Source organism: Schistocerca piceifrons, chromosome 2 (assembly GCF_021461385.2).
Source record: "Schistocerca piceifrons isolate TAMUIC-IGC-003096 chromosome 2, iqSchPice1.1, whole genome shotgun sequence".
NCBI lineage: Eukaryota > Metazoa > Arthropoda > Insecta > Orthoptera > Acrididae > Schistocerca > Schistocerca piceifrons.
In genome coordinates, this window is record NC_060139.1 from 670,012,284 (window position 1) to 670,156,462 (window position 144,179).

Genomic DNA, 144,179 nt, shown 5'->3' on the forward strand with positions numbered 1-144,179 from the left:
ATCGAAAGGGTGCAAAAAAGAGCAGCTCGTTTTGTATTATCATGTAATAGGGGAGAGAGTGTGGCAGATATGATACGCGAATTGGGAGTGAAGTCATTAAAGCAAAGACGTTTTTCGTCGCGGCGAGATCTATTTACGAAATTTCAGTCAGAGTAATCATGTAGATGTAGATGTAGATGTAGACTTACCTATTACAGTTCAGAAGATATAACAACATAAGCAATGAGATGTGTGATAAACTGCCACATCATGCATGAAATTTTAATACATTTACTCTTTACTACAAGATACACCTACAGTGGAGTCAACTTAAGGAAATCCCTCTCACCTCGCAGCGCTTCTGATAGTTTTCAACTGCGAAGCGCAAACGAGAATCTCAGTACCAACCCGTGCGCATTATGAAAATGGGAGCAGGATGTAGGGTTTAATCTCAACCCTCCCAAAACCCAAACTGTACTGGTTCGTCAACGTAGGCTCATTAGCCCGAATTATAGGACATTTCTCTCCTTCAGAAAGGAGTCTAGAGGTTATAACAGACGAAAATCTAAATTGGACTGAGCATACAACTGTAATGTGCAAAAAAGTATCATCTTTTTTTCCATGTCTAACAACAATATATAAACCTCTACCCTCTTGACCCGAAAAAGAAACTTGTACAAACATTTATACTTACAGTTATTGATAACAGCGATGTTATTCTGCAAGACCTTTCTCAGGAAAACTCTTGGCACCTGGAATTGGTTATCAATGCCTGTGTTCGTTATATCCGTGATACTCGACTCCTTGCTCATATGCGCAGCTATCCTGGCTGATTGCAGACAAGCGCAGAGACTTCAATAGCCTCTGTCTTCTCTACTGTCGTATCAATTAGCACTGTCCCTCATATCTCTCCTCGTCCTTAACGCTCTTGTCCTGACAACATGGCTCCCATCAGACCAAAATCCTTTCTGTCCCACCCCAGCGTTCAGCCTCTTTCTCGAAATCCTTCCGAGCAGCGGGAGCCCGACTCTGGAATAACTTCCCACATTATATTAGAGAACCGAATAATATCTCCAGCTTCAGAAGGTAGTTAACGACATATCTAAAAGCAACACTAAGGATTACCACTCGTTACCCCTATACGTCCATCTTTCCAACCAGATTTTCCCCGTATTCTCAGCTGGTGCAGTCACCTTAAATTTCCTTCCCCTGAAGCTCACTATATCAGAAAACATCTGTTTTGTACACCTATGAATTCTTTTTGTGTCTGCCACCAGCATTATTGTTATTATCGTCATTATCATGATTATTACAATTATCACTGTTAGTGGCAGCGGCTGCAGTAGTAGAAGTACCGCAGTATTAAATTTATTACTTCACAGTCACTAATATTTACTCACATTGACATTTCAGACACTCAAATCATTTTAATATTAATACTCATATTAAAATTGTTATTACTTAGGTAACTATGCTGTAAGAAAGGTACTGTCTATATGAAAGCCTGGTCCGATTTAAGAGAGGGCCTGATGGTGCTAATTAGATCAGGTCAAATTAGTAAATACAATAAACACTTCAAGCAAGGGACACAGTCGCCGTTCTAATACCAACTCCAATCGATATATTAGGCTGACATTTGTTCATGATTTTTCTAACGTTTCACCAGCACGATTAGCTGGTATTATAAGAGATTCACTCTCCATTACTGGTGGGGACCACGATGGAGGGCGAATCTTTGACAGCGCCATCCACTCTTGCTAGTGAAACGCAGAAAAATCATTAAACATACGACGGCCTAAGGTATCGAGGCGAAAGCCAACAGGTGATACGTTTACAAGTGACCACGAAAGCGCAGCAGTTTAGTAAAATGTACAAAATTAACCCCTTGATGCCTGAATAAATTTCTAGACGAAAGATAAAAATCGAACATCGTGGTGCATTAGAGGGGCCGGAAACACTCAGGAGTATACAGCACTTTTTAGAAGCATTGGTAGTTTCGTAAAAAATCAGCATCTACCACCAGCACTGACATTAAAAAACAGTTAACCTTCCAGTCATTAGCACAGCATTGATATGACGCGAATTGGTTAAACTCGTCATTAAATGAGTTAAGTTAATAGCGTGACTTGGTCTGATCAGCAATGAGTACGTGGAGCAGTTTTTTCTGCGACTGTGAAACGAGTTTTCTGAAAAGAAACGGTGAAGCAAGGTAAGAAGCCGCGATCAAATACATCGATACGTGGCACCTTCCAAGCAGACTAGAAACAATAAGAAGGAAGGAGCAGTACCTATCCACAGTTTCACAGTGATATGTCACGCCGTTAAGTATGCATAATGAAGCGCAATAGCTTTCCATGCGCCAGTTCAATAACTGGGTCGATATCTCCCTTTCAGTATTCAGATGGACAGCGGCGACGTGAGTTGAACGTTCTGAGAGGAAGAGGGAAAGTAAATTGAATGACTTGTTGACACCGATATAATTAGCGACGCGGAGCATAAAACGACTAGGTAAGGAATATTCTCAGCGAGCATTACAACGCTGTAACGGGTAAGAGACGATAGGAAAATATATAAATGTAAAAATAGAAATATAGTAGTTCCAACAAGAATTAACATAAAATTTCAAAATAAATAGTTAAAACACGTTACTATGCCACAGGTGTAGGGAATATGTTTGCACAAACGTATAAAAACGCTCGATTCCGTACACTTCCAGTCACGTCGTTTATGAACCTTGACGATCATTTGTTGACTGCCTTGTAGTGTCATTCAGTGGTCTTTGATCCCAAGCTGACGTGTAACACGTACTACTTCATCCATCCGTAACTTTCCAAGGGGATATGTTCCCTTGGGCCTTCTCACCATCAAAACGTAGTCTGTAAGATGTTATGGAACATGCAAGTCATGTGACCTGCACATCGACTTCTTCTCACCGTCATCTGGACAATGTTACGTTGCCACAACATTTCCCACATTTCTTGCTGTTGCTCCATTCTCAATACCTCCCACTAGACTAAAAATACTAATATTTTGCACTAAAAATTAGTAGCCTCGTGATCCATATTTGTGACATTCAAGTTAACATTTCCACACAACACCGGTGGACCTGTTTTTGAACTACATGCCTTGCTTTAAATTTTGCTTGTGACAAAGCGTGAAGCCATAATCTTTTTCATAGAGCATATGTAGCGAAAGCTTGGATAGGGCAGGGAGGGGGAAAGGAATTTGGCTGTGTCCTTTTCTCAAAGGAATCATCCTGTGATTTGCCTTAATTTATTTTGGAGAACCATAAACCAGGATGCCCCGCTGGGAATTAGAACTCTGCTCCTCCAGAATGTAACCTCAGTGCCTTGACAACATTCCCATCTCGCTCTACGCCGATTTTTGTGGTTGTTGAACGAGGTGCCCAGTTATCCTAAATACTCTACGCTGGGAAACTAAAATACCCAACTCCTCGCTGCTGTTCTAGAAGATGTGCCAAATATCGAACAACTGTTAATTGTTAATTGATTTATAACTTGGATCGTGTTGTTCTTAATATAAAGTAATCACTATTGAAGTGGATGGGAAATCAAAATCTGTACTGGAAAACAGCGTTTCTCGCTGCGTAGTAATGGTATGTTGGTGTTTCATTCCTCTGTTGTTTTATGTAATGCTGCTAGTTTAACAGCAAGCTCCAGCAGTTATTGTCAGATGATGTGCAAGGGATCAGACGGGCCATTCACATGTAAAACTGATATTCGTGAAACGTTTATGAAACGCTGTTCTGCTAAAATATTACTTTCTGTTTTCATTCATGTAATCATTTCACGACACGCATTGCCTTAAAGTTCTATAAAAATTGAATTAAACAGGTGGAAAAATAGAGATGCTTGCAATTTTACGAAGAGTTTGTAGTTTAACTGAAGAGGAAGAGACTTGCAAATGTATGCAACGCACAAGCAGAATTGCTTTTAATAGACAGAGTAGATGCGACGTTGTAATATACAGGGTGGTCCATTGATCGTGACCGGGCCAAATACCTCACGAAATAAGCGTCAAACGAAAAAACTACAAAGAACGAAACTTGTCTAGCTTGAAGGGGGAAACCAGATGGCGCTATGGTTGGCCCGCTAGATGGCGCTACCATAGGTCAAACGGATATCAACTGCGGTTTTTTAAATAGGAACCCCCATTTTCTATTACATATTCGTGTAGTACGTAAAGAAATATGAATGTTTTAGCTGGACCTCTTTCTTCGCTTTGTGATAGATGGCACTGTAATAGTCACAAACATATGGCTCACAATTTTAGACGAACATTTGGTAACAGGTAGGTTTTTTAAATTAAAATACAGAACGTAGGTACTTTTCAACATTTTATTTCGGTTGTTCCAATGTGATACATGTACCTCTGTGAACTTATCATTTCTGAGAAGGCATGCTGTTGCAGCGTGATAACCTGTAAATACCACATTAATGCAATAAATGCTCAAAATGATGTACGTCAACCTCAATGGCAATACGTGTAACGACATTCCTCTCAACAGCGAGTAGTTCGCCTTCCGTAATCTTCGCACATGCATTGACAATTCGCGGACGCATGTTGTCAGGCGTTGTCGGTGGATCACGATTGCAAATATCCTTCAGCTTTCCCCATAGAAAGAAATCCGAGGACGTCAGATCCGGTGAACGTGCGGGCCATGGTATGGTGCTTCGACGACCAATCCACCTGTCATGAAATATGCTATTCAATACCGCTTCAACCGCACGCGAGCTATGTGCCGGACATCCATCATGTTGGAAGTACATCGCCATTTTGTCATGCAGTGAAAGATCTTGTAGTAATATCGGTAGAACATTACGTAGGAAATCAGCATACATTGCACCATTTAGATTGCCATCGATAAAATGGGGGCCAATTATCCTTCCTCCCATAATGCCGCACCATACATTAACCCGCCAAGGTAGCTGATGTTCCACTTGTCGCAGCCATCTTGGATCTTCCGTTGCTCAATAGTGCATATTATGCCGCTTAACGTTACTGCTGTTGGTGAATGACGCTTCGTCGTTAAATACTAGAACGCATGCAAAAAATCTGTCATCGTCCCGTAATTTCTCTTGTGCCCAGTGGCACAACTGTACACGACGTTCAAACTCGTCGCCATGCAATTCCTGGTGCATGGAAATATGGTACGGGTGCAATCGATGTTGATGTTGCATTCTCAACGCCGACGTTTTTGAGATTCCCGATTCTCACGCAATTTGTCTGCTACTGATGTGCGGATTATCCATGACAGCAGCTAAAACACCTACTTGGGTATCATAATTTGTTGCAGGTCGTGGTTGACGTTTCACATGTGGCTGAACACTTTCTGTTTCCTTAAATAACGTAACTATCCGGCGAACGATCCGGACACTTGGATGATGTCGTCCAGGATACCAAGCAGCATACATAGCACACGCCCGTTGGGCATTTTGATCACAATAGCCAACACGATATCGACCTTTTCCGCAATTGGTAAAGGGTCCATTTTAACACGGGTAATGTATCACGAAGCAAGTACCGTCCGTACTGGCGGAATGTTACGTGATAGCACTTACTTGTACGTTTGTGACTATTACAGCACCATCAATCACAAAGCGAAAAAAGTGCTCCAACTAAAACATTCATATTTCTTTACGTACTACACGAATATTTAATAAAGAATGGAGGTTCCTATTTAAAAAACCGCAGTTGATATCCGTTTGACCTATGGCAACGCCATCTAGCGGGCCAACCATAGCGCCATCTGGTTTCCCCCTTCAAGGTAGACGAGTTTCGTTCTTTGCAGTTTTTTCGTTTGATGCTTATTTCGTGAGATATTTGGCCCGGTCACTATCAATGGACCACCCTGTATACAAACGAATATCAGCCAGTGCTTCAATATAACTACCTTCTCTGCAGTAACGATATACGTTTATTACATGGGACGAACATGATTAAGTATGTGTTAGGAATAGATGGCTAAAACCTAGAGAGATCAGTTTCAGAGGAGAGAATCTGGCATGGTCATATTTGTATGGAATGTGACAGTACTCTCCTTGTAACAAACTAAACAGATTTGTACTTACCTCACGCAATTTTACGTCACTTGATTAAGTATAGTGGCACCTCTCTTCAGAAAAATATGCCAACAATTTGCACTAGATTCATAGTACTTCCTTTCGCTTGGTTTGTTGTTGCTTAATTAGATCCAATAACAGGACTTTTGAAACGTACTTTTCGTAATCGTGGGTGTTAACAGGCTAGTAAATGCTGGCAAAAGTTCCCATAAAAAATGAGAGATGCCATAAAACTTTTATTTCTGCGGTAAACACATCTCAAAAACACAAGTGTGTATTTCAGTACAGTATTGTAGTACTGAACCATGATTGACTACCATACAATGCTGTGAATCGGATATACGTTCTAAGTCATTTCTTCCTCAAATTAAGACCTATATATGGAACGAGTAGATTTCGCTTGGCCAAGAATGACGAAATTGCCTATGCTAGTCTCCTTTTTATGCCCTTCCTGCTTCGTGTGTAAAGTGTTATTTCGCTTCCAAGGCAACAGAATTCCTGCACTTCGTCTACTTCGTGGTCCCCGATTTTGATGTTAAGTGTCTAATCTCAATACGATCTCAATACTTTCACCTTTCTTCGGTTTAATGAGCTGTTCACTAGATAACGAGGTCGTTTAGAAACGGAGTACTAGCTCGGGGTAGGGAAAAAATAGGCCGTGCCCTTTACAGAGGAACCATCCCGGCATTTATCTGGAGCGATTAAAGGAAATGATTGAAAATCTAAATCTTGATACCTGATAGGCAACTTGAACCGTAGCCCTCCCGAACGCCAGTCTAGTGTGCTAACCACCGCGTCACCTCGCTTAATGCCGTCGGACAATTAACCATGGTACCGGTACGTCTGCTCTGTAAGTTATTCAGTAAGGGTTTGCAGGAATAACGTTCTTCCTCCAAAGACTGTCGTTGTGGTTCTCTGCGCATCTCTGTTGCTCTCTGAGTTGTATCGATTTGTCTCGATCCTCTTAGCGCGTATCCGAATTCTCTCGACGTCTTCCTACAAACATATCATAAGAGCATTACTATTCGAGATCAAGTCGCACTTAAATCGTCTGCACGGTTTCCTTAACAGGTGCACTACGCTTTTCCCCTACGAGTTCATTCACCTTACTTCTTAGCAAGTTTTCATCTCCTGAGAAGTAGTAGTAAATTCGAAGGTAGTCCGTTGAATTCATAGGCAAAAGGAAGCTTCATCATCAGTATTTGGCTGGAACGGGAATGAGATTATTTTAGTACGAAAAAAAATCAAAATTGTGGCTTCTTACATGTTACCAGTTGTGAAAAGACGTGTAACAAGTATCTGTGATCTGGAATGTTTCGAATAAAATATTCTGGTATGAATCACAGTATTTTCCATAATACATAATGTCTATAATCAGTTAAATATGGTAACAACGGTAGTAGCAAGTTTCTGATCACTAGCGGTGCGTCATTGCCCTTGATTATACACCAAAAAAATGGTTCAAATGGCTCTGAGCACTATGGGACTCAACTGCTGTGGTCATAAGTCCCCTAGAACTTAGAACTACTTAAACCTAACTAACCTAAGGACATCACACACATCCATGCCCGAGGCAGGATTCGAACCTGCGACTGTAGCGGTGGTGCGGTTCCAGACTGTAGCGCCTTTAACCGCTCGGCCACTCCGGCCGGCGATTATACACCACACCTCTACGCAATGTCTTACGGAGTGAATGAATGCCGATCCGTCTGTCGGAGGGGAACATTAATCCTGTCGACTAATTTGACGAATGGAGGTCTGTCATTTCATTAACATAGTCGTCACAAACGGTACAAACACAGATGCAGTAACAGACAGTATACAGTTACATCTCTGAAACACAATCAGTCGCTAGGGATTACACTGAAGGGTTCTGCAAACGGGATATGTCACTGTTTCCTGTAAACTGTCTTAAATGATTGATTATGTCATTTTACGCTCCTATAATGTTTTTTTCCTCTTGAATTCCTTTTTCAAAAACAGAAATAAAATTCAAATAATTTGAAAGCCCGTTAAAACGCTCCATTCGAGTCATGTGATGCCTGTGACGTCACTGGCTAACTCGCTGCTCCCGCTGTCACAAAGTTCATTCACGGAGATGTCTTGTTTTGGAATTTACGTTTAGGAAAATGGGTTACAATTGTTGTGTTGTACATACTGTACAAATGCATCTATAAGAACTCCTGAAAAGTTGTTTTTGAGTGTTTCAGAGAATGAGAAAATCCGTGAAATGCGGTTGCACTGTACTGGCACAAGTTCACTAACTTCATTAAAAACATGTTCCATTGTGAAGTTCTCATTAATTTACCTCCAAGATATGCTTTCCCGCTGTTGCAAGGAAGGATAGCGTCATTCAACGAAATTAAATTTTTATCTAAAACCGTCATTTTAGCTAACTCTGCCTAAATTGTTTGGTAGCGTAGTTGTTAGAATCGTAGACCATCGAATTTTCGAATCGAATCCGGAAGAATATTTTAACCTGTTTGTAAAACGACTCGACAGTCCTCTCATATGAAAACCAAATCACAGTTTCAAAACTTCACCGCACCGATCAGAAACAGTATTATTGTGTGTTCCTTGCTTTTTGCATGCGCTTACATTCGAAATCGCTGCTCACACATGTCACTTCATTAGAAACAATGTTCTTTTCATCTTCGTACTGTCCAGCTAGAATCCTTATTGTATAAACTTTTGAATTTTCATCATCTTCCATAAAACTGAATTAAGTCTTAGTTATAATATACGATTCCATTTACAAACGTTGTACAATTCCTTAGTTTTGAGATGGTTTAATGATGTTGCAGGGAACAGGGAAGAGGATGTCCATAGTTGTACATATCGCCGCTCTAAATAGGTGGAGCATAAACGAGTCGACGCCGGCCCCGGGTCGAATCCGCCCGGCGAATTAACGACGAGGGTCGGTGTGCCGGCCAGCCTGAATGTGGTTTTTAGGCGGTTTTCCACAATTTGCTAGGTGAATACCGGGCTGTTCCCCGCGTTCCGCCGCAGTTACACGCGTCGCAGACATTTGAAAACACGTTCGCACTATTTCACGATTTACACTAGACAAAGACAGTTGGGGTACATTGATTCCATCCTGGGGGGGTATGGGGTGGCGGCAGGAAGGGCATCCGGCCATCCCTTACCATTAACATGCCAAATCCGAATAACCATGGTCGACCCTGCGTCACTGCGGTACGAGGCGCAAGCGATAGATAGATAGAAACGCGTCGACTTCCGCTAGTTTTTCACTATTATCGTTCACAAAATTCCTTTCTATTGTTACTAAAAAGTTTTAATTGCATGCCGTCACTAAGAAGCTAAACTGTTTGCAAAAAAAGTACGTAAAAACCTGTAACTTAGGCTAACACTCCTATAGCACTCGAGTAGCTTTGTCTTCACTGGCAGCCTGTGACGTCACCAGAGAATCAGCCAGTAACAGAGTCTTCGATCACGTGACCAAATCCTGATGTTTAATTATTTTTAAGCTTTAAGTTCACAAAAATAACACATTTTGTAGTAATATTGACCGCATATACTATTTAAATGTTATAATCAATCATATCACTAAAAATCCGAAATATATTTTTGACAGAAGAAAATAGCCTATAAGTTGCATTTCACATCGATTCGACGATTACTCCTAGATATTTAAACTAATCATTCTCAATCGTTTTCAGCACAGCGCCCGTTTGCCGCCTTGGAATAGTGGTGTCGCCACCAAGAGTCTTTCTAGTTCAGTCACAAAGTTTACATCGTAGAAAAACTCATCTGGCTATCCATACAAAGTATTGCTATTATCGTAACTGGCGAAATGCAAAATGTTTTATACATTGTAACTTTATATTGAGATAAATTAAACTTACATGTTAAAAGATCATATTATGTAAATAATTGTTGAAAGAAATTTTCCAGTTTACAAATTTTAAAAATAGAATCATTAATTTCATAACACTGAATATAATTTTGCAACATTTAATATTTTTAATAGACTGGAATATGACTGTCACTTATCTTCTCACGATCTTGTTTCATCTTTGTAACGATTGTTTGATAATTTGTTGTGCGAGTTTGGTACTTCTCGCGGGAAGGGAGTGAGTCTGGGGTACTCGACATTGTACAGATTGGTCAGCAGAAGGCTCAGCAGGAGGCTTTCACTTATCTCAAAAGCAGCGAACGGCATCCTTCCGGGAGGAGCCTAGTTTTCGCGAAAGTGTCATGTTTCCCAAAATGTTATTGTGGTCGCTTCCTGGTGCTAATCCTTTTCAAAAGCCACGTTTACCAGTGGATAATCGACCGTGAAATTTGTCTCTTGTGTCTGCACATCGCTATCATGGCCGAATGAGAAAGTTTGTTGCTTTCCCTCCAATTTGTGGACTGTCCAATCCAAAGTATCGTCCCCGTCACTAAACATGGCATGAACGACGCTAAAGAGTGAAGAGAGACAGTTCAGTGCCACTACCAATCTAACGAACAGTAATGCGTATTTTTGTACTGCTAGAATGGTGAATTTCTGTTGTATTCCCCTGTTTTTACGTGGGTGAAGATGTATTTTCGTTCATCACATTGGTGGCTGCATTCAGACTTCCCTCCAAGTTGAGTTTGGGAGTTCTGAACAGATCAGGAGAGAGAACTTGGATTTGGTTTCGATTCGCTTCTCAGCATTCGTCTCGTCCTGTCTGTTACACTTCTTGTACGTAATTCAGTTCTTTGTATTTAATATTTGTTTCGTTTATCTTAAAGTTCCAAGCTGCCCAGATGGGGAAGTCTCATTTTTTTCTTCTGCAGTCCCACAGTGCTTAGTGTCTTTTTATTTTGTTTAGTCCATTCTAAGAACATTGCTCTGTGTATTTTGTTGTCAGTTGCCTTGACTAGAGTAAGTAAAGGTCTTGTAATCATAATCTTGATGTACATTTTGAAATCCCTAATTTCCTACAACTTCTCCGTGGTTCGGCGACTCTTAAATAATAAATACAACCATCTTCGTGTTTAGAATGTTAAAGAAGAAGGAAAATTATTGTTTAACGTCCCGTCGATAGCAATGTCATTAAAGATGGATCACAAGTTCGCATAAGGGAAGGATGGGAAACGAAATCGGCCATGGCCATGGCCTTTCGTACAAACCATCTCGACATTTGTCTTAAGCGATTTAGGAAAGTGACGGAAAACTTCCATCAGGATGGCCGGATGCGGATTTGAACCATCATCTTCACGATTGCGAGTCCAGTATGCCAACCACTCCACCATCTCGCTCTGTTTTTTTAGGATGTTGCTTCAAAGTGTTGAGTTTCCTTTGTATGCAAGCATTAGATTAATATTATGAAAAATACAGCGGTGATAACGAGTGAATGGTGCTCGCATGTTGTATAAACTAGTCAGCCGTATTTCAGTGTTTTCCATCTATTATTGTGATATTATCCATATTAATTGTGTCATGTGATCCGTGACGGAACATTTGCCTACTTCCTCTTTAATTTCCGCACGCACTTAATCAATTATCTGTTTTGTTTCACTGATGGTAGTCCGCCTAACTTGCTTTACTTTATGATAAGCATTTAATTTTTCACTGTGATGGGCGTCACAGGAAGTAAGAATTTAAGTTTAATGGCAGACCTTAATTTTCAAGATAAGCGTTAATTGTGAAAATGATCAAAGAGTTACTTCAATCAGCTAAATAATTAATGTTAAATGGGCAGTCTGTGCCTAGTTAGTGTGAGGAATTCCACTGTATCTTTGAGTACGTCCACTTCGTGCGCACATACTAATTCTTATAAAATTATTATGAAATTATTGCTTTATCGCACTAATATTTTCGAAATTATAGTCATGCACATTTTTGTCTCTTAGCAACTAAAAAAGTCATCGAAGCAAAAACAAAAATCCGCCCATCCCAGTGCCCCCTTTTCGTCAAAATACTCTCTCCTGCCCCCTTCTACCCCTGTCAACAGTTTCTCTTCCGCAACCGACTCGAGAAGGGAAAATCCCTCCCCCCCCCCCCCCCCCTCCCTCCCAAAAGCGAGAGGTAACGCCCAATTTGAAGACCGCTGATTTCAACAGTTTGACTGGCTCCAGTGATTGATCACTAATGCTATAATCTAAAACTGTGCTGTTATTTTTATTATTTGTGTGATTTATCTTATGTTTACCTACTTTTAAGGACAATTGTTATTCAGTGCACCAAGTGGAAGTACTGTTCACCATTTCGTTACAGTCAAATTCAAACGGCTCTGACCACAATGGGACTTAACATCTTAGGTCATCAGTCCCCTAGAACTTAGAACTACTTAAACCTAACTAACCTAAGGACATCACACACAACCATGCCCGAGGCAGGATTCGAACCTGCAACCGTAGCAGTCTCGCGGTTCCGGACTGCAGCGCCTAGAACCGCACGGCCACCGAGGCCGGCTCGTTACAGTCATTCATGGGCAATACTATACAAGAGACATCAGCATCGTCAGCTAAGTGTAAATCAATTAGTCTGGTTGTGGCAAAAAACAGATTTATTTTGAAAAAAGCAAAGCAACTGAAGGGTCGCTGAAAAAGGCGGTGGCTCCACACTGTGACAGTTTCGAGTTATATACACTCCTACTGTCTCGCGGAGGAAAAAAAAATAAAGAATAGAAAAATAAGAAAAACCTATTTCTGTCCAGCTGTCCAACGAAGATGTACATCCAGTCGTCAGTTCGCTTTGTACTCAACAAACGGAGTTTCTTGTCTCGATAGACAAACTTACCTCTTGTACTCGTGACTCTGGAAACACTGGATAATGATCAAAGTATATAGCGTTTTTCTGCTGAGAGTGTACTCTCGAATTAAAAGAAATGTCAGTAAAAGACTTTTTGTGGCTGAATTTACTCAAAGACTGATTTCAAATTTCTTTGACGTATGAAAAACTTTCTTCTTCAAATTCCTTATGTCATCTATAATACTACCAGAAGTGCAAAGCTTTACTTGACAAACAGTAAAATTTTCATTTATGAAACATCCCTCATCATTGTAGGAAATACTTTCACTGTCATTGTTTCACTACTGTAACACAACAGTAACGATGTCCAACATCCAAACCAGAATATCTTTACCAAAGGACGACTTTCAGCACAAATACTCTCATTCTGTCCTTGTGTGTAAAGCCAAAATAAATAATGTACTTAAATTTAAGTTTGGTTAAATAAAATGTCATAATTGTAAATTGTATTTTTTATATAAAATCTCTTTCATAAAAGTAGACAGAACATGAGTGTGGCAAGAATGAGGTAGGTCAAACAGCGATGTATGTGCCAAGAGAACTGGAAGACACATTTTCAGTGATAAGATGCATTAAGGAACACACCAGCATGACTCACGGGTTAGGAATTATAACTGTTCCGATTGGCCCCCTGCTGCCTACACGGCACTACGGAGAGCCTTCTACGACCGTGGGACATGTGGTCAGCAGATGTAATACTACTGTACCAACAGGCGTTACTTCGATGTTGTTTTGTTAGGCATCCCGTTTCGACGTTCCAATCACGTCGTCTTCATGACCTAGCATCAATGACACAAAGTACCATTCGTGCGTGTATAAGAGAAGGCACCAATATCCGTATCTGGTTCCGTAGATATCAGAACTCCATGAGCATGTATAATCTTCACAAATGTGATAAACTGTCAAAGTGGTTGTCTTGTATATGCACGTTGTGTCATTGATACTACAGTCCTGAAGATTGCGTGATGGGAACGCCGAAACTAGTTGCCTAATAAAACAATAACAAAATAAAGGCTTTTGGATCAGTGTCAGTAGATTTCATTGACTAACCGCTGTCCAACACTGCTGAACCCAAACTGGAGTTACATTTGTGTGATCAACATGTCACCATTCCTCCAGCCATTAGAGCCACTAGATGAGGCCTAATGGTGCCACCGGTTCTTAAGTCAAGCATCTCCTCTTCTGACCTCACGTGGGTGAGTGGACGCAGTTCCAGTGTTAAAGAACTTACGAAAATTTTTACACATCTTAGAATTACGATTTTTAAAAAGAATTTTTCGCTGTACCGAAGACTGGGAAAGCAGATACTATCTGGTTTCTGTAGAAAACCCTTTAAATATAACATAGTGTAATTACGTTCCTACAGATGACGCACCAAATTATTGTATTTAATATTGACTGCAAATGCGGCACCGAAGTGAAATCGACATACTAGCTTATATAGGTGTGGTCCATGTCTGGAAGAACAGACAGGTGTGCGCCAACAGCACATCGATGTATTAGTAACTCTTCCGGGGATGGACAACTAGGAATAATGGGCCGGGGACACTACTCTGTAACGAGCGACGTATGGAGATGTGGGTCAGATGTCAGACGTGATCTGATAGCCAAAGCTCTTACGTAAAGCAGGAAATGCAGCTTCGAATACCATTGCGGCACAGATTTTCATCTATCGCTACTGAGTTATTTCAGTGTCCCATTGCAGAAAAATTGAAAATTTCTTGTATCAACTACAAATTAACTTCTCAATAAAGATGACATAATAAATATCTCATCACAGATATTAACTTCCAGAGTGGGCGGAACAAATTGCTCACAACATGTACAGTTTGGAGCCTAAGAAATCCATCACTACAGGCGGAAAGAGATGTAGTAGTTCCGCTCACGTACAGAATAGCAACAGGGGAGCAGGAAAAAATACATGCATCAGCGGTTTATGAACTTTGAGGTGTCTTATAAGAATACTGATTAAAATTTTTTCGTTCCAATTAAGATATTTGTGCAGATACACTGATGTGATAAAAATCAACGGATACCTCCTAATGTTGTGCCGGACCTAATGTTGTGCAAGAAATTTGCGCAGCGTAGTGCAGCAACTCGACATGGTATGGTTGTTGGAAGTCCCCTGCCTCTATATTCGTCCATAGCTCCGAGTTTCCGGTGGTGGATTTTGTGCACGAACTGACTTCTCCATTATCTCCCACAGTGATTTCTACGGTTAGTTCACATAGTGTTGTTTGTCTTCCTACACTGATAACTTCACGCAAACGCCGCTGCTCTAGGTCAGTAAGTGAAGACCGTCGGCCGCGGCGTTGTCTGTATTAAGAGGTAATGCCTCAAATTTGGTATTCTCAGTATACTCTTGTCACTGTGGATATCGGAATACTGAAATCCCTTACGTCTAGCCCCAACTACCATTCCGCGTTCAAAGTCCGTTAGTTCCCGTCGCGCAGCCATGATCACGTTGGAAACGTTTTCACATGAACCACCTGTGACCGCTCAGTGTCATTCAATACGATCACGACGACACCCATCGGTCGACGTTAGCACTCGTGGTGTCACTCGCCTTCATACATGGCAGTGGACGTTTGAAAATTCGTGACGCCAGCTCAATGGTCGTCCATTGATTTAAATGTTATTCCCGGCTGACTCTTAATTCAATTACTGCCACGAGGGTGAGGAGAAAGAACACATCCGAGTGGTACCAGCATTATGCGTATTTAGATGTTCGATTAATCTGAATGGTTTGCAGTGTTCCAGCGATTCTATTCGAACTCTATGCTGATGTACTGACAAGGACAATTTTCGCAGATAAACATGCAAGTACGTAATGGATGTTCAGTTTCTCAATATAGTTCGTCGCAATCACACATTATACATCCGCTGTAAAAACAATTTCATGCATTTACATTTTGGTGTCCCAAGTTATTGGTTGGCTAATTATTATGACGATACGTTGTATATAACTTCCACAGATATTGTTTATCATGTAGTCAAGACTACGTAATGAAGCCAAAATCGTGGATAAAATTAAAATGTAGTGTGTTTATTAACACTTTTCTTTTCACTAACTAAATATGAAATATGAATCGGGGTTGGGGGTGATGATCCTATTCTTCTTTTCAGTATTAAAATGGTCGATATCATGTTCTGAATAATGCGTGTCATATAATGTCCAAATATCGACACGACCGAGGCTATCAATTCAGCATTTAAATGTCTATTCTTCGCTCTAGAAATGTTCGATGTGGTTGTCTTTCACACGCAGGCTCCAATTTAACGGTGCATGCACTGTTTTTAGTATTTTAGGTCCCCGTTAATTAATATCTGGTAGTTAATATGCGAACTATTTTTATGCTGGCCCGTTGTTTGTATCAGTTACCCCCGCAACCGTCCAAGGATAAGATTCTCTTAATGTTCCGCGCACACGCGTTTCACAATTTTATAAAATGCAGAATTACGTATACTATAGTTTTCCGTTGCGTACAACTTTCGTGGGTTCCACAACCATAATAGTTTCCCAAGAGTATTTTTCCCAGCTAACACAAAGTTCGAATTGTGTGGTCGGAATCATTTTCATGTCACCCGACAATAAACGTCTCTGATCACTTCGTCACACGTAATGTATTTTCAACGTGCTTGAAGAGTCTTTAAATAATCTCCTTAACGAATTTCGCAGTCGCGTACCACTTTTTCATCTACTAGCCCGATCGTGATAACTGAAGGTAGAGAGCTCAATAACGTGTTACATGTTCTTTCATATGTATTAAAAAAAACAAACGCGCCCCTATATCTCTCTGTCCCGCTTGGTCTTTGCTACTTTGCTTTTATTACTTTTCATTATATTGCTTCTTAGTAATACTGTGCAGTTATTAAAGTTTGGTATTACCTTCCGCTTTTTAATTCTTCCAAAGTAAAGTCTATTTATCACCGATTTTAATTAATATGATGCTAATTGACACGCCTGCCCGCAAAGTACCGTTATACACCGGAGTACAAATGACACCTCCGCCAATGCACTGCTCTATGGTACCTTGTGAACATAATACAACATTATCAATATATGTGCATATTGCTATCCCAAGACATCTTTCTGCTCAGTACACTTGGTGTTATGGTCGTATTTCCTCAGTCTTAACGGATAGTTGTTTCTGACGTCTTTCGCAGCTACAGAACTGCAGAACTGCGCATCTAAGCCCCGCTGTTATCGACACCAGTTGGCTCGACGTTGCGAGAAATTACGTCAGCTCTAGCAATCTGACTAGCGGCGGCGGGTTAGGAAGGAGGACGTGGCGCACGTGCGGGTGATCGATGTGAACCCCAGCGGCGACCCTGGCCCTGCTCGTACAGTACAAGTCAAGTGCCGCGGGGGCGGGGGAGCCAGTCCGCCACTGCAGTCGTCCTCCAAGGGACTATTTCAAAAGGCTACACATACACTGCCCGACAAAAACAAGTAAAGCATCCAGAATGAGAGGCGGAAATGTTGTACAACTTCATCTATTGAGAAGGTGCGAGACATTTCAATGACTACAAAATAGAGTTACATTTAGAAAAAGTTTTGCAATATGAGCCCATGATGTTGCACTCCCTCTGGCCAGTATGTATGCACTATTTCATTTGGGAAGGGTGTCATATAGCATGCGATATTTTTGTTCGGAAAGGTGTTGTACAACTGTTGTATCCTCTCCTAAGGCCAGCTAGCACGCTAGCATAGTCCTTGATATTCTGGATACTGACACTGGGACGATGTCCGAACTGGTTCCACACGTGTCCAACCGGGGACACATCTGTAAATCTTTCTGGCACAGGAATACCTCAGCATCACGCAAACAAGTTCAAAACGCATTGTGTGCTTTAGCATTGTCCTGTTGAAAAATGGCATCACAATACTGTTATATGAGAGACAACACACGAGGATGCAGGATGTCCATGACGCTGCGTTGTGCCGTCAGAATTTCCGCAACCAATACGAGCCGCGATCTAGAAGCATAACCGATGACTCCCCACAGCATGACGGTAGACGACATACTCACCGACGATGATCATCCAGGAAAGTGCAGAACCACAGTTCATCGCTGAAAACTACTTGTTATTTGATCGCGTATGTAAACGTGAAGGGATTTCGATGTTGTTTGAGCACAATATGGTGATCCTCCCATCTGGTGGTCGGACGCGGTAGACTCGAAGCTTGACGACGAGTGTACCTGCCCTCAAGTTTCCATGCAGTCCACTTGTGGGCCACTGTCATATCCGAATGCTCCACAAGTCTGGCTATTGCGCGTATTTGACCGGCCTACCAAACACTGTGAAGCCCCTTTCAAATCCTGTCAGGTGGTGATAACGCTGTCTCTCACGAGTACACAGCATCTCCCTGTCATTCAAGTGATCATTCAACATATGAATGTGTTCGATCCCCTTATATACTCTACCAGGCCTGGTAACAACACTAAACACTATTGTAAAATGTAAACTTTCACGGCCAGAAATGTCACAATTAATAAAACATTCCGGGCTATTATCCCGTGGTCAAATGGGTTTCACCTTAAAACCCAACGTTTCGTCCCCGTCTGCGGAAGACATTTTCAAGGGGGATCGTAGCTTCTTTGAATGTTCGATTCACACCCAGTCGCCCTGCTGACTGCAGCAAAATTCCGCTTCCGCATGCTTCCGCGCAGTGACGTGACGTCACATGTTTTGAATAAGCGAGTACAGTTGGCGGTAGTCGACTGCTGTCGTCAGCTGTTGCTGTCACCTCATGGTGGAAGACTGGCATACACCTTCTTCAGCACCAGAATCCAGATGTCATTCAATTTCACGCCATCCTCCTTCCTATTGAAATTCCTAGGGTATTTTGTAATGTCTATGGCCTCTTTATATAACCTTTTATGATATCCGCTTCTGTCTGCCAGTACTTGAGTCCTATCAAAATGAATGTGGTGGTATCCTGGCTGCATAGTATTTCCGCAACAGCTGATCTGTCAAACTCCCCTCTTCAGTAATTGCCCCGTTCTCTTCTGGTCGTTGTTTGATCGTTCTTTTTGTAGTACCCACGTACACCTCCCCACATCTACACAGAGTCCTTTTTCCAGCGGCTGGCTAGCATTCTTTGCCGAGTTCTGGTGATCTTGTATCTTCCGGGTGAGCTTGTGGAATACCGCGATGCTCCGCTTTTCCAGGGTTTTTCCTATGCGGTCAGTAACGTCCTTGATGAAAAGCAGGAAACCTTTCAATTTCACTGGTGCTTAAGTATCGCGGTGGTCTTCACGCTCTTTTCACCTAAGTGAAAGAATAACCATTCTTGAGCAATGCTTAATTCTGAGTCATGCAGCTCTAGTTCGCAGATTTTCCTTGATACGTCCGCCAACGTTTTTATGATGCCTTGCTTTTGTTATGGGTGGTTATATAGAGAGGAGAGGCCACAGAAATTCTAAAACACCCGTGGGATTTCAGTAGGAAGGAGGAGGGCGGGAAATTGAATGATATCCGCATTCCGTTGCTGATATAGATGTGTAGCAGTCTTCCACGATGGGCAGTTACCGGCGAGCGACAGCAGTCGACAACGGCCAACTGCGCTCACGTACTCAAAACACGCCACTGCGCGGAAGCATGCAGAAGCGGAATTTTGCTGTAGTCAGTAGCGAGCAAGGGTGTGAATCGGACATTCAAAGAAGCTGCGATCCCCCTTGAAAATGTCCTGCACATTTAGGTACGAAACGCTGAGTTTTAAGGTTAAATCCATTCGATCACGGTGTAGTAGCCCGGAAAATTTTATTAATTGTAAACACCAACAACACAATGCACTCTTGTGGCAGTTCTAGCTGTCAGAGACCTACATAACCCCCGATGATGTGTACATATATGAAGCTACATTGACATCTTCTGGATGTTTCTCTTCCAGGGAGTGGATGTCCACCAACAATAACCGTAAACAGTTGCTTGTACTTCATCTCAGAAGTGGAAGGACATGAATCAAGGTCGCTGCTGCGTTATTCAACAATTTTCCCATTTGATCCTACAAGACTGGAACGGACACCATTCCATACTCCTCAACCACAGAAAATCTGTCGCCAGGAATGGAACCGAAGACTATATGCCAATCCTAAGAAGGTAGTTCATGCACAGTAATGTCACGAGTCTGTGAAGTGCTTCCTATTCGTCAACACCTAATTCATGAGCGCCATACCCATTCAGACTATTTCACTGTCTCACACCTTGTGCACTGGAACAGTTTTGCTTCGTTCATCACTAGCTTTTCAACATTCAGCTTTTAGCGTTTTGTATTAAGCAACTCGAGTGTTTACAGATTATTCCATAATTATGTCAGGCGTCCATACTCATACACGAGATTACCATCATAGCAGACAGCGGCGTTTGACGTTTAGCTGTCGTACTTGTTTACACTCTCCAGGTATTGGTAGCGAGACGACTTCGGCTCGACGATGTTCTGGTGCAGGCAGGTCACATGTCCTGCACATCGAAGTCGTAGTGGTTGGAAGGCCCAAGGAAACGTGTCCAGCTTTTAGTCTTTTATTATGTGAGGATATATTTTATATGACTTCATGATGTTCAAATTGCTTAACTCGAATCTCGAACATCATGACGAAGCTCTTAGCGGATTAATCACATCTGAAGACGGCAATCAGCTTCGAAATCGGCAATGTTAACATTGTTATTATTAAGCGATCTTTACATAATAAAGTATCACAGGAATTGATTCATATGGAGAAATTTCTGGGACTTATCCACTTGACATCTTGTGCATGAGGTTCAGCGTAAAATAAACATGTTTCACTACCAAAATATATTTAAGACCTGAAAATGACAGCTGAAACTGTTGAAACCGGTAGTCTTGAATAAGAACTATTTTGTGCGATCTTGGCTTTTGAATGGTTTTTAACAGTTAAAACAGATAGCCTTCAATACTCTCACAATGAGAAAATTCAGTGAAGTTGTAAAAGTTAGACGTCAGTTTGGGGTTCAAAGGTAACTCGACACTATGTAACAGTTACCACTGCAGAAAACGGCAGCCATTACCACCTGACAATATCTCAGACGTTCCTCATTGGGCACGAGGGAGAGCTACATTGTGATTCCACAAACATTTAGATGAAAGATTGACGTCCTTTTTCTCTTTCTTCTCCTACTACGCCAAGCCGAGAATTGTACGAAATATTTCGCGAAAAAGGTTGTACTGACGACAAGGAAAAGGATGGTCTGGCAGATATAATACGTCGGTAGTAAAAATGATTAAATGTCCAGGAAGTTCGCAGAAGTCACTACCGAAAGACAGTCAACAAGTACCAATATTTGCAGAGGATCAGAAGCGATTGGACTGGCTGCCGTAAAAACGGAAACCCTCAGACCCCGTAAACTGGCAGCTGTTTCGCAGCAAATTCACCACATCTTCCGCACCGCTCACAGCCTCCACTCGCCCTGAGTGATATCTTCCAGTAGAGTTTCGTAAAAACACATTTTACGTCTCTCCACTTCTAGCGATGCTGCCACAATTACAGAAACGCCCTGCTAAACCCGCAGGACAGGACAGGTAGTTGAAATTGTGGAAAGGGGCCAAAATGAGCGGCTGTCAGTTGCACTCGAACACTTATAACTTTATTTATTCGACCAAACATCACTGTACAAATTCTTGAACTTAGTTATCGGATGAATTCGCCACACTATCTTATGCCTTAGGGGCACAACCACTCTATTTTTTTTTTAAACGGCTAAAAGCCATTAACTCAAGATTCAGACGCCAAAGAGAATATTTAGAAGGCAGAAGGCCTCACTTTAAGTAAGCTCTATAATTTGGTTGAAGGCCCAAAAATCTAACACTTGAAAAGCAACAACCTTAATTTTAAGACGACTGAAGGCCCATGACTTAAGACTCAAGGCAAAATTAAATAAAAAAAACACAAGGCAGAAGGCCTTATTTTCAATTAGGCTGAAGGCCCCAAACGGTCTGATGCTCGAAAGACAAAGATCCTTAATTTTAAAACGGCTGAAGGCCCAAACAATCTAACACTTGACAAGCAAGGAAATTTAATTTCAAAGCGGCTGAAGGCTCATAACTTAAAACACCACTAAAAACAATTCAACCTTAATTCAAAATCATCTCCTATGAGCCATACAAATACACACAACAGAAAATAAGAAAAGGCAGTGCACATAACGGCGCTCAGAAGTTTCGAAGGTCGGCCAGCACTTGAAATATTAATGATCACTTAGGTGAGACAGGCAGTCGGCCCAACCATTCTCGATCCGACGACAACCCAACCGACAGACAGTCAACGGACCCACCGACAAGGTAACTTGAGCTCCACTCGACCAGCACACAACTGGGAGTTCAATGCAAAACGTAAAAGGCATGGACGCCCACAAACAAGCATACATTAAGCTTTCAAACTACACACCGTGCTGGACAGCGACAACACGGTAAGGAAAGGACACTGCCTGAATTTAAGTCAATGGGCAGGACAAGTAACCGCAACGTTAACGGCCACAAGGCATAAAACTCCGCTGGTGCACTTGAATTGCAAATAACCAAATACAGTTAGACTCCACTGGACAGTGTCTAAGCCTTCGCCAACTCGAACACACACGTTGTTGCTCGCGGGAATGTCCCAACAGCCAATAACGAGAACCAAATGGCACGATATGAACAGTCTTGACTTGCTGGTAAATTAAATCCAAACTCAACTTTAGTGCCCAGGGTCGGTAAGCCACGGACCTCGTAGCAATGGGAACAGCCCCACACACTCCGACACCGCATAGAGACCGCCAGTGGGCCCGGCCAAACCACGCCGTGCGGAGATTTCCCCGCTGCTCCACGCCAACCGACCGACTGTCACACATCATTACGGAGACAGCAGGCAGCGACTGTGCAATAACAAGGACGAATCACGAGTCGGCACACGCAGGCAACCCATAAGCGATCGCCGGCCAACATACACGTCGTCGACAAGACGACCGTCTGACGACCAACCATGGTGGTCCGCACTCAGGTGATACGTATCGGCAACCGTCGGGCGAGTCACGGCTGTCCGGACCTCACTGCAGCCGCGCCCCGACTGAACTTCTGCCGCGTCCTATGTCAAACACTGCTAGGTCCGAACTGCACCGCTAGCGCCTCCCAACTCACTGGCAGATCCGAACTAACTCCGAACACACGAAAACCGGGAAGTAATAGCAGTCAGCAAAGATAATACGCCAGGGCTTATATCGGTAAGCGCCGCTGCTGCCGCTCACGGGCACTCAGTTATACCTGTAACTGGAATTAATATAACGAGGTGGTAATACGGTAAAAACAGTATGTCAAATGAGATATGGCACAAACACAAACCACGCACGGCTGAATTACTACACATGTCGAGGAAGCAATACCAGACTTGTTTAAGAAAGTTTGCCGACAATGAGACAAATAGTTGAATGATTGTCGTATCACACGCGGAGCTTACACCGGGAGCATGCAAGATCGATATAAAAAGTACAGTTTTCCACTCTGTATTACAGCCCTTCTGTGAGACTCCGTAAACATCTCCAAATAAAACGATTTCTCGTTGTTGACAAATTTTCATAACTGGAAATGAGGTTTAAGCAAACAGCGAAGTATCTGGCGTGACTCTCGGCATCACCGCTGAATTCTAGTGTTCTACTGCATTTACGACAGCAACACTCGAGACTTTAGACAAGACTGTGAACAATTGTCCGCGAAAAGTGCAACAAGATGAAGAAAGGATGGGATTCAACGTCCCGTCGACAACGTTGTTATTAGATACTAGGCTCTATCTCGGGATCGTCAAATGTGGGGAAGAAAACCGGTCGAAGGGTTACAATTCTTCGAGATATCTTGTCTTTGTGCAGCGAAGAGCGAAAACTTTTTCAGCAATTTTTAAACTATATTCTCTGAAAACGCACATGAAAACCGCTCCGTTATACATTTCCCAAACATTATTTGATGTTATATTTTTTGTATCTTCTTTTCGGTTAAACGTAAATGGTTATTTCAGAAATTAGTGAGGCATATATACGACATTAGCCATTTACGTTACGAAATTGCCTACAATAGTTTCCATTTTAAGATCTACTACGAGCGTTTGTACGTAAAATCGTATCAGCCTCCTCTTCACACGGTACAATCAAGAAAATGAACAGGTTCACTTTAAGAGTTTTGGATGTAGTACAATGACCATTCGCAACTGAAATCAATTACACATCGGAGTAATCAGTGTGAATTTCCATTTTGCCTGGGATTCACAGATTTCAAGAAAGCTTTTCATTCACATTCAATAAAAATTAGTAATAACAGCACTTAAGACACAATCAATGCTGGCACGCTGAAGAATACAGGGGGGCGTTGCAGAATGACGTTTTAAAAATTTGGGAGACTGCAGAGGACGAAATTCGGGACGTTTTGGTATATGGGACCTGTAGCCGGAAACTCGAAATAAAGCTTCTACAGCCACCACTGGCTTGTTGAAAATCCACGCAGTACCTGAATAAAAAGCTCTCAGATTTCCAGCCGCATCAAGTGATTAAATTTAAACGAGCTTTCGGCCGACCAATCTTTCGTCACAGTCAAGTCATTGTCAGCCATACCTCTTGAGAATGTCTAAGAGTGCTTGGCCGAAATCTCGTGTAATTTTAATCACTTGACGTGGCTGGAAACCTGAGAACTTTGAACGAACACCACCGCGAGACTCAGCATTTTTACGTCACTCACTACGTGCACGAGGAGTTACCAGGTAAGATTCTCTGTAAACGTTACGGCTGGAGTTCTTGGAGTTCACAGTGACCACACATTTTACCAGATAGCTGAAAGGGTGCGCGGTATTTGAAGTCTCTGGAGAATGCGTTGCCTATTCTGGAGGAGGTCCCCTTGCAATTGTGCGCTAGTTTGTGGTTTCAGATCGATGGTGCGCCAGCGCACTTCTACCCTTGGGCCGGAGCATATCGGACAGAAACTTCAGGCAGAGAGTAACTGGAAGGAGATGCCCAGTTGCTAGGCCTGCGTACTGCCCCAACCTCATCCCTCTCGACTTTTTCCTCTGAAGTTACCGGCACTTGGAGTCCCACTTGTACTCACCACCAGTAGGAACAGTGCCCGAGCTCACCGAGCGCGTCTTTAGAGCGACTGATCCCAAGAGAGGGGAGCGCGCAATGATGCAGAGAACAAGGCAGTACACGGTTCGTCGTTGCACATTGTGTAACGAAGCTGATGGTCGTCACACTGAACATTTACATTCGGTTTACAGTAGTCGATTGCACTCTACTGTCATGAACATTCTCCAAACTAAAGTATTCTGCTGTTTCATTTAACCTACCGAATGCTCACAAAGTGTACAGCCAGAACTGAAAGAGGAAAGAGGCAATGAGGTTTCAAACTAGACAAAATGACAATGTACTTAAATTGGAAAACGAAGAAAGTATACACGATATGGAACATACCTTAACCACATTCATTTTGCTGATGACTTTGCACTGTTTGCCTCTATTGTAGATATGGTTCAACAATTGTTTGAACTACTGAACGGAACCTGTTTACATTAACGTGTGAAAATCAGCTACAATAAAGCTAACATAATGGACAGTTAACACATCTAAAAGGAAATATTGCAAATTAACAATAGAGTCGTAAAAGTAGTTTCTGTATTGAGGCCAGCCTAAGACAGTGAGCGGGTAGACAGTAAAAGAAGTAAACAGAACTAGCCTCGAGAACTTTTCGTAAACTAAATACAGTTTTAAAAACTAAGCCTCCGACGAGTCTTAAAGGAAAACTGACTTTTTGATTGCGTGTATTCGTCATCGCCATACTGGCCTATCACCCAGTCTGATGATCTGGGATGCCATTGGTTACACGTCGCTGTCACCTCTTCTTCGCATTGACGGCACTTTGAACAGTGGACGTTACATTTCAGATGTGTTACGACCCGTGGCTCTACCCTTCATTCGATCACTGCGAAACCCTGCATTTCAGCAGGATAATGCACGACCGCATGTTGCAGGTCCTGTACGGGCCTTTCTGGATACAGAAAATGTTCGACTGCTCCCCTGGCCAGCACATTCTCCAGATCTCTCACTAACTGAACACGTCTGGTCAATGGTGGCCGAGCAACTGGCTCGTCACAATACACAAGTCACTACTCTCGGTGAACTGTGGTATCGTCTTGAAGCTGCATGGGCAGCTGTACCTGTACACGCCATCCAAGCTCTGTTTGACTCAATGCCTAGGCGTATCAAGGCCGTTATTACGGCCAGAGGTGGTTGTTCTGGGTACTGATTTCTCAGGATCTATGCACCCAAATTGCGATAAAATGTAATCACATGTCAGTTCTAGTATAATATATTTGTCCAATGAATACCCGTTTATCATCTGCATTTCTTCTTGGTGTAGCAGTTTTAATGGGCAGTTGTGTAGTCTTCTTCTGATAACACTCGCCAGATCCGCTTCGTTCTTTACACAATGCCTCCAGCTAGCCAGTTTCTCCACTCACTATTAGGTGTCTCTTTCTTAACAGTTCGTGTACGTTCGCTAACATCAACACCCACAACAACAACCAGCTCGAAAACCAGCGTTAGATTTAGACATTTCCCGCGGTTGCGAAAGGTAACGCACTTCCGAACACTTCTGAACAACCTTACTGGTCTCTAATTACTAACTTCCGAAACACGCCTCGAGACCACCTCTGTCCCAGAAGACTCAACCTGCCCCTGCACATTACCACTGTCACCAAACGACTCCTCAATTTCGCGAGCTGCCCACAGCCCCACATTGTTTTCACATGTCGAGTTTTCAGCCTCCAGAGCAATAGGTAGTCACTGCCATTGGCCGTTTCCTGCTAACGCTCAGAGTACATCTGTAAAGCGCTGCTGCTTGCCGAACTTTCAGATGTTTGTTTCCCAAAGGGTACTAGGAAAACGCTAGTCGTTCTGTGGAAAAAACACTAGCCTTTGAAGAGTAGGGTGCGCCATACTGTAAGGTTTTGGTGTTATTTTGCGTGCAAAAACTGTAGATAGTACTACGCCAAAGCTGAAAAGTTCAGTTGAGTCATTTCAGAGAACAAAATCATAAAGCTGGCAAAGTGAGGTTTAACAACTGAAGTTCTCGGAGATAAAATACATTCTGTGCCTTTTGATCGTTCTCTTATTGACTTTAGTTTTCCTGACCTTCAGTGCCAGTATGTAGGGTGATTCTTATTAACGTTTAAAAAGCCTGTATCTGCGTAGGTGACGCGGGGACAAGTAATTTAATATGACACACATGGGGCCGCAAATGATAGGAAATACGCCAAAGCCGACGACAAATGTTGAACATGTAACATCACTTCCAGAATACGGAGGGTGCGCGAGCGCGCGCGCGCGCGCGCACGTGTGTGTGTGTGTGTGTGTGTGTGTGTGTGTGTGTGTGTGTGTGTGTGAAGGGATAATTGAGCGATACGATACAGTATTCAAGATACAGTATTCATGCAAAAAGGTGCAAATTACGAACATCTTTTGGAAATGTGATCTGTTGTAAATGCAGAAGCTATTAAGTTATTGTCCTCGCTGTAACCAAGTAAAAGCCGTTCTTATTTTGTGTTTCTTTCCTTCTCCTTCTTCTTCTTTTTTTGTTTTGTTTTGTTTACACAGATTATTCATTAAAGAAAACGTAGATCATTTACTGGTAATGACGCAGTTCGGAAGCTTATACTCATTTACTTGCGACATAGTACAGTAACTTATACTCATTTACTTGTGACGTAACACAGTGAGTTTGTGTCGTACTGTACTTCGTAATAAAGCAGCGGAGACTGAAAGACTGGTAAATAAATTAATACATCACTGTAAACACGTAATTCTCTCACGCAACGAAAAAAATATTGCCTGCTAGACGCATGATTCGAATCCTGGGACCGAGATCGCGCAAGTAGGCCCGGAGCGACGACGAAGTGCGCGCTTAACTTTGGTTCGGATGATCGCGTGCGGCAGAACTTTAGGTTCATTCGCTGCACGTGCGATGCGGTACGTCGACTGCTGACATCACATCTTCAACTCTTGTAACCCAATTTAAGGTACTTCCCGACATTTGCGGCCCCATGTGTCTCATATTAAATTACTTGTCACAGCGTCATTTACGTCGCTTAGAAGGCATTTAGATGTTAATGAGAACCACCCCGTATAAGCTCCAGGAATAATGTCCCGTACATATTTTCTCATTTGAGACCATTCTTTCGTGATGTTTGAACATAAATAACATACTGGGCTGTGTGATTTCAGACCTATTTCGTCACACCCAGTCGCCGTATTGCAATAAAAGTTAGTCATCCACAATAACACACTCCGCTCACGCTCTCTGTTCCACTGCGTCTACTGACGTCATCCAGGTGTGGGTGCTGACTCTCTCTCTCTCTCCCCGCCCGCTGACTGAACACTTTTGATCAGACAGTGAATGTCGAGCAGTGGGGAGAAAGCCGGTGGATGCAGGCGGCAGCGGCGCCGGGAGCCACTGCACAGGCGGCCAACGTGCTGCCAAGCGGCTTAGCGCGAATCGGATCACGCTCGTTCTCATGGCCGGCGCTCCAGGCGCCATGACGTCAACACCAGTTCGCTGGCGCGCGTGGTCCGCAAACAGCGCACGTACGTAGCCATTACGAAAGAGCCGCGTGCGCGACATGTGGAGTACCGGGCGCCTGTGTTTAACAGTGTTTACGTGCTTGTGTTCGGGACATGCGATACGCCAGGTGTAAGACAAGGGACGGGGCTGTCTACACATGTAAACGTCGGCAGGTGGCCGCTTCATTCTCACTACCGAACCGTGACAGTTCCGAGTGCTGGCAGTTGTCTTCCGTAGCGTTTCCTTCCGATTTTCCTCCTCCATAGTCCGCCGACACGAAAAGATTCTATCGGTATAGAATAAAAGATTACAAGCAACGTCAGTTCCTATGTGAGAGGCGAAGAGGAATTGTTGGCAAAGTTTAAAGTATGGTTTTATCACAGCCGGCCGCGGTTGCCGAGCGGTTCTAGCCGCTTCAGTCCGGAACCGCGCGACTGCTACGGTCGCAGGTTCGAATCCTGCCTCAGGCATGGATGTGTGTGATGTCCTTAGGTTAGTTAGGTTTAAGTAGTTCTAAGTTCTAGGGGACCGATGACCTGAGATGTTTAAGTCCCATAGTGCTCAGAGCCATTTGAACCATTTTTAATCACAAAATTCGGTAAGTGCTGAGAAAACAGAGATTCGAGTCAAAGAAGAACGCAGAAATGTCTACAAGTAAAGGTTAGCAGAAAGCCGTGAGTCTGTAAAGAGGTCAGAGAGCGAAACCAACAAGTAATTCAACCATCACACGTTAGCGAAATCTTGCTGAGAATCGTAGAAAATTCTAGTCCTGAGTAAAGTAGCCGAGCGTGTCAGAGGCTTCCATTCAGTCACTCATAGGCCTATCTAGCCTGGCAAAAGAAGACAGCAATGGAAAATCTGACGGTTTAGCTTTCGCTTTGAAAAAAGCGTTCACGTAGCAGGGTCGGAAAGGCATACCATGGTTTGACTTGCCACACAAACTCCCACATGGAGTGCGTAAAAATAATCATTCTTTGCCTTAAAAACAAATTGAAATAGATGAAAATTAGATGAAAATAATTGTCGCCACGCCCACATTTGGTTTTAACTGGAGTACTCTTCGGAATCGAAAATCTTCCGTCGAGTGAAAAGTCCCAGCCAACTGGAAAAAGAATACAGCTGACTCCCGTATATAACGGAGCAAACTGAATTTGATCGATGAGTTGAAAAGCTAATCGCCCCACGGTGGTCGCCACAAATGTTAATGAAGTCGCCCCAAGTTCGTCGCCAGATGCTGCTTAACAAATTCAAATGCTGAATACATCACATGCTTGATCCATAAATGTAGTAACCTGAATTTCACTGATGAAGTGAAACTGAGATCATCCGATTTCGGGTGTCAATAAAGTGATGAATTCTAACTGACTAAAGGACTAAAAAAATTGACTGAGAAATTGCAAATAAAGTCGTCCCATGATGAACGCCAAGACCATATTAAATGAATTTGATTAATAGATAGAAAGTGAGATCACTTCAAGCTGGTTGAAATCCCCAGGAATAGGACAAAGACTGGAACTCCTCGTGGTAGGCAAAGTCGCGCTTATGACGTCATCTGTTTCTTATAAATTGTATTTATTTTTTTCAGGAGATAATCATACATGAAGAAAGGGCTCATTTGCCCCAAAGAATTCGAACAGTTGTAAAGCAGTTTATGACATTAAAAGGTCAAATACAATTTTTTTTTTTCAAAAAAAAGGGGGGGAGCACCAAAAATTTAAAATTCTTGGTTGATGTAATACTGAATGGCAATTAAAACAACTGCAGAATTGACATATAAGGTGCTGGATAAGGTGCTGAGCAAATATCCAATAATGGAAAACTTGTGAATTTAACAGAAGCAAACAAGTAAAAAAGCTTACAATTGTATTTAAATCAATACCAAGTTACCAGTGGGCCCTGAAACAATTTCAGTACAACAGTCTTTAGGAAAGGTCCCGTCTCAGAGAATGAATTAATTATAAAAAATACAATTGAACAACAAGTGTTTGAGTCGAAGGTAGTAAGTTCTTAATATCACAGGATTGAACCGGCACTAACAATAAAGGGGCTAGACAGAACCTCAGTACGTGAGGCACTGAGGAACAAGCGGCTGGAGTTTACAGAAGGAAAGAAAAACTCAACTTTGGGAGCTGACGAAGCGGCATGAAAGGTGCCCGCAGAGGTAAGTGACGGCGTCAGACATCGCGCTGCCCGACAAATAGCATGCCGGAATGACGCCTCGCCGAGCAGACGCACACGGCAGGACACGGTCGCTCCAGTACCGGTTTCCCCAGTCCCCGCAGACAAGGCGAGAAGCGCTGCTAGGTAGAAAACAGCGCGGCGGAGGAATCGCCTAAGCAAGACACGTCCAAAGCACACAGTAATAAAGGCACCACAGCCCTTCATCAAAGGAAGCGCAAGATAAATAGACACCTAAGCTCCTTCAGTTCGATGCAAATTAAATGAGCAATTTTTAGAAGCAAACTGAATCAACTTACTGCCCACTAAGTTAGAATTTGAGGATCCATTAATTTATGTATTAAACAAACTCATTCAGAAAGAGCTGTAAAAGAGATAACCAAATTCGATACAATTTGCAACACCAGTTAATTAAATTGAAAATCGTTACAATTAACTGCCCTGAGGAATAGTGAGAAATGTCAAATAGCACCCTCAAAACTTTTTGGGTATTGAGGCGTCCCGGCGTCTCGGCCCTTAGGACCGAGACGAATGCAGTCACTTATGAAAAGCCAAACTAGTCCTTACCTCAGAATGACGTAGGGCAGTGGCGAGTAAGTAAACAATTTCGCCTTAATAAAGTCCTCAATATACACCTTGTGGACCTGGCCAGGTCACGCATCTAAAACGTAACTAAAACCAATCCATATTAAAACGTGAACATACGTTAAGTGATGACCAGGATTAAGGACAAATGAGCAGAAAATCATATGTTACTAGGACCCCGCGAGGGGAGAGATTTTACACAACAGTGGCGTGCCCCGTAACCTTTGGCTCAGTACAATAACCTTGAACACACTACGAAGGGCACTGATCACGACTTGCAGAGGAACTTTTACACATTATTTGGCTAAAGTTACAAAGACCTTAGTACGGGAACAGTTACAAATGGAAAACCTTAAGGCTATATTGAAACAAATAAACTCATAGTGACGTTAATAAAAATCCAGAGAGCAATACGACGCAAGAGGAAGGGAGAGACGGCCCCGCCCCAAAACAACTCACGGCATGAGCACCGATGTGATTGAATGTCTTGCCAAATACACGAGGAAACTGTAGACTCTCGCAGGAGGCGCACCGCGTCCACGTTAAAGCAGCATAAACCGCCAGGAACGCGGTGGGCTGACCCACTTAGCCTGTGAATGGAATGCACCAGAGAAACATGTCTCCAACCACTGAGCTTTCTAGGTTCCCTGTAGATGAACCTTCCGTTGTTACGGTTCCCGCGTACAGGGCAACACGCTATTTCAACATGGGCACCGCCCAGTTCCCCAACGGCCGCCTCTTTTTCTCTGCCCCTCCCCAGAGGGACCGGTCTTGCACTCGATTCTGAGATCACTGCAAAATTCGCAACGGCGCGCAGTCGCGCCTCCTCGCGCTAGAACAGTGAAGTCATGTCAGTAGGTCGCGAAGCAGAAATCGATAGCATCCAGCATGGCTCACTGGGCATTAAGAATGTAGTGAACTGGGCTTTGTTCATACACAGGAATCGCATCGCCCTTTGTTCGGTATCAAAATGTAGTAAACTGAACGGAGATCGCCCCATACGGGGCACAATCATACAATAATATAGTAAATTGAGAATTTAATTGCTAATGAGAAGTTGGGTGCCAAAATGTGAAAGTTAATTCGAAGGTGATAAATACACGGAAACACGGATATTTCCTTTTGTTGTTGACTCGGTTTAGACAAGACACAGTAACAGGGCAGGTAGGAAGGGAGAGGATTAATCGGTTCATCTGAGCACTTGCAGGCATGGGCAAATGACGCTTGTCGGGGTGGTTGCTCGTTCACGTTTGGTCATCTTCATCTGTCGTGTTAAGCGGCACTGTGGGGACGCTCTGGGCAGATTAATACTACGTTTCTTCCCTAACCCTTTTCAGGTAGAGCACGGCTCGGCGGTCGCCATGGTGTTATTGTCCTGACGCTCCGTGTCTCTTTCTGCTATGATTATCTCGCAGGGAGCCAGCCGGCGTAATATCTGGAAGAAAAATACACTCTAACACAAAAAAGACGCACCACGAAGGAATTATCCTAGAGACGCTCCAGACAGCAATGGGACACCAACCTGATTGTCGCTGGCATGTGGTCCAACAGCCAGAAGTGATGGTCTGGGGTGCCATTTCATTTCACAGCAGGCTCTATTTGATCGTCACCCGCTCCGTCCTTACGACACAGAGGTTAATCGACGATGTTCTACGTCCCGTTTTGTTGCCCTTCATGGCAATCCATCCTGGGCTTACATTTCAGCAAGATAATGCTTTTCTGCACAGGACGAGACTTTCTACTGCCTGTCTTCGAGCTCGCAAAACCATGCCTTGGTAAGCAAGGTCGCCGAATCTCTCCCCAGTTGAGAACTTTTGGAGCCTCATGGTTTGGGCCTTCCAACCAGCACCGGATTCCAAGGCACCAATTGGACAGAATTTGGGCCGATATCTATAAAGAGGACATCCAACGGCTCTATCAATCAATGCCAAATCGAATAAATGCTTGCATTAGGGCCAGAGGTAGACCAAAGCGTTATTGACTTTCTCAATTTGTGAGGCTCTTTCTCTTGAATAATTTGTTTGTCTACACATGTCCATATCGATAACGTCTTCGTGGTGTGTGGTTTTTCTTCTTCTTTTTGTCTTCTAGAGTATTTGGAAGCTGACACCAGACAAGGAAAACGTAGTTAGACACTTAAAGGTTCAATTATCAGATCGCACGGAATGGAAAATTAGTTTTCACTTGCATCAGCAGATCTCTCCTAATGTAACTTCATCTGTCTGGGCCGGCCGCGGTGGCCGAGCGGTTCTAGGCACTTCAGTCCCGAACCGCGTGACTGCTACGGTCGCAGGTTCGAATCCTGCCTCGAGCATGGATGTGTGTGATGTCCTTAGGTTAGTTAGGTTCAAGTAGTTCTATGTTCTAGGGGACTGATGGCCTCAGATGTTAAGTCCCATAGTTCTCAGAGCCATTTGAACCATTTCACCTGTCTGGTCCTGGTGTGACCTACTTCCGTGAGTCTCTCGAATTAACCATGGTAGCGTCTTATTTGGTTCAGCCATGTCAAGTAAAATAAGTGCGGCCAGCACTGTATAACCATAACTCCCTGTCCTGGTACAGGATGACAACATTTACACTCCCTTTTTCGAGCAGTCCCTGGGCGACAACTGATATATAGCCATGTAACACCCTTGTTCTCTAACTGGCCACGTGCATCACCTCTTAACCTTGGCTGCAGCCTCTGCAGTGGAAACCATGTCGGATTTTCTCGTGGAGACGGCTGGGAATTACTATGAGTATTTGTGTGAATTTCTGTGTTATTAAGAAGGCATCAACCCTGAAACATATCTGGAAATACCTGTAGTTTGCTCAAGTGTCACTAGGCGTTTGGGGCTCGGCGGTGGTCCTCTGCTGTCAGCGAGAGCGAAGTAAACTCTTCAGTTAAACTGTACCTGCCTCTACGTCCAGGTCGAGGCTTTTTGTCGCCCCTTTCCAGTGATCGCCTATGAGGAATATATTTTTTCAACCTCCAACGGGTCGCGAAATTAAAACCACACTGAAAATCTGATGACTGATCTAGTATGCCCGTCTATCAAGTCACGTCCCACTTTTCGGTTCTGCGGGCACAGTGAGCACGTAAAGGTGCTCAGAACAATAGAGTCTGTCGCCAAGTGTGAAGTGCCTGCTGAGAGGTTCCGCCTGATTTCATACAGCTCACGTATCTTCACGCGTTTCCTTTTTCGTAACAATGCTCGGGCACATACAGTAGGTTCGACGAAGATGCTGCTGCAGCGCTTCCAACGGGAAGTGCCTGATCATCCACCGTACAGTCCAGCCTTGGCTCCCTACGATTTTCGTCTCTTCGCGCACATTAACCGCTGACTATGGGGACAGTAATGTGGCACAGGCAACCAGCTGCAGAGCAGAGTAGGGCATTGGCGTAAGGCACACGCGACTGCGTTCTATGACGAGGACTACGCTTCCACAAATGTCTAAGTCTTTGTATGTCCATCCCTCTGACTGAAGGTTTGAGGAGCTTCGGTGTTAACGTACGTAATAAAATGGAACACCTACAGCCGCCCTTTCGATATTGTTTATTATATGGCTACCAGTTTCGATATTTCAGTAAACTATCTTCAGGTCTTAAATGGCGCTGAGTGGGTTAAACCCAATCGTATCACGATTGCAACGGCGACTAACATCTGTGAACTGGCTTCCGTAGACTGTAACAACGATGTTGTGTCTCCAACCATCAAGTTGGAGCTAACCGCCTTAGTGTCAGTTAAGGCTGGAGATGGTGTACTGAAGCACCGAAAGTGGTAGCCGTATAATAAATAACATTGTAAGGACGGCACGTTCCATTTTATTACTCATCGAAGTCGGTGAAACGACTATGTTGTAAGTGGAAGGTGTAGTTAAATGTTGCACGTAATACGAGGCGTGTTTTTTAAGTATGTATAGTTTTGGAATTAAAAAAAGACGTGCTAAGATATCTCAATAATTTTATTTTTACATGAAAGCCTGTACCTTAATCTACGCACTGATGCCATTACAGTCTGGCCGCGCGGAATTAGCCGAGCGGTCAAAGGCGCTGCAGTCATGGACTGTGCGGCTGGTCCCGGCGGAGGTTCGAGTCCTCCCTCGGGCATGGGTATGCGTGTTTGTCCTTAGGATAATTTAGGTTAAGTAGTGTGTAAGTTTAGGGACTGATGACCTCAGCAGTTAAGTCCCATAAGATTTCACACACATTTGAACATTACAGTCTGATTCTTCTTTGCTTACGTTGTGTACTGAGTGTTTAAGATGCCCCCGATAATTGTGAGTCCCGCCGACTGTGAAGTACGGGCTGTTATAAGATTTCTTAGTGCTAAAGGCCTAAAAGCGATCGTGAGATCCGTGCAGTTTACGGAGAAAACATTATGAGTGATGGAATGGTAAGAAAGTGGGTGAGAGCATTTAAAGATGGCCACACAAATGTCCATGATGAACAACGGAGTGGGCGTCCTCGGGTCGTTAACGAAAGTTTGGTGCAGGAAGTGAACAATAAGGTGAGAGAAAACAGACCCTTTACGATTTCCTCCTTGAAAGATGACTTTCCTAATGTTTCACGTAGTGTTTTGTATGGCATTGTGACCGAGCACTTGAATTACCGAAAATTGTGCGCACGTTCGGTACGGAAAATGTTGACGTATGTGCGCAAAACCAAACGTTTAGACAGTGCATTGACTTTCCTTGAGCGGTACCACAACGACGCTGATGATTTCTTAAGCCAAACTGTTACGGGCGATGAAACATGGGTGGCCTACGTCGCACCAGAATCAAACCAACAGTCCATGCAAGTTGAGCAAGAGCATCGTTGTGCTGCAAGACAATGCCCATCAGCATGTGGCGAATCAGACCAAAGATCTCATCACATCTTTACGATGGGAAACTCTAGATCATCCTCCGTACAGCCCCGGTCTTGCGCCCAGTGACTACCATCTGTCCCTGCACTTCGGCGGTCAGCGTCTTCAAGACGAAGTCAAAACAGTGGTGATGCAGTGGCTAACAAGTCAGGCGTCAGACTTCTATTAGGAGGGTATTCAAAAACTGGTACAACGTTATGACAAGTGCCTCAATATTGACGGAAATCATGTAGAAAAGTAGATTAAGGTACAGGCTTTCATGTAAAAATAAAATTATAGAGATATCTTAGTACATCTTTTTTTAAATTTCAAAACGGTACTTACTTAAAAAACACGCCTCGTACATTTATAATTTTCACTGTGATTTCGATTTCGTGACCAATCGGATTTTGGAGAAAAATAACCTTCATATTACTTAGTTCCCTGGCGTTACTCTTAAGTACCTAGTATAGAAGGTTGACAGTCACGGTGATGTGACCCATCGATGCTCACTACACTTATCACACACTTACTATTCATTAAAAAAATTTCACTTCCTAACAAAAAAGTACTGCGCATCACTCACAAGCTCAGTGGGTTTCAAGCGGATGCATTACTGTTTTCAATTGTGCCCCAAGCGTGTGAAAGCCAACAGCGAACACAAACAATTCCCTTGAGGCCAAGAACGCAAATTACATTAAACAGAGTTATCGTGACACAAATAAAAAAACGACAAACACGCAAATTAAGACATTTGGAACTTTTATGAAAGAAAAACAATATCCAAAAACAATATCCATTAAATAAATATAAAAAGTGCAAAGTTGGTGTCAACCCAAACCAAAGGTCACGCAGATCATTAAATATTGCGGCTGTAATTTTAGTCTAACGATGACTAATGGATACTCGGATGAGACTGTAAGCGACAGTGTGCCACGTTCCCCCTGAGTAGGGTTTTATTCTCTCAACAGCGATAAATACCATAACAATGTCGGTGCTTTCAATAACGTCACACCACCTTCGACCTTGAGACATAGGGCGCACAGCACCCATCTTCGGAGCCCTCCTCTACAGTGAGTAAGCGTCAAGTGTTAGCTGTGCTAGCCGCATAACTGAACTTGAATAAAAAGAAAGAAGGAGAAGAAAAAGATGATGATGAAGAAGAAGAAGATAATGCTATAATAACTTACCTTGGCATGTAACATACAAGATAGTCTTAACACGCTAGGTCTACTTACAAAGCACTACTTTACAAGAAAATTGCTTCTCCACCAAGTGCGTTGTGCCCCTGGGGCGTTCTCGTAAACTTGTCCATGAAGCTTACAAAATGATTTTGCGTGGATGGCCGTCACTATCCAAGCTAGTTTCACCCATCACTCGCTAGTATACATCAAAACGTGAGCGGATCATATTAAAGTTGTGTATAAACGAAAGAACTAACACGCCCTCGACATAACATCTTTGCACAACCTTACCATTATGGTACAATTTTCGCACAGATTACTATCTAAACACAGTAAATACATACTAATAAACAAGAACACAAATATTATAGGGTGTTTTTAACTCTTACGTCTAAATGAGGAATCCGCGATCTCTCTCACCATTTAAAAGCATGGGAAAAACTCACGGTCCTTCAACAACTGTCTAACTTTCACAACTTTTTCTTCCGCGGATAGATCAAAACTGTCTTCTGCTGATAGTGCGTGGGCGTATTCTGCACTTTAGTGGCGCACCTCAAAGTGCCTCACTGCCACATAGCGATTTCTGTTGCCTCCTTCACTCATGAGCGTCTCTGCTGCTATGGGGCTTCACTTCCAACCTTTATAGTCATACTGACGTGCTTGTAGTGAGTCGTGTGCGGCATCACGCGGGTACACACGTCTTCTAAGCGCGTGACTTCCGAATTCGCTTGGGCGACGTGGCCTCTGCCTTCTAAACCCTATAAGCACCTGTTCCACGCTCTCTAACTCGCGAGTAGCCGCAACATGTCTGTCAGATTACCCTTCGCCGGCTAGGTGCGCGGAACGATCATCGCGACCTGCGGGTGACAAGTTGTCCTCATCTGGAACCCCTGTTCCATCGAACAAATAAGCATTTAGCTTCCGTGCCCCATATATAAAAACTTCCTTGTCCTCCTTACAAGGTAATAAATTAAATTGGCCGTTATTGTCCTTTGCACTCCACTCAATTTCCGTAGTCCTGTCCATGACCACGGCTTTGCCCGTGAGTAAATAATTTCCGATTATAAAATGTAGTTGGGTCGAGAAAGCGAATGTAGAAAACAAATCTCTGAGTGGTGGACGGAGAACATAGGGGAAAATATAACAGAGGACGAAAGGCCTGGGAGCCAGAAAAAAGTATGTAGACATAGGGAAATTAAAAAAAGAAATTATTAATGGGACAAATGAGGTGCGGGGAAAGAGATGTGAGATAGATGTACTGAGGCGAAACAAGCGCTGTATCACTGTAAGAGTTAAAGAGGCGAGCGGATGTGCCGGGGTTTTCCCAAGTTCACTACAACCAACGCCACGTTATCGTAGTGCGCCTGTGCTTGCGCCATAATTTAAGTGTGAAATTAAAAATTAAAGTAACTTTTCCAGACTTCGTCAGTGTATGCTCAAGTATATTTATGTTAACATTGCAAAGTCTCGGAATGATCAAATGAATATGTTAGACAAAACATACGATCTCAAGAAAAAAAAAGTGGCACTGTATAATAAAACTAGAAGTTAAAAATTTGTAAGCATATGCAAATGTATGTTGCAGTTAAAAATTACAAGTCTCAGTTTGTTCAGAGCAATTTTTTGCTTGAAATCTGCATTTTTACGACAAATTAAAGCCGCTAATTATTAGACTCAGAAAGGTGATAATTCGTATGTACCCTTAGTTTCAAGTAAAAACATTAAATACGTGACACCAATAAGCTCCTCTATTAGTTTTACTAAAAACCAAATTTGGAATGAAAACGTCCTTCTTCATGGTAGATTAGGTATCATTTGTATTTGTAAAGTAAAGTTCTAATGATATCCCTCTATTAATTTCATAAAATAACACTGCTGTACCAGCGTTGTGTAGAACACGTTGCCAGCGATGTGGAAGGCGTAGTATACCGTTAGCAGAACCTATTCTGTTGATGGTATGAATGGAGCGGTCTAAAGTTATGGTGATTCTCGTGTACGACTGTGATGGTGTTGTCCTGACGCATTACATTCCTCCACGACAGACCGTCAGTGCACAGTGTTCCTGTTCGTTTTTTGGGGCATCACCTGCGACCAGTTTTGCGAAAGAAGCGGCGTCTCTTTCCGCTCAACGCAACCATCATTTTGCACGACAATGCGCGGGCGCATGCAGCGTAAGCTGTGGCTGCTCTGTTCGGTCGATGGGACTGGAAGTACTGTACCATCCACCATACTCCCCGGACTTAACTCCTTCTGACTTTGATTTGATTACCAAGATAAGGGAACCACTTCGTGGCATTCACTTCAGAACTGTCCTAGCGATTCGACAGGCAGTAGACCGCTCCATTCACACCATCAACAGAACAGGCTCTGCTAACGGTATACTACACCTTCCACATCGCTGGCAACGGGTTCTACACAACGTTGGTGACTACTTTGAGGGACAGTAACTGGTGCAAACATGTAACTCTTTTGTATCGGTTGTGAATAAATAGTTGCCACAATTTAAGTTCCAACCCTTGGGTATGGTACCTTAATAGTACACGCATTAGTGTGTTTGTTTTTTCTCTGCACGGAGCATTCTTCTCACAAATACGCCACAAACTCTACGACTTGACGTTTTAAGCATGGTCGTAACGTCACCGCTAAGTGTTTTACTACAGCCTGTATAGACCAAACGTTTTGCGCCCAGACTTCAACACCAGAACTGATACTTGTTTTTAGTCATCACTCTTCTGACTGGTTTGATGCGACCCGAAACGAATTCCTCCCCTGTGCCAACCTCTTCATCTCAGAGTAGCACTTGCAACCTATGTCCTCTGTTATTTATTCGGTGCATTCCAGTCTTCGTTTTCCTCTACAGTTGTTAACCTCTAAAACTTTCTGTAGTACCATGAAAGTTATTTCCTCATGTCTTGACAGATGTCCTATCATCCTGTCCACTCTTCATGTCAGTGTTTGTCATATAATCCTTTCCTCGCCGAATATGCGGGGAGCCTCCTCATTCCTTACTTTAACAGTCCACCTAATTTTCAACACTCTTCTGTAGCACCACATCACAAATGCTTCGTATGTAAAGGTTTTTTAAATTACCGCTACCAGTCACAAACTTTGTTGACTATTGTATTACTTATTTATTTAGCGACATGTTTCGAGGGAATACCTCATCTTCAGGCTAAAAGGCATTTCAAAAACAATTTTACAATAAGGTCATACTTATGTTACATAGTCTTTTCGCAAATGCTGTGGTTATCTTTGTTGTTCTGGCGTGGCAGTCTCGTTGTGATACGCTGAGGTGTTTCCATTTCCATGGCTCTCTTGGCTTTCTTGGTCACTGTTCACAAATTTTCAGTAACGTAACAGTAACTTAGAAACACGTTCACAAAAACAAATCTGTTTGTTTCGAGATGTTAAGTGAATACTGTTTCCAAACAGGACAACTCTGGACAGGAAAAACCGCATATTTGTAACATACTGCATAGATCTAGTAGGTCACTGTTAAAAGCCGACCAGCTTATAGTGGGTTACGAGAAGATTGCGTCACGTTCTTCTCAGCGAGAAAATGAATAAATCTGTTCAATAGAGAAATTACTACCCTCGGTGTAGTGTGCTTTCCACGACCGACACGCTGCAATTTGATTCCATGTTGAGATTGGCACGCCTGGTCACGCAACTAGAAATACGAAGCGCTGCGCAATGGGGTTCAGCCGCTTTCATCACGTTGCATGTGTGCAGTAAACTGTCATCAGATTTGTCGTGTAGCCGCCTGGGTTTCGAGTACATGGTACAGACACGCCTACTTACCCAAGGGCCCAAACGCATGCTTGTCACGTAGAACTCTATTAAGAGACATCCACTCGAATCCTCGCGTTGAAACAAATTTTCCTCAATAGAATTGGCTCACAAGAGCAGGAGAGGTTGTAGTCTGCAGTTTATGATCCCCCCTTTCTGTGCCAACGCCCTAGCTTAAACCGCAATCCTCCCCACAGTGCATAATGTAATGACAACAGAAGAAGGCACAGTAATTAGGAATTAAAACTCCATCGACTACGAGTTCCTTAAAGATGGAGCACAAGGTCAGGCTATGGATAGACGTAGAAGAAAATCAGCTGTACCCTCTTCAAAGAAAGGATCCAGTCAATTGCCTTAAGAAATTTAGAGAAAACACTGAGGACCTAAATAATAGGACCTAAATAACGATTAAATTGGAACGGCAAGACGGGGATGTGAAACGCTGGCCTGCAGAAACGGAGTCAACTGTCTGACGTCTGTGACTGTATCAAATCACTTAGCGGGCATGGCACCGCAGAAGGCGCATTTTTCTTTCTAACTGAAACATTAAGGTCTCCTGACTGTTAATAGAAAGAAACACCAGCATCAAATTTCTCAAACCTAGTTTATAGCTAACTGTGACTAACTACACAAACGTAAACACACATCTCAATACTGCACTTGGAATGCTCGCATCACAGTCATCCACTACAACTAAAATATATATAGTTGGCAAGCTATGATAATAAAAAGAGGCAAAACCTTCATCTGAAAGAAAAAAATTACAAAATCGAATACACAAGTCCCCATGAATGATGGTTTTAATGTCCATGTGTATACAATGCCTGCATCTTCACGTTACAATGTCCATCAGACGTGGCTGCAGACACTGTTTTGACGATTACAGTTATGGTAATTATTACAGAATGGGTTCATATTTTGTGAATCCGGAATGACGTCAGCAGTTTGTGCCAAATGAATACTTGTGTCAGTCCGGGACTCCAATCCCAGTAATAAACACACGCATTACAACCATCATTGATGTACCCATGCCTCGATGGACTAAAATGATGATAAAAAATTTCTATCCCACTGTGCAGTAATCACGAAACTTGCGAGCCGCAGGGTTGTGGACTCCGTGACACGTGGTGGTTTGGGTCGGTCCTGTAGGCGTGCTCGGATAGCCGGCGTGCTCCAGCAGACCACTCGCGATAAGCGGGAAATCCAGGTTCGAGCCCCGGTCCGGCCAAAATTTTTGTTTATCACAAAGAGCTGATGTCAATCCTGATTCACAAAATGCGAATCCATTTCGTAATAAACTAAGGAGTTACAAAGTTAAGACGAGGATCAATAAGAAGAAAGAAAATGGTTCACCATTGAAACAGTTACTCATAAACATTTCTTCACAAGCAAACTCACTCGCACGTGATCTAAACAGTGGACCCCTATTCACTAGGCGTGGTGTTAAAATTCTAGTCCGCTCATCGTAAACTTCGGCATTATGTAGTTACTACAATTTGATTGGCAGTAAGCCTACTTCATTTGAAATAGTCTAGTAATATTGTCTTCAATGAGATCAGTAAAGAGTAAACGTTTACTCATATTGCATACGGGCCGTAAAGGAAACCAGCACTGAACTATTTCAGCGAATGTTAGCTAAACTATTCTGGAGAGGCTTCAAGAAACAGTGAAAAACTCTTAGCTGGATTATCGGACTGTCATTAGAGACATTGTCTGCTTGAAACTCAGGCTTAAGTTTCATTGAGGCATCTCTTCACCTTGTTCGTCAACGTTCAACGACCCCATCCGCTTCGTGTAAGCATCTAAGCCCCAGGGCAGAAAATGATTACCTTTAAGTCATAGGGCACACACGTACAAACCACAGCATCAAAAAATAAAATAGGAAAAAATCTCTCAACAACAGGGAACTAAACGATTCTCAAAGTATTACTGCTGTGTGTCCTCAGGAGACTTATCCACAGTGCTGTATTAACATTTTATCCATCTTCAGCAACTGTAGTCGTAGATAATGAAATAATAAGCGACCAGTTGCAAAGAGAAATTTAATTTCTTCACCGGTTTCGGACACTTAGTGTCCTTCTTCTTAGGAACATGGTATTTTCCTGTATGCACTTTATTATTGACACTCGCAAATGAAGCGACAGGCATAACCTTCTGAAGAAGGGCACTGTATTAGGTTCACATGAGATGTTGCAGCAGAGGTCTGATTCCGGAAGACGAGATCCATCTTCCAAGGAAATTTTCTCAATTCCTGTCACTCATATCAACGAAAAGCTAATTAAACAGGTCTGTAGTATGGCTATCAGTGTGCGCCAAACAATTTCCCCATTTAATAGCGGAATATAAAGTGGTCTAAAATCGCTCAGTAGATGAAAGGCAATAGGACCTTGTATAGTACTTGGGCGATTATACGTTGACCATTATAAAGAAGTTGTCCCCTTGTTTATCGTAGCTGTTCGATCAAAGAACCGTTCCAAGTCACTGAAAAAAAGCTTGAAGTCACATCCGTTTCCATCGTACAGATGCGCACAACTATAGGCTTATATAGCTGATGTCAGTGAAGAAATATAGACCCGTTTTATCCTCTCGTACCTTTTTGGAGAACGATAGTTTCCGATAGACGAGACATCATGGATTCCGTAAACAGAGATCTTGTGAAACTCATCTCTCTCTGGTCAACTGTCAGACACAAAACGCGCAGTATGTAGCGGGGGCCCAAGTTGATGCCACACTCCCTGACTTACCGAAGATATTCATTGCCATTCCACACTGTTCCCTATTGAGTTTGTGACTGGAATCAGAAGACTCGGACAGATCTAATCAACACACACATTTTAGCGAGACGAAAATGTTAGGATATAAGGAGCGATCAAACGTTTCCGTTCGAAGGCCGTACAGTCCAGAAACAGTATGCCAGTCAGGCAAAGTCGCCGTTAATATTGAGGCAAGCCGGTCGGAGTGACCGAGCGGTTCTAGGCGCTACAGTCTGGAACCGCGTGACCGCTACGGTCGCAGGTTCGAATCCTGCCTCGGGCGTGGATGTATGTGATGTCCTTAGGTTAGTTAGGTGTAAATAGTTCTAACTTCTAGGGAACTGATGACCTCAGAAGTTAAGTCCCATAGTGCTCAGAGGCAATTGGACCATATTGAGGCAAGCGTCCCACCAACGCACCAGGTTGAAGATAAGTTTGGTAAAACATCGTGTTCTGCTCCGTATAGAAGTCTGTAACTATCTGCTGCACACCCACGTCCGACAGAAATTGTCGACCTTTCAAGGCCCTTGTAAGGGACCGGAGACGTGGTAATCGCTTGGGAGAGATCAGGACTACAGGACGGGTGCGACAGTGGCTCCCACTTATGCGATATTAGGATGTGAGTTATCATGAAGCGTTCCACAACAGTGGTTTTCGACAGACATGCTGCGTCATACACATCCTTCATCCTCCGATGGATGTCTACAGGTGTTTCTCTTTCGGAAACCAAAAAAGTAATAACACCTGTTTGGACACGTTTGGTAATAACATCGCCATAGTTCACGTTTCCGCTTATACCGCCGGCACGTCGACAAGACACAAATGCCACATTATTCACTTGCTTATACGTCGGTGCGCTGCAGCAACGCCCTCAGACGAAAATTTTTTGATCGTCCTGTGTGCTCTTCAATCGTAAGACGATCACGTATTGAGAGATACAAGCGTACTGAGGTCAGCTGAGCCTAGGGGCCGAGGTACTGGCTCTGTCTGACCTATCCTCCTTAGACAATGTTTAGAGGTTAGGAACAAAACGTGCCAGTGTCCCATCTACGCATGTCCACAATCCACAATATTGTTCAAGAGGAACATTCTCAACCGACCCTGGAACACTCCGCTGTGCAGAAATAGAACGTAGCCCAGTTCATGAATTTTTATTAGAAGAATATGTGGCCTAATGAGAGGATCAGCTAGTAGCCATAACCGCACATTCAGTGACAAATGCTGATGCTGTGATGAAAACAGAACAGTTTCGCAGAAGAGCTTCTGTGAAGTTTGGAAAGTAGGAGACGAGGTACTGGCAGAAGTACAGCTAGGAGGACAAGGCGTGAGTCGTGCTTGGGTAGCTCAGATGGTAGAGCACTTGCCCGCGAAAGTCAAAGGTCCCGAGTTCGAGTCTCGGTCCAGCACACACTTCTAATCTGCCAGGAAGTTTCATATCAACGCACACTCTGCTGCTGAGTGAAAGTCTCATTCATGATTATACTTCTTCCGCCTCTGTAGCTGATTGGTCAACATATCTTATTGGCCTCCGAAGGATCAGAGTTAGATTTCCGGTACTGGCACGTACGTTTGCATGTTGGGGATACTGGAACAAAAACAGGGTCCGCTCAGCCTCGTAAAGCCAATGCAGTTACTACTTGAGGGGACAGCACACTATGAAAATTTCCAGAAATTGATTTTCATTTTCTGGCTTAAAATGTTCCCTGGGATGTCGACTCCTTTGTAGAGTTCATCTCAGTTTCACCAAAAATTCCGCTGTATGTGGCTTGCACAGGTAAACTCATGTGGAATCGTGTGAATCGTGTGAAAACAACTCATATACCGCGAAAATCATGACAAGTCCCGATTGGATCTCAATTCTCATTTCTCTATCAGCGCACGGAGCCGTTCTGCGGTGTCTACAGAAGTCTATTTCCAGTACACACTTTTGTCTCGATTTTGTGGGCTAAAAAAATTACATTTAGAGTTAAATTTTCATTGTTCAGCGGAGTGTGCAATGATTTAAACCTTCCTGGTAGATTAAAACTATGTGCCGGGCAAACAGTCGAACTAGGTACCTTTGCCTTTCACAGGCATGTGCTCCATCAGCTGCGCAAGTACGATTCACCGCCCATCTTCACCAGCTTTACAAGGTAGGAGTCAGTGTCGCCCTGCGCGTCGAGCGAGCAGGTCGTAGTTAACTTCAGCATGTGCCGTTTGTGTCGAAGCTACTCAGTCTTGTTGGTGTATCGGCTGGAGTCACATCGTAGTTGCGTAGCGGAGTTTGTTGTCGTTTTCCTCTAGGCGGAGGTGTTTTCTGCCCGCTCCACGATGTCTGTCGAGTCTCCTAAATCTGTTCCTCGTCGATTTATACGTTTCAGTTTTGACAAGAGTACGCGTCGTGTTCAACCTGGATCCTTAGAAATTCACGATTGGTTGGCTGATGTCATCCGTGTTACACCTGATCAGGTAGATACTAATTACTTTGATTCTGATTTGTATGCATTCTTTTTGAAGTTTTATGATCCCGTTCAAGTAGAACGGCTTCTCTCTCGGGTTGGTTCTAAAATGCTGTTTACACATTGCGATGGTTCCTTTAGTCAAGTCCTCCTTGAAAATGCGGCACTCGAGTATACTTCGGTTGGAATTTATAACCTTCCTCCTGAAGTGGACGATTCATTTCTTAAAACAGCGTTGCTTCAATTTGGAGTAATACGGCATATCCGATGGGAACGCTGGTCAGCACAGCATCGGTTCCAGTGTTATAATGGTATCCGGACTGTGGACATGTGCGTCAAAAAGAATATTCCTTTCCACTTAACTGTTTGTGGTTACTGAACCCATGTCAAGTATGCAGGGCAAGAAGGAACGAAAACGGTCATCTCAGATCTGCCAGACAACTGTTCTGACGTCGTCTTATCAAAAACATCTTCCTTTAACGTTAGCAGACATAGTAGTTTCGCAGTCAGCTATCAGTCAGTCCCCAGGTTTAAGCGATGTAGGGGCAAAATTACTCCCTACTCCTCGCGAATTTCCAACGTTACCGGTGCGTCCCAGTGCGGCCTCTGTCCATGAGGGGACGACGGCTCCTGCAGCGCAAGTCAAATGCCGGCGGACTGAGGACGGTACAGATTTCAAGGACGCCCCACTCCAGTCTCGTTCTTCTGATACGATGTTCACAGAGGGTGCACCTTCCGGCGGTAATGAGTTGTCTACTGACGTTAATTCCAGTATTACCAGAGTTGATGTAGCTGCTTCTGTTGATGCTGAAATGTGTGTTGAATCTGCGTCCCCCACGTTGCCCGTGAGTTCAAATGTTCCCGCAGAGGCGTTGTCTGCTGGCCAGTCTTTACAGTGTTCCAGTGCAATACCATCCCTCCTCCACGCTGAGACGGTGGAACAACAGGATTCTAAGGGTTCTCTTCCTGATGATCAGGAGATGCCATCCGACTCCGGCACTGCATTACCTGTCTCTTCTGTACCTGATGATGTTATTGGTCGTTCTGAATTGTGCTCCCCTATTTACGATGAGTGCGGTGGCGATGGCCCCTCTATCGAATCGGAGCTTGACGTGTGCCCCCAACCCCTCCACATCAAGAGCGTATGTTTTCACGGAGTGGTGTGAAACAGCGCTTTCAACCTGCACCTGCAATGGCGAGTCGTAAAAAGAAAAACAAGGATTCCTCGGCATCCGGTGGGAAGGATTAGAATTATACCTTCTTACCCCCCGCCTCTGGACGTTCAGGAGAGACGGACGTGATGAGTGCTTTTTCCTTAGTGTTGTTCTATTGACCTTACATGTGTTAACGGATGCAGGTATATACATTTCTAACCCTCATTGTTGATAGGATACGTCCCCAATTACGGCTTGCTGCTTTACGAAAGTTTATTTACAGTTCCGAAGCTGATATCGCGTGTTTAAAAGAGGTAGTATTTGATGTGTTTTGTCTTCCTGGAATGTCTATGTTTTTCAATGTCGCGCCTGAAAATTCTACCGGTATGGCTTTGCTTTATCGAGATGGAGTCCCGCTGACGGACTTCGAAACGCTAGATGATGGTCGTGGTATGGACTGTAGTTTTTATGACTTCAACTTAATTTTTTTTTTTTTTACGCTCCGTCTGAATCCGGTCAGTTCATCCGATCGCGCGCGGTTTTATAAGGAAGAAGTTGTTTATTTACTCCGACGGAACCCGCGCAAGGTTTTGTTAGGGGGCGATTTTAACTGCCTCTTACGTCGTGTAGATCAGATCCCCAGTTATACATTTTGTCGTGAACTTAATGATATGGTGACGTCCTTGCATCTCCAGGATGCTTGGGTTTACAGATATCCTACACTGGTGCGGTTTACGTTTTTTACAGCTACTTCAAGTAGCCGATTGGACCGCTTTTATTTATCTGCCCCCATATGTAGTCACCTTCTATCGATTGATGTAATTCCTGTCAGTTTCACTAACCACTGTATTGTTTCAATGACTTTTAACCACGTCCCACAGCGGGTCCATATTTCGCCCCCTTTATGGAAGCTAAACACTCTACATCTCACAGACGCCTCTCGAGGAAGGTATCATCGCAGACGTATTGCGGCGGACCACCCAGTCCCAGGCGCGTTATTCCTCACTTCTAGAATGGTGGGTTACCTTTACTAAACTCCGGATTCGAAATACACTCAAGCATTTTAGCGGTGAAAAAGTTGCTGAAAAAAGGCGCACTATGGACTCTTATTATGCTGTCCTTCGCGATCTTTACGATAATGCTCGTGATGCCCCCTTGAGGGTCGTCGACGTCCACCGTGTGAAGATGAAACTTCTACAACTCAAATGTAGACAAATGGATGGTGTCCGATTGCATTCCCAGCCTCGTTCAATCGTACAGGATGAGTTGACGTCTCCCTATCATCTTCTCCGGCTTCACAAGCGATCTCAGAGGACGTGTCTTTCTACCATTCGTTCTCTAGATGGGCGTGAGTGGTCCTCCCAATTTGATATCATACGTGAACTTCACCAGTACTATTCCGAACTTTATACTGAAGTGGATTCATACGGTCCACCGTCTGTTGATTTCACTTCCCTCCTTGATAGTGTTGTTACGCTAGCTCTCCAGGGCGAGTTTTGCTTTGTATTCCATCGCGATGATATACTTGATATTGTGGCTCGTTCTCCCTCCCACAAATCACCTGGCCCCGATGCCTTCCCAAAGAATTTTATATTCGATTTTGGCCCCTGATAGGAGATACGATAACTTCCACGGAGGCCTTCTCTTGCCCAGCTTTAAGGTTTGCTAAAATTGTCCTGATCCCCAAAAAGCCGGGTCGTTTGCGTGTGGATCAGATCCGCCCGATAACCCTCTTCAACAATGATTATAAAATAGTGGCGCGAGCGGTAAATAGCCGACTATCTCTATTGTTGGCTACCATTAGCGCGAGCCATCAAACTTGTCTTCCGGGTCGTACTCTCTTGACTCCCGTTGCCGAATTTCGTGATATAATTTCGATTGCTTCCACCATTCCCGTGCCAAGCGTTTTGCTTTTCATTGATTTTCACCAACTGTTCGACCGCGTTAATCATGGATTCCTTATGCGAGTATTGACGACTGTCGGTTTTAAAGATTCTGCACGACGGCTGTTTAGCTCTCTAATCACAGGTATTCGGGCGTCCATTGACGTAAATGGCCGTTTTACTTCCCCCATTGCGGTGTGTCAGGGCGTCCTTAAAGGGAGTCCATTACCTTTGTCGCTCTACGTGCTGTTTTTGGAACCCTTATTGCGAACTATAGCTGCTCGTTTGAGTGGCTGGTCGCTGTTGGGAGAAAGGTTTACCGTTCGTGCATATGCTGATGACGTTATGGTTCTTCCCGTACCCATGATGATATACCACTGCTGAAGGAAGTTTTGGATGCCTATTGTCGTCGTACGGGAGCGCGGGTTAATGACCAGAAATGTCGCTTACCCAGTTTGCGAGGATTTGAGACTGTTGAAATCCCATGGGGTTTGAAGGTCACCCGATATCGATCGTTGGGTGTTATAATTGACAGATGATTACGATAAACTGGAAGTCTGTCACGGATAAGATTCAGGGAGCAATCATTGAACACGAGCGTCGCTTCCTCTCAGTTCTTCATAAGGTCCGGGTCATGGAAACGTATGTGTTAAGTAAGGCTTATTTTATTGCACAAATCTTTCCACTTCCTGCGATGATACACCTCAAGCAGCAAAGCTGCAAGCTGCAAAGCTCGCAGGTTCATCTGGCGCAACTCTATATTTCGCGTGTGTTATGGGGTCATGGCACGCCCCCGTCTGCTAAGAGGTTTCGGCCTCCCTGACATTCGGCTTGAGGCTTCTGCCTTATTCATCCGTCACACCGTTTTAACATGTCAACACCCCCTCCAGTCACTTACAGTTCACCTTTATGACTCTATCTGACCGGCGAGTATAACACCTATAGTAGATGTTGGTAGGAATAGTTATAAAATACGGCATGTTAAGGAATATTTTCTTGATGTCAGTTATTTAGGAGTAAATATCCTTTCCCAAGCGAATCTCTCCCTAAAAATGCTCTTAAGCCATGACCATTGGAGATGGCTTCATCGACAGCTGGCTTTTCTCCTCAGGACGTCGGAGGCGGCTATCTCTGGGGAGATTCTCGTGCGTTCCAATTCAACCTTCTTTCCCCGACCGAAGAACAATGCCATCATGTTGCTTGTTGGACATTATGTCCACTACGTGATGATGAGTGGATACGACGCAGATCCGTGTGCCTTTTCCCAACATATGGCCACAGCCCATTGGATGTGGCTCAGGGCGACCCGTTATCGTGAACTGTTTTCTAATATGCTGTATCTTGTTTTTCATCGACAAGGCGTAGGATGAGTTGACAGTCCCCCCTCCCCCCTTTTTTGTGGACACTCTTGTTTGGACTTAAATGACCCACGATGTAGAAGTGACGGAGAAAAGAAGTGTGGGCACGTTAAAATTAACGCCCCATTCTTTCACATTCGTTTTTCTCATTTAACTCTTTTGTTTTTGTCGAAATGACTTCTTTGGTTTTATTTTAATTGATGCCTTCAATAAGCGCTTTGAAAAAAAAACTGAGTGAAGATTTTCGTTTTTTGAAGGAATACACTGCCATTTGAGTATATATTTCGGTGTGTTTCCTGTGTGCAGAAGAAAAAATCTGGTATAAAGCATATACCGCTAGTTAGCAGACCCGGGTTCGACTCCTGCAAATACCAAATATTTTCTTTTTTCATTTTCTTTTGTTCCTCGCAATGTAAACTATTAGTTGTAAAATTTAAATATATCTTCCATAGTTCAATTAATATATGAAGTAGTTTTTATGATGAGAAAGTTTTTCTTTCGTCTGTTCGTCTGTTACAGCATGTAGTTGTTTGAATTTCGGACGAAGACATACACAGTATAGTCGATGTCGAAACCAAGTTTAAAAAAATGTGGTTGATCATTTGTCCAGCTTCACAGTCCGGCGTACTGTTTTAATCTCCCAGGAAGTTTCAAAATTACATTTGTTGCAGCACATCACCATTTTGTTCGAAATTAACATTGTTTTCGTTATCCTACGTACATTTCCTTTTATTTATTTTTGTTTGACATTTGCATCATATAAATAATATTCTCATCAACTAGGTAGTAACAAACCATATGGAACCATTTCAACAACAGTTAAGCATTCAAATCGCTGTAACCTCAGAGAAACCCTTGTATATTCTGTTGTTTATATTATTTATAAAAAAAGCATTAACAACTGTATACTAATAAGACTGTAACAATGAGAAGTCTTTGCTGTTAGATTCAGGGCGGTGGGTTACTCTGCACTGTTAATGAAATAAATGAAATGAAATGAAAATATCCTGCGAATGCTGATGGAAAATATACCAAAAAAGAGCTACAGGTCCAATAGGAGATCTCGGGAATTCCCGCCGATGACCAATATTCCGACTGCAAAGGGTCGTTCCACCTAGTGCAACGGTTGCAGGCAGCACCCAATATAAGCAGAAAAATAAATCCTTAAAGACATAAGTGTAAAGAATAAAACATTGTAATCAGATTAAGTATTGGGGCTTACTTTTTATTTTACTTCAAAAAATCTCGAAAATCACCTACTTTTCATGCCTTCAAAGAAGACTCTAAGATATGGAAAGTCCACAACGGATTCCAAGTGTTGACTCCTTGCCCGTCCATTCCGCATCCCGATGACGCCATGTGACAGTGGACGACACGCAGTCATCTGATGCTAATGCAGAATTTACTTATGAAGTTAGGAACGAAGGTTAGGTTTAACCTTCGTACATCCATGATTGAAATGGAGGACAGTGGGACTTCAGCTAGTATAAATTTATATTAAAAATGAAGAAATACTTCCAACTGTATTTAAGGTGTCGATTTTATTTTGGCAACTAGTTTCAACGTTGTAACAACTTATCTTCAGGCCCATACACTTGTTGACGTCAACTGCATGCGGCTGATACTAGAAGTCAGTGGCGAAATATGGACGTGCTCCGTCCCGTCCCGTCGACATCGAGGTCATTTGAGACAGAGCAGAAGTCTGGATAGTGTCAAGGATGGGGAAGGAAATAGGCCATGCCATCCCGCTTTTGCCTGGAGCGATTTTGGGAAATCACTGGAAACCTAAATCCGGGTGGTCGGACGCGGGTTTGTATTGTCGTTCTTCCGAAGGCGAATCCAATGTGCTTAACAGTGTGGCACCTAACTCGACGGAATTTACTTATAGGACAGCTATCCAACAAATGGGTTGTTTGCAGACTGAAGTTTCGCAGAACTTCTAACATCGTATGCACTCATCCTTGTAGATGTAGTCAGAAATCTGGGTTGGATACTCGGTTGTCACGGCTGGGTGGCGCGCGGTGTATTGGAACGTGACGTGGCCACTGAGGCCCCCTAAGCAGCCTCAGCGCTGGCATTCGGGCAGAGCGTACGCCGCGGCGCGCAGGACGCCCCGACCTTTCGTCTGTGGCGCAGGCTCTGCAGGCTGAACTTTCGCCGGCGCGGCGCCGCGGTTCACGGTCCGCCACGCTCCGCCGCCGTCATCCTCAGCACCCAGACAGTGACGTCACCGTGGCCCCTCCATCACTCAGCTGATAGGTGGAGCTACGAGGCAGTCGATATTGCACCAAAATGTCGACCTTTCCTCAGCAGCGCAGTTGTCTCGACACCACGACGTAGATGATCGTGACGGCACTGGTCCTAAAGTTTGACGTACCATGTCGCAAGAAATAAATAATTTCGAAATTAATTATTTTCTTTGTTTTCAGGTGCAGAGGGGTGGACAAAAAATATGAAAACCGAAAAAACAACATATTACCATGCTTACTACAGTGCAAGAAACCCGCTGATATTCAAAACAGCTTTCGTCACGGAGTAGATAAGTATATGTCTTGTGTATGGTTTTCAAGGGAATCTTAAAGCAGTCTTTCTGAAAAATACTACCAATTTTATGTATTAAAATGGTACTGAAACAGAGGATGACAGACTAAAGGCCGAAATACTAAATGTCTTTTTCCAAAGCTGTTTCACAGAGGAAGACTGCACTGTAGTTCCTTCTCTAGATTGTCGCACAGATGACAGAATGGTAGATATCGAAATAGACGACAGAGGGATACAAAAACAATTAAAATCGCTCAAAAGAGGAAAGGCCACTAGCCCTGGCGGATTACCAGTTCGATTTTACACAGAGTACGTGAAGGAACTTCAAAAAAAGTGGTTCAAATGGCTCTGAGCACTATGGGACTTAACTTCAGGTCATCAGTCCACTAGAACTTAGAACTACTTAAACTGACCTAAGGACATCACACACATCCATGCCCGAGGCAGGATTCGACCCTGCGACCGTAGCGGTCGCGCGGTTCCAGACTGTAGCGCCTAGAACCGCTAGGCCACTTCGGCCGGAGTGAAGGAACTTGCCCCCCTTCCTGCAGCGGTGTACCTTAGGTTTCTAGAAGAGTGTAGCGTTCCAAAAGATTGGAAAAGGGCACAGGTCATCCCGGTTTTCAAGAAGGGACGTCGAACAGATGTGCAGAACTATAGACCTATATCTCTAACGTCTATCAGTTGTAGAATTTTGGAACACGTATTATGTTAGAGTATAATCACTTTTATGGACACTAGAAATCTACTCAGTAGGAATCAGCATGGGTTTCGAAAAAGACGGTTGTGTGAAACCCAGCTCGCGCTATTCGTCCACGAGACTCAGAGGGCCATAGACACGGGTTCCCAGGTAGATGTCGTGTTTCTTGACTTTCGCAAGGCGTTCGATACAGTTCCCCACAGTCGTTTAATGAACAAAGTAGGAGCACATGGACTATGAGACCAATTGTGTGATTGGATTGAAGAGTTCCTAGATAACAGAACGCAGCATGTCATTCTCAATGGAGAGAAATCTTCCGAAGTAAGAGTGATTTCAGGTGTGCCACAGGGGAGCTATTCACAATATACATAAATGACCTTGTGGACGACATCGGAAGTTCACTGAGGCTTTTTGCGGTTGATGCCGTGGTATATCGAGAGGATGTAACAATGGAAAATTGTACTGAAATGCAGGAGGATCTGCAGCGAATTGACGAATGCTGCAGGGAATGGCAATTGAATCTCAATTTAGACAAGTGTAATGTCCTGCGGATACATAGAAAGAAAGATCCCTTATCATTTAGCTACAATATAGCAGGTCAGCAACTGGAAGCAGTTAATTCCATAAATTATCTGGGAGTAGGTATTAGGAGTGATTTAAAATGGAATGACCATATAAAATTAATCGTCGGTAAGGAAGTAGGTTACAGTACACTTGTTAAGCCACTGCTTGAATACTGTTCATCGGTGTGGGATCCGTACCAGATAGGGTTGATAGAAGAGATAGAGAAGACTCAACGGAGAGCAGCGCGCTTCCTTACAGTATCATTCAGTAATCGCGAAAGCGTTACGGAGATGATAGATAAACCCCAGTAGAAGACTCTGCAAGAGAGACGCTCAGTAGCTCAGTACGGGCTTTTTTTGAAGTTTCCAGAACGTACCTTCACCGGGTAGTCAAGCAGTACATTGCTCCCTCTTACGTATATCTCGCGAAGAGACCGTGAGTATAAAACCAGAGAGATTAGAGCCCACACAGAGGCATCCCGACAATCTTTCTTTCCACGAACAATACGAGACTAGAATAGAAGGCAGAACCGATAGAGGTACTCAAGGTACCCTCCACCACACACCGTCAGGTGGCTTGTGGAGTATGGATGTAGATGTTGATGTAGATGTAACAAAGCGGGTAGCGATCACGCACTCTTTTCTCCAAAATAGATCACGAAGTGATACTGGGATCTAGTGGCTATAGTGCGCAGGAGGGATGCGACAGTTCATTCTCGCGTTCACATAACCGTCGCTGGACGAACGGAATAATTGTCCGTGTTGTGACTCATAGTTTTCTGCTTTTCCTGTATGTCGTATAATCTTCGATATGGTGTCTCTTGAAACGCCAGACACTTCGGCTATCTTAGTTATGGCAGCACCAGTCATACGAGCAAAAATAGTTTTCCCACGTTCGAATTTACTTAGCTCCGACATAAGGCACCCACAACCACACTCAACATCGTTCTGACCTCGACTGAATCTCGCAACGTATTGAGGATGGTACACAGGTGCCGTTAGTGGTCAAATAAAAGGGGCGTTCAATAAGTAATGCAACACAGTTTTGTCTCGACCAATTTTTGTTGTGATACATCGTGGAATACTTCCGCTTCAGTCCCTATAGTTTCATGAAGTTCCCGAAGGTGGTGGCGCTATATATAGCCTTCAAAATGGCGTCCGTAACTAAGTTGCCTTCGAGTCAGAGAGCTATCATTGAGTTTCTTTTGTCAGAAAACCAGAGCATCTCAGATATTCATAGGTACTTACAGAATGCCTACGGAGAATTGGCAGTGAACAAAAGCACGGTGACTCGTCGCGCGCGCTATTTCTTATCATCGCGACAAGGCCGCGCAAGCCTACCCAATACCCCCCGTTGCCGGTCGGCCGTATACATTTGTGACTCCAGGAACGATACCACCAGGAAATTGAAGGAACGACTACAGAGTATTCGTCGCCACAAAGATGCAAACGAATTTCCCCTTCTACATGGCAACGGAAGGCCTCACACAAGTCTGCGAACCCGAGAAAAGCTCACAAAAGTCCAATGGACTGTTCTTTCTCATCCACCTTCCTACTTCCAACTTTTGGCTCCGGCGTCGGCCACAAGAGTGATACCATCTGGGTATAGAGGCCCTCCCAGTAAAGCGACGTAAGGCCATCGCACTGAACGATGATTATGTTGAAAAGCAGCGACTTGTAGACAAAAACAATGAGGAATAATGGGGCGGATGTCGCAGACCATTGATAAAGAGGAGTAGCGTGCGCTAAATTCTTTTTTTGGATTTATAGTGGAACAGTGCTGCAAGAATCCCAAGAATCCACGCTATGTTAGTGGAAGTGTATACATGCAACGCACTGTAGTACGAGGCCGTTGGCAGGAGACACAAAGGATTCCAGTGTGGACAAACAATTTTCAGTGACGAACAAAACAGTGGCAGACCATTTCTCCGTGAAAAACCGAAAATCACAAGACATGTGCGTAGTCTGGAGCTCGAAGACCGGCGCATAACAATTGAGGCGATAGTAGGAAAAGTGAATATCAGTCATACATCTGTACAGTAGATGTTGATTAACATTTGGAACATGACAAAGTTCCTCAGCTGCTGGTTGGTGGTGCTTACTGACACTCATCAGCGAGGTAGCTGTGTTCCGCAACACTTAACACCCCTTGAAAAGTGCGACGAACCGACTCAGTACTATAAAATTTTGGAACAGTGTCAGACAAACCCAGGTGAGATCTTTAGCCGCCTAATGGCCGCAGACAAGTGCTCGGTATGACTTCGAGATAAAGCAGCTGAGCAAGCAATGGAAACACGTCGAATCGCCGTCGCGTAAAAGGTGGTACCGTCGTCGAGCAAGGTGTTTTTTGGGACAGCCACCGTTGTCCCCTAACGAGGTTGTAAGAAGTTGTCAAGACGATGTGTTCTACATCTACATCCGCATTGATTGAAACCACCGTGAGGTGCATAGCAGAGGATACGTCCCATTGTACCACTTATTAGGGTTTCTTCCTGTTCCATTCACGTATGGAGCGCGGGAAGAATGATTGATTGAATGCCTCTGTGCGCGCAGTAATTATTCTAATCTCATATTGACGATCCCTATGTCAGCGATACGTAGTGGGTTGTAATATAGTCCTAGGGCAATCATTTAAAACCGAATTGTTAATAGACTTTCTCGGGATAGTGTACGTCTACCTTTAGGAGTCTGCCAGCTCAATTCCTTCATCACCTCTCCCACGGATTGAACAAAACTGCCTCCATTCGTGCTGCTCTTCTCTTTATAAGTTCCATATATTTCTATCCCGTGGTCTAGGGGTAGCGTGTTTGATTCATAATCAAAAGCATCTTCGATCCCGGGTTCGATCCCCGCCACTGCCTAAATTTTGATAAATAATTATCATTGGTGGCCGCAGATTTCCGGCATAAGAAATCAGCCTCATTCTGCCAACGGCCTTGTCAAAAAGGGCGGAGGAGCGGATAGAGGTTCAGGGCACTCTCTTGTCCTAGAGGTGGGAAATTGCCCCTAAAGGCGGAAGAATCAGCAATGATCAACGACATGAGGATGCAGAAGGCAATGGAAACCACTACATTAAAGACACGTAACGTGTATCCACAGGACATGTGGCCTGTATTTGAAGAAGTGTCATGATGATCTCTCCATTGGCAAAAGATTCCGGAATAGTCCCCCATTCGGATCTCCGGGAGGGGACTGCCAAGGGGGACGTTACCATGAGAAAAAGACTGAATAACCTACGAAAGGATAACGTTCTACGAGTCGGGGCGTGGAATGTCAGAAGCTTGAACGTGGTAGGGAAACTAGAAAATCTGAAAAGGGAAATGCAAAGGCTCAATCTAGATATAGTAGGGGTCAGTGAAGTGAAGTGGAAGGAAGACAAGGATTTCTGGTCAGATGAGTATCGGGTAGTATCAACAGCAGCAGAAAATGGTATAACAGGTGTAGGATTCGTTATGAATAGGAAGGTAGGGCAGAGGGTGTGTTACTGTGAACAGTTCAGTGGCCGGGTTGTTCTAATCAGAATCGACAGCAGACCAACACCGACAGCGATAGTTCAGGTATATATGCCGACGTCGCAAGCTGAAGATGAACGGATAGAGAAAGTGTATGAGGATATTGAAAGGGTAATGCAGTATGTAAAGGGGGACGAAAATCTAATAGTCATGGCCGACTGGATTGCAGTTGTAGGGGAAGGAGTAGAAGAAAAGGTTACAGGAGAATATGGGCTTGGGACAAGGAATGAAAGAGGAGAAAGTCTAATTGAGTTCTGTAACAAGTATCAGTTAGTAATAGTGAATACCCTGTTCAAGAACCACAAGAAGAGGAGGTATACTTGGAAAAGGCCGGGAGATACGGGAAGATTTCAATTAGATTACATCATGGTCAGACAGAGATTCCGAAATCAGATACTGGATTGTAAGGCGTACCCAGGAGCAGATATAGACTCAGATCACAATATAGTAGTGATGAAGAGTAGGCTGAAGTTCAAGACATTAGTCAGGAAGAATCAATACGCAAAGAAGTGGGCTACGGAAGTACTAACGAATGACGAGATACGTTTGAAGTTCTCTAACGCTATAGATACAGCAATAAGGAATAGCGCAGCGGGCAGTACAGTTGAAGAGGAATGGACATCTCTAAAAAGGGCCATCACAGAAGTTGGGAAGGAAAACATAGGTACAAAGAAGGTAGCTGCGAAGAAACCATGGGTAACAGAAGAAATACTTCAGTTGATTGATGAAAGGAGGAAGCACAAATATGTTCCGGGAAAATCAGGAATACAGAAATACAAGTCGAAGAGTAATGAAATAAATAGGAAACGCAGGGAAGCTAAGACGAAATGGCTGCAGGAAAAATGTGAAGACATCGAAAAAGATATGATTGTCGGAAGGTCAGACTCAGCATACAGAAAAGTCAAAACAACCTTTGGTGACATTAAAAGCAACGATGGTAACATTAAGAGTGCAAGGGGAATTCCACTGTTAAATGCAGAGGAGAGAGCAGATAGGTGGAAAGAATACATTGAAAGCCTCTATGAGGGTGAAGATTTGTCTGATGTGATAGAAGAAGAAACAAGAGTCGATTTAGAAGAGATAGGGGATCCAGTATTAGAATCGGAATTTAAAAGAGCTTTTTGAGGACTTACGGTCAAATAAGGCAGAAGGGATAGATAACATTCCATCAGAATTTCTAAAATCATTCGGGGAAGTGGCAACAAAACGACTATTCACGTTGGTGTGTAGAATATATGAGTCTGGCGACATATCATCTGACTTTCGGAAAAGCATCATCCACGTATTTCCGAAGACGGCAAGAGCTGACAAGTGTGAGAATTATCGCACAATCAGCTGAAGAGCTCATGCATCGAAGCTGCTTACAAGAATAATATACAGAAGAATGGAAAAGAAAATTGAGAATACGCTAGGTGACCATCAGTTTGGCTTTAGGAAAAGTAAAGGGACGAGAGAGGCAATTCTGACGTTACGGCTAATAATGGAAGCAAGGCTAAAGAAAAATCAGGACACTTTCATAGGATTTGTCGACCTGAAAAAGCGTTCGACAATATAAAATGGTGCAAGCTGTTCGAGATTCTGAAAAAAAGTAGGGGTAAGCTATAGGGAGACACGGGTCATATACAATATGTACAACAACCAAGAGGGAATAATAAGAGTGGACGATGAAGAACGAAGTGCTCGTATTAGGAAGGGTGTAAGACAAGCCTGTAGCCTTTCGCCCCTACTCTTCAATCTGTACATCGAGGAAGCAATGATGGAAATAAAAGAAAGGTTCAGGAGTGGAATTAAAATACAAGGTGAAAGGATATCAATGATACGATTCGCTGATGACATTGCTATCCTGAGCGAAAGTGAAGAAGAATTAAATGATCTGCTGAACGGAATGAACAGTCTAATGAGTACACAGTATGGTTTGATAGTAAATCGGAGGAAGACGAAGGTAATGAGAAGTAGTAGAAATGAGAACAGCGAGAAACTTAACATCAGGATTGATGATCACGAAGTCAATGAACTTAAGGAATTCTGCTACCTAGGCAGTAAAATAACCAATGACGCACGGACCAAGGAGGACATCAAAAGCAGACTCGCTATGGCAAAAAAGGCATTTCTGGCCAAGAGAAGTCTACTAATATTAAATACCGGCCTTAATTTGAGGAAGAAATTTCTGAGGATGTACGTCTGGAGTACAGCATTGTATGGTAGTGAAACATGGACTGTGGGAAAACCGGAACAGAAGAGAATCGAAGCATTTGAGATGTGGCGCTATAGACGAATGTTGAAAATTAGGTGGACTGATAAGGTAAGGAATGAGGAGGTTCTACGCAGAATCGGAGAGGAAAGGAATGTGTGGAAAACACTGATAAGGAGAAGGGACAGGATGATAGGACATCTGCTAAGACACGAGGGAATGACTTCCATGGTACTAGAGGGAGCTGTAGAGGGCAAAAACTGTAGAGGAAGACAGAGATTGGAATACGTCAAGCAAATAATTGAGGACGTAGGTTGCAAGTGCTACTCTGAGATGAAGAGGTTAGCACAGGAAAGGAATTCGTGGCGGGCCGCATCAAACCGTCAGTAGACTGGTGACCAAAAAGAAAAAAATATTTCTATCTTTTGGCCTTGTCTCGCGACAACGAGGGGGTCGGCCTTGTTATGACGGATTTTGCAGTGTAAGTGACGAAGAGTGGCCAGATGTCCGTCCTGCCGTCACCCCAAAATCCCCAGGACGTATTTATTGTACCCCAGCTGTGTGCGTCTAGTGTAAGCCTTGAAATAGTCCGAACGTGTTCAAATGTCTGTAAGTCTTGGAACTGAGGCGGAACGTGAGGACCAGCCTGGTATTCACCTAGCGGGATGTGGAAAACCACCTAAAAATCACATCCACACTGGCCAGCATACCAGCCCTCGTCGTTAAACCGCCGGGCGGATTCGATCCGGGGCAGGCGCACCTACCCGAGTCCAGGAAGCAGGGCATATGTTCAATATCCCCTACTATTCCTATCTGGTACGGATCCCAAACACTTGAGCAATATTCTAGTACCAGTCGCACGAATGATTTGTAAACAATCTCCTTTGTAGACTGATTGCACTTCCCCAGTATTCTATCAATGAACTGAAGTCTACCACCTCCTTTACCCACGACTGAACCTATGTGACCATTCCATTTCATATCCCTAAAAAATGTTACACTCAGGTATTTGTAGAAATTGGCCGCTTCAAACTGTGACTCATTGATATTATAGTCATAGGATACTATGCTTTTTCATTTTGTGAAGAGCAAAATTTTACATTTCTGAACATTTAAAGTAAGTTTCCAATCTCTGCATCAGTTTGATCTTATCAAGATCTGACTGAATATTTGTGCAGATTCTTTCAGATAGTACTTCATTATAGATAACTGCATCATCTGCATAAATCCCGATTTTACTGTTAAAATTGTCTGCAAGGTCATTAACGTACAACATGAACAGCAAGAATGAAATTACAATGAAATCCAGACCATTAGCTGCTTACAGACGTTGATAAATATCAAGGGGGCAGCTGAAAATGTGTGCACCGACAGGGACTCGAACCTGGGATCTCTTACGTACACGGCGGACGACCTATTCAATTGAGCCGTCGAGGACACAGAGGATAGTACGACTGCAGGGACTTATCTCCGGCATGCTGCCCGTGAGAGCCACATTTCAGCTTACTGTCCACACACTACATTTGTGGTGCCCCTGCCCACTATACCCGCGGTATTCAATCTACCGATTCCCGTAAGAGTTTGAGCAATGTGAGTGCATCCACACTGAAGAAGATCATTGGCCGGTAAGCCTTATCAATATGAAGATGGTATCTGTTCTTTCTTCCGAAAGAACAGATACCATCTTCATACATGAACAGTGAGAGTCCCAACACACTTCCCTGGGGCACATCCGAGGTTATTTCTACACCCGAAATTAGTTCTCACACCTGACGATGACTCTCAGTCCAAGATAACACATTGAGTCCTCCCCACCAAAAAAGTCCTCAATCCATTGACAAATTTCACCTGATACCCCATATGATAGTACTTTTGACAATAAGCCTAGGTGTGGTACTTAGGCAAAGGCTTTTCGGACATCAAGAAATACAACATCTACCTGACTGTATCAATGCAAAGTTTGTGTCTTGTGAGAAAACTGCGAGTTGAGTTTTCGAAAACCATCCTGGTTGGCATTGAGGAGGTCATTCTGTTCAAGATAGATTGAACGGTACTTTTGTAAATCACTTTTACACCCTTCTCGTAGAAGGCTGCGACCTGTACCTTTTTCCAAGAACTGAGCACAGTTTTTTTTTTTTTTTTCAAGGGAAGTACGACAGCAGAACTCTATCCAAAAGGCATTACTGCTACAGAACAACACTCTAGTTCATCATACACAGGACATGGTCACACAGGCTCGTTCTTTGGGATAACTAATTTTGGTCCCCTCCACCTGATGTTATACGCAGCATCTTCTCCTCCCCTCCCCCCCCCCCCCCCCCCCACACTTCGATTGATTTGAAGAAACCGTTGCGTGGCAGGCATTTCCAGCACGTCGACGACGTGACTTTCAAGGTTAACGTTTCGTGAAAAGCGAAAATGCAGACCTTTACAAACAATGCTTCCGCATAGTCATCGACCGTTAGGAAAAAGCGAAGTGCGAATATGTAGAGGGTGAGGGACACCATCCTCAAGTTTCATGGGCGCAGGTTTTTTTTTTCGAAGTGATAAATAGAACTTAATTAGTAGCCCTTGTGCAACTAAAAAACTATGAAAAACTTGCTTGGCTGTGTCAAAGAATTTCTCGTTGTCTTAAGCATGTCATCAACAATTCCACCTTTGTACTCGCGGTAGCACACTAGGTATAAGTACATGAAATAAGAGGGGGGGGGGGCGGAAGGGGGGGGGGATGAGAGAGCATTCTACACAGAAAGAAACAGGGAGTGCTTTGTAATGTCACCAGTGTAGTCTCTGTCGCAAAGCGCAAGCTTCAACTTATCTTGTATTTCTGTGAACTGGTAGCGCAGGAGCGTGTTATAAGGATGATTGACGCACTTTCCGCTTCAGACACTGTTGGAAAACAGTGTTTCGGTTGCCGGGCAGAGGACGGACGATACACCTCCTGGTGCTACTGCGCTTCTTCCCACCAGCCGTTTTCCTATATGAGTAGCATTCTAATAGTGCCATTCCAACCGTAGCTGCGTGGTTGAATTCTTGTAACGGGAAGAAAATTTCATAAAACAAAACAAGTGAAAAACCATTGGTGGTGAACGTTTACGATCAATAGACTATGTACCAATGCCTTGGGGCAAAGCTCGGAACTCCTTGCAGTGTCTCGTGGCATCGGAGTATGTGACACTTAATGACGTTCTGTGCGTCAAACTGACAAGGTAAGCGCAGAGTTCCCCTCAGTTAGATTAGAGTTAACAGCGAGTTACACCCTCTTTCTTGTGTCTTACTATCATCAATAGCACAAACAACAACACGCACTCTCCTCACCAATAACCTGCGCTAAAAAATTACACCTAAAACACACACTCAGACTTTGCGAAACAAAGGTACCAAATAGTTCAGAACAAAGAGCCTTTTCAGTGCAAATGGTTGAACGCTACGTTATTCCGCGGATGAAACTGCTTGCGATCTTTCATTTTTATCGTTGCCAAACTTAATTTTTTTTATACGAGACTAACTTGCACAATCTGTCAGGCTATATTGTTCCACTGTTTCTCTTCTGATCAAATGGCACTCTAGTCATATTTCGCCACAAATGAATTACGTTTAAAGTATTGAAGACGTTGTAACGACTACTGGTCATTGGTAGTAAGCTGAGACTGTATACTTCAACCCCTAAAATTCTGCCTTTTGCTGACAGTGTTCCTCTTGAGCTCCTGGGAGAAAACGTACAGCGGAGAATTTGACTACACACAGTCTCTGGATAGTATCGTACGTAAAAATCTTATTGCCTTGGCGGCGAGCAGCAGATTTGTTTTTCATTAGTCTTGCGACACGTTTGATGCGGTCTGCGCGACTTCCTCTGCAAGTGCCACTTACACTCAAAGTTCCCAATTATTTATTGAAAAGTTCGCCTGCTTACCTCAATCGAAACTGTGTGAGGTGGGTTAGTGGACACGCAACACACTACTTCTTTGCCGATGCCGAGAAAGGTACCCTTGGCTTTTGGCAGTTCCTTAATGAAGGCCACTGTGCAGTTGTCCGCAATCCAAAATACCGACAATTTTTCTCCTGTCTCCTCTGCTGTGTCTTCCTTAACCCACCCCGGAGCTGGGGTGTTCCTGTCATGAAGAGTTGATCCCCGCCTCTTCCATACTTAGAATCGATATATTCATTGGTAATCGGAATGTTCTTAGTCGGACGTCTTGCTGCGCCCTCCTCCTCGCGTCACGCCGGTTTCCTGATATTCTCGGTGGAATTAATGACAAAAATAAATAAATAAAAAAAGAAAAGAACGTAAAGAGAGATAAATAAATAAACGATGTTCAGTGTACCTCTGCTCCACGTTCCCTATGTTTCCTTGGTTTCTGGAGGGTGGGAACGGGACATGTTGGCCAGACCTGCCCACTTCGCCCCCACCCCTCCCTCTGGGTGTCGGGAAGGTTCTTTTCAAACAAACAAGAAACAAAAGAAGTGTTAAAATGTTTGCCTGCCATTCAGCGGGTCCAGTTTCGATTCCTGGCCGGGTTGGAGATTTCTTCCGCTTGTGGACTGGATGTTGTGTTATACTCATCATCCTTTCATCATCGTCACTGACAAGGAAGTCGCCCAATGCGGTGTCACCTGAAATAAGACTTGCAACACGGCGGCCGAACTGCTCCAGGACGGGGCCTCCCGACCAAGTTCCATACGGCTTCCTCTAGCACAAAGGAAGTTATTTCCTGTTGGGAACATGTCCTACAATCCTGTGCCTTCGTCTGGTTAATGTTTTTCAGAGCTATGTTCCTTCCCTCGCGGATGCTGTGGGGACATGATGTTGCCTCGGCAATCTATTTAATCTTCAGTATCTTTCTATAAACCGAGCGAGGTGGCGCAGTGGTTAGCACAGTGGACTCGCATTCGGGAGGACGAGGGTTCAGTCCCGCGTCCGGCCATTCTGATTTAGGTTTCCGTGATTTCCCTAAATCGCTCCAGGGAAATGCCGGGATGGTTCCTTTGAAAGGGCACGGCCGACTTCCTTCCCTAATCCGATGAGACCGATGACCTCGCTGTTTGGTCTCTACCCCAAACAACTCAACCTAACTCCCTTCTGTAATATGACATCTCAAACGTATCGGTCATCTTCTTTCCGCTCATGTGTTAGTTGAAGATAAATGTCAGTATCTTCTCGCCTGGCTTTGTACATTTACTGCCGATGTCGTAAATAATTAAATAACTGCGTCAAACTCTACTTGTGTTAGTCAGCAATGACTACGTCTTCCGCTACCGGAATATTCCCTCAAATCGGTGAAATTTCCGATTGGTTTCTAAGGCAGACAGGTATTATAAATATTGCAGACTGTGTTCTCCTTTATTTTCTAAATAAATTGAACCGCTGTAAAACATTAAAATAATACTGCTGAAGCGCTGTCCAATATTTGGGAAAATGATCAGATGCCATACGCATCACTGCTTTTGGCTGTTCACATCGACAGTGGCTAGTCACGATGATTTGGGTAACCATCTGTCAGCTGTCTTATGTATAACTCTGGCTAAATTTTAATGTGAAATATTCTCTCAAATACGTAATTTTACTTTTTTTCTGCGTTGAGCCGTAAAAAGTTATTACAGTTCCATTCATTACTATGAACTGATCCAATGTGTGAATAAGACGTCAACAAAACAGAAAGTAGGCAGTAGGAGGAATACCGTAGAGCTACTCTGCCACAGTTATATAATTAACGTAATTCTGTCATAAAAAGACATGACTTGAGACCGTGGTTATTATATCAAATAAATTGTTGATGGTGAATAGCAACCAGCCACAAATTGTTTTTAGGTTACTTTATTCAAAAAGTACCATTAAAGGTTTCGAATTTTTTACAATTCGTTATCAGACGATTTTTTCATGTTTTCATCACTGCATATTACACACTGGTTTCTTGTGAGTTGTCGTACGATAAACAATAATATACAAATTACAAATGTGCAAGCAAAGTGGTTGCGCTAATACTTGTGTAGGAATGCAACTTGCACTTGTGGCTAATTGCTGTTCAACATCAACAATTTAAAAAAAATGGCTCTGAGCACTATGGGACTTAACATCTACGGTCATCAATCCCCTAGAACTTAGAACTACTTAAACCTAACTAACCTAAGGACATCACACACATCCATGCCCGAGGCAGGAATCGAACCTGCGACCGTAGCAGTCGCGCGGCTCCGGACTGAGCGCCTAGAACCGCTAGACCACCGCGGCCGGCCAACAATTTAAGTGATACAATTGTCTGCAGCTCTAGATTTTTTGATTGTAATGGCTATACTGCAGTCTATGTAAAGAAAACAGCTGCAGTTACCGTAGTAAAGGTATCGCGTGTGTAAAAAAATTCCTCCGTCCCTATCTGCTTCGGCTGCGCTGACTTAATACAACCACTATATCCTGTATTACAGCAGATAATCTTTATTGCATTAAAAGTGTTCGAGGGGAGCATGCAATATAAAAACACAGTGCCCGCATCATATTGTTGTTTGTTATGGTTCTTTCTTTCTTTCTCTCTCTCTCTCTCTCTCTCTCTCTCTCTCTCTCTCTTCTCTCTCCAACCACTTTGCGGCTGGACGCAAACGCAGCACGTGTGGAGAATATTTCATGAGTCCTGAGAGCCTGTCGGTTTACCACAGATCTCACACACTGATAATATTTTTTCACACGAAATATGTTCAGATAGGAGGGCGCCCTGTCGCACAGAAATATGTCATATTACTCCGACGGAACTAGAAAGGCATTAATGATTTCTTTTACTCTTGTAATTGCATGTTTAGAGCACGACATATCGGCTATTGTACAGGACAGCGTAAACCGTCCATTACAATTACTTCTAATTCTACTGCAAGCATACTGACAACTTAGCACCAGTTTTACAACTTACACGGAAAAGTGCCTTACAGTCCACTGTTACACGCTGTCCAATCACATTAATTAATCATCTGTCGAAAACCTAAAGAACCACATTTTTAAAGGGCGGACCAATCTGAGACGTGCAGGGAGAGAGTCAATGTAGTTCTAGAAAGTACCGCAGGGATGTTAAGCAATTCCGACTTCACTGCCGTGGCCAGTGCGCTGGTTTTCTTGGTTGAGGGTCAGTTAGGCAACAGCCCGATCCAGCTTGTACCACAGATTCTCGACTGGATTGAATTCCGGGGAGTCTGGTAGCCAGACGAGTACAATAAACTCATCCTGGTGCTCTTCTAACCATTCATGTACACTGCGAGTTGTGTGACACATTGCATTATCCTGCTGGTAGATGCCATGGTGCCGAGGGAAAAAAATGCTTCTACTGGTGGACATGATCCCCGAGTATACATGCGTACTTGTATTGATCCGTTGCCCCTTCCAGAATGACAAGATAATCTAGGGGATATCCCCCGGCCTGGACCCTTCCGATCATTATTGCAGGCTTTTTGCTTTCAGACTTCTGACGCCGTACGCGCCAACGGCCGTCTATCCGATGGAGCAAAAAACGCGATCATCTGGAAAAGCTACCTGCCGCCACTCATCGCACGTCCAGTCGCGGCGTTGGAGTGCAAATTCCAGTCTTGATCGCCGACGAACAGCAGTCAGCATGGGTACATGGACAATGTGCCCATTGCGGAGGCCCATACTCAGCAACGTTCGCTGAACAGTCGTTGAGGACACACTGTTGGCGGTCAGTTTATCTGGGCGGTCAGTTGCTCAACAGTTGCCCGTCTATTCGCTCGTACACACCTCTGCAGCCGTCGCTCACCCGTGTCGTCTATGACCCGTGGTGCACCACAACTGATAGCGCCATTTTGCCATCCAAGATATACTTTAACCAAGTCGGCACGTGAACAGTTTACAAATTTAGCCGTTTCGGAAGCAATTCTACCCTTGGCCTGAAAGTCACTCCTCATGGCCGTTCGGACGTCAGATAAATCGCTCCGTTTGTGATTAGGACAACGACTGCACTGTTTCCCTTGTGCCTCCAAAACGCGTTTTAAAGTTGAGCCACTAACTATTGCCATCTACAATAACTCTGAAAGTATGATAAGAGCTGAAAAATTTGTGGGACAAATGTTGCATGGGACAACGGGGGCCATAATATGACGTTGGTTTTTTGTTGCTAGGTGGGGTCGCGTCAGACGTATGAAGGTCAACTTTTTTTTTTAATGGAATGCTGTAGGTTGGTATTTATTTTCTAACAGCGGCTATCGAGATGAATCCAATCATGTGTAACAGTAAGGTCTTTCAAGGTCAACGAAGGTCAAAAAGGTGGCATGAACGTCCATTTACAGAAGGTGTTCAAAGTGATGACCATTGGTATCAATGCAGTGCTGCAATCTTCTTATCATGGATTGAGTGGTATTCCTTATCTCTTCGGTACTTATATAAGCACTTGCTCTGACAATTTCTCTCGTATATCGTGCAAATAGTAAATATTCGCCGAATACGGCGTATCCATCTAACGTGCCATTGACATGTAAACACGATTCAACGGCTTCGCAGTACAATACTAATAGGAACGGTAAAACTAGTACCGTCGAATCAAGCGAATGTGAATGGTGTATTCCTTCGAAGAACAAGTCGATATGCTTCTCATTTACGGAGAATGCCAACGAAATTCAGTGAGAGCTAGAGACTTATACGCTGAAAGATATCCTCAACGTACGCACCCTACACGTCGTACATTTAAATATGTGTTTGATAAATTGAGGACAACTGGGTCTTTAACGCATCAGAGCCGGCCGCGGTGGCCGAGCGGTTCTAGGCGCTTCAGTCCGGAACCGCGCGACTGCTACGGTCGCAGGGTCGAATCCTACCTCGGGCATGGATGTATGTGATGTCCTTAGGTTAGTTAGGTTCAAGTAGTTCTAAGTTCTAGGGGACTGATGACCTCTGATGTTAAGTCCCATAGTGCTCAGACCCATTTGAACCATTTTTAACGCATCGGAAACAAATCCAGCAAAGGAAAGTTAACAACGAGGAAACGGAAATTGGTAGTTTTGCCACTGTGGTTCGAGATGCTTGTGCTAGTTCGCGTCAAATCGCAAGGGAATCTGGCAAGAGCCAGAGTAGTGTTGTTCGTGTTCTGCATCGCCAGAAGTATCATCCCTACCATAGCAGTCTCCTCCAAGAATTAACTGGTACGGATTGTATGCGTCGCATTGAATTCTGCCAATGGGCTCAGCTTCAGATTCAGAGGGATGACACATTTATTAATTTTATTTACTGACGGGGCTACATTCACGAACCATGACAATGTTAATCTGCATAACATGCATTATTTGGCAACTGAAAATCCATGTTGGCTGCGGCAAGTTGCATACCAAAAACCGTGGTCGGTGAATGTAGGGCGTGGGATCCTGGAGGACAGAATTATAGGCCCATACTTCATCGAAGGAAATCTTAATGGTAGGAAGTATACCACATTCCTGCAAGAAACATTAGGTCTGTTATTGGAAGACATACCTTTAGGAAAAAGGAACAGAATGCGGTATCAACACGATGGGTGTTGGGCACATTTTTCGCTGATGGCTAGAAATGAGTTGCAGAGACAATTCTCAAATCGTTAGATTGGACACGGAGGAGACTTGACGTCTATGGATTTTTTTCTTGTGGGTATTCGTAAAAGACATTGTTTATAAAGACGTTCCAACTACACCTAAAGATATGCGAGAGAGAATTGCCAGCGCATGTGCTTCGATAAGTGCCGATGTGAAAAGGAATACCACTCAATCCATGATAAGAAGATTGCAGCACTGCATTGATACGAATGACCATCACTTCGAACACCTTCTGTAAATGGACGTTCATGCTACATTTGTGACCTTCGTTGACCTTCAAAGACGTTTCTGTTACATATCATTGGATTCGTCTCGATAGTCGCTGTCAGAAAATAAGTACCAAACTGTAGCATCTCATTAAAAAAAAAAAAAAAAAAAAAAGTTGACCTTTGAGCCCCGTTGTCCCATGCAACTTTTGTCCCACAAACTTTTCAGCTCCTATCATACTTTCGGAGTTATTGTAGCTGGCAATAGTTAGTGACTCGCGCTGTGTACCCTCCATTACTAATGGGTGCCACTTGCCGTCAGTGAGTTGTTGCACCTTGGCCTATAAGATAGCTAGTGGTCACATTAATGTGACTGGACCATGTAGATACGTTTTCCCTATAGACAAAACAACGGTCCATGTTTTGCAATATCCTGAAATAAAATTTTGAGAACAATTCATTATTTCCGAGTACAGCGGGTGGAATTGTTTAATTAATATTAGCAGTATTTCACTAGCTTTATCTCGGGGTGCATAATTATAGATCATAGATGGAGTATGTGCTTTGTGAACAATTAAGACCTTCGCTCGCAAAATCCAGCAAAGTCGAACTGCTCCACTATCGAAATATTGTGCATGAAACTCTACTGCAAAACTAAAAAATTACAGTTCTCCGTGGTCTAGGAGTATCCTCTTTCACTGGTAAGCAAAACGTTCTGTATCCCAAGCTTGATGTCAGTCACTGCTTAAATTTTGAATAAAAATAAGCAGCACTGGCAGCAGAGGACTTTCGGTGTAAGGCGTCACCATCTTTATGCCACCGGTCTTGTCGAAAACGACATGAAGGTGCAGAAGGCAATACAAACCATTGCATTAAATATGAAGTTTATCTAGTGTATAGTCTGTAATTTTAAGAGTGTCATGAAGACCTCTCCATTGACAAAAGACTGCGGATTGGCATACCATCTGGATGTTTGAGAGGGGCTGCCACTAGAGGGTGGTAATCGGGAGAAACAAACCGAATAACCAACGAAAGGGTAATTTTCAAAGAGTCGCAACGAGAGATCTCTTAGGTCTGCATGTGGTAGGAAAGTTAGGAAATCTGAAAAGGGAAATGCACAGACTCAATCCGAATATAGGGAGCTTCAGTGAAGTGGCAAGAGGATAAGGATTTCTGGCCGGATTAATGTAAGGTAATGTCAACAGCAGCAGAAAATGGTCTAACGTATGATCACATATGAATAGGAAGGCAAATCAGAGAGCGAGTTACTTTTAACAGTTCAGTGAAGATAATTATCATCAAAACTGAAAACAAATCAGTCCCAACAACGATAATTCAGGTATACATGCGAACGTCCAAAGCAAAAGATGAAGAGATATAGTATTTGAAGGCACTTTATGGGTAACTCAAATATACACTAAACAGTCAAAGAGACTGGTACACCTGCCTAATATCGTGTAGGACCCCGGGACCACACAGAAGTGGAGCAACACGACGTGGCATGGACTCGACTAGCGTCTGAAGTAGTGATGGAGGGCTGTCTACACGTCCGTAAGAGTACAATGGGTCAAGATTTCTTCTGAACAGCACGTTGCAAGGCATCCCATATATGTTCAATAATGTTCGTGGCTGGAGAATTTGGTGGCCAGCGGAAACGTTTAAACTAGAAGGGTGTTCCTGGAGCCACTCTGTAGCAATTCTGGACGGGTGAGATGTCGCATTGTCCTTCTGGAATTTCCCCTCAGAATGCACAATAGACGTGAATGGATGCAGGTAATCAGACAGAATGCCTACGTACGTGCCACCCGCCAGAGTCGGATCTAGACGTATCAGGGGTCCCATATCACTCCAACTGGAAAGGGCCAAAAACCTTGCAGAACCTCCACCAGACTTCAACAGTTCCCCACTGACATGCAGAGTCCATGGATTCATGAGGTTGTCTCCGTACCCATATACGTCCACCGGCTCGATACAACTTGAAACGACACTCGTGCGACCAGGCAACATCTTTACAGTCACCAGCAAATCAATGTCGGTGTTGACGGGCCCAGGCGAGGCGTAAAGATTTGTCTCGTGCAGTCATCAAGGGTACACGAGTGGGCCTTGGGCTCCGAAAGCCCATGTCGAAGATGTTTCGTTGAATGGTTCGCACGATGACACTTGCTGATGGTTTAGCATTGAAATCCGCAGCAATTTGCAGAAGGTTTGTATTTATGTCACGTTGATCGATTCTCTGTAGTCGTCGTGGTCCCAATTTGCAGATCTTTTTCCGGCCACAGCGATGTCGGAGATTTAATGTTTTACCAGATTCCTGATATGCACGGTACACTCGTGAAATGGTCCTACGGGAAAATCCCCACTTCATCGCTACCTCGGAGATGCTATGTCCCATCGCTCGTGCTTCGACTGTAACACCATTTTCAAACTGATTTAAATCTTGCTAACCTGCCATTGTAACAGCAGTAACCGATGTAACAACTGCGCCAGACACTTGTTGTCTTATATAGACGTTGCTGACCCTAACGCCGTATTCTACCTGTTTACATATCTCTGTATTTGAATACACATGCCTACACCAGTTTCTTTGGCACTTCAGTGAATAAAGCAAGTTGGTAATAATGGGGAGTGGAGTGCTGTAGTAGGGCTGTGTAGTGAATTTGTAATTCGTGGCACATGCTTTTTTACAGCCCCGCCCAGTCGGCTGCTTTAGAGCTGCTCCGACCCAAGTACTTTGAGTGGGTGTGGGGGAGGGGGGCGGGGGGGGGGGGAGGCAGTGGGAGCGCGGTACTGCCTGCCTTTAGAATGTAGTTGAGACAGCGCGAGAAGAGAGCGGGCAGGTTTAAACCGACTGGCAGTAACCGCGAGAGTTGGAATGACCAACGGGAGAGCCGGAGAGAGCAATGGGCTTAGAGCGGCGAGCGGCGGCACGTTCTGAACTTCATTCGTGTGCCGGCAACGGATGCGTTGCGCACCGCAGGAGCTGTTCTTGATGCCGTGTAAGCCGTAAGCAGGGCCGTCCGTGCACCCCGCCTGCCCGCAGTGAAGTTGGAGGCAGAGTTGGTGGAGAACCAAGAACGACCAATCTTCTGCAAGCTGTGTGCAGTGGAGACAGCCAGTGACTGTTGTAAGTGATTTGAGTGAGAAGTGTTAGTTAGAAGACCCGGTATTACACAACGTGGCCGTGGGAGAGCGACGGTGTGCTTTCTGTGTTGTGTCTTGTTCCCATACTGAAGGTTTGGTATACCTGTGTAAAAGAGAGAGTTCTGTATTCGGTCTGCAATCAGGCAGTTGAGTGTTCTACTATTATACATAGCTGTAGGTTTTCTGAATTTTACATTGCTCTTGTCTGTTGATTAGGTAGCCTTGATAACCGTGTGGCATGTAGTATAGATAGATCCTGTTATGATTTTATTCGTTCATTGTACTGTGTTAATACGCTTGCCTGATTGTAATCACTATGGGTGTAGAGTTTGTATATTGTGCTTAGTACACTGTTGTTCTTGCTTCAAAAATGGTTCAAATGGCTCCAAGCACTATGGGACTTTACATCTGAGGTCATCAGTGCCCTAGACTTAGAACTCTTAAACGTAACTAACCTAAAGACATCATAGACATCGATGCCCGAGGCAGGATTGGAACCTGCGACCGCAGCAGCAGCGCTGTTCCAGACTGAAGCCCCTAGAACAGCTCGGCCACAGCGGCCGGCGTTCTTGCTTCGGCCCTCTTGTTTGTCACGGGGGCTGAAGCACATTTGAGTTGTAGTTTGAAGAAGGGAACAAGCGCCAAAAAATCGATCTTTGTTTTTTTTGCACCAAACGTGTGTTAGCATATAGATACACATTGAGAGCTATTGAAAAAGAACGAAAACCACTCATGTGCCGGCTTGATCGAATCTGGAAATATTCGCTAGTTTGAAGAAGTGAACATATCCCAGTTTTGAGTTCTTCCACCTTTAATGCTGTGGTTACTCAAACAGCTGGTGTTCATAACTGCTGTTCAGTAGCTTAATATCTCGTGCTATTCTAGATGATTTAGAATCTTGTTAATTTGGCAACAACGACAGTAAGAAAGTCTCTGGATATGTCATGTTCTTCGATTCGCAAATACAGGCAGCTAGAGTACTTCGTACTGAGTTCATTGATATCGTCCAGCTACACACTTGGCTAAGGAAATTCTCTCTCTCTCTCTCTCTCTCTCTCTGTCTCTCTCTCTCTCTCTCTCTATTCTTTCTTTTTTTCTCCAACTTAAACATCCTTGAATTTTTTTTTAATCGGAATATCCTATTAAAAATCAAAATTCTTCTTCAAAACTAAAACCCTTGTGTTTTTTAATCGTAATATCCCATTAAAAATCAAAATTCTTCTCCAAAACTAAAACTCTTGTGGTAAAATATTAGTCTTCTTGAGCCCTAAAATTTTTCTGAAATAAAAAACGGAATTTTTAAGATAATGAAACTGAAAGTTTTCACATAAACTGAAAATCTTCTGAGAAATTTAAAATTATCTTTTTCAATCCAAAACATCTAAGACAACAAAACTGCTCTCACCGTTTCCAATAAGCTCGCTGTCGACGGGACGTTAATAGCTAATCTTCCTACCTACCTTAATCTTCTCCTAAACTATCTTCCTGCATAAGTGAAATATATGGTAATGAACCAAAACATTACGTCCACTGCCCACAGCAAGATTCAGTGCCTTCTAGTTGCGTTGCAGGCAGGTAACGCGGTAACGAAAGTGTATAATCGGAGCAGAGACGAATGCGGTAGGACAGTTGGGGGTTGATGATGATCTTTGGTTTGTGGGGCGCGGTCATCAGCGCCCGTACTGTCCTAATTTTTACACAGTCCAGTTTTCTCCACAGTCCAGTCTAGCCACTGGCACGAATGATAATGATGATGAAATGATGAGGACAACCCAAACATACAGTCCCCGGCCAGAGAAAATCCCCAACCCGCCCGGAAATCGAACCCTGGGATAATCCATAGGCAACAACACTAACCTCTAGACCACGAGCTGCTGACACAGTTGGTGGTAAATGTACGCGTGCGGCAAGAGTACACACCAAGATTTCAGCTCCCTGAAGCAGAAGTTCACCGTTCTCCCTCTAGGCAATGCATCCGCCATCCTCTGTTCACTTCTGCTCTGGAACGTCGTCGCAGGGACTTCTTACAGCTGTAGAAAATTGGTAAATCACTTTTGTACGTTTCCAACGTAAAATTTGTTTAGTTTAAATTGTTAAGTGGACCTATATCTATTTAAAGATTAGATATACTCTGTCCGGAAAGGGTGTCTATCAGCTTCCTGTATCTTCCTTGATCTCCACTACTTTAGTTGTGTGTGTTATCTACAGATGGCCTAAAAAGAAAATAGCGGAATGCGCTAAAAGTACGTAGATCTGTTAGGGTAAAAGTTTGCCGAAACTGTATGCAAACTTTTACCTTATAACCTGTACTTTGACTAATGTACTCCCTTTCTAGCGAATTCAAGCATTTTTTTGTGTTTATTACATTAGATGCCTCATTGTTCAATTTAGATAATGTAATCTATTTGTATTAATCTATTGAGCAAGCAGTAAAGGAAACAAAAGAAAAATTCGGAGTAGGTATTAAAATCCATGGAGAAGAAATAAAAACTTTGAGGTTCGCCGATGACATTGTAATCCTGTCAGAGACAGCAAAGGACTTGGAAGAGCAGTTGAACGGAATGGACAGTGTCTTGAAAGGAGGATATAAGATGAACATCAACAAAAGCAAAACAAGGATAATGGAATGTAGTCGAATTAAGTCGGGTGATGCTGAGGGAATTAGATTAGGAAATGAGACACTTAAAGCAGTAAAGGAGTTTTGCTATTTGGGGAGCAAAATAACTGATGATGGTCGAAGAAGAGAAGATATAAAATGTAGACTGGCAATGGCAATGAAAGCGTTTCTGAAGAAGAGAAATTTGTTAACGTCGAGCATAGATTTAAGTGTCAGGAAGTCGTTTCTGAAAGTATTTGTATGGAGTGTAGCCATGTATGGAAGTGAAACAGGGACGATAAATAGTTTGGACAGGAAGAGAATAGAAGCTTTCGAAATGTGGTGCTACAGAAGAATGCTGAAGATTAGACGGGTAGATCACATAACTAATGAGGAGGTATTGAAAAGAATTGGGGAGAAGAGGAGTTTGTGGCACAACTTGACGAGAAGAAGGGACCGGTTGGTAGGACATGTTCTGAGGCATCAAGGGATCACAAATTTAGCATTGGAGGGCAGCGTGGAGGGTAAAAATCGTAGAGGGAGACCAAGGGATGAATACACTAAGCAGATTCAGAAGGATGTAGGTTGCAGTAGGTACTGGGAGATGAAGAAACTTGCACAGGATAGTGTAGCACGGAGAGCTGCATCAAACCAGTCTCAGGACTGAAGACCACAACAACAACAACAATCTATTTTTCTTTTCTCTAGTTTTTCTCTTGTTGCGTGGTTTTTTTCTTCAAACATACCCACCTCTCATACATACTTCGAATATAATCACGTCTTCCGAAAGAGTGGCACTTTCGCCAGAAACCGAGCGAGAACAGAGCCACTCACGATCAAGCTCTTCGCTTTATTGAAAAACGGAAGGTCAATACGGCAAGCATCAACAGCTACCAAGTTTTCAGGGGCTGCCTTAAGAAAATGTCTAAAACCGGCAAAGGCAGTGAGCACTTCGGTTCACAAAAACTCCTTCGTTGGAAGAAAGACAAGCAATAATGCACCACTGCATTTCACTCAATAAATCTTCCGTCGGTCTCACTCTCATATCCTTGCGCATTTACTTTTTGAATTTGCCGAAAAACAAAGAGTTTCTAATTTGTTTTTCCATGTACAGGGTGTTCGTGATTAAAGTTTTGGTTGCCAAGCGGTAGAGAAAAAGAACCTCTGCTCGGAATGACGTCAAATCTGAACAACATATTATTCACGCAGGGAGAAACGCCATGGAACAAAAAAAAAAAATAAAGAAAATTTGACCACTGTGGTAAGTGCCAGAATAAACACATCAGCAGATGCGCAACTTCACATGTCCTATAAGGATCCCGCGCTGCTGCTAAAGCTCTCCCATGCGGAAGTTCCGTACACTCATGGTTATGAAGAAAGGCATTGGTGTCCGAAGTCTGCTAAGGTTCTGGAGAAAATGATTACAAACTTCGAAAAGACAGGTTCTTTTGAAGAGCAGTGTGACAGAGGAAGCCGGGAGTTGTGGCTGAGCTGTTCTAGGCGCTTCAGTCCGGAACAGCGGTGCTACTATGGTCGCAGGTTCGAATCCTGCCTCGGGCATGGATGTGTGTGATGTGCTTAGGTTAGTTAGGTTTAAGTAGTTCTAAGTTCTAGGGGACTCATGACCTCAGATGTTAAGTCCCATAGTGCTCAGAGCCATTTGAACCATTTTTTTTGTTAAGTCCCATAGTGCTCAGAACCATTTGAACCATTTTTGACAGAGGGAGGAAAGCAGTTGACCCGACGTCTGTCGAAGATGTTGCCACAGCATTGGAGCAGGAGTCGAGCGATGGTGTGCCCACATGTAGCACAAGGGAAATGCTCGAGTGTTGTACATGCCTGCGAGCACAGTGCATAACATGCTACGAAACACCCTATGTTGCTATCCATACAAAACCATCCATGTTAAGGAGTTGCTTCCTGCTGACCTGCCAGTAAGACAAATGTTCGTTCTGGAATTTCTTCTACCCGTGGAAGTGGACAATGAATGGTAATGGAATATTCTGTTGACAGGCAAAGCCCATTTCGGAGGACATGCCATTACGTAGAACTGCGGCATATGGGCAACGGAAAAGCTGCACGCAGTCAACTGGTATCACTTCATTCTGCAGAGGCGTCTGTGTGTTGCGGGTTGACTGCATCGTTTGTCGTAGGAGACGGGAGCCTCTTTATGTTAAGGAGCGTAGAGCGCAATCTAATGGTAAAATTTTCTTTTTTTTTTTTCATGACGTTTGCCCCTGTGTCAACAATATGGTGTTCAAATTTTTCGTAATTCTGAGCAGTGGCTCTCTTTCTACAGCGGTTTCAAACTGGAACTTTTATTATGGACATCCTGTATTTATTTATAACCCTTTTTATTTTCTTCAATGCACACTGCGTACTCTTGTCCCAGGCCCACGTACTCAGAGCCCGCAACGTGGGGTAAGAGCACACAATATCATTTTTTAGGAAAACTTTTATTACTCCTCTAATAATAATTGGATGACAGTGAAACTGTTACACAGTCTTTCCAATATGTCGAACTAGATGTTGCATGTGTTACTGATATAATATTGCTACAAATTTTTTTGTAATTCCTGGCGGTTATAATTAAACTTTCCCAATTAACACGTTATAACACGGAAACTAATTACCGTACAGGTACCAAATTTGGTAGCATTAATGGCAAGGACATGGGCAAGAGAAATAATGCAGAATCAGTTCAGTTGAAACATGTTGATGTGCTGCTACGGGACATTTACCGGTACCATTACTGCTACAAAAAGGTCTCAACATGGCTACCATCAGTGTGCAGAAGGGTCTGAAAGCGCAGGATCGCATCCTACACAGCAGAACGAAGCATGTTCGTAGGTATGCTGGCTACCTCTCTTGATATGCTGCGCTTTGATCAGCGCAACTGTGAATGTTTCTCAGGTAAACCCTGTCCTTCACGTAGCCCCACAACCAGAAATCACAGGGAATGAGATCAGGTGATCGTTCCGGCCAAGTGATTGGAAACAATCGGCTGAAAATTCGACCGTTTCCAAACGTGTTGCGGGGAAACAAGTAAACTTCACGAGCGATGTGCGGTGGGGCCCCATCTTGCATGAAAACTGTTGAGTTCAATGCGTCTTTCTCCTGTAGGGCGGATATGACGCACTGGCTAAGCATATAGCAGTAACGCTGGCCAGTCATACTGCACGTCTTTGGTCCTTGAGCGCCACCCTGTTCAAAAAAGAACATAAGGAGGAACTTCATGTACAGTGACTGGAGGCGAAGATCCTCACACTCGGCAATTGCGTGTGTTCACCTCACCCGTCAGAGAAAAATGAACTTTGTCTGTCCGCAAGATGGTGGAAGGTGGGCCTTCGTCATCTTCCATGCCTGCGAGAAAGAGGAGATCGAAGTCAACACGTCGTTTTGCACCCTGTGGTGCAAGTTGCTGTACGATATGGACCTTCTACGGATACCACAGAATGGTTCGAGGCACCTGCCGTACAGTGCACCACGAGATGTTCAACTGTCTTGAGAAAGCGCGCGCACTGCCTGACGATCGGGGATTGCGCGCAGCGTTGTCTGCCAGAGCAACAGCGATTTAATCAACTACCTGTGGTACAACCGGTCTTCGGCCTCTTCCCGGAGAGATGCCCAGTTCTCCAGTTGATTCGAACTTCTTCATCATGCTTCGCACAACAGGTAGAGGAGGAGGACCCATCCATAATCCTTTCAGCCGCCAATATTCTCGAAGTGCAGCTGCAGCATTACTGTTGTTCTGATAATAGTGCTTCACCAATAATGCCTGGTCCTTTTGTCCAAGCTCATGTTGTCACGTCAACAACTGCATTGCGACTGGTCGGCGTGTGAGACTATGCATCACGACGACTCATCAGGACACGTGGTGGCCATGGTTGGAACTGGACGGTTGCGCTGTGATGCATGGAAATCATGCAACCCATACTCTGGACATTAAAGCTACCAAGTTTGGTATTCGTACAGTAATTACTGTAGTTGAATAGGGAACGTTTAATTATAACCACCCTGTACAAGAATGACAGAGGGCGGACTTTATGGCCCGGTGACCGGGAACGAGCACCTCGAAAATGGCGAAGTAGGTCGGCTCTTCGCGTGCTGCAGTCGTGAGCGTCTATGGAAAGTGGATGAAGAGCGATGAAACCACGGGTGGGCGACAAGGTGTTGGAAGTCCACGCCTCGTTGCAGAAGGAAGTAAAGTAGGATAGACGACTATCTCTGGCAGATCTGACGAAAGAATACAATGCTGGTGCACGCACCTGTGTTTCGGTGCACAGCATTCAGCGCACACTGTTCAACATGGGCTCCGCAGCAGACACCGGTGATACATGGTTCTGGTAACATACCAAGTACTTGTAATCCACGCGACGCAGAATCACTGTTTGATTGTGTTCCAGTGATGAAATGACACGCTCTTGAGTTGGTGATCATGACGGTTCTGCTCATCAGTATAGGTTGGAGAAAGAGTTCTTTTGACCATACAGCTATAGATCAGTCTACAGGAACGGATGATGATAATGATGATGGTTTCTGAGGCGTTCAGCGCGGAGTGGTTGTCAGTGCCCGTACAAACTCCCAATCTTTTCACTTTCCAGTCTCGCCATTTCCTGAATGACGGTGAAAAGACGAGGACAACACAAACACCCAGTCATTGGGCGGAGAAAATCCCCTACCCGTCTACCGGTACCCTTCCCAATATAACGATAGATGAAATTCTGAAATCTATGTCTAGATCTGGGGCAACGGCATTGCCGCAGTGGATACACCCATGGGATCACCTAAGTTAAGCGCTGTTGGTCGTGGTCGACACTTGGATGAGTGACCATCCAGGCCGCTATGCGCTGTTGCCATTTTTCGGGGTGCACTCAGCCTCGTGATGCCAGTTGAGGAGCTACTCGACCGAACAGTAGCGGCTTCGGTCAAGAATACCATCATAACGACCGGGAGAGCGGTGTGCTGACCCCACGCCCCTCCTATCCGCATCCTCCACTGAGGATGACACGGCGGTCGTATGGTCCCGGTAGGCCACTCGTGGCCTGAAGACGGAGTGCTATGTCTAGATCTGAATTTATGCAAGAATACCTATAATAATGCAGTTGTGTGTCTTTCCACCTTTGAAGGACACTGGCAGAAATGACCAGTTTGAACGTCAAATACTACGAACTAGAAAACTGGAAGGGAGACGTTGTTCTCGGAAAGCTGTTGAATCAATTTATCGAGCTTGTGTTCATGGAACATTGTGTAATATCTCTGCCGTCTCCATGGTCCAACTCTCGGAACGGTAAGAGATTACGGCGCAAACGGAGACGTACCACTTTTACTTCGAACTCCTCGCGAATGAATGGGACAAAGTGTGGCTAACATTAGCACGAAGTACCCTCAGTCGAGCACTGATGAGGTTACGATGTATATTTGTACAGCTGGAACGATTTGTATGGAACGTTTAATCAAACGTTTCCCATTTTCTATCCAAACCTCTGACCGAAGAACTGTCAGTATGACTATGCAAGGCAACAAAAATGTTTATCGTATTGCCTCTCAGATTTATATATACATCTTTTTATTGAAAGTTGAGATACTCAGGGCCTGTACATTCATCTGTCTGACTAAGTTTGATGTGGATAACGTCTGAAATGCGTTGCTGTTGAGAATTCGAACTTAGCCGCATGTTGCAACAGTCTGATATATTTCGACCGAATTATCGTATTCTTACAAGCAATGTCACAGTCTGGAAGTATTGGCGGCACGTTTTGAAAACTTGTTGAATGGTGTCGTTTCTCGATGGATTCATCAACACCATTCAAAATTGAAAAAATATGTGAGCTGAACTACAAACGTAGACGAATAATTCCCAATGCCTACAAAAATGACGGAGCAAAAAAAAGATTAAGAAAGATTAGTTTGCTTTAAGAAGAGGGTAAGGTAGAATGGCAGCTTCTTGTCGCTGTTGTATAACTTGGATCTTGAAGAAGTGATATAAGCATTAAAATTATGTTTAAATCACTATTAATATTTATAACTGGCGGTGGAACGTAATCTGTTCTTAGCCCCTACCGCCGAATGTAAGGAATGTAGAAGTTTTCTTTGCAGCGGACGACATACTTCGTACAAAATATTGTTCAAGAAGAAATAAAGTTAAAATGAGATCGGTAATCAGTATTTCAAAGGAGAACAGGGGTTTTCGTAGCATTAGGTATGGGGTAGATGGAAGCAGAAGTTAAAGAGTTTCTTACGTGGCAAACAGGATTACATAGAATAGTCGAAGTAATGGAGGTTGTCATATCTTCGAGGGCGTGCTGAAAAGTAATGCCTTCGAATATTTTACGTGAAAACTCTTAAAAGAAACATTATTAATATTCTACATATTTTTCCTTCATGTTTATATTTTTTTTTCTAAGATGTCACCCTGGCGACAAACTTATTTCTCCCAACGAGATACCAGTTTGTTGATACCGTCACTGTAGAATATCTCACATTCTTGCTGGAGCCACAGCTTCACCTCTGTTTACACCGCTTAATCACTCTCAAAGTGAAGTCCTCGAGGGTGTTCTTTAAGTTTTGGAAACAGGTGTAAATCGGATGGGCCCAAGTCAGGAGAATGAGAGTTGACCCAAGGCGTCGGATTGTTGTAGATATCGCAGTACTCATGTGGATCTGGCATTATCATGCTGAAGAAGAGAGTGCTCTGAATGTGTACAACGTCTTCGAATTCGAAACTCGATTACAGCACGCCGTTCGTTGAGCACCTACATAGCTACGTTACGCACCGCCGTGCTACATACTGCAATTCAGAGCCACTAGAGGCAGAAGGCTGCAGATGTGCAGGCATGAAGAAGATCTACCGCGTTAATAAAATGTGTGATTTAAAAAGTTTTAAGAGATGTCACATAAAAAATTCGGAGGCATTAGTTTTACTAGGCCCTCGTAGCTGGAGTGCCCTTTCTTTCAACGAAATACCTTTCTTGGTGTCAAATATTTCCATGGAAATGGGGTAAAAATTTCTGAAATGGTACACCTCAAACACAGGAAATCCGAGGAAGACGAAACTGGAAGCACTTGAAATGTGGTTAAATATAAAGAAGTATAAATTACTGAACAGCTTAAGTACGAAACAGAGAAGTTCTACAAGTAATAGGGGTGGAAATAGAACTCCTACAGGGAAAAGGAAGACAGTACTGGATTAGCTGCTTATATTTCTAGGAACAGGTAATTCGGCCGTTGGAGGAATAGTAGAGAAGAAAAGTTGTAGGTCCAGAGGGAGAACAAAAAACATGGACATACTGTGGAGAATATAGCGTGTATTAGCTAAAAGTAATTTTGTTTGGTTTCGATTGTGTCTTTTGTCACACAAGACACTAAATACTTGTCACATTACTTTATAAGCTCCTTTACTCATCATATTGTTCTCACAGCTTCCAGTCTCTGAAGTAACTCGGCCTTGTAACTTGTACTGAAGAGATGAAATACTGTAGAAAATGAAGCGTTATAGCAAGAGCTGACATTTCAGGCTTCTGTCCGTCCAGCAGAGTACTTGTAGTCATCTTTGTTCATTAACTGTTTCCATCATCGTATAGTGCTGACACGTTCATCCCTGTAGCGAACATTTCAATCTGCTCTTCAATGACGTCGCATTTCCGTCAAGTAGGTGAATTAATTCTTGCGTAAGGAATGTGAACAACTTTCGGATGTCTGACCGTCTCGTCCATTTCTTGACTCAGCTAGGTTGGGTGCGTCTAGACAAGCGGCGTGACTTTCACACGCACTGTTTACTTCATCAGGTTCTTAGGCACTAGTGCCCTCAGTACATCTCCTCACAAACAACTATTAAATAGCTATTATTATTCCATAACTGCTCCACCAGATCTACTACATGTAGCATGTTGGCTGTAACTTTGCATAACGCGAAGTCTCTCCAACACCATTTCAGCCATACGATTGTGTAACAACTTACTCAGTAAAAGACTTTCTGGCGAAACTGTGTGCCGGACCACGACTCGAAACCGGGACTTTTGCCTTTCAGAGCAAGTGCTCTACCGAGTGAGCTATCCAAGCATGAACCACCACCCCTCCTCACAGCTGTACTTCTGCACGTACCTCAGTTAGTAGGGTACTTGCGCGCGAAAGGCAGAAGTTTCGGGAGCGTGTCCCGATCCGGCTCACAGTTTCAATCCGCCAGGAAGTTTCACGTCTGCGCACACTCCGCTGCAGAGTGAAAAATTCATTCTGCATCTCACCCAAAACCATACAGTATTCAAGAAATGTTTCTTTATGTAATTTCCCGCTCGGCAACCCCTAGCTCTTTTTTTTTTCTTATCCAACATGTAACCAGTATCTGTCACGATGTAAATTATCTGTGCTTTTCTCATTCCTTCCCATTTCTCTTTTCTTCCTTTCGTCGCACTTGGTAATCTCCCCTTCTACTTATCGTTTATTTCTTCCTGTCCCATTTTGATTCCTGTACCGTTTCCACAGGTTTCTGTTACATGTCATTACTCGCATTAGACAAGAACATAATGATGAAATTATTACTAATATTATCGTAATTGTTATTATTATTATTATTATTATTATTATTATATTGTTCGAACAGCATGCAAGCTGTAATGTTGACTCACTAAAGTTGTCTGATTAGATATAAGAGAGGTTCTGAAGGCCGTAATGTTGACTGATGAAATAAATATATAAAAAGAAACAAATACATAGTGCCATGTTAGTCCCATAAGCACCTGACATCAGTGAACAGCGTCACGTCGTTACGTCACATTACCCCAGAAGGATTTGGAAAAACAGAAAAAGAATCGAACTTGTAAATCAAGGAACTAGGTTCTATCTCAAACGAATGTTTCAGCCTACACTCACATTATCCTCAAAACCACTGAAATGTCTTCCTCGTACCATTAAAGGCGGCGGACGCCCTTCGCCGCGCCTGTATCGGATTTCCAGGTCTCCTTGAATGTGGCCGACATTGAAAGAGATATTGACTTCCTGACGAGAACCAGACCGCACGGCTGTTCTTTAGAGGTCAACACTGGCTGCTTTCCCCTACCTGTCATGCGGTACCTGTGTGCCTACGTGTTTTGCGCTAATAACGCTCTCTGGTAAGTGGTAATTGGTCATTCAGGAACGTATCCTCCTCTCTCTCTCTCTCTCTCTCTCTCTCTCTCTCTCTCTCTCTTCCCCCCCCCCCCCCCCCCCCCCCCCTCCCTCGAGTGTTTTACAGTCCTATGCCTTCTGCGTCAAGAACACCGCTGACGTATTTCGCCAGAAAGGAATATCAAGGTTTAACACCCCGTCGACGTGAAGATCGTTAGAGACAGAACACAAACTCGGAGTTTCATTTTAAGCTGTACAGTTTTTTCCCAACATACTGACTGTCCTCGTAAGGTCTACCACTTCAGTACTATTAACAGAGCAGATTGTACTATCGGCTCATAACATCAGAGCAACAGAAAGCGACAACAATGTTCATCTTGTGAACAACATACAAAAGATAGTCGAGCTATAGCGATATGCAACTTCGGTGAACTTCATCTGCTTTCCATCACAATGACGTCGTCCACAAAATGAGGACGTGGGTGAAATAACTGAGACGTACTCACACCCGATTTCAAAATGGCTCTAACTACTATGGGACTTAACATCTGAGGTCATCAGTCCCCTAGACTTAGAACTACTTAAACCTAACTAACCTAAGGAATCACACACACATCCATGCCCGAGCAGGATTCGAACCTGCGACCGTAGCAGCAGCGCGGTTACAACTGAAGCGCCTAGAACCGCTCGGTGGCATCGGCCGGCACACCCGATTTCAATGCACCTGACACATCCCCTAAACTTATAGAAAAGTGGGAAGATAAGCGACGGCAAAGAGGCCATGTTCTATACAACCTGCAACCCGTCGTCTCACCCCTCCTCCCTCCTGCCCCCCCCCTCCCCCTACCCACTACAGGAACGTGGTTTATGGACTAAAGGAAATGAGGATGTACTTCTATCACGAAAAGCACTACCAGTGGTCACATATTTTTTGTGGGCATTAGGTCGTTGTCCAAGGCATGTTTCTGTGCCTAACGTTTCATCTACTAATACTAGAGACATTATCAAAGACTATAAAGGCGTAATTTTGCTAAACACTCACTACCAGTTGCAAAGTATGGTAGCGAAACCTAGACAATGACAAAAGAAGACGCGCTAAGAATGCAGAGTGCAGAAATGAGATATCTCAGAAATGTAGGAGGATATACAAGACAGGGTCGAAAGCGAAATACGAAACAGAGCAGAATTGAGGTTAGTATCTCTAAAAGAAAAAAAATGGGGGGAAATGGTTCAAATGGCTCTGAGCACTATGGGACTTAACATCTGAGGTCATCAGTCCCCTAGAACTTAGAACTACTTAAACCTAACTAACCTAAGGACATCACACACATCCATGCCCGAGGCAGGATTCGAACGTGCGACCGTAGCGGTCGCGCGGTTCCAGACTATAGCGCCTAGAACCGCTCGGCCACACTGGGTGGCAAAATGGAAGAATACAGAGAAAAATGATAAGAGCATATAAGTAGGATGGAGGGTGACAGACTACCAAAAATACCTTACACATAAAAACAAAGAGGACGAAGAAACATGGGGAGATGGAAGGACTTGAACCTTTCGCTATAAAATGGTGTAAAATTCAGAGACTAATACACGCAGAAAATATTATGCGTTTTGTTTATTGCCCGTTACTATGATGCGTTATTATGATCTGTTATTGAGGTCTTTAATACGAAGACTGGCTTCGTGCGGTTTCCCACGATAGTGCAACTTGAGCAAGCCTCTTTATCTTCACTTAACTACTGCACCACATATCCATTTGAACCTGCTTGCTCTATTCACGCCTCGATCTCTCTTAGTACATTTTAGCCATTAGCAAATTGACGATTGCTTGATCCCTTCTTTAGACAATTTGTGCCACAGATTTCTGTTATCTCCAGTAGGATTCAGCACCTCTTCATTAGTTATTCGATCTATCCATCTAATCTTCAGCATTCTTCTGTAGCATCCCATTCAGAAAGCTTCTTTCCTCTTCTTGTCTGAACTGTCTTTTTGCCCACGCTTCACTTCCGTACAAGGCTACACTCTGGACAAATACCTGCAGGAAAGACTTTCTGACACCCGTACCAACTTCGTAGTTCCCGAGATTATCCATACAGTCAAAAAAACCGCGACGGAAGACTTTAGTTAAGGATGCATATGCATATGCATAATGCATATGCATAATGCTGGTCAAGCTTCGTGGCTCTCTGCAGTTGCGGCAGCTGCCACTTCTTTGCTTTCCCCACCTCCTCTCTAGCTGACCAGTTCGTAGCTCCAGTCATTGCCAGGAGAAAAAAAAATGTTCTAATGTGTGTGAAATCTTATGGGACTTAACTGCTAAGGTCATCAGTCCCTAAGCTTACACACTACTTAACCTAAGTTATCCTAAGGACAAACACACACACCCATGCCCGAGGGAGGACTCGAACCTCCGCCGGAACCATTTCCAAGCTGTCACACCAAACACCAATTACATATGGAATAGGTAACAATACATACATTACACACTGATCATCACGACGGACAATAAAGTATACAAGATGATTCAGGCTTCTAGGGTCTGTAGAAGGGACTTAGTAGATGAATCTTTGATAAGCAAGCTATGTCCGAAGATGTATCGTTTGGATGTAAAATTGGTTTGAGGATCGGACCACTTTCAAATCTCCCGCTTCAAGTTTCGCACACATCGGAGACAGTGAGCTCCGACTGGCGTGCAGCAGGAGCAAATTACTTGTGCTCGGGTTCTCCTCTGCGTGACGGAGGCCGTCCTCTTCAAAGTCGAGAGTCCAGCATGTCAGTGGAGCACCACAGCCAGCCCTCCGAGTTCGAACGTACCAGCTTCTCGCAACCGTTGTTGTAGTCGGACGAAGGTCTGATGTCGCCATTACAACAGGGACTGACAACGGTGCCTTCCTCTCAGCTTGTGCGCGTACGGTGAGTGGGAGATTTGAAAGTGACCAGATCTTCAAACTTATTTTTTATCAAAACGGCACATTTCCAGACGTAGGTTCCTTATCAAAATTTCGATAAGTCCCCTCTGCAACCCCTAGAAGGCTGTGGAGCCGTGGCAGACTCATGTTATGCATTGGATTAAACCTTGGTTGCTATTCTGTGTTTAGTCTCCCGCGGTTATGGCGATTATGCTGTTATCCTCTCTCTCCGCGAGTGGCAGCAACGGTGTTTATCGGTATTCGCACCTTGTAATCTCTTTGGCCTGGCGCTTATAGTTACGGCTGTGCGGTGCGACATCAGTTGGTCGGTTGGCGTGGAGCAGCGAGGAAATCTCCGCGGCGCGTAATTTGGCGAAGGCCGCTGGAGGCGTCCACCCGTGATTGGAGTGTGAGGTGTTGTTCCCATTGGTAGGAGGTCCGTGGCTCACCGATACTGGACATGAAAGTTGAGTTTTGACTTAATTTACCAGCACGTCGCGACTGTCGTTTGAATTTCGTTGTCGGCTGTTGGGACATTCCCGCGAGCTACAATGTGTGCTTTCAAGTTGGCAAATTTTAGCCACCCTCCGGTAGAGTTTAACTGTACTTGGTTATTTTGAATTGAAGTGCACCAGTGGAATCTTCTGCCTTGTGCCCGTTAACGTTCCGGTTACCTGCCCTGGCTGTTGACGTAAATTCAGGCAGTGTATTTTCCTCATCGTGTTGTCGCTGTCCAGCACTGTGTGTAGTTTGGCAGCTCAACGTATAATTGGTTGTAGGCACCAATACCTTCTACGTTTTTCCATTGAAATCTCTGTAGTGTGCTGGTCGGGTGGAGCGGAAGTTATCTCATCGGTGGGTCCGTTGACTGTCTGTTGGGTTGTCCTCGGATCGAGAATGGTTGGGCCGACTGCCTGTCTCAGTGTTTGAATTCCAGGCCGACCCTCGGAAACTTCTGAGCGCCATTGGGTTGTACTGCCTTTTCTTATTTGTTCTTGTTTCTTTGTATTTTATGGCTTCTAGCCGATTTTTAAATTAAGGTTGTTTTGCCCTTAACTCGTAAGATTGTTTGGGCCTTCAGCCTAATTTAAAGAATTGTATCAAATAAGGCTTTTGGCCTTCTTAAAAATTTAATTTTGTTGAGTCTTAAGTGATGGGCCTTTTGCCGATTTTGAATTAAAATTGTTTTGATTTTAAGGTGTCAGATTGTTTGGGCCTTCAGCCTAATTAAAGAACTGTTTTAAGATAAGGCCTTTTGCCTTTCAAATATGCAATTTTGGTTTCAGTTTTAAGAGATGTATCTTCCGCCGATTTTTCTTAAATTAAAGTTGTTTTCCTCTTAAGGTGTGAGATCGTTTGGGCCTTCAGCCTAATTGAAAGAACTAATTTAAGATAAGGTTTTCTGCCCTTTAAATTTCTGATTCTGGTTTGAGTTTTAAGTTATTGGTTTTCAGCCGATTTTAAATTAAAGTGGTCTTGCCTTTAAGGCATGAAATTGTATGGCGTATTCACCCGGTTATTAAGTTCCAAAAATTAATGCTGTGTTTTTTTTAAATTTCTTGGCTCTTGTAATGTTTGGTGCAATAAATAAAGTTGTATGTTCGAGTGTAACTGACAGCCGCTTATTTTGGTCGCTTTCCACAATTTAAACTACCTGTCATGTCCTGCGGGTTTAGCAGGGCGTCTCAGCTGTAATAGAAATATGCTTCACCCCGTATACACAAACCTTCCTCGCGAATCATAATAGTGAATACCATACCAAAATCTCTACGGTAGGTCCTTAGATCAACTACAATATACAGAAAGAAAAACGTGACGGGGAGTCTTGAATTTATAATTTGTAATATGTATAGCTGTTGATAAATTCATCTTTTTATGCTCTGTTCTCAGCTACTACACGACCCAGTCACATTAATGTGACGAAATGCTGTGTTCAACGTCAACGTGCAATAACCACTCAAAGACGTCACGTGGCTGCACTAGCAGTGGAGGGTACATAAAGCGTGCCGGAGAGACGCGCAAAGCATTACAGTCGTTGTCGTAATGCGCAAACGGAGCAATTTACCTGACTTCCAAAAGAACATGATCGTTTGCTTTCGGGCCAACGGTGGAGGCATTTCCGAAACAGCCATGAGTGTAAACTGTCCGCGTGCCGCCGTGGTTAAAGTATACCGTGCATAGCAAAATGGCGCTATCCAGAAATGGCCCCGAGGCAAGTGTAGTGGATCACGAGCCATTGCTGACATGGGTGAACAACGGCAGTTGTTGAGGAACTCACCGCCTAGATTAACAGCGTCTGCTCAAAGACCGTTCAGTGAACGTTGCTGCGTATGGGCTTCTGGAGCAGACGCCTGCTTCATACACCCATGCTGAATCCTGTTCATAGGCGACGGAGGCTGGAATTTACACGCCAGAGCCGCAAATGGACGTCCAGCGACCGGTGACAGCTGGGCTTCTCAGATGAATGACCTTTTACGCTCCACCGGACAGATGGTCGTTGGCGTGTACGGCGTGAAACGTTTGAAAACAAACACCTAGCATATGTTATTGTCTGGAGAATGTTTTCGTGGCATTCCCTGGATGATCTCGCCAGTTTGGAGGGCACAATTTATCAACACAAGTATGCACCTCTCCTTGAGGACCATGTCCACCCCTTCATGCAGTCTGTTACTTTAATCATTAGGAGTACTACATTTGTGATAAGGTGTTGGACTCATGGTATGTACATCATACCAAATGAAAAGAAAATCTATATCTGCAAAAATTATTCAAATGGCTCTAAGTACTATGGGACTTAACATCTGAGGTCATCAGTCCCATAGACTTTGAACTACTTAAACCTAACCTAAAGACATCACACACATCCATGCCTGAGGCAGGATTCGAACCTGCGACCGTAGCAGCAGCACGGTTCCGGACTGAAGCGCCTACACTTGCAAATTCCGCTTCACAACAATTGTCTAGCCAGTTCAGTGCAATGTGGCGGAGAAATTGTGCACACTGTCAGTACTAAAATTGGTTTGCGCTCTCAGGTTTATTAAAATTGTCAATCACGAACGGTCAGTTTAGAAATAAGTTTCCAAGTACATCATAAAATTTCTTCTCAAACCAAATGGAACTGCCATTAAATTTACCGTTCTGGTCATAGTTTTTGCTATGGAAAGAATTTCGAGAAAACTGTTGGCCGTTATAGCACCGATTCACTGAGCTGCAAACAGACGCACACTGGAATATTGGTTACTTAACCATAAGGCGTCTATTGACCAATTCAGGTACTTGTGGTGATGTCAATAGTGTAAATGGTTACTTGTAGCCTGCGGTGTTGGAGATGATGATCCTTAAACGCTCTTATTATGTATGATGCATGGCTGGCTTTTTCGGAGTAACTGATCTCCTAGATCAAATTGAAATCTCAACAGTCTCGTCACTTACACAAAGAATCTCTACAGACCGTGAAAACACAAGTATGGAGTGCAGCTACTGTAGCACAATTTATTGGACTGATGCTTTTTTTTTCAGAAAACCGTAATCTATGATAGGAATGTAAAGGATATACTGCAACCTTTTTAGAGGTCCGTATCTTATAGAATCACTTAGTTGTCCGTCTCTCTGTCTGTCTGCCTATCCAACTGTTAAGAAGCCTTTTTCTCAGGTAGACATATTATGTTGAAATTTATGCCGCATACTGAGCTCTATGATCTTTCGGCGAAGTAAAAAATTTAACGTTCTGAGTCAGTGCAATCAAAAGATAGGGCCATTAATGTCACATATTTTGACACTCGAAAACTCACTGATCAAATTTTGCAGGATACGTCCTTTTGACCTAAATGTATGAAATTTTGCAGGAAGCGAGATTTCACAGTAAAAATACAGAAAAACCGAAAATTGTTAATTTGGAATAATATCACGCGAAAAACTTTTTCTTTTGTCATTTGTTATCCTCCAATATCTCTGTCCGTCTGTTAAGTCCCTTTTTCTCACGAAATAGTAGGTTACATGAAGTTGAAATTTATCCCAGATACTAAGGTCCACGGTTCCTTCGCGGCGCAGAATATTTAAGTTTCTAAGTCAGTGCAGTACAAAGGTACCTCGATTTATGTTACATATTTCGATACTGTGAAACTCACTCACCAATACGCACGGGGTACTTCTTTTTGACCTAAAATCACGAAATTTCTTAAGACTCAGGGTTTCATAGTACAAGTAAGGGAGAAAACCGAAAATTGTTAATTTCTAATTTTCTTTTAAATTTGTAGCCGACTGTCTGTCTTTCTGTTAAGAAATCTTTTTCTCAGGAAAGGGTGGACGTATCAAGCTGAACTTTGTGTCACATACTAAGGTCTTTGGGTCCTTGGCGGTGTAAAAAATTTAAGCTTCAACGTCAATACAGTAAAAAAGTACGGCCATCTATTTCACACATTTTGATACTTTGCCAGTGTCGTTATTGGTAACAGGCAAAAAACGTCGAAAAAAAATTTATATACATAATTAAGTTTGCATGGAACTCTTGGTGTGCGAGTCCTACCCGTAGTTATCCGGAGTTTTCTTTTCAGAGAACAAATAACTAACAAAAAGTTTTTTCATGCAGTGCAAGAGCACACACCGCAAATGGGTCTGTGACAGGACAGATGATGATTAGAAGAGTAACTTCCAACAATTCAATTTGTGGACTGCGAAAATGTTTGATCAGTGCGTGAAAGACGAATGTACATCTGTTTCTACGAAAGTTGTAAGAATTATGATTACGATTTCACCTTTCAGCACTTCGGAAGTCTTATCCAAACAGTGACGGTCAGAAACAGTCCTACAAGTCTGTAAGACTGTTGCAAGAAATAAATGTAAGGAAAAATGTTCGATATGGTGCGCCGTTTCCGAGTTAATAACATTGAAGTTAGCGCATCAGACCGTTTCGCTCGCAAATTAAGCGGTACGCAGAGACTGTGTCGCTAAACATGCTCTTCTTTTAGTTTCCTAAACCCAACAAGAGAACGATACATAAACCGGACGTGGGACGGTAGTAAGAATCGAACCAGAGCCAAAGGCTGAGCAGTCTCGTGCACTATCCTCTACAACTGACACTAATTCTATCCGGCGGGCCACCTGAACTTGAGGGAGTGACCGCCTGACTGCCTAGCTTCAATGCTAATTAAGAAACGGTGCGACGGACATCGTATGAAACGCATGGACTTTTCTCTTAACTCTTATTTCTCAGCACAACTTACTCTGCAACACAATCTTTTCAGACTATTTCCCATCACCTTGTTTAACACTTATAAAACCTCCACCGAATTTATGAGTGTTGTTGAAGAAACTAATAAAATTGGACAGTGAAAGGTGTAAAAAAATACGATTTCATACACTAAAACTCTTTACAGTAGTATCTGCAATAGAAATGCCTGAACTGAATTGTAAAAGAATGTAAATGCACGTTCTTGGAATGAGATTAAATAACCTAACGTTTCACTAACTTGCGTTAATCTGCTATGAAGTACGTGTGAAAATGAACTATAACGAAACCAAGATAATGATGGATGAATGGACACCGGAGGAAATATAATGCAAATAGAATGTCGACTCACAACAATTTTCAGCCGTCTAAATATCCAATCGTTATTTTATTTGAGCAACTAGTTTCGGCGCCACATTACGTCTTCTTCAGGACTCCCGATCGACGTGTAGCAAGATTCCTACCTCTGGCCCAGTCAAAACAGGGGTGAGCATTCAGTGACTGGCATCCGTAGATTTTTGGCACAGCCATCCCTTCGATCGTCGCTTGCCGACTGTTGAATAGTCTGCAAGTGACGATCGAAGTGATCGGTGTGGCAAAAGGCCCCTGCAGTCGAAATTGAATGTCATGATGATCTTACAGGAACTTGTGTAAGAATCTTTGGATTTCTTTGGCGGGGGAGATGTGAGGTCTTTCCACTGTTGCCTTTGCCATTTGTCCTCCGGCTGTCGGAATGCTGTCGCACGGAATCTGCTGTTGAACGGTTACGCCCGCACCCACACTGCCAATTGGACGAAGGCTACGCTTCAGTGATTTGGCTTGGAAACGCTACAACATCTTCCGCACAGCCCGGTTGTTTCACTGTGTAATTTTCATGTCTTTCGCACGGACGTCGGTTTCAGTCAGACGAGGAAGTGCAAGCGTAGGTGCTATTTTGGATCCGTCAGCGGCCGGCAGCGTTTTACGAAACAGGTGTAGGGTAAATGTCTTAACGCGAGTGATTACCTTTGTATGGAACCATTCCACGGTCCATTTGTGGCAGGCGTTCGGTTCTTATTTGACAGCCCTTCATACAATAAAACCCAGAGACACTATCGAAAGAGTGAGTACCTTAAAACGGCACTGAGCAGGTCACGCCGTTCGAAGCAAGGATGGCAAATTGGTCAAAACAAGTACTAGATTGGAGCCAAATTTACCAACACAAGATCAATAGGAAGATCACCGGGTAGATGGGACAGGGAGTTTAGGAAGACAGCTGGATTCAGTTGGAAACGGAAAGCTGGAGATCGGCAGACATGGAAGAACCTGGTAGAAGCCTATGTTGCACGCCGGCTCATACCAGTCACATCAGCACGTGATTGAACTGACTGATGATGACGATCGATGATCTGTCACAGACCTGCTGTTGTGTAGGTGCAGCAAGTACAAATGCGAGGAAGGTTTAACGAATCGCTCTAGCGACCGACGCGAATACTAGGAATAGATCGATACACGTGTACATGCGTTTGAGCGCAAAGACTTGATGAAATGCAGCAGGACTTCCCGGATGCTGCCCTTTCACACAGGGCCGGTACTGGCTGGAGTTGGCGGCGCTCGGTATGTCTGTGAGATGCAAAAGCGCTGCGACCCGCTGTGAATGGCGGCCGTCTTTCAGAGAGCGATACCTAATTCAGGTGTGAGCCGCACGGCCGCATTCATGTTTCGTGGAATCGTAAATGACTCCGGGCCGCGGACCGCGGCCGTGGTGGGCCGGATATTGCGACTGTATTCGGCGCCTTGTCGTGATCGCTGCCACACGTCCGGGGCAGCGATGCTCCCGCGCTCGGAATACGACCCGACAGCGCTGTAAAGCCCTGGGCCGAGCGCGGCGGCCCGGAATTCCGGCACGAACACACCTGTATTTTAGCAGGCAAATTCATTCAGACCAGAGGATCACAAACATGCACTACAGCGCATTAATAGGCAGTTCTTAGATTGCAACAATTAACTATATATCCGGCACTGTTGTTTAATACACTTTTTCTATTATCGTACTCACTGTCCTCACTGAAGCCATCAAGAATTCTTTGAAGGACGTCATTTTTACGCCAGTGACTGTTATAAGTTTCTATTACACTATTACAATTTTTATGACTGTGGATCCCAGCTAAAACAAGTTTATTGATCAACAGTTTAACATCTTTTAACTTTCTGAATGATCCGATGGGTTTATGAGAACTCACCGGATAAGAATGCAAACAAACTGGACGCTGTAGGATGTGACTGGTGCATCATTAAAAACAATGAAAGCGTTCAGCTCAAGGCTGGATCCGTCCCATGATCTGACATAACGTGGTGTAAGCGTCCACAATATCCGCATACTTCAGAGTTTCATAAAGGATGGTATAGGTGCTCCCTATAGTGCACAGGAAGATTTTAGGTTTGGAGAAGAACGACGGTGTCTATGTTAGTGAAACTGGAAGGCCTTTAAGCGCAGACGTATCGAAGAATAATAAACCCGTTCGACATGGGCAACACAACCCGTGAGTGACAATCTATCGCCGGCCGCGGTGGCCGTGCGGTTCTAGCGCTGCAGTCCGGAATCGCGGGGCTGCTACGGTCGCAGGTTCGAATCCTGCCTCGGGCATGGATGTGTGTGATGTCCTTAGGTTAGTTAGGTTTAAGTAGTTCTAAGTTCTAGGGGACTGATGACCTAAGATGTTAAGTCCCATAGTGCTCAGAGCCATTTGAACCATTTTTTTTGACAATCTATCATAATGTGATCACCGTATGTTCAAAATGGTTCAAATGGCTCTGACCACTATGGGACATCTGTGGTCACCAGTCCCCTAGAACTTGGAACTACTTAAACCTAACTAACCTAAGGACATCACACACATCCATGCCCGAGGCAAGATTCGAACCTACGACCGTAGCAGCAGATGGGTTCCGGACTGAAGTGCCTAGAACCGCTCGGCCGCAACAGCTGGCTTCACCGTATGTGTTCGACATCATCGTGGAATAACCACTCACTTACGACAGGGGGCATCACGATTGGTGGAAGGTCTGTAAAGCGTGTCGGTGGGACGTGGCAAACAGTGCAGTCATTGTCGTAATACGGAAACGGAGCCATTTATCAGACGTCCAAAAGGGCACGATCAGTGGCTTTCGGGCCAAGGGTGGAAGAATTTCCGGATCGGTTAGGGTTGCAAACTACTCGCATGCCGCCGTGGTTAAAGTATACCGTTCACGGAAAAATGGCGCTATGTAAAACCGGCGCCGAGGCAAATGTGCTGCACCAAGGGCCATAGGGGTGAACGACAGCTATGGAGATGGGTGCGGGCAAATAGATGTGCGACTGTTGAGGAAGTGATCGCCCAGATGAACCAAGGGTCTTCCAACAGTGTCTCGCCAATGAGCGGTCTGCGAAGGTTGCAATGTATGCCACCTCTCCCATAGCAGATGCCTGGGTCATGTTCCCATGCTGACTGCTGCTCATCAAAAATGGTTCAAGTGGCTCTGAGCACTGTGGGACTTAACTTCTGATGTCATCAGCCCCCTAGAACTTAGAACTACTTAGACCTAACTAACCTAAGGACATCACACACATCAATGCTCGAGGCAGGATTCGAACCTGCGACCGTAGCGGTCGCGCGGTTCCAAACTGTAGCCCCTAGAACCGCCCTGCCACCCCGGCCGGCTGCTGCTCAAGGGGAGCGCAACTAGACGTCCACTGAGTGGCAACAGGTGGCCTGTCCAAAAGAGTCACGCCTTTGGCGTGTGCGGTATGAAACGTCTGGAAGAAAAATCCCTGCTTACATGAAGGAGTGTTACGGTGTGGGGAATGTTTTTGTGGCATTCTCTATGATTTGTTCATTCTGGAAGGCACAATGGGTCATCACAAGTATGCACTATCCTTGGGGACCATGTGCAGCGCTACATGCAGTTTGTTATTCCTCTGCATAATGGCGTCTATCAGCAAGACAATGCAACGTGTCACAAAACTCGCAATGTACGTGTGTGGTTCCAAGAGCGAAGAGGACCAGCACGAGTTTACCACACCCCCTGGTCACCAAACTCACCGGATTTAAACCCATCGACAATCTGTGGAGCCACCTAGATCGGGCTGTTTGCGCCATGGATTCCCAACCAAGAAACCTATCGCAGCTAGCCACGGCACTGGAGTCGGCGTGGCCCCACATTCCTGTCGGTACCTTTGAGAACATCGCGTCTCGCGCTGCAAAAGGTGCTTATTCAGGCTTCTGACAGGTCCTCACATTAGTGTGATTGGACAATATAACGCTGTCAGAGACGGCTAAGGACTTGGAAGAGAAGCTGAACGGAAAGGTCAGTGTCTTGAAAAGAGATTATAAGACAAACATCAATACAAATAAAATAAGGGTAATTGAAGTTAATCGAATTAAATCAGGCTACTTAGGAACTGGTTGAGGAAATGATACACTAAAAGTCCTAGGTGGTTTTTGCGATATGGGCAGTAAAATAACTGATGATGACCTCAGTAGGGAAGATATAAGGTGTGGACAGGAAATACAATGAAAAGCATGTCTGAAAGAGAAATTTGTTAACATCAAATTCAAATTTAAGATTAAAAAAATCTTTTTCTGAACGTATTTGCCTGGAGTGTAGTCTTGTATAGAAGTGAAACGTAGATGAGTGTCAATACAGACAAAAAGAGAACAGAAGCTTTTGAAATGTGGTGCTGTAGAAGAATGCTGAAGATTACGTGGGTAAATGGAATAACGAATGAGAAGGTACTGAATCGAATTGAAGAAAAAGAAATTTATGGCACAACTTGACTAAAAGAAGGGATCTGCTGATAGGGCACATCCTGAGGCGTCAAGGTTTGATAGTGGAAGGAAGTTCGGGGAGTAAATATTATAGGGGAAGACCAAGGCTTCGATACAGCAAGCAGATTCAAAAGGTTGTAGGTTGCAGTAGTCATTCGGAAATGAAAAAGCGTGCGGGGTAGCGTGGAGAGCTGCGTTAATTCAGTCTTCGGGCTGAACACCACAACAACAACAGTCAGTCCCAACTAAAGCGACAACATTTGGGAGTTCGTTCGGCTATGTTTTCTATTTCGGTATAAGGGATTCATGGCCTCCGGTGGCACTGCACTGAAAATATCTGCATAACGATACAAATGTCGGTGCCTTTGTGTTTGGAAACAAACTTGTTCGGTTCAGTCACGGTACATGCTGTTGGCAGTCTCAATACCTACGTTATTCTTCAAACTGCATCTTGCGTTCAGTACCATTTAGTTCTGTCTAGATTTTCATTCGTGAATGTTAGCTGTTCGTTAACAATGATTCGCAGCAGTATGCTTAGGTTTATTGACAAAAAGTCAGCCGATACGAACCTCGTGCAAGGGTACGCTGAATGTAACATGAGAAGGTCACATGACGCTAAACTGAGCTGTTTTGAGCCGTTCCCGCAGCGACATCTGCTAACACGTTTTGAAGCATACGGTCATAAAATGCTGCGCTCTTTACTTCGTTTTATCCGCGAAGCGCCTGTAACCAATTATAGTCGATATTGTATGATGAGCAAACAGCGCCTCAGTACACTCTAGGCGTGTTTACGATAGGCCACGCATGCTGCCTCTTCCCCCCCCCCCCTTCTCTGTCTCTCTCTCTCTCTCTCTCTCTCTCTCTCTCTCTCTCTCTTTCACCTCCACATAGCTGGGCGGTGAGCGATGTGATTGTCATACAGAGGAGCCGGGTCTAGTTCTCGGTACTGCCAAGGAGGACTGAAACGATCTGTACCCAGTCTCGTGAGACCTTAATCCTATTTAATCAAATAAACTTTTTCTCATTTAAACCTAATATTATTAAAAGAGCAGAAAAAAGAAGAATTGAGATAAAAAACTTAAATTGAAAATGATAACAAACTTATTTTCAACATTTGACCCATCAACTAACATCTTCAATTTATCATTAAATTGAACTGTGCAGGAAAAAAAAAATTAACAGGTTCTTTCTTGCACTGACAAATCCCCTCCGTTATATGTGGTATTTTGAAAACGACGACGAAGTGCATAATGCAGATCAGGCGTTGATTAGGTACTGAACTAATTACGGTAGAAACTCCTGTGCTTCCTTACAGCGATCGTCGCCACAACTAAAACTGCCGAGCTGTAGAAGCGCTGTAGCGTATGACCCTTGTCTTCCGAAAACCTTAGCTAATCCATTTTTAATAGTTCATTCAAGTTCAGTTAATGGTTAAGGACACGTAAGCATCTGAAACTTTTTTTTTTTTTTGTAAATAGCTGAAACTCTGAAAATTGAGGACACGCAAAGAAAAAACAACAGGGGGAAAATCAGAAGAACATCCATTATGAAAGAAACTACTTCTACGTGTTGAATTGATCAGCGTGCCAGCTTTTCGGTTTATATCGTTTGTGAGCATATGGATACGAGGCGTTCAGAAATACGTTATCGTAACGACAAAGAACACTTGACTGACAGTAGCATAATCAGTTAGAGCTGATCAAATGTACTAACACAGTGATGATTGTCACAGATGTACTAACTACGACGACGAGATGGAAATTAGTAGCGAGCGCTCTAGCGTACGTAATGCGTAACTGGCTAAAGGAAGAGTGGACATGACAGAGTTATCAAAGTACTTTGTTCCACGCCCGGATAAGCATCTTGACTGCGACGATTATAATTAACTTCTCTGATAATAGGGAAATGAAAGACACGAACACAATTTAAAAATTAAAAAAAGAGTCAGTTGCATGTAGTGTAAGAAGAAATGCAATAAGATGGAGAGGAAGAGTAGAGTATAGATTGTTATTGGAAAGACTACATATAACAATTGATTAGGAATAATTTAAAGAATTGAGCAGTGCAACACAAAATGTTTAAAAAGACGCGGCAGAACTAAAAAGGAGAACACCGAGAAAAGATATAAATGTTCACCCACGCGCGCCAGAATCTGGCACTGAGCTTCGGCCTGGCGCCAGAAGAAGTGCCTGGTCACGATGACGAAACGTGCTCATTACTGACGTCTACAGGCGAGTGCCAGGCCACAAGTTACAAGGCGTCGTGGACCTTAATGATGCCAGAGACACAACAACATGTACTTTTTCGTTTGCGTCTTTCCAAGCGCAAGTATGTGTCACTGTGAAGGATAAACGAGGTCAATTTATTCGATAGATGAAAGTGAACAGTTGAGATATGTCTTCGAAGCGTAGGAGCTTGTAACACTGTAAGACCTTAAACGATTTTCTGATTTTGTATCTGGACACAGAGAAGACCTTATTCGAAATCAAGATCATAGAAATAACCGTTTTTAGTAGTAATATTGTCACGTCATTCTGGAACCGGAATATTATCTATGTACCTCTATTTTAATACTTATTGTTATCGTTGCTTCCACATCTGCATCTACATCTTCATCTATACTCTGAAAGCTATTTCCTAGTATGTGACGAGGAGTACTTTGTATACCACTATCATTTTCCCTTTTCTTATTCCAGTCGCGAAAGTTGCGCAGGTCTTTTGCGATATATGGGTAGGGTGTCCTTCACAAAGCATGGACATAACGGAGGTGGCGTGGCGTCGACGATAAAGATAGGCGTATCTTAGGTACAACCACCACAGAGGGGCCAGACTAATACGTGGCCTCTGAAGAGCGGCAACAGCCTTTACAGTAGTGTGTATGATTAACTGATGTGCCCTGGTAACTCATCATGGAGGTGAAAACTCTTCCTGAGGAAAACAATGCAGGCGTCCGCAACAGTTTTAACGTAGAAGGATCTGTCTTTGACGTAGGAATTACAGTGCACATCAATAATTTCCATGTACACGTGCTCACAGCATATTCAGCTGAAACGGCCTCGAAAACAGACGTAAGACTAGTAGCGTCCTCAGAATATTTAGAAGCTATCCTTGTAATTCTTTCAAGGCGACAATGAATTCTTCATACCTCACGATTTCTTTAGCGCCACTGAGCTTAGGGTACTGGACTGTGTTTTTTGCCACGGTTTGTCCTCTCTACCGTGCCGACAACATTGTATGTAGGCCAACCTCAGCTACGAGTAATCAACTTGGGTACTGATAAACCGCTTCAGATGCATTTAGTCCTTTATTTTTAGATCACTGCCGATTCCATGGCACTAAAAGCCATATCTTCAGATGAACATATAACTACAATGTTAGAGTTAAAAAAACTCGGCATTTTTTACCGAACATTCGTTGTCGGTCAGAACAAAACACCTCTAAAACGCGGTATATCATTGAAGAAAACAGCAGGATCCCACTCTGATATGATGGATGGGACCACTTCTCCGGTCTATACACAATCGCAAACAGGTGACGTGAGCACGTGCTGTATCTTACTGAAGATACCCTGCCGCGTCCCTGATTCGCTATTGCGTATAGACCAGACAAGCGGACCCGAACAACATATTGGATTGGAATCCAGCTATTTTAGCCAATGACACACCGATTTTTAGCGGTGTTTTGTTCTAATTGACAGCAAATGTTGGGTACAAAGTTCCGTGTTATTCAGGTCTAACGTTCTAGTTATATGTTCACCTGAAGATGTAGCTTTTAATGCCATGAAACCGTTAGTGATCTAATACTAAACGACTAAATACAGCTGAAGCGGTTAATTAATACCCTAGTTGATTTCTACAATGCGATTTTCCTTTTAAATGCCTCTCAATCGAATCAGAAATAAATTGTTTCTCATCTGCAGTGTCTTATTGTGGGCAGGGTGCAGATAAGTCCTCTTAAAATACGAGTCTGTAGTCCATTCTGGGTGTCCTAATTATTGTTCCTACGATCGTTTTTCAACAATAACGAGTTTTAAATCGAAAAATCGTTCTAGGTATGCTCCTTGACTTAGCCAACGAGTTTGGCAGTAATACTTAAAGACCATATACTCTGCGTTAAATACTAGCGAAAATTATTATAACTGACAGTAGAACAATGCGTGTACCTCCGGATATTTAATTATTTGTACCATAAAATTTTTCACGTGGTCCGAGGCTGCAAATTTGGCACAAATTACTTCTTGATGTACAGAACAATGTAACATGTCTGTCGATCGTTGAAAATTAGTTGTTTCATTGTCAACTAAACCTTTAAATACGTTCTGCGTGGTGTTTTAACTGCGATTACGTAGTAAATTTTCAGTACCCGTCGACTATGCGACTGCATAATAGATACTGAGGAGGCCGGCCGCGGTGGTCTCGCGGTTCTAGGCGCGCAGTCCGGAACCGTGCGACTGCTACGGTCGCAGGTTCGAATCCTGCCTCGGGCATGGATGTGTGTGATGTCCTTAGGTTAGTTAGGTTTAAGTAGTTCTAAATTCTAGGGGACTGATGACCACAGCAGTTGAGTCCCATAGTGCTCAGAGCCATTTGAACCATTTTTTTGATACTGAGGATTTTGATCCCTCTCTTCTGTTATTTCCGTTCATTTTTAAAGGCTTGTAACGAAGGATTGCTCGACAGCGTCTTCTTGTGCAACAGCCACACTAGAACTGTGAACTTCCCTTAAACCATGAACAAATAGCGAAAGGTAAACAGCGATGGCACAACGATTCCGCCGAACTGAAGAAAGTCGTGCGGACAAAGAAAGGCCGTACCGCAATAGTAAATGAAATGTCGCGCTGTACTCGATATTTTTTGTGAAGGACAGAGCAAACCCTAGGAAGGCCGAGCCTCGGCTCGCGCACCGGTCTCACGTGCTGTTTGTCATGCCGTGGGTCCTCTAAAAAGAGAAGAGGAAGAAGATGAGGTGAAGGACATGATACGGCAAGAAGAATTTGGAAGAGCACAGGAAGTCCTATTACAAACAATGCTCCTAGAGTAGAGGCAGCAATGACTGAACTTTCCATCTGGAGTGCAACACATACACCGAAGAAACAAACTAATTGATACACCTGCATAATATCATGTAGGGCCCTCGCCCAGAAGTGCAGCAACACGACGTGGCATGGACTCGACTGATGTCTGAAATAGTGCTGGAAGGAACTGACACTATGAATCCTGCAGGGCTGTCCATAAGTCCGTAAGAGTACGAGGGGTGGAACAGCACGTAGCAAGGCGTCCCAGATGTGCCCAATAATGTTCATATATGGGGAGTCTGGTGGCCAGTGGAAGTTTTTAAACTCAGAAGAGTGTTCCTGCTGCCTCTCTGTAGCAATTCTGGGCGTGTGGCGTATCGCATTGTCCTGCTGGAATTGCCCAAGTATGTCAGAAGGCACAATGAACATGAACTGATGCAGGTGATCAGACAAGATGCTTACGTAGGTGTGACCCGTGTCTAGACATACCAAGGGTCCCATATCGCTCCAACTGCATACGCCCCACAACATTACAGAGCCTCCACCAGCTTGAACAGACCCCTGCTGACATGCAGCGTCCATGGATTCATGAGGTTGTCTCCCTATCCGTACACATCTATCCGATCGATACAATTTGAAACGAAACTCATCCAACCAGGCAACATGTATCCAGTCGTTAACAGGCCAATGTCGGTGTTGACGGGCCCAGGCGAGGCGTAAAGCTTTGTGTCGTGCAGTCACGAATTGTATGCGAATGGACCTTCGGCTCCCAAAGCTGATATTAATGATGTTTCGCTTAATGATTCTGACGTTGACACTTGTTGATGGCCCAGCATTGAAATCTGGAGCAATTTGCGGAAGGGTTGCACTTCTGTCTCGATGAACGATTCTCTTCGGCCGTCGTTGGTACCGTTCTTGCAGGATCTTCTTCCGACCGCAGCGACGTCGGATGATGATGCTCGGTTTGTGTGGCGCTCAATGCGCGGTCACCAGCGCCCGTACAAAGTCCCAATTTTTACACAGTCCAATCTAGCCACTGTCACGAGTGACGATGATGATGATGACGGAATGATGAGGGCAACACAAACACCCAGTCTCCGGACAGAGAAAATCCCCAACCCGGCCGAATCTAACCCAGGACACCGTGATCCAGAGGCAGCAACGCTAGCCACTACACCACGAGCTGCGGACACAGTGATGTCGGAGATTTGATGTTTTACTGGATTCTTGGTATTGGCGATACACTCGTGAAATGGTCGTACGGAAAAATCCCTACTTCATCGCTAGCTCAGAGATCCCATCGCTTGTGCGCCGATTACAACACTACTTTTAAACTGTCTTAAATCTTGATAACCTGCCACTGTAGCAGCAGTAACCGATCTAACAACTGCGCCAGAAACGTGTTGTCTTATATCGGTGTTGCCGACCGCAGCGCCATATTCTCCCTATTTACATAACTCTGTAGCTGAATACACAAAAAAATGGCTCAAATGGCTCTGAGCTCTATGGGACTTAACTCCTGAGGTCATCAGTCCCCTAGAACTTAGAACTACTTAAACCTAACTAACCTAAGGACATCACATACATCCATGCCCGAGGCAGGATTCGAACCTGCAACCGTAGCGGTCACGCGGTTCCAGACTGTAGTGCCTAGAACCGCTCGGCCACTCAGGCCGGCTTGAATACACAAACCTGTACTAGTTTATTTGGCGCTTCAGTGTATGGGACTGGCAAAATCTCCTCAAACTTAAAAAAAAAAAATGGTTCAAATGGCTCTTGAGCACTATGGGACTCAACTGCTGAGGTCATTAGTCCCCTAGAACTTAGAACTAGTTAAACCTAACTAACCTAAGGACATCACAAACATCCATGCCCGAGGCAGGATTCGAACCTGCGACCGTAGCGGTCTTGCGTTTCCAGACTGCAGCGCCTTTAACCGCACGGCCACTCGGCCGGCCTCAAACTTCAAAAATAATATAATAATTTCAATTGCAACAGGTTTAAATACTACCGAGCCATCAGTTTAATGTCACGGTTGCAAAATACTGACACGAATTATTTACAGAAGAATGGAAAATGTCGTGGAAGCCGACCTTGGGGAAGGTCGGTAGCAACACACGAGACAATACTGATCTTACTTTTTATCTCAGAAGATACGCTGAAGAAATGCAAACCTACATTTATATAATTTGTAGATTTAGAGAAAGATTTTGACGGTGTTGGCTGAAACTCACTCTTGTAAATTTTGGAGGTAGAAGGGATAAAATACGAGGAACGAATGGTCATTTACCACTCGCACGGAAACAAGACTGTAGGTACATGAGGCACGAAAGCGAAGTAAAGGTTGGGAAGCGAGCGAGACAGGATTGCAGCCTATTAAGGATTTTATCCAATCTGTACATTTAGTAAGCAGTGAAGGAAACAGAGGAGAAATTAGGAAAGGGTATCAAAGATCATAGAGGAGAATGGAAGCTCTCATACTTGCCGATGACTTCTAATTCGACAGAGACGCAAAGGGCTTGAGAAAGCAGTAGAACGTATTGGATAGTTTTTTGAGAAAAAGACTGTAGGATGAACATCAAAAAAAGTAAAACAAGGATAACGGAATGTAGTCGAATTAAATAAGGCGAAGCTGAGCGAAATGGCCGACGTACAGAGTATACCTAAATTCATTAACATCGAATATAAATTTAAGTGTTAGGAGGTATTTTCTGAAGGTATTTGTCTGGAATGTAGACTTCTGCAGAAGTAAAAAGTGGAAGACAATCGGTTCAAACAAGAAGAGATTCAAAGCATATAAAATGTGGTGTTATATAAGAACACAGAAGATTAGATGGGTATACGAAACAACTAAAAGGAGGTTCTGAATCGAATTGGGAAAAATAAATTTGTGACACAACTTGACTACAAGAAGGGATAGGTTAACAGGGCACGTGCGGAAATGTTATAGAACTGTCAACTTGGTAATGGAGAGAAGTGTGAGGGGTTAATATTGTAGAGGGAGACCTAGATATGAGTACAGTAACCAAGTTTAGATGGCTGTAGATTGCCTTAGTTATTCACAGGCTTGTACCGGAAAGACTAGCGTGGAGAGCTGCGTAAAAGCAGTCTTCAGATGAAGTCCGCCACAACATGTAAGGCGAAGCAAAATAATGGTTGACTCTTCTAGGTACGTACGCTTTCGGAATTTTAACCATCAGCCACATTGTGATGCGCAACGCCTCTCTTATAGAGTCTGCCACCCAGCAGTACCCTGATGCTTATCAAACGAACCAGAGACGAAATTCCCGCTCCTCTTTGAATCTTCTCTATTACTTGTGTTAATGCTGTCTGGTGTAGTGGGACGAAATTAAGCGTCACCCATCCACCAAAGTCAGCCCAGTTTGCAGGTGACTATAAGTTTAATTTAGTTTTGTTTATGTGTTTTCTTATTATTTGTAATAGATGTGAATTGTCTAAAAGTTTTGTATTTTTTTTATGTGTTTCATGTACGGAGAGATCGGCGCAACGAACGGGGACAGCATCTTCGTTGCCGCGACCAGAGAGGAAATTGCTGGCCGCTATACGTCGCGGGTCGACAGCCAAGGAGCAACAGAAGATCCTGGAACCGAGTTGTTGCGTCGTGTTTCTAAAAATTAAAAATTAATTTTTATACTCTTTTTGTACAACAATGACGTCATATAGAGCTTAATCTTATTGAAATGTCAGTCACTGTCTCTCAACGCTCAAGTTCACATCTGTATATGTAGGAAGCTAATAAAATAGTGTATGCTACTAAAGTTGAAACACGTGCTCTGAAGATTTATTTATGAAGAATTATGTGAACGGATTAATAATATATTTGACAAAATTATTGAGTCTGACAGCGTTCATCGAAACTTTGAATCTCAAAAGTTTATTTAATGTGTGATTCTGATATCGATTAGATCAAGATAACGTGTGTCAATATGATTTCTGAGGAGAAACAAACGAAATTTAAATAGAAAAAGTTACGAAAACCAATTGTCCCAAGTGATGTAATTCTTTGCATACGACTGAACTGATGTTTTACAGTTTCGTTCAAGAACCATCCTATGACAATTTAAAAGAATATGAATCATTTTGAAGTGGGTTGTAACTGACGTAGGTGACGAAGTCTGCACATGGTCATACATATATCAAACGAAAACTAATACGTCGTTACACCACACCGTGGCGACCTTAGAAACAGGACTTGTGTGCAACTAAGGCACACAGGTACGAAACAAAACATCAAGAGTCCTTCGGAAGTCAACGCGAGTTTTCGTGGAGCCTTCACCAGCCAGCGGCGACTTCGTGGGTGTGGGCATCTGACGGAGCCGCAGCCAAGCAGTACGGTCACGCAGTTGTTCCACGAGAAGGCGCATCTGTTGGGCAGCAGCTGAACGCTGCAAACCCCGACAACCTTTTTTCTCCCTAAACTAATAGGCCCAGTACGTCAGCTGCGGGGCGTTCCTCCGGCTGGTATTAGAGAGGTTGCTGAGGGCTTCGCCTGTCTACGGCGGTGCCGGGCGTGGTTGCAGCCAGCGACGTTTCCGGTGTTCGACTCAGCGTCCTGCCGGTTGCGGAAGCGGGGTCGCAGCATCTCAGCGGCTGCATCGACGGCTGTTACATCTGCAGCCCATAGCAGCACACTGATCATCGAGAACTACAAATTACAATATTAGTGTCCGGTGAGTTTGTTTCAAGTTGGAAGTGGAGTGGTGTACATAGGGAGTGTGCTTTTACAGGATTGTTGATTACAAGTCTGCGTGTGTAAATAGTTAATATCTTACAATAATGTCGGGAAGTGAAATGTCAGACGAAGAGCAATCTATGTCCGATAGGAGCATGAGAGCCCTTTTTAGGGCGATCGCTAAATTAAAACAATCTAACGAGGAATCTACTGCTAGATTAAAAGAGGAACTAAAACAGGAATTAAAACAGTCTAACGAAGAATCTATGGCTAGATTAAAACAGTCTAACGAGGAATCTACTGCTAGATTAAAAGAGGAACTAAAACAGGAATTAAAACAGTCTAACGAGGAATCTACTGCTAGACTTAAAGGGGAGCTAACAAAATCTACAGACAGGTTACAGGAATATCTTAATGAAACCAGTCGAGAATTAAGTGATAAAATAGAGTCTTCTAAAGTTGAAATGCAGGAAAAATTAGTAGGACTTAGTAATAAGATTGCTGATAATTGTAAAAGGTTAGAAGAACATATCCAGGAATCGCGCGAAGAAAAAGCTCGCATGCGAAACGATATTACTGACTTAACCGAGAGACTAGATAGTGTCAATATCTTAGTTGTAAACGAAATACAGAAAAATAACAGTATGTTACGAGATGAATTTTCTATGCAAGCGGAAACTGTTCGTAGAGAATTATTGGAATCTATTAAAGAGGTCTCTTCCAAACCTGTAGAGATTTCTTCAATAGATAATGTAGAATTAGAGACATTAACTCATCAAGTAGAAAAGGACCATACCGAAATCGAAAACATGAAATTTTTAATTACTGAAATACGCAGTAATCTTGAGACTGCCAAAGATAATAATATTGACGAAGGTACAGAGCGTTCACATCGTGAACACAGTGAAGAATCGATATTAGCTAATCGCGTATCCAATACAGAAATGCGGATACAGGAAATTACTAAACGGTTATCGGAATTAGATAATAACGAGAACATTTCAGGTAGCAGAGGTAATAACATAATCAGAGACAACAGTCGCATCGAATTTGCTAGCACGGACGACAACAATATGAATAAAGCAATCACGGCAAGCCAATCCGATGCAACTCCGTCTCTGCAATCTAAACAAAATCCGACTATTTCTCTCGCAGAATGTCTGGATGACATAACGACAAATTCAAATGTAGCAAGTCGATTTCCTGTATTCAAACCAGGAGGCGAACTTCACCCTATAATCTTTATAAAAGCTTTTGAAACATCATTATCTCCTAAATGGAGTAATGAAAAACGCATTCAATTTGTAATAGGACATTTAGAAGCAGAAGCTGCGGAATGGGCAGTACTGCATAGAACTGAATTCAGGGATTGGGATGATTTTGTTAAGCAGTTTAAACAAAATTATTGGTCAAGAGGAAAACAACGACACTTAACTTTAGAGTTGTTAGACCCTCCTCCATATTCTAAACGGTGGGGAGGTTATAGGAATTATTTTGAATGGCATTTAAACCGTGCTAAATTAATTGAAGAACCAGTTATTGAAAGTCATTTAATACGAGTCCTAATTAGTCGGTTACCGTATTATATAAAGGAAAGAAAAATGTTATTCTACGAATTATACAAAACCTTAATAATGGGGACGAAACAGTTAACACCCGGGGTGTGTGGTTATATTTTAACGACTTATTGTATTGGAAAGCACAGAGGGAACACCAGAGATGGAAAATCTGCATTCCGAAAACTGTTGTGGAAGAGTTAATTACTTATGTTCATGAAGGTTACGGGCATTTTGGAATTCATAAATGTATTAAACATCTATTGAAGTATTATTATTTCAAAAATATGTCCTGTATTGTGAGAAGTATTATTAGGGCTTGTGAAACCTGTCAAAAGGTTAAAGTTAATAACAAATCTAAGCGTTATAAATTATATGCTGTAATTCCTCGAGGTTTGTGGGATCTACTATCATTAGATTTTTCCGGCCCTCTGCCTCGGAGTTCAGGAGGATTAACATATGTGTTTGTTGTAATGGAATGTTGGTCCAAACATGTGAAGCTATATACTTTGAAACGAGCGAATACAGCAAGCGTTATACGCTGCCTCACCCGAAATTACTTTGTTAACTGGGGAATTCCTAAACGACTGACAACGGTAGTGCCTTTATTAGTCAAAGATTTCAAGATATGATAAGACAATATGGAATCAAACATATCTTAATTTCGAAATATCACCCTCAAAGTAATTTAGTAGAAAGAGTCATGAAAGAACTAGGACGATTATGTAGAACTTATTGTGCACATAAACATACTCGGTGGGCCAAACTAATGCCTGAATTCGAAAAGATATTAAATGAATTGCCTCACCTAACGACGGGATTATCACCTATAGAAATTTTAGGCGAACGAATTATAGGTGAGCCTTTACTAGCTGCTTTACCTTGGCCACCAGTAAATGAGATCCAACAATGCATTCCAGACGAAAAAGTTTGCGAACAGATTGTAAAAAATGCCGAACGGAGAATTAAAAGTTATAATCAACAGGCTATAGAACCCTCATTTCAGGTAGGAGATCTTGTGTTAGTACGATCTCATCCTAAAAGTTCTAAGATCGGTAAGGAATGTAGAAAATTCTTCTTTATCTTTGAAGGTCCATATGTTGTACATAAGATTGTACATCCCAAAGCATTACTTCTTATGGAACCTTCATCAGGTGTAATTAAAGGATTATATAGTGTTGATCAAATGAAACCCTTCATTCCTAAATAAGTTAATATTTAGTATATGTTACACACGGAAGAGCGTTCATAGTTTATTCATGTGAAGTTTTTCGTGATAGTTACGTGTTATTTTAAATAAATGACAGAAAGCTTAAACATGTGTTCTACAATAATCTACTGGTACTTCAAAAAGAGAAAGATAACCAAAAGGGGGATTTATATGGAAGAAATTTTGCTCTTAGGTCAAAAGGAATTTTGCATATTTTAAATTTACTCGGATTGTAGGAACCAAAGGGGATGGTTAATAGTTTTAGGGACCATGGGCGTCCAGAGCTATATGGCTCACGAGAACATAGCAGAGTGCCTTTAATAGAGGTTTGTAATAGTGTTAATATAGAACACACCAAACGGGGCTCTCTCGCTTGTTTCTCCTAAATAAATGGCCATTACCCAACAAGGTGTCCGAAGGTAAAGAAAGCCGTGCCGAGATTCTAAAGAAAGTTTTGCTTGATTTCTTCTTGACCTCAGGCATAAATAAGGCATTAGGGAAGAGAATGACGTAAAGTAAATAGTACTATTAGTTATTGTGAGAAACTTATTAGTAATATACATTCTTGAAAAGAATAACTCTAGTAAATAAATGAAACTGAAACTAATCTATCACAATTTGAACGCTCTGTCCTAATGTACAACGTTAAAGAACGTACTAAATTAGTATTTATTAGCAACTATTAACTGAAGAGGAGCAATCTCCCTATATTCGGTTACGAATTACCATAATACCACAATTAAGAGTAAATGACAAATAGTCACAACAATATCGTATTAAAAGGATTAAATCTATCTAATAGCAAGGACTCTAGGTTACGTAAAATGTGAGGAAAATGTATTAACAGTTAAATATTGTATATTGAAAAGTTTTAATTTCGGTTAAAACCTGACAAACTGAGCTTGTGGGTGGGGTATGTAGTGGGACGAAATTAAGCGTCACCCATCCACCAAAGTCAGCCCAGTTTGCAGGTGACTATAAGTTTAATTTAGTTTTGTTTATGTGTTTTCTTATTATTTGTAATAGATGTGAATTATCTAAAAGTTTTGTATTTTTTTTATGTGTTTCATGTACGGAGAGATCGGCGCAACGAACGGGGACAGCATCTTCGTTGCCGCGACCAGAGAGGAAATTGCTGGCCGCTATACGTCGCGGGTCGACAGCCAAGGAGCAACAGAAGATCCTGGAACCGAGTTGTTGCGTCGTGTTTCTAAAAATTAAAAATTAATTTTTATACTCTTTTTGTACAACAATGACGTCATATAGAGCTTAATCTTATTGAAATGTCAGTCACTGTCTCTCAACGCTCAAGTTCACATCTGTATGTGTAGGAAGCTAATAAAATAGTGTATGCTACTAAAGTTGAAACACGTGTTCTGAAGATTTATTTATGAAGAATTATGTGAACGGATTAATAATATATTTGACAAAATTATTGAGTCTGACAGCGTTCATCGAAACTTTGAATCTCAAAAGTTTATTTAATGTGTGATTTTGATATCGATTAGATCAAGATAACGTGTGTCAATATAATTTCTGAGGAGAAACAAACGAAATTTAAATCGAAAAAGTTACGAAACCCAATTGTCCCAAGTGATGTAATTCTTTGCATACGACTCAACTGATGTTTTACAGTTTCGTTCAAGAACCATCCTATGACAATTTAAAAGAATATGAATCATTTTGAAGTGGGTTGTAACTGACGTAGGTGACGAAGTCTGCACATGGTCATACATATATCAAACGAAAACTAATACGTCGTTACACCACACCGGTTAGGGCCCGAGGCTGACGATCAGTTCTCTAATATCAACTGAACGAGGATTTTTTGTGCTGCCTCGTCCGTGGATGGACTACACTTCCTAACGATTCTTCGTATGAATTTCAGTGCGGCAGCTGCCTCTCTTGCGGTTAGTTTTACGTGATCGATCCACTTTAAACAGCTCACACATATACTCCCATGTATTTAACGAATGTGACTGTTTTCAGTGACTGTATAGCATTTATACACCGAGCGGGCAGAAGTCGTGAGATACCTCCTAAGCCGTGCACGGCTCGCGTTTATCCCATTTATTGTTTGTCATCTTCTATTACGGTACTGCCGCCTCGTTTTCTTATTCCATTTACTGGCGTCTCTAACTTCCTGCCTTACTCGCCCGTGAGCGGCAGGAGCAGCGCGTATCAATAAGTGCACTGTCGTACCATCTCTGGAGCGGTCGATAGTATTTGCGGGTCGTCGTGTGCCTGGCGGTCAGTTTGGGACGGACCAGCAGTGCAGTTAGGACGCAGCAGCAGTGACGTCTGGTGACGGAGCGTCGGTGAGGCGCCGACAGCCAGTGCTCGCTGACCGCTGGCGATACATATGAACTGCCGATGGAGGGAGATTGGAGCGGGACGACCGTTGGTTGGTCGTTCGGGAGTTGGTCTCATCGGCCGACGTATACTTGGTGCCTTCACCATTTCCGGGCCTGGGTAGTTGATCGGTCGGCGTGGAGCAGCGTGGAAATTTCCACGGCGCGTAGTTTGGCCGGGCCCGCTGGCGGCCTCTATGCGGTGTCGGAGTGTGTGGTGCTCTTCCCACTGCTACAAGGTTCGTGGCTCACCGATCCTGGACATGAAAGTTGTGTTTTGACTTAATCTACCAGCAAGTCACGACTCTTGACATTGTGTCGTTTGGAGTTCGTTGTCGGCTGTTGGGATACTCCTGCGAGCAACAATGTGTGTTTTCAAGTTGACAAATTTTAGCCACCCTCCAGTGGAGTTTAACTGCACTTGGTTATTCGAATTGAAGTGCACCAGCACAATCTTCTGCCTTGTGGCCATTAACGTTCCAGTTACCTGCCCTGGCCGTTGATGTAAATGCAGGCAGTGTATTTTCCTCATCGTGATGTCTCTGTCCAGCACGGTATGTAGTTGACAGCTCAATGTGTAACTGGTTGTGGGCATCAATACCTTCTGCATTCCATTGAACTCCCTCTTGTGTGGGGGTCGGGTGAAGCGGAGATTATCTTGTCGGTGGGTCCATTGACTGTCTGTCGGTTGGGTTGTCGTCGGATCGACAATGGTTGGGCCGACTGCCTGTCTCACCTAAGCGAGCGTTAGTGTTTGAATTCCAGGCCGACCCTCGGACCTTCTGAGCGCCCTTGGGTGTACTGCCTTTTCTTGTTTGTTCTTGTTGTTTGTATTTGTATGACTTTTAGCCGATTTATAGATTAAAGTTGTTTTGCCCTTAACCTTCAGCCTAATTTAAGAACTGTTTTATATAAAGCCTTTGGCATTTTTAAAACTAATGTTACTGAGTCTTAAGTGTTGGTCCTTCAGCCGATTTTGAATTTAAGTTGTTTTGCTCTTAAAGTGTCAGATTCCTGGAGCCTTCAGCCGAATTTGAATTAGTTATTCTTCTCTTCTTCAGCCTAATTTAAGAACTGTTTTTTGTGTAAAGCCTTTGGCATTTTTAAAATTAATGTTTTTGAGTCTTAAGTGTTGGGCCTTCAGCCGATTTTGAATTTAAGTTGTTTGCTCTCAAGGTGTGAGATTCTTTGGCCTTTCAGCCGAATTAAGGCACTGTTTTAAGATAAGGCTTTGCCTTTTAAATTTCTGGTTTTGGTTGAGCATTAAGTTATTGGCTTTCAGCCGTTTTTAAATTAAAGTGGTCTTGCCCTTAAGGCATGTGATTCTACGGCGCATTCATCCGCTAATTAAGTTCCAAAGCTAAAGCTGTGGTTTTTTAAATTTTCTTAGCTATTTTAATGTTTGATAAAATAAAAGGCTGTATGGGTTGTGTGTCCGAGTGTAGGTGAGAGTCGCTTATTTTGGCCCCTTTCCACAACTTAAATGACCTGTCCTGTCCTGCAGGTTTAGCAGGGCGTCTCACATCCTAACATCGTGTCGGAATTCCTTTTGCCCGACGTATGTAGCAACTCGACGTGGCATGGACTCAATACGTCGTTGGAAGGCTCCTGCAGGAATACTGACCCATTCTGCTTCGCTGCCTCTGCAGCCGTCCATATTTGCGAAAGTGTTGCCGGTCCAGGATGTTGTGCACAAACTGACCTCTCGATTACGTCCCATAATCATTTGTCACACGATCTGGGTGGCCAAATGATTCCCTCGAATTGTCCAGAACGTTCTTTAAACAAGTCGACACCAACTGTGGCCGATAACGTGACTTCACTGTTTGGGAACGTGAAGTCATTGAATGGCTGCAGATGGTCTCCAAGTAGCAGATATAACTATTCTCAGTCAACGATCGATTCCTTTGGACCACAGGACCCAGTCCACTCCATGTCAAAAACAACCCACGCCATTATGGAGATGCCACCAGCTTTCACAGTGCCTTGTTGACAACTTGGATCCATGGCTTAGCAGGATCTGCACCATATTCGAACCCTGTCATCATCTACCACCTGAAATCGGGACTCATCTGACTAAGCCACGGTTTTCTATCGTCTAGAATCCAACTGATATGGTCACGAGCCCAGGTGAAGCACCGCAGTCCATGTCGTGCTGTCAGCAAAGGCACTTCTGTTGGCCGTCTGCTACCATAGCCCTTTAACGCCAAATTTCGTCGCACTTTCCTAACGCAAACGTTCGTCGTATGTCGCATATCGATTTCTGCTGTTATTTCATGCAGCATCATTTGTCTATTACTAATGACAACCCTACGCAAACGCGGCTGATCTCAGTTGTGAAGGCCACTGCATTGTCCATGGTGAAAGGTAATGTCTGAAATCTGCTGTTCTCGGCACGCTCTTGACACTGTGGGTCTCGGAATACTGAATTTCCTAACGATTTCCGGAATGGAATGGTTCAAATGGCTCTGAGCTCGTCAGTCCCCTAGACTTAGAACTACTTAAACCTAACTAACCTAAGGACATCACACACATCCATGCCCGAGGCAGTATAAAATAAATAAAATAAAATAAAATATTAATTATGTATTATTGTATGATAGTGATTGGTTGTAATTAATATTTGCGTGACGTTTAATTATTCGGTATCAGACGCTTGACAATGGCTTTTTCGTAAATGTAATGTTATTCGTAGTTGACCGTGAAATAAAACTGAAATAATCGGACTTCGTAATTAAATCGTTACCAAAGACTGCTGCGGTAGGTGCGGACTCATAATCTAAATCTCAATATTTCAATAATTTGCCAGCCATGCCAAAACGTCGTACAGAGGTGATTGTCTACTAAACAAAAAAATTACACAGTTAGTTAAATCAGATATATTCAATGAATAAGCCTACAGTTCATAATCCTACTTACTTTTATAAATATAAATTCTTTTCAGAATCGAGTGCCTAGTATGGTTGCAACTCGCAGTAATTTTCTATAACATGAAATATGGCGGTGTGCCAGACAATAAACTAAAATACGTGCTTCTCGCACCACTTCAACCAGGACCTCTCCTTTTTTAATCAAACATACGAGTAACGTAATTGTGCTTTTGTTTTATCAGCGACACAGCGCTGCAGTTCTGTGCCATAGGCTTTATTTATTTCTCACAGATTAATTATTTAATTAAGATTTCGCGTTTCCGAGGAAACTCACGCACGGCATGCAAATGTGCCTTTATATTGCCCCCTGAATTGCGAGGCGAAAGGACACACCTGCAGGCGAGCAATTCACCTAAAGGCACAAGAAAATCTAAGTTATCTACAACTATTTACATGACTTACATTATACTGTATATTATCTATAAAATTTGAATGACGCGCGTGCGCCGAAAAAGTTCTTATGTTGGCAAAACAGAGTGCGCGCATGCGCAGAAGCGTCTGTGTAACTACGGCACTGCCGTTATTTCGTAAATTTAGATCACGCGGCACAGTATTGCAGTTCATATTGTTCGTGTGCGCGCGCATTTCTTAGTCGTTGCACAAAGAAAATATTCCACCAAGATTACATATGAAGACTACATTCTATGACAGGTAACTTAGTTTTAAAATTACAATATTTGTTATAATACAATACAACTTTAGATTCTTGAATGTTCTTAGTTACATAGCATTGCAATGAAATGCTTCAACGAAAAATGTTCTGTTGTTTCAGGTGCGTTGACCTATACACATCGTGTCGTTATTACAGTTTATATTCATCTACTGCACAGTACTGTTTCACAGGTTAGTGTCGTCGTGGTAGAGTTTTTTGATCACAGTAACATCGCTGTATAACAACGTGATTGATACATAAGGATGTCCATTTCCTATTTCCATTATAGTCGTTGTGATGCAGTTCGTTGTGACAAAAAGCATTGTTTATTACAGATCAGACGTGACCCGTCGAGTAATTAGTCCATATGCAGTTCGTTTTCGATATTCCGTGGAAGCTTGGTTGCAGAACCTCGGACGGCACATAGCTGGCGTCGATCCTTGGACAGTCCAGGTAAGAGTGTCCGTCACATTTCGAGAACATTTCATTCCCTGAAGTTCCAACCAGAATTCTTCCACCCGTCGTGTTGTTTTCTGGACAGGCACTTTGTGTCCATTTAATCCAGTTAACATCTTGAAGTTGGGTACTGTAGTAATGTCACTAGACGATGCACGAATTATGCACTTCACATATTCAGTTTTTTTTTTTTTTTTTTTTTTTTTTTTTTAATATAGCTCACCTAAATGTTCGTTATCAGGAGAAAGAAAACTGGCGTTCTACGGATCGGAGCGTGGAATGTCAGATCCCTTAATCGGGCAGGTAGGTTAGAAAATTTAAAAAGGGAAATGGATAGGTTGAAGTTAGACATAGTGGGAATTAGTGAAGTTCGGTGGCAGGAGGAACAAGACTTCTGGTCAGGTGACTACAGGGTTATAAACACAAAATCAAATAGGGGTAATGCAGGAGTAGGTTTAATAATGAATAGGAAAATAGGAATGCGGGTAAGCTACTACAAACAGCATAGTGAACGCATTATTGTGGCCAAGATAGATACGAAGCCCACGCCTACTACAGTAGTACAAGTTTATATGCCAACTAGCTCTGCAGATGACGAAGAAATTGAAGAAATGTATGATGAAATAAAAGAAATTATTCAGATTGTGAAGGGAGACGAAAATATAATAGTCATGGGTGACTGGAATTCGAGTGTAGGAAAAGGGAGAGAAGGAAACATAGTAGGTGAATATGGATTGGGGGACAGAAATGAAAGAGGAAGCCGCCTGGTAGAATTTTGCACAGAGCACAACATAATCATATCTAACACTTGGTTTAAGAATCATGAAAGAAGGTTGTATACATGGAAGAACCCTGGCGATACTAAAAGGTATCAGATAGATTATATAATGGTAAGACAGAGATTTAGGAACCAGGTTTTAAATTGTAAGACATTTCCAGGGGCAGATGTGGACTCTGACCACAATCTATTGGTTATGACCTGTAGATTAAAACTGAAGAAACTGCAAAAAGGTGGGAATTTAAGGAGATGGAACCTGGATAAACTAAAAGAACCAGAGGTTGTACAGAGATTCAGGGAGAGCATAAGGGAGCAATTGACAGGAATGGGGGAAATAAATACAGTAGAAGAAGAATGGGTAGCTTTGAGGGATGAAGTAGTGAAGGCAGCAGAGGATCAAGTAGGTAAAAAGACGAGGGCTAGTAGAAATCCTTGGGTAACAGAAGAAATATTGAATTTAATTGATGAAAGGAGAAAATATAAAAATGCAGTAAGTGAAACAGGCAAAAAGGAATACAAACGTCTCAAAAATGAGATCGACAGGAAGTGCAAAATGGCTAAGCAGGGATGGCTAGAGGACAAATGTAAGGATGTAGAGGCCTATCTCACTAGGGGTAAGATAGATACCGCCTACAGGAAAATTAAAGAGACCTTTGGAGATAAGAGAACGACTTGTATGAATATCAAGAGCTCAGATGGAAACCCAGTTCTAAGCAAAGAAGGGAAAGCAGAAAGGTGGAAGGAGTATATAGAGGGTCTATACAAGGGCGATGTACTTGAGGAAAATATTATGGAAATGGAAGAGGATGTAGATGAAGATGAAATGGGAGATATGATACTGCGTGAAGAGTTTGACAGAGCACTGAAAGACCTGAGTCGAAACAAGGCTCCCGGAGTAGACAATATTCCATTGGAACTACTGACGGCCGTGGGAGAGCCAGTCCTGACAAAACTCTACCATCTGGTGAGCAAGATGTATGAAACAGGCGAAATACCCTCAGACTTCAAGAAGAATATAATAATTCCAATCCCAAAGAAAGCAGGTGTTGACAGATGTGAAAATTACCGAACTATCAGCTTAATAAGTCACAGCTGCAAAATACTAACACGAATTCTTTACAGACGAATGGAAAAACTAGTAGAAGCCAACCTCGGGGAAGATCAGTTTGGATTCCGTAGAAACACTGGAACACGTGAGGCAATACTGACCTTACGACTGATCTTAGAAGAAAGATTAAGGAAAGGCAAACCTACGTTTCTAGCATTTGTAGACTTAGAGAAAGCTTTTGACAATGTTGACTGGAATACTCTCTTTCAAATTCTAAAGGTGGCAGGGGTAAAATACAGGGAGCGAAAGGCTATTTACAATTTGTACAGAAACCAGATGGCAGTTATAAGAGTCGAGGGACATGAAAAGGAAGCAGTGGTTGGGAAGGGAGTAAGACAGGGTTGTAGCCTCTCCCCGATGTTGTTCAATCTGTATATTGAGCAAGCAGTAAAGGAAACAAAAGAAAAATTCGGAGTAGGTATTAAAATTCATGGAGAAGAAATAAAAACTTTGAGGTTCGCCGATGACATTGTAATTCTGTCAGAGACAGCAAAGGACTTGGAAGAGCAGTTGAATGGAATGGACAGTGTCTTGAAAGGAGGATATAAGATGAACATCAACAAAAGCAAAACAAGGATAATGGAATGTAGTCTAATTAAGTCGGGTGATGCTGAGGGAATTAGATTAGGAAATGAGACACTTAAAGTAGTAAAGGAGTTTTGCTATTTGGGGAGCAAAATAACTGATGATGGTCGAAGTAGAGAGGATATAAAATGTAGGCTGGCAATGGCAAGGAAAGCGTTTCTGAAGAAGAGAAATTTGTTAACATCCAGTATAGATTTAAGTGTCAGGAAGTCATTTCTGAAAGTATTCGTATGGAGTGTAGCCATGTATGGAAGTGAAACATGGACGATAAATAGTTTGGACAAGAAGAGAATAGAAGCTTTCGAAATGTGGTGCTACAGAAGAATGCTGAAGATTAGATGGGTAGATCACATAACTAATGAGGAAGTATTGAATAGGATTGGGGAGAAGAGAAGTTTGTGGCACAACTTGACCAGAAGAAGGGATCGGTTGGTAGGACATGTTCTGAGGCATCAAGGGATCACCAATTTAGTATTGGAGGGCAGCGTGGAGGGTAAAAATCGTAGAGGGAGACCAAGAGATGAATACACTAAGCAGATTCAGAAGGATGTAGGTTGCAGTAGGTACTGGGAGATGAAAAAGCTTGCACAGGATAGAGTAGCATGGAGAGCTGCATCAAACCAGTCTCAGAACTGAAGACCACAACAACAACAAATGTTCGTAGTTACTCATCGAAGAAATCGTTCATCGCGTTTACAAAGGTACGATGCATCATGAATGTCATTAACAGTTTCTTTCACATAGGTTTCTGCGTAGTTGCAGACTTAGTAATGTACGTTAATGTCCGTGAACAGTGGTTCACTACGCATTTTTTTTTAAAGTTTTTCACATTTTGGCACTCGTTATCGTTCAAATTTTCACACAGTAACAGTTACATTATACATCAGTTAAAAAAAAACATAAGTAATCATACATATACACGTCACATATTTTCTTAGCATAAACATAACACAGTTACACATAAACATGTTTTCATCATTATTACATAGCTATAAATTATTACATTGTGTCACATTTGATTACATGGATTGCAGATATTTACGTCCTCTTTAACGGTTTTGCTGGGATTTTATCGATGTTTTTTGTGATGTCATCTGAAATTAAGATAGGTTAGACACAACATTCATTACATCAGTAGGCAAGACCAGGCGTTTTCACTACTCAATAAATATTCAAAATAGTAAGAGAGAGAAAATGTTCGATTCCTCGCGTTTTGTGCGTGTGTGTAGAGTGTATGTGTGGCCTTGACTACTGATAGATGCCTTTCGTGTTGAGAGATGTGCGTCTAATCTATTTCTCAAAGTAAAAGATCGCTTCACAGATGACGTCTGTCAGTTCGTCAGTTCGTCAGGTGTCATACCAAGTCAGTGGTACCTACAATAACAAATGTTCCGTGAAAAATTTAGTATGTCATTCACTGCTACGTAATCATAAATTTTACTTTAATATTCAGTCTTCTCAGTGGAGCCGTGGCGTTGAAAGAAAAGTTCTTCTGTCTTCAACTGCGTCACTGGAACCGCTGAAATGAAAATTTCTATACTGCTTATTATCTGTGTTGTAGCAAACAGAGTTTTGCGAGTTGCTTAGCAATGTTTTCATGGGTATGACTTTGACATTATTTGGCATGAAATGCTCTAAGATCTCGGTGTGCGTATAGCCCAATAATTTTGTTAGTTCTAGGATGTTGTAACAGATACGCACCAGGATGCGGTATGTTAACAATTATATAAGGTCCTTCATATAGCAGACGCCACTTAGCGTTGCGTCGTTTGAGTGCTACAGATTTATGAGTACGAAGTAGTACAAGCATTCCTACCTTGAATTTTTGTTTTCTTTTTATTATGTTTGTGTGATGTTTGTTTCGTATCTGTGCGTGATGTGTCAATGTAGTCAATACTTCTTTTATTTTCTGTTCAGGTGTGATTTCCTTGTCTGACAACTTAGGTAATGGTTCTATCCACTGATCGTTCTGTTTGCAATTGAACATGATCTCGTTAGGTGTGTAATTCGTATCGTAAATATTTAAGTTATTGTGTACGTCTTCGAAAAGACGTAGGTAGGACACCCAATTAGTATGTTTTGATGAAATATAGGTCCTCATGAATCGATTTAGTTCTCGGAAAAGTCTCTCAGTCGCGTTACATTGTGGACTAAACTTTGAAATAAATATACTTTTAATGTTATTGTCCTTCAAGAAATTTCTCCATTTGTACCCAGAGTAGTATGCTGCATTATCTGACAGAATTGCTTTAGGTTTTCCCACGTGCGTCAGGTAATCACTTGACAATCTTCGTATTATAGCATTCGCAGAGGCGGATTTTAAAGCATAAAGTTTTACATGTTTAGAAAATATATTGTAAAAAGCTAAGATATATTTGACGCCTCCAGAGCTTGCTGGATGCGGTCCACTGATGTCAGTACACAGAATTTCCAGGGGTTTATTAGGTAAAATAGAATGTAAATCTGTTTTTGTGGATAAATTCTGGGGTTTTGATTTTTGACATATGACACATGTTTTTAGTTCCCTATAAATTTTTCTTCTCATATTGCTAAAATAACAGTATGTACTGAGCTTTGCCAAACACTTTTTCGTCCCATAATGACCCCAAACTAAGTGTGTGTGCCAAATTAGATTACGTTCAGACTCTTTGGGAATGCATACACACCAGTTAGTAGCATTTGGATGTCGGCGGTAAAATAACACATCATTGTGTAACTTGTAATACTTAGTCAAAGGATGGTTGTGTTTTTCTACCAGTAATGTTATTATCTTATACCAGTGAGGATCAGATTTTTGTAATTCAGCCATGTTTCTGCACATATCAATATAATATTGGTGATACTGCTTGTTTTGCATTAAGAGAATCCTGTAGTCATTTATATTTTCTAAGTCACTGTTGGTATCATTCATACCTTGTGGAAGTCTAGACAAAGTGTCTGCAATGGTGTTGTCCTTACCTCTTATGTACTTAATTTCAAAACAGTAGTTCTGAAGTGTAACTGCCCATCGTGATAGTCTAGGATGTACAAGTTTACAAGTTAACAAAAATGTCAGGGCCTGGTGATCGGTGTAAATTACCGTATGTTTTCCAAATAAATAATAATTGAATTTCTTGAATTCCCATACTATGGAAAGTGTTTCTAACTCAGTAGTGGAGTATGTACGCTCACATTCAGTTAGTGCGACTCGCAAACCCAATAATTCTTATCTGTTCCTCCTCTTTATTCTTTACAACTTGAAATAAGCAACAGCCCAAGCCAGTACATGAAGCGTCACAAGTCATACAAAAATCTAAATTGAAATCTGGATGGCTCAATATGTTAGCATTCACTAAAGCATGTTTAATTGTATTAAAGTCATTCTGGCACTGTTCCGACCAGATCCAAACTTGATTCTTTCTGAGTAGATTTAGCAGATGTTTACTGTTCAAAAGTGGTTGTGGCAAAAAACGTCTGAAAAATGAACATAGCCCAAGGAATGATTTTAACTGCTTTTTAGTTCGAGGGCTAGGAAAGTTTCTGATAGCATCTAATTTACTGGGATCCGGACGTATGCCCTGTGAATTAATGATATGTCCTAAATACTTTATCTCACTGCAACCAAACTTTGATTTTCTTAGGTTGGCTGTGACTCCAGCTTGTGCAAATTTTTCTAAAATTCTTTGAAGTGTGTCAACGTGTTCCTTCCAAGACTGTGTAGCTATCAGTATATCATCTACATAGTGTGTGACTGTCTCAACTAAATCGTCGCCAAGCACGGTATCCAGGGCTGTAATGAATACCCCAGAGCTGACATTCAGTCCGAAGGGTAGAACACAAAAACTGATAGGTTCGCCCCCCGAACATAAATGCAGTATATTTCCGAGAATCAGGAGTGATACCCACCTGCCAAAACGAATTAGCGAGATCTATTGTGGAAAAATATTTTGCATCTAGAAATTTCTGTAATTGCTCTTCTAAATTTTCAGGTTTTGTGTGAACCGGTAAAATTATTTCATTAATAGCTCGTGCGTCTAAAACTAACCTAATGCTTCCATTTGATTTTCTGACAACAAGTAGAGGACTACAATAAGGTGAGGTGGATGGTTCAATGACCTTCCAGTCTAACATTTGTTTTAATTCTTGCCACACAGCAGGTCGTTGAGATAACGGTACGTTATATGTCTTATGGTAGAAGATCTTGTGAGGCTTAACTTCAATCTTGTACACATACGTGTTGATAACACCTAATCGTTTGGTAAAAACTTGTAAATATTTGGATAACACTTCCTGTAGTTTTATACGTTCATGTACACTGAGAGCTGTAGCTTCACTTATCTTATGATCAATGTTTTCAAGTCCATTAGCTCTGTGTCAGATGAGTGTGTTTGCATGTCTTGAATGTCTTTGTCAAGTACTAACTGAACCTTGTACCCTGTACAGTGTTTGTCATGCTTTAGAGTTCTCCTGTCCAAATCAATAATAATTACACTGCCTTTATCATTTAAAATACATTTACCTTTGGAGAAGTCTATAATGCAGTCCTTCTCGCTCATAATATCTATTCCTAATATGCAATTTGTCACAAGGTTTTGTACAACCAGGAATGGCCATTGTACGGTTCCATTACCTATTTTAACGTTTACAAAAACTTGCTTTGTAACCCTACATGACTTATTACCTAGAGCGGTAGTTATTTTACAGTTTTGGGCAGGAAACTCAGGCACAGGCTCCAATTCACACGTCTTTTTATAGAAATTAAAAGACAAGACGCTCACAGCTGCACCTGTATCTAAGATAATAGTAGTTGGAATCCCACCTACTACACCAGTAGTAGATGCTAAAACAATTTCATTTGTGTTTAAACGACATTGTGTACTGTCTTGTAAAAGTTCATCTGATATATTGTCATTGTAGTTGTATCTTATAAATAAAACAGGTAGCTTTTGTTTAGAATTATTAGGCACATCAATATTTTGTTGTTCAATTGTGGTGTCAAATAACTGATTAACATTGAAGTCGCCCCCCAAGAATTCTTCAGCCACGACCTGGGGCAAAGTAGTGACTGTTTCTAGTTTGTTGGATTATCATTTGTACTAGGTACTGACACAGATTGGGGTTGTGCATCAGGTGTCATTTCTATTATATTCACATTCGGATATTGCCTATTATGATCTCCAAACTTTTGCGGTTGTTGTTGCTGTTGCGCATTATAACTTACCTGTCGGTCGTAAGGTATGCTCCAATTTTGTCCTGGTGGCTGCTGTGGTAAAGCAGTATTTGAATGAAAGTATTGATCGCTACGAGTCCAGCCTTGATGCTGTCTTGGCTCGTAGTTATTATTATTTCTATTTCTGTTTGTGTTTTTGTTGTTACATTTGTATCCGTTGTTACCGTTGTTGTTATTACCGCGGTGCCTTTTGTATGGATTGCCGCATGAAGTGTTATTACTGTTGTAATTGTTGTTTGTATTGGAATACGCATGTTGATTTTGATTTCCGTATTGAGACGGCATGTGAGTTTGCTGTTTTTGCTGTACCGCGTATCCAACTGTGGGCGCGCCAGAATTGTGTTGGCAAGCCTGCATGTTTTGCATACCACTAGTGTAAACATTGTGGCTGCTGTTTTGCCGCGCGAAGCGCTGATCTTCAAGTAACATGTCAACCGAATCTAAAGCTGTTAAAAAATAATCTGAATCGTCATCCGGGATATGTAGAAGTTCTTCCTTAATGTTGAAAGGCAATTTGGCCTTCAACGCTCGGAGTATATCACGCGTTGCGACTGGTTCGTCTAAAAAATGTCCCATGTTCAAGTATTTTTCAAAATATCTGCGTAAGTTACCATTTTTACTGTTAAAAGTTTCAGGTTCTAAAATTTGTCTTCTGAGTCGCTCCTGGACGGATTGCGACCAGAATTTGTTCAGAAAAGCACGCTCAAACTCACTGTACGTGGTACATACGTCAGATTGACTGTATGCCCAGACAGCTGCATCGCCTTGGATGTAACCGACAATATATGAAATCTTTTTCCGGTCACTCCAAGTGCGTGGAAATGCGTTACTAAAAGATTTAAGAAAAATCACCGGATGAATGGTTCGTTTTTCTGGGATAAAAGCCTGAAATTGCCTGTGTTTTATTAAGCTTTCTTCTTCCTTTGCATTATGATATGGATTTGTTCCACTGTAATTACTGCAATGCTCAGCTGGCGAGTAATTACGATAATGTTGCTGTAGTTTACCATGATAATAGCTTGTGTTTGTGTTTGCACGTTGTGGTATGTGTTGTTGTCGTGGTGTGTTTTGTTCTTGTGTGTATGTTGTGTGCGGTATGTGTGCGTCACACTCGTATGTATGTTGGTTTCTGAACTGTACATTTTGACTGATTTTCGTTACATTCAGACTGTGGTTGATCGGTGAATTGTCTCATGGGTGCAGTGACGGATTGTACTGCATCACTAATCAGCTGTTTGTTATTAGTGATGTATTCCGCTACGGAGTCGTGCACAATTGTTGGTAAATTTTCACGTATGCATCTATCAAAATGTTTGTCTTTGTTCTCTACCCAATCATGAAATTCTTTATTAATATTTTGAAAATGAGCTGTGGCATCAGATTGTAAGATGTCAGTCAGGTGTTGTTCAACATCGTCAAATTTATTCTGCACGTCAGTAATTCGTTTTTCAAGGTTGTCGTGTACTGAAGGATATGTTTGAATTTGTTCAGTAAGAGCTTCACACGTGACATTAAGGTTTTTTAATTGTGTCTGTAAAAGTGCTACGTCATTTGTAGTCTTTTCTTGTCTCGTATTAAGCTTGGAAAATTTCGTACTGAGTTCAGTCATCTGTTTGGTCAGTGTGGCGTCTATAAGTTCCACACGTTTACACAAAGTGTCATTACATGCCTTGATTGCTATGAGGTCAGATTTAATTTCGTCATTTTGTGTCTTTAAGGTTGCCATGTTTTCCGCGTTCTGTTTCATTAGCACTTGTAACATGTTGGCAATGTTTACTGTTTGCAAGGTCTCTGCCCCCGCCGCGTCATTAGACGTGACGTCATGTATTAACATGGGCTCTGACTGAGACTTAGAATTTTTTGTGGTGGACGGCCTATTGTCAAAACTTCCGTTAACACTTGCGTCAATATTTGATGAATCGTCACTACCGGTTGCTGTCGTAAAGTCATTTTCTAACACTTGTCTCTCGTCCGAGTCGGATTGCGTCTGAATAGTATGTCTTTGCTGTTCCATCTTTGCGTATTGTTTTCTAGTTATGACCATGCCACACGTGATATATATTTCAAGAAATTAATGTTTGACACTGGTTTTAAAATAAAATGCAGTTGAGCATGAATCGCTCGTAGCAACAATGGCTGTTTGTTAATTTAAAAATGTAAACTGAATATGGGATTATTGTTAATGGCTGCTGTCCATGTTACAACGTATCGTACAGAAGTCGGCCATATTGTACACTCGTGTATTGGTATTGTTGCAGAAGTTATTGTTTAAGGAAAAGTACTGAGAATGAAATTTATCACTGAAAACTGCTACGCGCGAAAGAAATACTACAGAATCTACTGAAGAGCTAATACACTGAATTATGCGTCTGGTCAAGCCTGCCAATGCAAAGATGCTGCGTCTTACCTTGTTTTGCTGGAAGCTTCATTGCGTCTTCCCGCAAAATTTTAGAATTGGAAAATATCTTCAGATCTTTGTTATTTCTCATACATTCACGTCCAGGTCAGAAAGTTGATTTTTCACATGAAACAAAGAGAACAATGTAACAAATGACAAAATAACAAGTCCGACACGCAGTCGCCAATATAAAATAAATAAAATAAAATAAAATATTAATTATGTATTATTGTATGATAGTGATTGGTTGTAATTAATATTTGCGTGACGTTTAATTATTCGGTATCAGACGCTTGACAATGGCTTTTTCGTAAATGTAATGTTATTCGTAGTTGACCGTGAAATAAAACTGAAATAATCGGACTTCGTAATTAAATCGTTACCAAAGACTGCTGCGGTAGGTGCGGACTCATAATCTAAATCTCAATATTTCAATAATTTGCCAGCCATGCCAAAACGTCGTACAGAGGTGATTGTCTACTAAACAAAAAAATTACACAGTTAGTTAAATCAGATATATTCAATGAATAAGCCTACGGTTCATAATCCTACTTACTTTTATAAATATAAATTCTTTTCAGAATCGAGTGCCTAGTATGGTTGCAACTCGCAGTAATTTTCTATAACATGAAATATGGCGGTGTGCCAGACAATAAACTAAAATAAGTGCTTCTCGCACCACTTCAACCAGGACCTCTCCTTTTTTAATCAAACATACGAGTAACGTAATTGTGCTTTTGTTTTATCAGCGACACAGCGCTGCAGTTCTGTGCCATAGGCTTTATTTATTTCTCACAGATTAATTATTTAATTAAGATTTCGCGTTTCCGAGGAAACTCACGCACGGCATGCAAATGTGCCTTTATAGCAGGATTCGAACCTGCGACCGTAGCAGTAGCGCGGTTCCGGACTGAAGCGCCTAGAACCGCTCGGCCACAGTGGCCGGCTCAGAATGGAATGTCCCATGCATCTAGCTCCAACTTCCATTCCGCCTTCACAATGTGTTAACTCCTATTATGCGGCCATAATCAAGTCGGCAAGCCAAGTACAAATGACAGCTCTGCGAAATGAACAACCTTTTTATACCTTGCATATGCGGTACTACCGCCACCTGTATATGTGCATATCACTGTCCCATTACATTTATCAACGCAGTGTATAATAACGAGGAATTCCGACTATCTGTGTCTAATATGGAATATTTGTTTATCGTCTTGAACTTTTCCTATTCTGTCATCCTCAGTTACGCGTAATATTGTGTTATTAAGTTTCATGTTACCAATATTATCATGTCAAACGCGGTTCGGCCTTTATTTTTTGAAATATGTAATCAGTGGGAAGGTTTGTAGACGATGCTCTATAAGCATAATCGTTTTCTTAGTTTCAAAGCTGTTCCTCTGTTTCCATTCATTCGATATTTCACTATTACACTATTGAGAATATGATCAAATGTTTGTTCTCGTTCAGGTCGATAAAGGCGAAACGTATGTCGTAATAAAACAGGGTTTCTTCAGTTCCATGTAGACGGACCTAAATTTAAAATGAACAGCACGAAATCTGTTTCTGTAGAAGTCAACTGCCTATCGCTGCACCCTGAAATTTTAAGCGAACGTTTTTGTTTGCGCAAAAACCCACGCCTTTGTCCCGCTACAAAGCTTTTCCTTGAGATAAGGAAGAAACGGAGCACAAGCTCGGATTATGAAAGGATGGGTAAGGAAGTCGACCGTTCCCTTTCAAAAGAACCATTCAGGCATTTTCCTGGAGCAATTTAGAGAAATCAAGGATATCGTTAATCAGAATGGCAGGGAGGGGATTTGACCCGTCGTCCTCTCGAATACGATCCCAGTGTGCTAACCACAGCGCCACCTTGCTCGAACCTCCGGAAGTAATTTGTAGAAGCCTGTACGAAGCTCGGTAGGTTTCGAGCTGGCCTCTATACTGGACACCGTCTTCCAGATCTTTCGCGATAGAAAGCTTGTATCGAACCTGAATCGCTTATAATTAATCCCACTGATATCTTGTTTACTCAGCTGCATCGACGCAACGTGCTAAACAGGTTCACTCACGTAATGTGAGAGTCATCTGCCGATAACCAAAGACGTTATTCGGAGCTTCGTAACAGTGACAGGAATGTGGCTGAAGTCGAAAGTTCGGGACACTATCTCTCTTCTAACATCGCACACTACGAGCACACTGTAACGTTTGTACAGTTCGCCTATGAATTCGTTTAAGCAGGATTTATTACGAAAAGGTTATTAATACATTTACCCACAGCCGCACATCTCGCGATTCTCGAACAGGTTTCGTAAGGAAGACAACGAGAAGTCATAGACTATCAAACTTACCGTACGTTTGAGGCAGTTTATTTTCAGCTTATGTATACGCATATTTTTTACATGTTCATACTTACAAAAACGTAAATGACACTTTAAGAAATTATTTATGTACGAAAGTTCTAGCAGTAGTTAGATTGTAAAGAACTGGCTACTGGCGCCTAAATACGGTAAGAGTCACATTCTTGTCAGACGTTCATGAAGTTAATATCTTCTGGCAGAAAAGGAGATTAAGAAGTCTGAAGCTGCAAAACAGTTTTAGTTGTTTTAATTGTAAGATCCACTGAAGCTTAACTACTGCTCTAGTTATAAACGAACAGTGGTATGCCATTCCTGCAACATACAAGTTCTCAACCACAGCAGTCACATATTCACGTGTTGGTTGGTTGATTTGGGGGAAGAGACCAAACAGCACGGTCATCGGTCCCATCAGATTATGGAAGGACGGGGAAGAAAGTCAGCCGTGCCCTTTCAAAGGAACCATCCCGACATTTGCCTGAAGCGATTTAGGGAAATCAGGGAAAACATAAATCAGGATGGTCGGACCCGGTTTTGAACCGTCATCCTCCCGAATGCGAGTCCACTGTGCTAGCCACTGCGTCACTTCGCTCAGTCATATTCGCGTGAGAGATGCTTATCGCACAGTAATGCTTTTAGTCCTAATACAGTAGAATTTTTTTCTTCCTGCATTTGATGCTTAACATTATTCACTAGTTCAGAAGAGGGAATTCCAAGACAGGCAAATGGCATCAGGACTAAGTAATTTTTTTTTCCTAATTTGTTTACTCAGGAAAAGAGGATACATCAACTGCAGAAACCCTGCGATACAGTTTCTCACAAGATGACATACCACCAGTTACAACTGTTGTCAATTTCTTTCAGATCAATAGTCGAAGCACTTGGGTGTACCATGAGGTTTTCACCTTATCGTACATCCAAGTGCTTCCGCTATTTATCTATCTGTCTTTGTATTTCCTATCCCAAAAGGAAGCTGTAAATTCAACATGACGCAAATAACTGGGAATCTCTGAAATCCCTACAAAACGACAATACAGCTAACAAAAACATTTAGTAGACAGAAACTGAACTATTATAACATTTCATTTACGAAAGGACATTCTAAATTACCAGTCCCGAGTGAATTTACGCTGTACAATGCAGTGTGTGCTGATAGTAAATTTGCTGACAGATTAAAACTGTAGGCCGGTCTAGGACCCTAAACTGGGAATTTCGATGGAGGTTGAGGTAGCTTCGAGTCCCGGTCCAGAACACAATTGTAATCTGCCAGTTAGTTTGAAATTACCAGTGTTTCAATCTTACGTCCTTGAGATAGCGTCCTTCACGGTGACGTACGCATTCGTGTGATCTGCCATTGCGACTCCCCATTGCTCGCTGAAAACAGCTCAGCTGGAATACCGAGGATTTCGTTTGGTACTCATTATTTTAGTTCATCCAGTGCTCAGACGAGTAGACACTAATTTGTACTGGTTCAAGAAAAAAACACAAATAATGTGGGATAAGACCAGCCGTATCGCGGACCTTCGATGACACACATACCGAAAACAGCCGCTGTTTACTGCCTCGTGGTAAGCCATGTGGCTCCACCTCACTAAACGTAGGCGTCTGTACAGTACACCTTGACATGCTACCTTATCTCTGTCATCTCGTTCACATTATCTCGACGCGTGATATGCACTGAGGTGAAAAAAGTCGTGGGATGCCCCCTAATATCGCTTCGGACCTCCTTTTTATCCGGCATAGTGCAGCAACTCGACATGTCGTGGACCCAACAAGTCGTTGGAAGTCCCCTGCAGAAATATTAAGTCACGCTGCCCCTACAGCCGTCCATAATTCCGAAAGTGTTGCTGGTGCAGGATTTTGAACACGAACTGACCTCTCCAATACGTCCCATAAATGTTCGATGGTATTAAAGTCGGCGATCTCAATGGAGGAATCATTCGCTCAAACTGTCCCAGTGACAAGGTGCTTTGTTATCCCAATACATTCCATCGATGAATGGCTGTAAATGGTCTCCATTAAGTAGAATATAACCATTTCCAGTCAATGATCAGTCCAGTTAGATAAGAGTGATGTGTCGTCAGCTGGGCCAACACCTTGTAGCTCGAGATGGCTGAAAATGCACACTAGACTAACGCAGACGGGCGTGAAGTACTGGAACAGGCTACGTAATTAATGCTATGAAGAAAAGTACGTAGCTGGATTAATACTTATCTTTAATCAATCATTGTGGTACATCGCTCTTGACGATACACAGGAGACTTTAATTACAATCACTGTAAGGCTAATGGCGCCTTGCTAGTTCGTAGCCATTAACTTAGCTGAAGGCTATTCTGTCTCTCGGCTAATGAGAGAGAAAGGCTTCGTACATCTAGTCGCTAGCTAGGTCGTCCGTACAACTGGGGTGAGTGCTTGTTCGTATCACGAGACCTGCCTTGTGGTGGCGCTAGGTCTGCGATCACACAGTGGCGACACGCGGGTCCGACATGTACTAAATGGACCGCGGCCGATTTAATCTACCACCTAGCAAGTGTGGTGTCTGGCGGTGACACCACAAAGAGGACCTGTCCATTCCGTGTAAACACAATCCACACCATTATGGAGACACCACTGTCTTGTATAGTGCCAGGATCTATGGCTTCGTGGTGTCTGCGCCACATTCGAACCCTGCCACCAGCTCTTACCAACTGAAATCGGGACTCATCTGGCCAGGGTCCAATCGATACGATTATGAGCCTAGGGGAGGCGCTGCAGGCGATTTCGCGGTGTTAGCAAAGACATTTGCGTCATTGTCTGCAGCCAGAACCCATTAACGCCGCACTTTCCTAACAGATAAGTCCATCGTATGCAGTGTTGGTTGTCTGTTAGCACTGACAACTCTACGCAAAAGCTGCTGCTCTCGGTCGCTAAGTGAAGGCAGTTGGCCACTGCCTTGTCCGTGGTGAGAGGTAATTTCTGAAAGTCGGTATTCAAGATTTTAAACATGGCTGCAGCAGCAAATGTTAAAATTCTTCACAATAAAAGGATGACAGTCAAAACAGTTGCAGGATAAAATTTTTTTTATTAAAATTCTTGACCAAGGTTTCGGTACATATAAATATAAGCGAAGTAATGGTGCTAAACTGTTCGCTTTGACCCTGTGCCCATTACACATGTTGTACAAATGGAGATGTCTTAATTACTGACGACGCCTTTGGCATAATTGTTTTATTATTCTCCATTGCATGATGTAATTTTAGATGTTTTACTTCTGATGAAGGTATATTTATATGTACCGAAACCTTGGTCAAGAATTTTAATAAAAAAAATTTTATCCTGCAACTGTTTTGGCTGTCATCCTTTTATTGTTGTGAAATGTCGGTATTCTCAACATGCACTTTACACTGTCGATCTCGGAATATTCAATTCCCTATCGATTTCCGAAATAGGATGTTCCATGTGTCTAACTCCAACTACCATTCCGCATTCAAAGTCTGTTAGTTCCCGTCGTGCGGCCATTACCAAATCGGGAACTTTCTCACATCAGTCACCTGAGCACAAATGACAGCTCCGCTGCCGGCCGGAGTGGCCGAGCGGTTCTAGGCTCTACAGTCTCGCACCGCGCGACCGCTACGGTCGCAGGTTCGATTCCTGCCTCGGGCATGGATGTGTGTGATGTCCTTAGGTTAGTTATGTTTCAGTAGTTCTAAGTTCTAGGGGACTGATGACCTCAGAAGTTAAGTCCCATAGTGCTCAAAGCTATTTGAACCAATCTTGACAGCTCCGCCAATGCACTGCCCTTTTATACTTTGAGTATGCAATACTTCTGTCACTGCATATTTTCATACCGCTATTCCATGATACCTCAGTGTATGATAGGTGCAGCAGATTTTTTTTCTCTTTTTCTCAGATATCGGATCTTTAAATTCACCGAAAAGCGTTTATTTCTTCCAAAATTTCCTGAGTATATACATACCTTCCTTTAAGAGAGTTTCCTGCAGACACAACTCTGCTGTGGTACAGATAACAGCTGCATCACATTGCGCGATTGAAATGGCGTGATAACTGGAAATGTACTCCACAGACGAAGTTCGTGGAACAGTACGATTCTTATGGGCAAATCCTCTAAATTGCGTAGAGACTCATCATCAAATTCCGGTAGCATATGGAGGAAATGCAGTGTTGCTTCCATCCGTAGTGACATGGAGTCAACAGTTTGATCAACGACGCACAGACGTGGGTGTCGCTGATCGAGAAGTGCAGACCTTGGAACACAGGGCTAGCTCAGAAAACATCTCGGGGAACCAACGGAAGATCCGCTTATGTTTCAATTATTACTAAAACTTCTGAGAAGTTGCCATATTAGATCTGTCAAATAAAATAATTACATCGAGTTTGATTCTTGCAAAGATGAAAAGAGGAAACAGCCACTATTGATAACGTTACTTAGGACACAAATAGCGCTGTTAACGGATTCGAAACGATAGGTGCATCTTCAGTTGGATGCACATTTGTTGATGTGTACTTTAATTTAAGTCCTTTATTCCCCCTTGTGTTGGTAAGTTCCTTGGGGTGACAGTGCCGTACAGCAAAAAACTATATCAGAAACGACCTAATTAAACGTAACTATCCATCGTGACGATTGAACACAATGTAAACGTATCTTTAAGGGTGAGTTGTTGTAGTTACAGTTTACTCACGTGGAAAATCACGGGTCATTCTGTTTCGTTTATAAAGTCGTTGTTTGCTGCAGGGCACCACCACCGCAAGCGGGAATAAACATTCGAAACTAATGTATACATCCACAAATGTGTATCTATTTGTGAACAACCGTCTAATTATGACCCGTCGGTTCAAAACCGGTAACGGCGCGATTTATGTAAATAAATAGCATTACCAATAGTGGCCTGTTGCCGTGTTCTTCTTTGTAAGAATCAACTTGTATTTTATAAAGAACCAGTTTCAATATGTCAACTTTCGGCACAACAGAAATAGTTACACTTCAGATGTACATATTTCCATGTTTTCATCTACACAAAAACTATTTTTTCCCATAAATGTACTTGATAGTTTCCATATAAATGACAATTCCTCCTTTCTTCATAGTACTTCTGCGACAGCAAGTTTATAATCCTCAACATTTAACATGTCTATTCCTGGATTTAAATTGTGTTCAGACACGCAGAGCACATCAAATGGTGCACTACGCCCTGACTGTGTTAAAAACAACGCATATAAGTAGGTGCCAGATACGTGAATGCTAGGATTTGTAACAGATTGTTGTCATTGTAATTAGATTAGACTACGTTTTCGTTCCATAGATCCAAAAAATTAGATGACTCTCGTGGGTGTGGAACATGTCAGAAAGTATAACATTAAAACAAAAAACATTTGAATATAATACTTACTACGCTGATCATTTGTCAGGAGATTGTCGAAGTAGGTGAATACAATGCGGTAAACTGGAACAGCTAATATTAACACAATTAACACGCTGTCAGAATGAAACATTGTTATGCACTATTAATAAATTTATCATACACAAAATGTCTAATCTTGACTGTTGTGACCAAGTGCTGTCAAAAGCTAAATCTAAAAGATATTTTTACTTCAGCTGGCTTAACAGTCTCTGTTAAGATATTCATCTATTGAGTAGGAGGAGTTGCCTGTCAAAAAGTCTTTTAAACTCAGTTTAAACCGTGTTTTACCTAAAACCAAGTTTTTAATGGTTGCTGGCAATTTATTAAAAATTTGTTGTCCTGAATATTGGACCTCTTTTTGGGCCAAGGTAAATGATTTTAGATCTTTATGTAGATTGTTCTTATTCCTAATATTGATACTATATATTGAGCTATTGGATGGAAATAGAGGTGTATTACTTGCAATAAAGTTCATTAAGGAATAAATATACTAAGAAGCAGTGGTTAGCATACAAAGTTCCTTGAACAGGTTTCTACATCATGTTCTTGAATTTACACCACAACTGATTCTTATCACACGCTTTTGCACCCTAAAAACGTTTGCTCAGTTTGATGAGATGCCCCAGAATATGATCCCATATGACATAATAGAACGAAAGTAAGTAAAGTATGCAAGTTTTTTTATACACTCCTCGAAATTGAAATAAGAACACCGTGAATTCATTGTCCCAGGAAGGGGAAACTTTATTGCCACATTCCTGGGGTCAGATACATCACATGATCACACTGACAGAACCACAGGCACATAGACACAGGCAACAGAGCATGCACAATGTCGGCACTAGTACAGTGTATATCCACCTTTCGCAGCAATGCAGGCTGCTATTCTCCCATGGAGACGATCGTAGAGATGCTGGATGTAGTCCTCTGGAACGGCTTGCCATGCCATTTCCACCTGGCGCCTCAGTTGGACCAGCGTTCGTGCTGGACGTGCAGACCGCGTGAGACGACGCTTCATCCAGTCCCAAACATGCTCAATGGGGGACAGATCCGGAGATCTTGCTGGCCAGGGTAGTTGACTTACACCTTCTAGAGCACGTTGGGTGGCACGGGATACATGCGGACGTGCATTGTCCTGTTGGAACAGCAAGTTCCCTTGCCGGTCTAGGAATGGTAGAACGATGGGTTCGATGACGGTTTGGATGTACCGTGCACTATTCAGTGTCCCCTCGACGATCACCAGTGGTGTACGGCCAGTGTAGGAGATCGCTCCCCACACCATGATGCCGGGTGTTGGCCCTGTGTGCCTCGGTCGTATGCAGTCCTGAATGTGGCGCTCACCTGCACGGCGCCAAACACGCATACGACCATCATTGGCACCAAGGCAGAAGCAACTCTCATCGCTGAAGACGACACGTCTCCATTCGTCCCTCCATTCACGCCTGTCGCGACACCACTGGAGGCGGGCTGCACGATGTTGGGGCGTGAGCGGAAGACGGCCTAACGGTGTGCGGGACCGTAGCCCAGCTTCATGGAGACGGTTGCGAATGGTCCTCGCCGATACCCCAGGAGCAACAGTGTCCCTAATTTGCTGGGAAGTGGCGGTGCGGTCCCCTACGGCACTGCGTAGGATCCTACGGTCTTGGCGTGCATCCGTGCGTCGCTGCGGTCCGCTCCCAGGTCGACGGGCACGTGCACCTTCCGCCGACCACTGGCGACAACATCGATGTACTGTGGAGACCTCACGCCCCACGTGTTGAGCAATTCAGCGGTACGTCCACCCGGCCTCCCGCATGCCCACCATACGCCCTCGCTCAAAGTCCGTCAACTGCACATACGGTTCACGTCCACGCTGTCGCGGCATGCTACCAGTGTTAAAGACCGCGATGGAGCTCCGTATGCCACTGCAAACTGGCTGACACTGACGACGGCGGTGCACAAATGCTGCGCAGCTAGCGCCATTCGACGGCCAACGCCGCGGTTCCTGGTGTGTCCGCTGTGCCGTGCGTGTGATCATTGCTTGTACAGCCCTCTCGCGGTGTCCGGAGCAAGTATGGTGGGTCTGACACACCGGTGTCAATGTGTTCTTTTTTCCATTTCCAGGAGTGTATTTATGTCTCCTACATCTGAGATCATTTCACTGCAAGTACATACCTGTTTAGGCGCATAAGCAATTCTGCGTTGTGCCCTTCCCAACTGAATTTATTATTGAGTTGTAATCGTAAAAATTTAACACTGTCAACCTCTTCGATCTGAATGTCTTCATATGTTATACACAAGTTGAAAGGAAATCTCTTACAGGTTTTGGACTGCACATAGTAGATCTTCTCAAAGTTTAATGACAGTGAATTAGCTTTAAATCACTTGTTAATGTCAGCGAAAATTTGATTAGCAGCTATTTCTAAATCTGTACTTGACTTCCTACCTATTGCAATGTTCGTATCATCTGCAAACAAAACAAACTTATCATCTGGCAATATAACACATGAGAGGTCATTAATGTACACTAGAAAAAGCAGTGGACCCAAACTGGAAACTTGAGGAACACCACATTTAATTAATTCCCAGTCAGTTGGAGACTGACTGCTTACTGCACAGGTATTTTGCAATGACACTTTTTGTTTCCTGTTAGATAGATAAGATTCAAACCATTTCACAGCATTACCGGTGACACCATAATATTCTAATTTACTTAAGAGAATGGTGTGGTACACACAGTCAAAGGATTTTGACAGGTCATAGAAAATGCCAGTAGCCTTTAATTTATTATCTAAAGAGTTAAGTACTTTCTCGCAGTAAGTGTAAATAGCTTTCTCTATATCAGACCCTTAATAAATCCAAACTGTGACTTGGACAATATATTATTTGTAGTCAGATGGTTAAGGAGACGCTTGAACACAACATTTTCAAATATTTTTGAGAAAGCTGGCAAAAGTGAAACTGATCGATAGTCTAATGGTATCTCTTTATCCCTCTTCTTGTAAATAGGCTTAACTTCAGTATATTTTAGCCAGTCTGGAAATACTCCGCTGATAAGAGATTGATTACACAAAGAACTTCAGATAGAACTCAATTCGCATGAACACTTTTTGATTAACTTCGTCGATACGTTATCATATCCACTGGAATACTTAGATTTTAAGGATTTTATCACGGATGCTACTTCTTTGGGAGAAGTGAGTGCCATTTCCATTTTTTTGAAGTTCTTTTTAAAGACTGGTCTCAGATATTCCATTGCACTGTGCACCGAACCTGGAAACCCCAAGCTGTCAGTAACAGAAACGAAGTACTTGTTTAAAATGTTTTCAACACTACATGCACTTGTTACCAAAGTCACATTAATTTTTAGAGCTATCTGTTCCTCCTCCTTTTTGGCCCCACCTGTCTCTGTCTTCTCTATATCCCATACAGTTTTTATTTTGTTGCCTGATGTTTTCTCATAATAAAGCTGCTTCTATTTCTGGATTACTTGCTTCAATATTTTGCTGTATTCTTTGTAATGCATTACAATTCTAAAATCAGAGCTGTTTCTAGATACTATATACAGTCTCCTTTTTGTCCCACGTGATATCTTTATTCCTCGTGTAATCCACGGTTTATTTTTCGACTCCTGTGTGACTTGAGTTACCTTTAGGGGAAAACAATTTTCAAAAGTGGATGTAACTTTATTAATAAATGTTTTTTTTTTTATTTTCCATTTGAGTCAGAAGTATTGTAAACATCTATCCAGTTCACGTCTTTGACCAGTTCAATTTTTGATTGATTTATTACCCTCCTGTACTCAGATTTAATAGATTTTTTTATCCTGACTAGTTTCAACATTTAACACAAGATGCTGCATGTCATGATCAGACAGCCCATTTACTGTTGGTTTTATGATATGACATTTTTCCCTAGATTTACCTACAAACATATTATCAATAGCAGTCTCAGAGCATTTACATATCCTAGTAGCAAAGTTCACAGTAGGAACTAAATTGAATGATAGTGTTACTGACGGCAATAATTGTTCACTGACAGAGCTTTTCAATAAATCCACATTAAAATCACCAGCAACCACTATTTTCTTGTTTTTTACCATGGGATAGGACAACAGAGCTTCCAGATTTTTTTATGAAGAGGTTAAAATTTCTTGAAAGTGAGCTGTATATATACTTACTATTATAAAGGGCTTATTATGAAATACTGCTTCTGTTGCATAAGCTTCTAAGTGCTGCTCTGAGCAAAATTTATTAATATAAATATTCTTGATATCAAAATTTCTGACAAATGTGGCAACTCGTCCTTTCTCCATATTTTCTTTACAGAAATAAGAAGCTAACTTGAATCCTGTAACATTTAACATAACTATACCAATGGTCACATGATGCTCAGAGATGTGAACATAGCATGGTTCTGCTCCATGCGACTTATGTGTATACAAGTGTAACTCCTATACATTTCCGAAACTTGTAACAACCTGCTAGACATGACCTACTGCATGAGGATGTCGAGATCTGGGCAAATTATTTGATTGTGCAAGGCGAAAATTCACTGGTTCGCCCTGTCCGCTTTTTATACAGCTGTGCTGAATCTCACTCGCTGATAAGCGCTGCTTTCCGCTTTTGCCACCGAGAGCGCTGAGCCGTGTTTACGTGCCGCTGCATGCAAGTAGCGCCTTTACTGGAAATATCCCACGTAGAATAACTGCCTACGTATTTACGGCTCTGCCGCTTAAAACTGCGAGCTTAGCGGAGTCTCTCCCAGAGAAATATCGAAGCGCCGAGTCGCTAATTAGGCCTGCGAACCTTAGCCTGCGATGGGCGCCTTCTTTACAAGGACGTATACAGCGTCTGCTCTGGTTCATACAAGGAGCAGCGGCTTGCAGACACATAATACTGCTCTAGAAATCATGACTATTTACGCAAAAGACAAAGCCCTCTTACGTTACTTTTCTCACTCAAATATATTTCGGGACATTTATTCTGTCATTTTACTGAAATCCTTGTTTCAGTTGGTGACCGGGTTTGAAGCAGCTCTCCACAGAACTGTATCCTGCGCAACTCTCTTATTCTCTGCGTAATTACTGCAACCTACATCCAATTGAACCTGCGCAGCGTAGTCTACAGTTTTTAACACAATGCGCTTCCCTCCAGTAATGGAGTAAGTATTCCTTGTGCTTGTGAATACATCCAATTCTCAGCTTTCTACTTTAGCACCAGTTCAAAACATTATTTTCCTTCATGTACGTACAGTTTATCCAAGTCTCATTCCCTCCAGACAAAGACGGTACATACTCAGCTCATCGAAAACAAGCCCTCTGATATGTGAATAAGGCCGCCTGGGTCATATGGGGAAGACGTAACGTAATATGAAATGAATATATGACCTTTGGCACACACTGATGAAAACATTAAGACAACAGCAAGGGCAAATAAGTGCAAGAATTATGGCCCAATTACCTTAACAGCACATGCATCCAAGCGCTAACAAAAATGATATCGAAAAAATGGGAAGAAAGCTGAGGATCTGTTAGATGATGATCCTTTTGGCTTTAGGAAACGTAAAGACACCAAAGAGGCACTTCTGATTCTCCGCGTGATAATGGAAACAAGACCGAGGCAAAAACAAGACACCTTCATAGGATTTGTCGACCTAAAAAAAAGCGTTCGACACCTACTTTGAGGCGGAAATTTCTGGGAATGTACATCTGATCCATAGCTTTGTATCAATTGAATCATGGACTGTGGGAAAAAAGGAAAAGAAGAGACTCGAAGCGTATGAGACGTGGTGCTATAGAAGGATGCTGATTATTGGCTGTATTGATGAGAAATGAAGAGATTCTCCGCAGAACTGGAGAGGATAGGATTATGTGGCAACCCCTTCGCCACCCTTAGGTGGAGTCTGTCTACCTTCAAGCGCTAGAGCAGCCGCAAGACTGAACTAGGGTCGAAGTTTCTGAGAAGTATATTCTCAACGAACAAAGCTACAGGGGTGGCACCGAGGATGTTGCCGACCTGAGTGGTCATAGGGGTTACGGGTGGGGAGGAGGGGGGGCATTTTCTGATTTTATCCACGCATGTGCCAATGCTGAACCCTCCCCTAAGGGCGTGGAAAATGTGGGATGAAAATGAATGAAAACACTTGTCTGCTTCGAATCACGTACAGATTTCGTCAAATAATTTTAAACGGCCCCTAGTGGTTTCATCTTTTATGCAAAGCAAAAATTGCTGTCACGCTGCACTCCAAAGGGGTCAAATCATGTTCAGTGTGGATGCAGCCCCATAGTGTCTATAGAGCAGGGTTGAAACGCCCCGGAGGTGACAGCAGTATCCAGTGCGAACTGTCGTTTCCCCCCGCGAAATCTGTGGGTATGAACGCCTCAAGGGAGAGGGTGGTTTTATTGACGACCTTTATGCCATCCCCTCCCCACCCCCCGTCCCCCCAATCCACCCACCCTCGCCTCAGCGCCATTTTGATTCTGAGCGGCGGTGTGTCTGAAATGTTTTTCCCAACCACCGATACGAAAACCACATGATCTCAATCCTGGGCGTCGTGGTTCCGACCTCCATCGCTGAGGCGACAAAAGGTGGGGTGACGACCTTCCCATCGTGTGACACGTTCACCTTGGCATTGCGGAGAATTTTGGTGAAGTTTGATTCTAATGTGACATCATCAATAGACCTTGCACATCGCATGAACGTCTGAGCTGCGACCTTTTCTTTTTGTGTCGACACCTTGAAGCGTCACCAACCCAGGGGGTGACGTCACAAGGTGCCACACTCTTGCACCATTACAGAAGAAGGCTTAGGGGTCTTTGAGCCAAATTTTAAACTTACGAGGTCTGTGCAAAAAATTCGGAAACATTCGTAATTTCGCGCCAATGGTGTGTAGGAGCGAAATGTGGAATCCCTGCACACACCTGTGTTTAACGTGTAACTGCTGGAAGTTTCATTGTTGCATGTCTGTTAGTTACTATTGAGTGCTGTATTGAGCAGAACGTTGTGTCGCCCCCTTTGCGAATTTCGGAATGGCAGAGTTAAAGGAGCAAGGCGTCTGCATTAAATTTTGCGTGAAACTCTATAAATCCTTTACAGACACACCAAATGATGCAGGAAGCCTACGGTGATGAGTGCTTAAGCCTTACTCGGTGTTACGAATGTTTCACACGGTTTAAAAATGGCCGGACGAAGTTGAAGGTGACCCTCGTCCAGGACGACCTCCGACTTCTACCGACGGCGCTTATTTCATGAACGTCAACGAAAATGTGGAAGCCAGTCGATGACTGACTATCCGAGGGGTTGCAGAAGAACATAACGTTTCAGTTGGATTATGTCACGAAATCCTGACATAGCATCTCGGAGTGTATCGTGTAGCCGCGAAGTTCGTCCCACGGCTTATGAATCAAGACCAGAAAAACCTTCACCTAGCAATTTGTGAAGAGCTTTTGGTTCGCGCAAATTAGAACGAGATGTTCCTTAAGAGAATCATAACCACTGATGAAACGTGAGTCCACGGTTATGATGTTGAGACCAAGTTTCAACTTTCACAGTGGGTCAAATGTGAAAGCCACGCTGATAGTTTTCTTTGACTTTGAAAGATTAGTTCATCACGAATTCGTGCCACACACGTAAACTGTTAATCGACGGTACTATTGGGACGTGTTGCCATGCCTGCGAGAAAATGTGAGAAGGAAACGGCCCGAAGCGTGGCTCTTGCATTACGATAACGGACCCGCACATTCATCCCTATAGGTGCGTGACTGTTGCACAACAAACGAAATCACTGTGCTCCCTCATCCTCCGTACTGTTCAGACGTGGTCCCTGCGAACTTTATTTTGCTTTGCAAATTTGAAAACCCCATTAAAAGGACAAAGATTTGCAACGACAGAAGAGTAAAAGAAAATTCGGCGACGGTGCTTCGCGCGATCCAGCAAGAAGCATACCAAGACTGCTTCCGGAAGTGGAAACGGCATTGAGAGCGGTGGATAAGTTGTGGAGGACAGTATTTGGAAGGAGACCAGGCACAATAAGTAAAAATTAAGCGTAGAAAATTTTTGTGGATGGAGTTCCTCAGTCTTCTGAACAACTTCGTATACGTTGCATTGGGAGACAATTACGGAGATTCTAAAAAGTGCAACTTCAGTTTTGTTGCACAGTGTAATTCCACGGTACTGCAGGACGGTACTAGAGGGAGCTGCAGTAGATAAATAGCGGAGCAAAAGACAGAGATCGGAATATATCTAACAAATAATTAAGGAAATAGGTTGTATGTTTTTGCCATGGGAGGACGGCTTCCATGTGCCAATCTCTTCATCTCTCGCCACAGCAAACCAGTCAAATGACTGATGACCCAAAAACATAAATAAAATAAACATATTTTCTTATACCAGTAATAGTAATATGATCTTTCATAATGCCGCACTGTGGACAGAGTAAGAACCACATACCAAAAATAAAAAACGCTGACCCTGTAACTGTATTTGGCTTGTTGTGAAACTGATCGGTTCTTTGAGAGCTCGCATCAGACTAACAGTGTTTACTAACCGCTCGCCGATCTCCCATACATTAGAACCGAATGTTTAACAATTAGCGATAACTTGCTGGTAGTTGCTCCACAAAGTAAGGTGCCAGTCGACAGGATTTATTTATCACCTGGCCTACAGCCTGCAACGAAAGAAACAGTTGGTGATGGCATAGAGCTGTATTTATTGATGAGTCAAGATTCTGCCTTGGTTTCAGTGCCCCTTGTGGGAGGTACAAACTCAATCAGGATGACGGGTACCGCCAAAGGTGTACCACGCAACGACACACTAGACGAGCGTCATTGTACGACAAGTCATATCTTACGATGGTTCACACTCCTCTGGTGCTAGCTGAAGGAACGGAGACGTGCTCTTCAGCATATACTTCTCACGGTGCCCAACGTGCTCTTCAGGATTTTGTTCTGTTTACCATGAACATGAGATCTGTCTCCTGCAGTGTATCGCCCACCGTGGAACAGCGTCTCATCCAGTCCGTATTATTCGAAACGTCCGTTGTAGAGTTGAGATGGCACGGGACAGCTACGTGGCGCAGTACCGTGCAAGTACTTCCACAGTCAGCTTAGTTGAAAACTGTACGCTTCCTTCGCATCTAGGGGATACCATACAAGGAACCGTAACTGAGATGCGGGAAAATTTGTTAATATGCATTCGGCTCTGTGACCGTTATCGTATAAAGTGTGAAATACACTACTGGAAATTGAAATAAGAACACCGTGAATTCATTGTCCCAGGAAGGGGAAACTTTATTGACACATTCCTGGGATCAGATACATCACATGATCACACTGACAGAACCACAGGCACATAGACACAGGCAACAGAACATGCACAATGTCGGCACTAGTACAGTGTATATCCACCTTTCGCAGCAATGCAGGCTGCTATTCTCCCGTGGAGACGATCGTAGAGATGCTGGATGCAGTCCTGTGGAACGGCTTGCCATGCCATTTCCACCTGGCGCCTCAGTTGGACCACCGTTCGTGCTGGACGTGCAGACCGCGTGAGACGACGCTTCATCCAGTCCCAAACATGCTCAATGGGGGACAGATCCGGAGATCTTGCTGGCCAGGGTAGTTGACTTACACCTTCTAGAGCACGTTGGGTGGCACGGGATACATGCGGACGTGCATTGTCCTGTTGGAACAGCAAGTTCCCTTGCCGGTCTAGGAATGGTAGACCGATGGGTTCGATGACGGTTTGGATGTACCGTGCACTATTCAGTGTCCCCTCGACGATCACCAGTGGTGTACGGCCAGTGTAGGAGATCGCTCCCCACACCATGATGCCGTGTGTTGGCCCTGTGTGCCTCGGTCGTATGCAGTCCTGATTGTGGCGCTCACCTGCAAGGCGCCAAACACGCATACGACCATCATTGGCACCAAGGCAGAAGCGA